Source organism: Anomalospiza imberbis, chromosome 5 (assembly GCF_031753505.1).
Source record: "Anomalospiza imberbis isolate Cuckoo-Finch-1a 21T00152 chromosome 5, ASM3175350v1, whole genome shotgun sequence".
Classification (NCBI taxonomy): domain Eukaryota; kingdom Metazoa; phylum Chordata; class Aves; order Passeriformes; family Viduidae; genus Anomalospiza; species Anomalospiza imberbis.
The window spans coordinates 35,383,252-35,495,835 of record NC_089685.1 but is presented as its reverse complement, the minus strand read 5'-3'; the positions used below and the strand labels follow the sequence as shown (position 1 = coordinate 35,495,835).

At 39.7% G+C, this 112,584-nt stretch overlaps 1 protein-coding gene across 3 annotated transcripts; it reads right to left on the bottom strand.

The window, feature by feature from the left end:
- Positions 1-27,681: 27,681 nt before the first annotated feature.
- TPH2 (tryptophan hydroxylase 2) lies at positions 27,682-106,424 on the bottom strand. Of its 3 annotated transcripts, XM_068190233.1 has the most exons (12): positions 106,168-106,424; positions 103,168-103,320; positions 100,706-100,889; positions 100,510-100,610; positions 97,530-97,597; positions 91,297-91,493; positions 89,455-89,590; positions 84,760-84,886; positions 64,856-64,951; positions 55,217-55,350; positions 54,987-55,116; positions 27,689-38,918 (listed from the first exon to the last, which is right to left on the bottom strand). In XM_068190233.1, exons 1-12 carry the CDS (start codon positions 106,270-106,272, stop codon positions 38,850-38,852), a joined length of 1,500 nt encoding a protein of 499 aa, XP_068046334.1. In that variant the 5' UTR covers positions 106,273-106,424; the 3' UTR covers positions 27,689-38,849. The 3 variants fall into 3 exon arrangements, with proteins under 3 accessions (XP_068046336.1, XP_068046334.1, XP_068046335.1); XM_068190234.1 differs by lacking the exon at positions 27,689-38,918 and having other exon boundaries at positions 53,835-55,116; positions 106,168-106,421; XM_068190235.1 differs by lacking the exons at positions 54,987-55,116; positions 55,217-55,350 and having other exon boundaries at positions 27,682-38,918; positions 106,168-106,423.
- Between the last annotated feature and the right edge of the window lie 6,160 nt (positions 106,425-112,584).

The window sequence follows — 112,584 nt, the reverse complement described above, 5'->3', positions numbered from 1 at the left end:
TCTCTCTATCATTGCTAGGTTAAAGAATTATATACTTTTTCAATTTATTTACAATGAAAGTTAGGAAATGACAGCTGTATTTGGTTTTTACTATGTAAAGTGAATGATAGCGGCTCACCAACTGTTTTATTTATTTCTGTTCTTTCCACACTGTGCTACAAAATTGTAAAATACTAGTCTAGTTTAGCTTGGAAGAACAATACTTGACTATAATGAGTCCTTTGCTTTTGAAATTTAAAAAAATATAAAAAAATAATAGTAATTCTGGGCAGAATAAACTCTCGCAAGGGGCTTAAATCTACACAGAATTATCCTAATTATCCCTTCCAGATCCCTAAGAGTAAGGATGCAGAGAAAGGGATGTTTTACAGGGCTTACAAGACTACAGAGAGGCTGCTCATCCTTCTTCAAATACATAGGCATTATTATAGGCTAAACTATTTCTTTATGTTTAAGAAATGTTTTAGAATTTTCTCTGTAATTGCCTTAATGTCAATCAAAATGATGTAAAAGTCTTGAAAGGAAAAATGTATAAGCACTATTAAAACAACTCTATTTATAATATATGGGTTGACAGAAGAGGATGTGAGGAGGCTGAGGAGGGACATTACAATTTCTCATCAAAAACTGTTCCTGCACACAGTTATCTTTTTCTTGTCATATACCAAAAGTTCCTTCCCTTCAACAGCTCTCCCAGAAGAGGTGTCAAAGGAGATAAGACAAGTAGTATACTACAATCAAAACCATAGATTTGCTGCAGTACCGCTATATCAGCTTAGCAACATTGCCATCTCTGTATTCATGGGACTCTGGACTGGATACCCACAAGGTAATTAAAGTGCAGCCTCCATTCTCAAAATTTCGATGTTAAATGCTGCTCTGAAGCAGGTGTTTTCCCAGAAATGTTTAGATCTGTATCTCCTAAAATAAATCATAACAATATTCTCTCCTTGCTTATGAAGATGTGGCTTTCATAACCTCCAAAGGGAGGAGTGTTGGCACTCTGTTTCACACCTTGGCTGGAGACTCTATCCACTGAACTTCAAAATGCACAAGTCTGCCTTTTTTTTTTTTTAAGTTTAAAAAAAATTATTGACCGACCATATTCTGACCTGTTTTTCATGAGGTCTTCTCTAGTTTCTCAGAGGTTATCCTTTTTATATTAGCCTGAGCATCTATCCAGAGCATTTGTCTAAACAGATATTTGCAAAGAGGGAATACTTCTCTGTATTTATTTCATGGCAATTTCAAGATATGATACACAGATCACAAAATATTCCAAATTGCAAGGGACCCACACGATCATCAAGCCCAGCGTGAATGGCCTTTACAGGGATCAAACCCACTGCCTAAGTGCTATTAGCACCGAGCTCTAAACAGCTGAGCTAATCTCAGGGTCACTTTTATCCTAAACTGTTCTCTACTTATCACTGAGTGGTTGCACATACATTATTGTCAATTCCTTAGCGCTTATGTGAATTAAAAGTTGGTGAACAGTGCTGATCCCTGTTTACCAGCAAAGTTTTCATTAGTCTTCCCCTCACTCAGGTGGTTCAGTTTAAAAATGTAAAAAGGGGTCCATGATCAATATTGAATGTAAAGAATAGTCAGAAAAACAAACTCATGCTCAGTTGTCTCAAACATTTATTTTTAGGGTTACTTGGAAATGATAGCTAAACACAATTATTCTCCAATGTGTAAATAAAGCACAGAGTTTACTCTTTCAGTGGTGATATAAACATTGTTCATGTGATGGGATAACATACAAAAAATAGCTTTCACTGAAGCAAGATATGATCTGAAAAACATACCTTTCACTGAAGCATCATGTGTTACTGCCTAAAGTATGGATTTGAGCCTAAAAATAAACGTTTTATAACTTTGACCATAAAAGCTCCATATTTACATCTAACATGTTGACAACTGTCAGCTCAAATCTGATGGAGTTCCAAAGAAAAGTTACATTCTGCTATCGGGCAATCCTACAAAGTGGGTTTTGGAGCAGAAAACTAGTTCCATGCATCTGATATCATGCATCATCATCAAGCATGCTGCAGCCTGAACTCGGGCAGCTTCCCTGCTGACCAAGTACAAACCAGAGATTACCTGGCTCATGCTTCCATGATAATGGGGGCTCTTCAGTGGTAACAGAAAGAAAAAGCAGCAAGCAGATACTGTCACCAGGAGTCACCATTTATGCATCAAATATGCATGGGGAGGTCAATTTCCCCTTTGTTCAAAGCCACTTTCACAGTTGAGGCAAAGCATTTCAAGATTCATTGGAGTGTTCAAATTCCTCTAAGCCTGCTTATTCAGGTAGGGGTTTCTGCTAGAAAACCTAAAGCTATGCCATGGGAGGCAGGACTGTGTAAAACATGGATGGGGGGAAAGAGGCAGGTTAGGGCTACATGCCAGCAGCTGACAGCCATGGCTGGATGCCTCCACATCCTTTCTCCCAGGTGGTGATTTACTGAGGCTTTCAACAATGGAGATGATTGCTCCTCTCCTGAAGTCCCAGCAAGGCTCTTAGGGAGGCTGAGGTTTTGGATTTAGAGCTGACTGAGGATCGGGGCTGGGCTGGGCTTGGCAGGACTGAGTGGCACTGCTAGTGCCCTGAAAGACACATACTGGAAGTTAATGAAAAAATTTTAGGATGCCATAATCTCATTTATTGTCAAGCAAAAAGACCTGCCTGTGACAGGAGAGCAAACTCGATATGTTTTGGTTTCCTCTGTAATTTTTTCAGTCAACAAACTGATTTAAACAAAGAATGGATCTGAATTAAACAAAAGCCCCAACAGTCTGATTCTCAAAAATGTTTAAGGGCATTTTGTACCATTCCGTTGGCTTAAATGGGCCTTGTAGACTTAGTAAACTATTTTAGCATTCCCTGTAATGCTTCTGATATTATGTATAAAGAATAAAGCAGCATTCATATGAATAACAGTCAAGACCTAAAATGCAATCTTTCAAGACTTCTAGACAGAGAAAACAAAAGCACTGAAAAATAATGACATCCCACATGATAATCCCATAGCCATGCAATCAATCTTACTTCTTACGACAAAAAATGCTACCACAGTTGTGGCTGTAATTAGTAAGTCAAAGAGAAAGTAAAATATATTAGAATGAAAAGCCAGTACTATATTTTTCTGGTGCAAAGGTTTGCTTGAGTTTGGCTCAATGTTTAGTTAATCTAAATATTAGCAGATTTTTGCCTAGATTTGTCTTCAAGTAAGAAACAGTAAACAATGGTAAAAGCTGTAAAGTTACCCAATCTTTTTGAATAAAAGTACTCCACGTTATGGGTGAAGAAGATCCCTAGTTACAGCACTATTTTATGCTTCCAGCTTTTGAAACTATTTCCTCTGCACTGGGGACACAGAGATTCTTTTCTTGGGGATCCACAAGTAAAGCTCTGTTGCCAGTATTGTCAATATGTCATCAGTATGGTTTAACTGGTATTACAAAAATATTGACTGTCTGTGGTGGACTGACTCTGGCTGGATGTCAGGTGCCCACTAAAGTTGCTCTATCACTCCCCTTCTCAGCTGGACAGGGGAGAGAAAATACAACCAAAGGCTTGTTGGTCTAGATAAGGACATGGAAAGATCACTCACCAGTTATGGGCAGAACAGACTTAACTTGGGGAAATCAGTTACATTTAAAAATCGAATCAGAGTAGGACAATGAGAAAATAAGAATAAATCTTAAAATGCCTTCCTCCAACTCCTTCCTTCTTTCACGGCTTAACTTTACTTCCAATTTCTCTAACTCCTCCCCTCCAGTGCCACAGAGGAATGTGGAACTGAGGCTGTGGTCAGTCCATCACACACTGTCTCTAACACTCCTTCCTCCTCAGGGGAAGGACCCCTCACATTCCTCCCCTACTCTAGCATGGGTTCCCTCCCATGTGAGACAGTCTTTCACAGACATCAACCTGAGTCCTCCCCATGGGCTGTAGTTCTTCAAGAACTGCTCCAGCATGAATCCATCTCACAGAGTGAAATACTTCAGGAACAAACTGCTCCAGCCTGAGTCCCTCGCAGGTTCACCAGTCCTGCCAGCAAACCTGCTCCAATGTGGGCTCCTCTTTCCACAGAGTCATGGGTCCTGCCAGGACCCTGCTCCAGCGTGGGCTTCCAACTGGGTCACAGCCTCCATCAGGCCTCCACTGTGGGGTTTTCCATGGGCTGCAGGTGGATCTTTGCTCCCCTGTGGACCTTCAGTGGTCCACAATGAGACAGCCTGTCTCACCATGGGCTGAACCACAGGCTGCCGAGGAATCTCTGCTTCAGTGCCTGGACCGCCTCCTCCCCTCCTCTTCTCTGACTGTGGGGTCTACAGGGTTCTTGCTCTCACATTTCCTCACTTTGCTCTCTGGATGATGATGCACAGGCTTTGTTTCTCCCCTTCTTAAATCTGTTACCCCAAATGTGCTACCACCCTCACTGATGTGCTGGGCCTTGGTCCATCCTGGAGCTGGCTGGCATTGGCTCTGCTGGACACAGGGGAAGCTTCTGGCACCTTCTGGCAGCTCCTCACGGAAGTCAGCCCTGCAGACACCCACCACCAAAACCTTGCCACGCAAACCAAATATGCTGTTGGTCAAGAAATATGTGCTAAAAACTGTGCTGTCAAGAACACCTTTGCACCACCCTAGGTTTCATCCATGTTCCTTCAGAGATGTTGTGTGACATGGGGTATACAAGGAAAGGGATACAGAAGGAGTGAAAATTTGGCACATATTCATTTCAGGTCTCCCAAACACAGTAAGAAAGACTTCAGGGAGTATTTACAACACCTGCCGATGCTGTTCTGCCTCCATGGTCTCTGCAGAACTTGCAGAGAGGGACACAACCCCATTCTGCCCCATAGACTGGTGCCTGCTCTGACTTGGCCCCTTGAGCAGCCTCTTTTGCCCACAGACTTTAAGCAGGAGCTGGGTACCATTATCTTCATCAGGCTGCTGATGACTGACATAAATCCCCTGTAAGGTGAACAAATCCCAGAGAACAGAATGAAGAAACCAGAGATTCCAACTGGATATCCAAATTCCAGTCATGTTCCCAACCCAAATAAACCACAGAGGCCACTGCACAGATGTAATAATTGAAGAATAGGCTGCATAAATATAAAGGTGTGTGATTTTTATACTTGCCATTTTAAAAACCAGTGATAGCCTCACAGCGAGGAAAATGCTGCATTTTATGAGTCATTAGCCCCCTTTATGAGATACATTTTGGACTGTATATCACTGTATTGCAAGAGAAAGTATTTCAATAAGATTAATTAGCTGATGTTTGTAAAACATTTTGATTCTGGGAAGCATCATATAAATGTGAGCTATTATTATTGTTATTTATTATAAGGGAGATGCAAATCCTCTCTAACTGTTGACTAAAGCCTTGCAATTTTTATGGTCACAACTTTGTCAAAAAGATTTTTATCTTCCTAGCAGCAATGCACTCCCAAAGATGTTGAGTCTTTAATCAACAGCTGTGATACCTCAAGCAAGTTATGAATTTTACTTGATTTACAGCAGTTGGGTTTTTTAAAATTTATTTTAGGGATGGGGCAGGGAGAAGTGTGTCCTTTTCAAAACATGTAACATAAGGCCAAAAGCTCCTTGGAGGAAAACCACGTCCACCACACTGAGGCTATTAAATCCACGTTCAGGCACTCAGTGGATGACCTGATTTTCATCGCATGAAGGAAGTAATGATTCCCACTGAACCTGCCAGGAGCTGCTCTGGGAACATGCACCCTTAACAACATCACTTATTTTCTTGTCTAGGTCTGGCTGCAGGATCCTCTGTTTAGATGTGACTAGATTGTTTTTTGATTGTTTTTCTGTTTGTAGCTACCTGCTTGTTTGCTTTAAATCCTGGTCCTTCATACAGACAGAGCTGTGCAAATACCAAGGGAGCTTGAGTTATTCAACAGAGTCCCCAAAGGAAAAGGAAGCTCCTTCACAACTTCCCCAGAGCCCTGATAATTATTCCACATGGTAAGAATTCCCAAGGGAATCCCTAAGGGGAGTTGTCAGCAGCATTTTTATACTCTCTTAACCTGATGCAGACAGCAACACATGTGCAAGTCAATGACTGATTCTTCTGACAGATTCCCCCTCAGGGTGTCATCATGGGCGAAGTTTACTGGACACTGAGGCCACTTGTGTGAAAAAAAAAAGCTATTCTCTACATCAGTATTATTGAAAAAACACCTGGAAGAAGCAGAGGATGAAATTTGTGGTATTCAGCCAATAGGATCACTTAGAAAGGAGTTCTGACAAGCCCTGACTCTCCTGGAGCTGATAGCAGTGTTTCACATTTTTCACATCCATACACACAACCTACCCTTGAAGTTATGCACTTTGATCAGAAAAGTTTTAAAACACTGTTTTTTTTTCACAACTGCAGCATGGCATTTGCAATACTACAGGCTTGATGCTGAGTGGCTGGGAAGTTGCCAAGCAGAAAAGGACCTTTGGACTGGTTCACAGCAGCCGAACGTGACCCAACGTGTGCTTGGGTGGCCAAGAAGGCCAATGGCATCCTGATCTTTATCACCAATAGTGAGGCCAGCAGGGCCAGGGTGGTGATTGTCCCCCCTGTACTTGACACTGGTAAGGCTACACCTAGAATATTGTTTTGGACCCCTCACTGCAAGAAGGACATTAAGCTGCTGAAACAAGTCCAGAGAAGGACAACAAAGCTGGTGAAGTGTCTGGAGAAAAAGTCTGATGAGAGGCAGCTGAGGGAAATGAGGGTGTTTAATCTGGAGGAAAGGAGGCTCAGGAGAGAACCTATCACTCTACAACTGCCTGAAAGGAGGTTGTAGCCAGATGGGGATTGGTTCCTTCTCCCAGACAACAAGTGACAGGACATGAGGAAATGGTCTCAAGCTCCACTTAGGGAGATTTAGATTGGATATTGGGAAAAATGTAATAACAGACAGGACTGACAATCACTGGAACAGGCTGCTCAGGGGAGTGGTTGAATCACCAAATGTGGATGTACTTACAAGAGGTGTAGATGTGGCACTTGAAGACATGGTCTGTTGGTGGACTTGGCAGTGCTGGATTGATGGTTGGACACTAGGTCCTAAAGGTCTTTTCCAAACTAAATGATGCTGTGATTATTTTCTAGGGAAGATGCTGTGATTATTTTCTAGGGAAGATATACATCATACATGATACATGAAATCAATTTGAAATTGTGAGTCACACATATACTTTCCAATCATATCTGGGGTTTCTGCATAACAAACATTTCTGTCCAGCAATTCTCTTTAAAGACATCAGTGGAGAACTTCACCAGATAATTGCTGGAACAGGTTAGACCTAGACTGAGAGGGCCACATCTCTTACAAATGCCAGCCAATACCACCATCTTATCAGTGAAATACTGCATTTTAATAATAATATTTAAATCAATATTAATCACTATTACATTTATTTTTATTTACAATAATAATATATTTTATCATTTGGGACATTCAACGTGTGCAGCCTTCCCTTTGCCTTTACAACACAAGTCCACCAGGAGGTCCATATCCCATTAATAGAACCTTCTGCAGACCCATGGTAACCTCAATCCTGACCCAAAGCTCCATGAACCCTAATACGTCATCTGTCCACAAGTGAGAGTGCAAGTTACAGTCACCCGCTTGCACACAGGCAGGTTATTGCACCAACTGTTTTGGGCTAAACCCTGCCAATCTCTCATATGCATGAATTTAACTCTGTGGTAGTGAAATGCATATATAAGGTAAGGCAGAAAAAGTTTTGTTGCTGGTTTTATATTGAAAGAAAATGAACATTTGCAGGGTTTTTAATGAAATCCTGTGAATATGTGGATCAACCAGCCATTCCCCATGAGAGAAAATAAGGTGGTATTGAGAGACAGAGGAGTCGCATGTGGATATTACTTGCTTCTCCCATCCCACAGCACAAACTCCTCATCCACAGGGATATCCTCTAGTGTTTCTTGAATTTGACCCAAAAATAGTACTTCAAAGCATACACACAGTAAAAGTGAACTTCAAAATTGGGTTGCCTTATTAATTTTGCCTGCATAGTGTAGCACTGGCATGTCAGGACAGATGCTTTTTTTTTTTTAAATAAGCATATTTTAATTAAATCCTGCAGTAAATAATTAAAATTTTACTCCAGGGCTGTCAAATATTTCATAAAAAAATCAACCTAAAATAAATACTTCTATTGAAAATGTTGGTTTTCCTTAACTCCAGTTTGCCTCTATAGCCATACTGAAATACGTTAATATTTCTCTCTAACATGTATTTAGCTGAGAGGGTTATATTTTGTTCTAAGTGTTTCCCACTAAACATTGTGACAAAGTTATGTGGATGTTGCATGGCAATTTGATGTTTCAACTGAAATTTAAAAGCTGCTCTATATGCATATCTTTATGCTTCACTAGATTGTGACACGAGAGCCCCTGTATCTCAGTACAGCTACCTTACATTTGTAGACATTGCTATCCTTGCATAAGAATCACCCATTAAATTGGGATGATTGGAGAACTATTTTCAGGCTTTTCAGAGATTAACCAGACTTTACTTCCCACCACTGGAAATGTTTCTGCAACATGCTGTGCATTGGCAATGGAATAAGATTTTGACAGGTGCAAAAAATTGCTATGTCCCCTCAGATGTTCATTGGGTTTTTACAAGAAGAGCTCTCAGAAAGCTGCTGGGTACTGCTGTATGGGAGCAGTTACTGTGAGTACTAGAGAAACGTGTTAACTAAGCAATCTGCATATACTTAGAAGTAGGAACTCCAAGGGAATAGAGCTTCTCCAACAAATCTCAAGGAACAGAGTGTGCAGTTCCCATCCCACAAACCCGGGTGTGCAGGATAGGGGAAGAGGCAGGGAAGAACTGAGCCACTGTCATCTCTTCTTCATCCCACTCACCCCATTCAAGTTCATGATAGTTTAAGGAATGGGAATGAGTTTGGTAGAAGCAAACCTCCCTTCTGATGCTAAACTCATCTTACACAGTCAGATATTCTGTATTTAACAACACAGTCATGCAGTGACTGGAAGAAAGGTTTTCTATGCCTTTTCTGTGCCATGCACAGGTAATTTATCTGTAAAGATAGCCAGTCTTACTGTATACAGCCTTGCCAGAGGTGCACTGAATGAGTCCATGCACATATTTTGTACTTCTCAGTATTGACATTCAGGTGGAAGAATGCAAGCATGTATTCCTCCAAGATAACGTCTTTTGAATTTCTTCTTAAATTCTAAAAATAACTTTGCTGAACATAAACAGTGTTTTCACATGATGTGTTATGTGCTCAAAAATTTTATTGGTATCCGCTGTGCTGCAGAAAAGTCTTGCACTGAAGGAACCAGCTCTTTTCTCAAAAAGCTTGTGTGATTCTGTGCTGAGACTGTGATCCAGGTCAGGATATCCCTTGCATGTAACTGGTTATTTCCCATAAAGCCTAGACTTGCAATTCAATTTCTTGCATTCACAGTCATGAGTCCCAGTCAGCCTGCTTAGATCACACCTGCCTGAGTAACCCCTCTTTTCCCAATTCCCTCTGACCTCCAGCATCAGCACCAATGTCTGCTTTGAGTACCCAAGAACAGAAGAGAAAAAGAGCAGGGAAGAAATTGTCCTTCTGACTCCTCTCTTTTTCCCAGACCTCAGAAGGGGTCAGGAACACATCCTCATCAACAGAGATACTAAAAAATTGAGTGGACAAGATCCTGAGTGATTTCAATGGATCTGCATCCATTCAGGGCTTGGACAAGATAACCAAGAAGTGATTCACCACAGTTGGACCTAACTGCCCTATTGTACTCTGACCTCCAAGGGCACTGAAATAAGGGGAGATGCCACATTTGCTGGGTAGCTTTAATGTTTTATACAAATTTCAAGCCCCAGAATTGAGTTATCACTTGGGTTTTATGTCTGATGAGGACATGCCTCGGCAAGCATCCCAAACACATCCTGATAAAGGTTTGCATGCATTTGTTCTATAGCTATCTATCTATCAGAAGACTTATGTGGTAATTTAATGCTTGATGGCAGGTGTCTGATAGTAAATGAAGCAATCAAAACCCACCAAATATTCTGCTAGGCAGTAACAGGGAAGAGTTACCAGGTTCTTATGTGTCATTATCTCCCCCACTGATCCTTTGGGATTTCTTTTTACCATTTCTGTCTCCATAGCAAAAACATTGTCCTCTTCCTACTATTCACTTCATTAGATACCACTGCACCGTCACAGCACTTGACTATAACAAAATTAGGGAAGCAACCTTGTCCCCCTGAATGTCATTGAGCTAGAACAAGCTCCTTCTGCAAGCAGGATGACTTTACGTCCTATGCTTGTGATCCTAAAGCCATCAAAGTATGCAGAGACAAGTCATTGTTTCCTTTCAATGACATACCACTGGAACAAAACACCCGGTATTTGTTTGTCATAGGAAATGTCATAGGAAATGCACGTATCCATGATGAATTAAATAGCATTTTACTCAATAAATTGCAGGGAAACCTCAAAACAAACGTAAATGGTCCTGGTGGGAAAACAAAAATCTGGAAATCACATAGCCTTTAGTTAATTCAAATCTATCAGCTTGACTGAAAAACATGTGCAAATATGTATCACTTAAGTAAATTTATCCTTCTCCACTAAAATCTATCAATCACAGGAACAATGAATATCACTGGATGACGACATTTTGAATGTTGAGTGCATTTTGTACTAATTGTAGTATTTTATTATGTCATCAAGTGAAGGAAAACTGCCAGTATTCTCAATAGCTGTGTACACAATAAATGCCTGAGAGATTGTTGCCATGAGTATTATCTGTCAAGTAAATTTCTGTGCCTCAATTACTGTTTCCCTTCAGCAAATATAGAATCAACCCACAAAGAGTGACAGTGGAAGAGCACTGCCACATTTATAGCTTTGTAACTCTGCCAGGGAATGATTTAGCCAAGTACCCATATGGTGTGAATCAACACAGCTCCAGAATTCTTCAGAATTAAACTACTTTGGACTATCCAAAAACATGACCCATGGAAATGACCAGTAGCTCTTCCAGTCACACATGAGTGTGGGAATGTCCACTGCACTCTCAGCATTCCAACCTCTTTCACACTTAGTCTAAATTTCCCTCCATCTGATGCTTCCCATCTGATGCAGTGCCACCACTGATAAGGAATCTCAGCATCCATGTGGAAAAAAAAATGCTATTGATAGCATATTTTAAATGCTTGAAGAAGCTTGGTATAATAATTTTTTAAACGTAATTAATAATAAAAAAGGACAGAAATAAAAATATTAATAAAATGGGAATTTTTAGCTACAGATATTATCTCCTAATTTGTAAACCACATCTCATTTTTTGGATGTGACATAGTCCTGCTGCTATGTTTTGATTGGTTAAGATAGTAAGACAAAAAATACTGCTGCTTTCCCATTTTCTGCAAGAAACCAACATGTAATTGAACCTCTTCCTTCTTTGGGATGTTTTTCCTGACAGTGCCATAATTTTCTTCTTCACAATTTTTCTTCTCTAAGCAGTTGGGAGTATTTCAAATTTCAGGCACTTGATATTACCTATTGTTTGAGATTCTCTTTCAGAAGTTGATTGCAGTCAATTTATTGGAAAAATGAACCAAGGAAGGAAGTGCATTCAAGGAAAAACTTCCATGTCCAGAGTTTTGCAGGGCTACAAATGCATCATCCACACAGACATATAACTTAATCCTCAGTTGTAATGATTGCAGTAGCTGGTAGTACTGATCCACTTTAAACTCTATCCATTTTCAAAATGTCTGTGACTTTCTTCTATGTTCAATATCCCCTTTCACAAAGTCTTCAATTTTGATCAAGTTGTGTTTACGAAAAGAGAGATGGCTCCTAAAATCAGGAACCACTTTTTGAAGTAAATTCCTCTGTCTTTTATGTTTGTAGGCTACAATAAACCAGCCTTAGCAGGGTTGTTTCCTACTGAAATACACAGGAGAAAATGTAAAGCACTGAGAGAGCATTATGAACTTGTGGTAAATTTGTTGCCCCACATGGATAAGTTTGCCAGATGGCTTTGGTCTGTCTCAGTAAAAAGTTCTTTAACATGTTAAAGAGCCATTGTTGTCTATTTCAGAGTTTTTCTGCCATGTTATAATTAATGACTTTCTGTGCTGATTCATTTTTTCTGTATTCATTAAAATGATACAATCAAGTCATTGGGGCAAAATATTTAATAAAGTTTTTTGAAAGGGAATATAGTCTTTAATTTTCATGCTATTGAATAATTGCAGAGAAAAAATCAAATAAGAGCTTGTTTACATGAAAAATTAGAACAGCTATTTCACTTTAAATGCATGTCCTTCCTTAAGCCTAAATAACTCTCAAAAAGACCTAATTTAAGGATTGAGTAGAACAATGAACTTATGCCTGTGTAACTTGGTTTATATACAGGATCTAAATTACCTCCATTTCTTTTGTCAATTTTAGTGAAATGCTATTACAAATAGGGGATTTTCTAGGCATTTGCTCACAGCCATGTGCAGGCCCATCCCATCACCATTTTGTCAGTCCTATCCTAACACACTGTGCCTTTGTATATATGTGTGAGTACACACACGGCACCTCCTATTGCCTCAGATGCCTGATGTGCACTTTAGGTATCTGACTGTTACTAGATATGGGGCACCATGCTGTGGCAGCTAATGAATTTTTTCCTGGTCAAGGGATTGTGGGGTCTTCTCCAGAAGCAGGTTTTGTGCTAACCTAGGTTATGCTAACACCATACAAAACTCGAAGAAAGACTTGGTCACTGTATTTCAAGTATTTCAAGAATACCTTGGTATACCTTTGCACATTCTTTCTCCCTTTAATGTATTTAAATTTCTGTCCTGAATGATTCAAGAGCAACCTTTGAATTCAATTGTATCCTTTCAATTGATTCCCAGTATATTTCCATCCCTGCTTGAGGTCAAGTTCAAATAATGGGCCAACAAAATCCTTATGAAATTCAACAAGGACAAACACAATGTGGTTCTCCTGGGAGGAAAAAATCCTTGCAACAAGGTAGTCTGGGTAGTGGCTCTGCACAGGAGGTCCTGGGCACACCAGTGGGTCAGCCCAGGCCAGCAGTGAGCCTTGGCAGCAGTGGAGGCCAGCAGTGCCCTGGGCTCCATTGGCAGGAGCACAGCCAGCAGATCAAGGACAGGGATTCTTCCCTGTACCCAGCAGCTGTTAGACCACATCTGGAGCCCTGTGACCAGTTTGGGGTTCCACAGTGCAGGAAAGGCATCGACAAACTGGAGCAAGCCCAGGGCAGGGACACTGTGGTGAGCAGGGATGGAGCACCTGCCCTGAGAGGACAAGTTGTGAGGGACCGGGGCTTCCTCACCCAGAGGGAAATGTCTCGGAGGGCACCACAGAAAAGCCACCAATGAGGAGCTTGTCAAGGACATGGAGGCAGGCTTCTCCCAGCAGCATGTGTCTGGAGAATGAGAGGCAAAGGACATTAACTGAAACCACAAAAGTTCAGAACAGACAGAGGAAATATTTTCTGTGAGGACAACCAAGCAGAGGATCCAGGTTGCCAAAGGCGATCTACAGTCTCTCTCCCTTGGGGTTTTGAAGTGCACACTCTGGGTACAGTCCAGAGCAATCCATTCTGAACTTCTGAGCATGGGGTTGGACTAGAGGCCTCCTGAGGCCCCTTCCAGTCCAAATTACCCTGTAATCCAACATGGGCCAGAGAGGAATTAATCTATGCAATATATTCACTTTGTGATTAGGGCAATATGAAATGTCACTGATGTTCTTCTCCCTTTCAAGTCATGCATTGTTTCAAATTGTGCAGGCGTGTCACAAAGTTTACCTAAGCAAGTCTTGGAAATAAGCTGAAAAAATTCTTCCCTTTTTTTTTTGATTCTGAAAGTTATGAAACATGAGAACAAGATGAAATAATGCATTGCTAAAACCAGAATAATTTGCAGCAGCATTCAATCAGATAGTTTAGAGGAAATAAAGCCCTAGTATTAGATTATGCTAAATATAAAGACCCAAACTAAGTCTGGATGTAACTCTTCAGGGTTTTGATTCAATAACTTGATACCTGAATGGAATATGAAAATACTTTTGAGTTTTTCACATAGTTAATGCCCTGATGGCCTGGAAAAGGGATTAGAAATTCAAAGACACAAGTAGAACTGTGTCAGAGCAAGAATTTGGCTGTGGGGAAACCTCAGAGCATCTCATAGATGCTTTCACTTAGTGATCTGCCTATGACTAAATGTCTCCCCCAAACATAAAGAGCAGAGAGGACATTGAATTAAGTATAAATTATTAGAAGTATTATCTATTTGACTTGGATTTTTAGATTGAAAATTTCAGACCAGTCAAAAAGTGAATTATTAATTTTATTAGTTATTAACTATTATTAATTATTATGCATTATTAGCATCCTACAATGCTACTATTAATTCTTATCTTCTGAACTTTAGCTATCTTTTACCAGAATCTAGCAAGAGTTCTGAATCTCCACATCATTGAGAAGGCATGTAAACCGAGCTATGTAATTATTCTATAAAATCATCTCTATACCTCCTTAGCAAAGAAATCGTTCAGTGTAAGCTACTGGAAGCAGAGACCCTTTCCTGTTACTACCATTAGCATTCCTACTACTTAGCAAAAACATTAAAACAAATATAAAAGTACCTTGGTCTGAAGTGAGAAAAAAAATTATATATAACAAAAAGCAATCTTCTCAGGTTCTTGACATGTCAAAAATAATTAATTCCTCAGAAGTCCCAGCCCTAACTTCTAATGGGATAAATCTAAAACCTTTGTCAATTAATTAACTTATCCCTGCATCTCAAATTAAGAAATCAAATAAAGATAAACATGTAATTTTCTTTTCTTCCATGCTTCAGTTCCCAAAAGTAATGCAAGCACATTTTCTGTGAACAGCCTCAATGATGCAAATGACGCAAAAGGTACAGTAGATAAATACAGACAGAAATAAACCTCTGAAATGTTGTCCTCTTTTTGTCTAGAAGAAGAAAAGAGGAAGTGTTGAAGTACAGAGGTGTTCAAAAGTAGGTGAATAAGACTCTGTCTCTGAAAACTGACTGTAAAATTCTCAGTGAAGTTACTTCTGCACAGAAAAGGAAGCAAATACAGAGGGCACTCTCCAGTGCCTGCTTAATAAAATGTCAAATGGGGCCTTCCTTCTCTTCACTTCTAACAGCAGAGCATGGCAGTCATAGGGATCTTTATGGTAGTGGAGCTCTGTCCAGCTTGTAGTTCTGTGCTTCGGATCTTCAGTCCAAAGATGCCATTACTTGGACTCCTGATCCTGGGACTTTCTCTTTTACACAAATGTCTCTTGGTAATTCCACATTTCAAGGAAAGAGAGAGTTGATAGTCCCATTATTTGATCAAATGGGTGTCAGAGAGACAAATTTAGGCTGAGAATGGTGGTGCCTTTCTATCACCTTGAGTTCAGCACTGGAGCTCCAGACTGATGTTGGGAAAGCAATTTCGGATGGGTTCCTCTTGTGTAATTCTGAACTGGTTCCTGTGAGTAATTCTGCTTGGTTTTCCACTTCAGTGGAGGGGTCTTCATTTACCACTATGCAGCACAGTGCATAGGAGAGTTAAGGATTTCACTTCAGGAGCTGGTAATCAGATACCCAAAAAGTAGGATCTTGGCAAGTGACTCCTTACTCGTCATGTCCACTGCTGGCAAGAAATTTATATCGTCCCAGTGAATTCTGTTCCTAAAACATAAGGATCCTAATTTGACACTGGGGAGCTCAAATGCTGTGATTTTTTTTTTTCCTAAGACAAAAAGAAAGATTGTGGAAAGGAAAATTATGGGGGAAAAGTACTTGCTTATGAATTAATAGATAATCAAACAGAATGGGTTTGAATGTGAAAATCCAGCTGAAATAAATAAATTCTTAATCTACCCAATTTTAACAAGATGATGGTAGGTTTTATACGTTTCTTTTGTCTTCAGGGAGCCCATTTGCCATTTCTTCTGCACATCAGAAGCCTCCATCAACCAGAGATTGTTCTTGAGATATCTCACTATCTCAGGGAGAACCCCTGTTGCAATTTAAGTCATCTTCTTGTCTCTTCTTGTCTAACACACAGATGACAAATCTGAAGGTGAGACTATTTCTCAGTGTAAGGTAAGGATGTAACTAATTCATGTCAGCAGTCACTATATAAAGCAGAAATTATTTCAGATTCTTTTAGGAATTCTCTAAGCCTAAGCCTATCAGCCCAGCAAGGTATTTGGACATCTCAGCTTAAAGCATATGAGCTACCCTAGGATTTCAAGTGATTAAGATAAAACTTGAGTTCATTTACTGAATCAGTTTGGCATGAAACTCTAATCCTTCTTTTGCCTCCCTCTGACATGTATTACTGTAGATGGCAGGTACTCCAGTTTCATAACTGGGCACAGAATTTCAACAGTAGTTGTGATTTTCAGAGAAATAGCATTAATAATTATGCCCAGGAACAGTTTTACCTGTTATTGCATTTAAACAGGTGACATACAATTATAGGATTTGTACCTAGTGTCAAATTGTACATGCATTATATGTTTGTAGAAGAGATCATACTTTCTAGGTATTCAACAATGACTCACATCAAAAGCCCTGCTACCCAGTGTGAACAGACTCCCTCAGGTTTTCTACTGAGAGAGCTTCAGTTTATGGCTGAAATGACTCCTAAGGCCCCACTATTTTGACAGGTCCCATAGACTACAGCCCTACTACAATTTTTCTCTGTGTTACCTTTTTTGTGTTGTGTTTTGGGGTTTTTTGTTTCATTTGTTTGTTGGGGTTTGCTTGTTTGTTTTGTTTTTGGGTTTTTTTTCTTTGGATGTTTTTGGGGTTTTTTTTTGGGGGGGGGTTGTTTGGATTTTTTGTGGTTTTTTAGGGGGTGGGTTCTTTTTTACTTTTTTTTTTTGTTTGTTTGTTTTTTCCAATTATGTCCCAAGACATAATACTGCAGTGATACCTACAGAAAGAAGTTCTGGTGATGGACGCAGTGGACACAGCCTGTGTGTTTCTTCAGGCACAGCATGCCTGGGGAGCTGGGCTGGTATCTAAAAGATGAATGAAGCTGCCACCTGGGAGACTGCTGCTTCCCCTCCTGGCCTAGGGGTCAGACAGGCTCTTCTCGATGCTCAGGCTGGGACAGGCCAGGTAAGCAAAGGTGCAGTTAAGCAGGGTGACATTTTGTGCAGGGAGTGGGTGGCCCTCGCTTATCTCCCTATTTCTACACAAAATGGGTTTTGGCTGTAGCCTGTGTCTGCATGAAGGTGTGATCTGCAGGATATTTTTGATGTCATTAATGATTAGATTTGCTTGTGTCGGCTTACACCAATATGCTTGCCCCTTGTACTACCATGTTGCTAGAAATCTGGAACATGTGCCAACTAAAGTTCTCCATGTGTAAAGTTTTTCTATTATGTTTATCATAGGAAAAGGCAAGCTGCCCCTGACAGGTACACCTCACTGTATGTTGGGATAGCAACCTCCAGTTGCTATGAACGATCTGTTTTAACGCAAAAACTGAATCTGGCTCAGGACCTGATCCCATCCCTTCACTTGGGATATTGTTTTGCCAGCCCTGCTACCATCTTTGCCCATGGCCCCGTGCCATGTCTTCATAAGGCCAAAAGGAAGCACCTTCACTGCATAACCAAGACACCAAGGCTGGCTGGCAGGTGCCAGCTCAGTGCTGCTCTCTATGGCCAGTCCTGTGTGGTGACGGTGGTGATGTCCTCTCATTTGGCTGGAAACAAAACACTTATGTAATGAGAGTACATGGCTGAGGTTTGGGGACCTCTCTGTCACATGGGGAATAATGACCAATCAGCTCAAATGATGGAAACACATCCTGGCCATCACATCCTGTGATGACAAGGGGCTGGACTACTCCCCTAGGAAAACTCATCCAACCTGCTCCAGTTGAAATATTCCTGCCAATGATGCACATCCTGATGCATTTTTTATTATTTTGTCAGCTCCTTCCAAGCCACTGATTATCACATACTTTGTGTGTCTCTGGGGGCTTGATCCTGCACTCAAAAGCCCATTTTTATGCTAAAATCCTTGTTTAGTCACATGAGAATCAAGCACGTGCTTAGGTCATGGTGTGAATGAGATCAGATTGTTAAGAGAGCAGAATGACCAAATCCTACAGAATTATATGCCCAAGCCACCCTTTCCAGCCTTCGTTCTCCACAGAAAGGAGGATGCATATTTGTACTACAAGTAAATGGGCACCTCTTTTCATCAATGAACCCAGTTCTTAGACAGAATTCAGCACAGACCACAAGCTTCATACCATTCCCTTAACAAGTGCAGCCACTTAATTGGAGAGTTTAAAGGATCAAGCAACTGAAGAAAATTTACTGAAGTGAAGGCACAGAAATTTCAATTAATGATGGTTGGCGTCACACAAATTGCTCCTTTTATGAAATACACACTAAAAAGTGTCTTCAAAGGATTTATTTGACAGTTTCATTAATACATTTCTATGATTATAGCTCCCAGACTTATCAACCTTTTTTCTTTCCATTCACAACAAAAAAAAAATTTAATGTTGTAGGGTTTTGTTTTTTTTTTTTTTTGCAGAGGAGTAGAGTTTATATCTCAGAGTTTGTTTTGACAGAATAAAAATCAGGGTAAGCCTAGTAAACTGTACAAAAGAGCCTTGGTTTTTCTTCATAGAAGGAGAGGAGGTTCCACTTGCTAAAAAGTGGCAATTATACGCCACATGAATAAATTTACTCTGGATACACCATGTCCTATACATCTCCTTGTCAGATACGAGTGAGTACTTACTTCTTTGTGCACAAGAAAATCTTGAAACATTCACTTTTAGTGAAAGAAAATAATTGTGCTTCTAAAGCAGTTGGGTTGTGGTAGCCTAAAGTAATCTACAAAGCAGAAAATGCCTCAGTATTTTGTTATTCAATGCATGCGCATTGTTCAATATAGAATCATAGAATATCTCATATGTACTAAGCACATAAATATTTATTATAGTTTTATAATTGTGCTTTTACTGCCTGGTTCACTGACACAGGGCTTAGAAACTTTCTCTCTTTCCCAGTTTTGCATTTAATAAAATGCATGCCAAAGTCCAATTCTCAGATCAAATAGTGCTGAGTGAACTGAGATGTACAGACACTTATGTCTGGTTCTCCGTGCACTACATAAAATTGCCAAAGTGTATTTACAAGACAGAAAGAGAGCATCTCAGGGGAACTAACACGCCTTCTAACAACACTGCAGATTTGTTTCAAGTTGAAACCTTTCTTGCTGGCTACTTCTTCTAGAACTGTAAATATAAACAAACATGTTTAGTAATGACAAATGTTGCCTTCCACATACCAATCATATCTGTTCTTATTTACAGTAATTTCTACCAAAAAAAAAGCCCACAAACCACTGCAGCTATATAGACACTTATCATTTTTAAGGCTTGGAGTAAAGCCAGTCACTTGAATTGTGGAGATGCCCATTCCAAGTATATTTTCTGCAGTGATCATTGCTGACTTGTCATCAAAATCTAATGGCCTTCTCCAGTTTCTTTACTGCTGAAAAATAGTTTTATTTTTCAGTATTTAAGCTCTTCCTTTCATAAGCTTGTTGTTCACAATATTATTTAACTTGTTCTCCTAAATAAGTCTGGAGGAACCTTTGCTCAAAATCACAATGCCAATTTTATCTCCTTTAGCTGGAGTACATGCTTTCAGACTGAGTCAAATTCCCAAGTTTTCATGGCACATTGAACTGTAAGTTCTTAATCTCTTCAACAGCAAGTGAAAAAAGAACTTTAATGCAATCCACTCTGACACATATTCAGAGAATAGTGTGCACTCAGCTCAGAACTGGTCTGAAAACGGAACCAGCATTTTCCAATCTTTATATCTGAGTCCAACAGTTCATGATTAATGGTAAGTAGCAAAAAGGTCTCTGCTTTGCATCTGCAAAATGACAGCAAGTAGGGAGGTGTCCAGGCATCTGGCCATCACCACAGCATCACAAATACCTGCCTTTACAAGCAAATTATAAATCACTGAGCATTGAATTCCTCAAAATTCAGTGAACAAGAAAAAGGATGAGAAAATGGAAGCAGTCACTGTGGCCCTGACACTTGGGATCCATATGAATGTTTAAAAATTAGAGGCTTACATTTGCTGTAAGGCAGACCTGTGCATAGAAATTGCTATTTGCCAAATACAATAAATAGATCTTCAGCCTCTACCTTGATTTGCTTTTAAATTAATGGAATGTTTCAAGAGAAAAAGAAGTAAAGTCTTAGGGGAAGAATATATACACTGCATTCAGAATGCCCTTAAAAACAGAGATATACAAAATCCAAAATCACAGCAAAGGACAGCAACAAAAATTCTCAATTCATTTTGAAAACTTTATTGGCCACAGTATATCTTTCCAAGAAATACACCCTCTTGAGAGGGGATCTGCATCAGTGAAGGAACCATCTTATTTTGACCAGATAGGTATATTCCTGATAACAGTGTATCAAACAACTTAACTTCCTCAACTTCCTTTTAACATTTTTTATACAGATTAATATTTATTCCCTGCAAAGCAAAGGCCACATATGCAAGCAAAGCACAACAAGGAATGGGTTCATCACTTCCCATGGGCAGGCTGGTGTTCAGCCATCTCCAGGAGAGCAGGGCCCCATCACCTGTGCCAGTTATTTGGGAAGACAAAAGCCACTACTCCAAATGACCCTCCCTTTCTCCTTCTTCCCCCCACTTTATACACTGAGCATGATGTCAGGTGGTCTGGAGTATCCCTTTGGTCAGCTGGGGTCACCTGCCCTGGCTGTGTCTCCTCCCAACCTCCCACACACCCTCAGTCTCCTCACCAGCATGGCAGTATGAAAAGCTGGAAAGGCCTTGGCTCTGTAAAAGCTGTTCTGTATTATGATCACTGTGTTCAGCATAAATCCAAAACACATCCCCGCACCATTCTCTGTGAAGAAAATTAACTACGCCAGTCTAAACCAGCATGGCATGATATACAAACTGCTACCTCTTCTTCTCTGCACGTGGGTGGAGAATAGCAAGTGGACTAAATAACATGCCAGAAAACCATCAAAAAGGCAGGTACACGATTTTCTCTTCCTTCAGAAATTTGTAAATCCAGACAATGACTGTGAATCTCCAGGAGATTATTCATTAAATCAGACTACAGCCATTAGCACAGCTTAAATAGACTCCAAGCAAGTTCAGTGTAAACAAAGAATAAAGGGTTGAATACAAACACAGGAATTCAGCTGCCATCAGATATGAAGAAAGGGAGCTCAGCTACGATGCTCCAAAGGGAGCACAGCTCCTGCAGTGACTCAGCTCTGAGTGGGGAGTGAAGCACAGCAGCTGGATCTCCTTTTGTCTGACAATACTTATAACAGTTTGCTATGCTAATTTCCTGCAGGTCCACCTGGATTTTATCAGCTTATATATTTTGCCAAAAAAACAGTTTTTACTTTGTCTGTTTTACTAACATTGTGATTTACAGCAAGTGGCTTTGTTTCAGTCTAGGGATTTCTTAAGTCTTAACTTTTCATGCTTCCTAAAATAAAGATTCAGTTCTCCAACCAAATAAAGATATAAACAGTGCAGCTTGTGTTCTGGTGATTGTGTTGTCACAAAACTATTTTTAAAGAAAACAAGGAATCATTGAAAATCTTTTCCCTTTAGAACCAGTTATTCTTTTAGCGCTGCTCATAGCAGCAAAGAAAGCCCTTTTATTTAAGACAAATGAATCACATGCAAACAGCATGATCTGCCCATGCTATGTTTTTAACTGAAAAGTATTTACAGAGGGTATTTTCATCCCTCTCTTCTTTCTTTAGTGTTCTTTAGCAGTCTTGTCCAAGGCTAGCACCAACTTTAGTAATGCTCACTATACTGAGGAGTAAATGAGAGTCCCACTCAGCAGTAGAAAATTGATGTGCAATACCATTTGACATGTTTATAGCAGCATTTAATTATTTAATCAATTTAATAACAGAATATTTTAACTACCATAAAAAAAATCACTGGGCATAACCAATTCAGGCTATAAATCAGACATTTTGCTCTCTATTTTCATTCTTCAATTACATTCTGTGAACTAATCGGCAACAGTTGATGGGAATATAGGATGTAGACAGACTATAACAGGTGGAGCAATCAGCTCTTCACAAGAAATTAATTTGTACAGCCACTATTACTCTCTCATACACACAAATTCTGATTTGCACACATAGCCAAGCAAATAGCCCTGAGTATTGCTAATTATGACTAAGCCAAAAGTCATAAACCACATTTCATTATATTCAGGGGAATGATAGCTGTGCTCATTCATTTATCTTTCTATTATCTTTGAAGTTATTTTTGTAATCTTCAGATATACTTACTGATTTTTTCCTGATTTTTTAACAAAATAATTCTTTTGTATCTCAGTATTCATATTGGGTTTATTTGAACTTCATTAAAACTACATTGTTAATTTCTGAATTGAATAAAAAGTATGTCAAAATGTCTAATGATGGTTCTCTTGAGACACGATGAGCCACTTCAGTGCAAAAAGTAATAATGAAATGTTTATAACAATATTCCATCAAGACTAAATTTTTTCCCATCATGTATCCTCATTTCAACCAGCTAAAATTCTTACATTCATTAAAGCAAGAAACTCTGGCCCTGGGAAACACTCTTAGACATTAAGATTATCTCTGTGGGTGGGGTGCAGTCTTTCTGAAGCCCCCAGGTGCCTCTTCGTACTCATAGCACGTCTGCTGCTCGGCCCCTCCAGCAGGAGCTGGTGCCTTGCCCATGGGCTGGACCTCCTCCAGCAAACATCAAAACCTGGCAGACACTGGCCTGTAAGCACTGCTTGAGAGGGCTCAGCAGCTCAGAAAAAAGCCTATTCCAAGGCAAACTGTAATTGAACCTTTTTTCAGAAAGCTGTTAAAATCAGCATACAAAAGATAGCACTGCACGCAAGGTGCCTTGTGCTGTGTTTGCTGTTCCCAGGGACTCACGCTTCCTAATGAGCTGAACTGGGAGTTGAAGGATTGTCTGGGTAATTTAAATTTTAGGGACGACTTGAGGAGCAAAGTGGTTAGTCAAAGAACCTTGTAAGGACTGGTTCCTCAGAACTTCAGCACAAGAATCTGTCAGCCAGCCATTCAGCATGGAATTATATGGGAATGTTTAAATCTCTGTCCTGAATAAAAACTAGATATCTCCTTCATGCAGCACCACTACACTGGAGCAGAGTTGCAGCAGAACCCTTGAGAACATCATAGAAAAGAGCAGATACAAGATGTACATTTGTAGCCCAGACAAAAGGACTGGGAACCACTTGTGGTTTCTAACTTCCACCATCTCTTGGGCCCCTGGCATCCCTTCTCAGCTCAGCCACACTGCACATCTCCATTTATAGAGGGGCTCTCTAACAGAAGGGCTCGATAGGACTTTGGGACATCTGAAGGGACAAAATCCTTTGCACCCTGTGTTTGAATAGTGTCTGGTCCCCTGCATCACCCAAACACATTTTGTCTTGAATTTATCATCACTGTACAAGAAATAAGCAAGCATTTACCTTATAAACAGCTGACTGGATAATAAAAAGCCACATCAGTCATCAGTTTTGTATCTTGTATTTCAGCATATTTCAAATTGTAAGACAGCCAGTTGCCCAGAGACTCTTTATTGAGATTTATCTTTCATTCTACCTGCCATTAAGAAAAAGAAAATGGGAGAATATTCTAATATTCTGTGGGTAGAAAAAAAAGGAATAAACCAGAAGGTGACCAAGACACTTCTGACACAACAGAAGGAACAGGAAACAATACTCAACAGAGCTAAAGAAGAAAAAAGCTCCTTGCCATAGACATGTGTCTATCTGAATTCCCAGCAGAGCAGGGACATATTGCCAGGAAAGTTGTGTCAAGGGGTGCATTCTCTGAAACCTATGCATGTAGGTAGTAGTAACTCACATTCAGCCTAAGGTTTGCTATGCAAGATGCACTTTCTTCCTCTCTCACAAACCTCCCATTTTGGCTGACATTACTGACATTTCCAAAGCAGTCAGAACTACAGATAGAGCCTGGCTGACAGTCAGCTCCAGTTCCAAGAAATACCTTTGTGCTGAGCATGGTCTCCCAGAAGGCCCTTCCAGCAGGGCCTTCTCAACACTGAACATCACTCTCCTATCATTTGGTAGTCAATAGTTCATTGTTCTCCAAAGCATAAAGAGAAGCCCATATGTCTGCTGTTAGGGGGGAAAAAATGACAGAAATCTCTCATAATACCACCCAGATCACATCCATCTTTGTGGCTATGTTCCAATACATGCAGCTTATTTGTTAGGAAGTAATCAGATTTTATAACCAGCTCTATACACAAGTGTTGGAGCACCTATAGCAGAGAACTGCCTCTATTCATTTTATGAGTGTGCAAATACAAAGAAACATATTTGAGACCCGAATTGACAGCAGCTGCAATAAAGGCCTTTTGTTTTCACTTTCAACTGAGCTCAACAGAGCACAGTCAAGGTAACTTACTAAAATAACTATTGCACTTAATTAATAGAAAACAGAATGGCAGCAAGTGATAAATCATCCAGACCCAGGGATACAGAGTGAAGTCTGACATGGCCTCTCTGCTTCACACCATTAAGGTTTTGTCACAGCTTTGGGGGTTAGAGACAGAGATTCAGACTTAGCTGTAAAATAGAAAATACATCTCATTCTTCACATTGTTCCAGTTTAGCCTTTATATTTAACTGTAGATTACCCTTCTCATGCAGAGAGCTTATTATAGTTTTCATTTTCTCTTGTTTTCATATCAATTTTTTCTCACCATTCTGCAATTTAGAGGATGTTCAATGACACAAATCTTAATGACATATATTACACTTCTGTTCCACAACAGTGCATGTTTTTTAAAAACATGAAGTGCCCATTTTGCAGATGCTCCAACAGTTTCATACTTTTATCCCTGCCTCCACTCTGCAGTTATAAAGAACCTTGACTTAACCAAAAGGGATGTCAAAAGATCAGAAAAATCTAGATAAATTCCATCAAAGATCTCTCACAATCTCACTGCTTAATGGAGAGTGGTTATCCACAGCTTCATTGGTACAAGCAAACAGCAGTCAAAGAGCTAAACAAATGTAGAAGAGCAGATGTCAACAGGAGGAATTGCCTCCCAGTTTATCACTGAGGAGCTCTCCAGTGTCAGGATGTCATTGGAGATCGCAGCAGAGCCATGAAGGGAATAAGATGCAGGCAGAAAATCTGCCTTCATAGCTTAACACTCAAGCAGGTCCAGGTGGGAAGGGCTACAGTGTTTTCAATAAGGAGATTAAGGTCTTCACCACTCAACCCAAGTTTTTTCCCTAAACAAGCCTGTGAAAACAAATAGATTAAAATCCCACTGTGCTTTATACCCCAGAGTGAGAGCTTTTCTCAAGCACTCACAAAGCTTTCTGAGAATTTGTAGAAGCCATTTCAGAAAAGATCCTCATTTCACAGGATTCTTTTGAACTGCTGTATGAGTCCAATGCAAAGATTCTACCCAGTGCACGAACAGGAGAGCTGTAGCTACTCTTACTGCTGAGCACCAAGATTAGATCTGGTCACACTGAGAAACTACCCAGAACCAATTCTGAGGTAATCAGATGTTCATTTTTTCTGTTCTTTTACATAGTAGTGGTCACATCTGATGGCTGCGGTTTCTGTTCCTTTACAGAAACTAGAGTTCTCACATAGGTGTGTGCAAAAGGGCCTGGGAGGGAAATATTAGGGGCTTTTGTGAGAAGGAACATGTCATAAAACAACTTCTTATTACAAAGTTAAAATCCTAAACATTGAAATATTTTGTATCCAAAACTAAGAAATAAAAGGCCTTTTCTTCTTCTTATGCCTCTCATAGTGTTCCTTTTTTTCCTTATCTTTTCAATGTAGACTACATGTATTGCTCCCCTTCCCTTATAAGCTCATCAGAATAACTAGATTCACAAGAGACTGATTTATTCCTTCACAGAGGAGATGAGATGCAGTTTTCCCTCTGCTGCACTTAAGAAACCACTTGCAAATGTCACTACTAACATGGAGTATTTTGACTAATAGATTCTACTAGTTCTCTCAGGAATATAAATTTTTTCCCCATTTTTGAGGAAAACTAGTGGACTACATCAGTGGTTCAACCCATGATGTATATAACACTGTGGGGAAAGTGATACAGTGTGCATGGATGGACCAAATGTTCTCCAGAGGCTTGATCTTACCTCTCATGAATGAAAATACAGGATTCCAGCTGTGCTAGCACTGACCAGGTCAAACAGGAGAAATGCTATTTGCTGGTTTGCTGGTTCAGTGGCAGATTTCTCAAGGTATTGCTTAAAGTATGAACAGCTGCCTACACACAGTCACAGCGGGCTTGTCCCTGTTTCTCACTTTTCCTACCTGCCTGCAGCTGTGGATACACAAAGTACAGATTTTTCTGTAACTTTGCACTAACCTTCCTCATTTCATCCAGGCAGTTTCTCCCTTTTATTTATCTTTTCAATTAGTTTTGAGTTGATGAGGCCCATTAGAGGCAATAATTAAGACAGTCTTATTTTAAGGTTACACCAGATACAGGTAACTGAGAGTTTTAGTTCTTTTAAAATGAAATTTAATTCCTCATATTACTACCATTGAAAAAAAATTTGCTATCCCAAATTTTTTCAAATTCCCTTTTTTTTTTTTCTTGTGAAACTACCAAAGGCAAAGACAGGAAAGTGATATACTGTGGTCCACACTCTGCAACAAGATATAAACACTTGATTGTGTCCGACCTACAGTACTATTTTAGGCTTTAATTATATGAGTTGTCCTTGCTCATTAGCCATGTACTACTGAAGTGCAACAAAAATAAGTGATTCATTGCTGACACATGGCATTTCATGAGCAGTCATTAATTAGCAAAGTAGCACTTGGATATAAATTGGTGAAGAGCATCAGCAAATGGAACTTTAATCAGAGATCACCCTTGACCCTCCTCTTCTTGTGCACCTCCATGACATCCAGAGGCTGATCTCCAGGAGAAGCACAGCACAGCCCCCAGCAGCAGGGCACTCCTTGCAAATCATCACCAGTGCTGTGAGCCACCAGCACTCCAGCTGCACCTGTGTTCACATACACCAGCCAGCACCAACACCTGCTGGAATGGGGCAAGCCCACCAAGCAGGAAATTGAGTGTTTTCTTCCTGAAATCAAGAAAAACAGAAATTTGTTCCTAGTCAAGGGCTTGCCTGCTGCATGCAGTACTCTTCTCCTCTCCAATCCTTCTGAAGACTGGCAAACATGTTCATTCAGCATCGATGTATTTGCAATTTTGACATAAAGTGCATTGAGTGCAATGGATAAGAGCAAGCAGAAGGCTCACAGTAAACCACTCTAGGTTCTTTACAAGATACACAAAGCAGGCTCCTCTGCCTAAGTGGGGGTAAAACAGCTCAAACTTTACCCTTTGCATCAGTGGACACAGAAGGGAGGTCACACTGCTTTTGCTGTTGAAGAATGCTGAGACCAGACTGATAACAATCCCAAAGTTAGACACTTTGAGAATGTGAAAAACAATGTATCCTGACAGGAACTTTCACTGGTGAGGATGTGGCAGAAAAAGTTCCTGATAAAGGAACCAACAAGTGATAGTACTGATAACTTATCTAAAGCTGCTGAGCTGATACAGCTGGCCAAGAAACACATGACTGACAGTCAATCACTTCATATAATTAAGGCACAGTCCCACTTTTTAACAGTGGGGACTTTTAGCATACTCCTGCTAGGAGTGCATTTGGAGATTCCTCCATTGAGAGGGGATCCTTTCAATGTTACGCCTCGAGGCTGAGTGAAAGATATTTGGCCACAGTCATTAGTAGTGGTAACATCAATCTCCCTTAATAATTATTTTGCTAGCTTGGAAATTATTGATTTAATAAATAGCATACTATACTTGTACCTATTACTATCTATACTGTAGTAACTTATTTGGACTAAAGTCTTTTTAGTTAAATCATTATTATCATCAATTTAAATAAATAATTGATTTGCCATCCTTAATCCTGCAGGATGAAGTCATATAAAGGCTTGGTTACACCTATATAATCCTTTAGACATAAACCATTGACCAAGTCTGGGACTAGAACTGGATCCAGCCACACACAGACTCCTCTCTGAGAAGAAGTTCAGAAAGCCAGGGGTTCCTTTCTGCACCTCGTGACTCAACAGGAGATTCTCACTGATAATGTTTATCTGAAGCTTCTATGCACATGACAGTATGTAACAGTGTTTTAAAAAGAACAAAGAAATAAAGGTGAAAGTATAAAAGCAAAAGCATGAGAAGAGACCTTTCAATGCCATGGCATTTAACCGTATTTGCTAATACAAATGGACTTCTGTTTGATAAATCTCACTACCGTGGAAATCAATGGAATTAATGATTTGTCAATTCTGCCAGAAGGCTAGGACAAGTCTCTATTCTGTTTTCCAGTCCCAAGAATTGGAAAATCAAACTTTTACAACACCAGAGCTTTGTAGTCCCCTCACAGTTAGTGAAAGAGGAATTTATCCACATGACATTACAAAACTAGAGAATGTAGTTTACTCAAAATAACTACATTTTAAAGGGTTTCAGAGCACTTTGTAAGTTCATGCAGTGATTCAGTGCATTGTGGTAGGGCAACCAGCCTTTGTAGGAATTGTATTTACAAGAGAGATATGAAACCTGTGCTGTTTTCAGCATAGGCTGATTATGTATTCAGGATATATTTGCAGATACCTAAGGCTATCGTGTATTGAACCAGAAGAGTATAAAAATCAAATCTTCTTTCAAATGTTACTGTTATTTTTCTCAGCTGGAACATCAATTTAAAATTTATGGGGAACTGCTTTCTTTTTAAAGTGATGCTGTGAGGAGAAATTTCCACTGGTAGGTGACTGAGAACAATTTATTCATCCTGTTGTAGCTATGCTAAGTTCTGTCATAGATAAAGAGTTATTAAACAAGAGAAGCAGGCAAGCTTCTTCCTGCAATGGTCCTACTCTCTCTGCAGGAACTTATCACATAGAAAACCTCTGGGAGATTTTTAGAGGAGTAGGCATTCTTTTAGAAGAAACTGCAGGTTCCACTAAAACAACAAGAAAACCAGGAGAGATCTCATCATGTGAGTAGGGAATTTTGGTGGTTCCTGCCCTGAGCAGACCTTTAAAGTGTAATTCTGGACTAATAGGGAAGATGTTTACAGATGCCACAGCATATCAAGTCTACCAGTAAATAGTTTTTTATTTGAGAATTCATACTTGTAACATCATGGCTATAAACATAAACAGTGGGATCTAAAGCAGAGACACCTGAAAAGGATCTATGCAGTAAGCACTGGCTCATGGGTTTCAGCAAAGGCAGCCCCAGGTGCAGTTTGGAGAATAGCCAGACTAATCTGACAGGGAGGACCAGGAAAGGTCAGAGGCATGAGGTCCAGCTCCATTAGCTACATCAACTTAGATCCATAGCAAAATTTCGCCATCACAATGAGACGTGGCTCAGCCTGGGGGGATCAGGGGATCAATAAGCAAATGCAAACCCCTTTACCCTCAAACAACCAGTTAAATTCTTTTTCTAAACGTTATCATCACTTGATCCAAGCCTTTCATTTGCTTTCTGAGCCAGAGTGAGGGTGTTTTGAATTCAGTTTCACAGACAGATGCAATGCCATAGCTGCAGACCCTGAATGGCAATAGTAAGACCAAGACCAATGATTTAACAAACACAAAAACACTTCACTTTCTGTGGTTGATAATGAAAAATAAAGGTGATGTTTATAGAGTCGGGCATGGATTCAAATTTGGCTTCCTTGCAGACACCCTTCTTTTCCAAACTGCCTCACAGTACAATTCCTCTTTTACAAATCTGGAGAAAAAACAGGCCTGCATTTCCAACTCTCCAGTATTCCCTACAAAAGCCAAAGCTATATATGAAACACTGGTATGGAACTCTGCTATATTTTTATTCAAAACAAACTGCCTGAGGAGTGAAAGTTAATTGCAACACTTGTGGCAATGATTCATCAAATGGTTGCTATTTACTTCTGTGCAAGAAAAAAAATCTTTTTCTTGTGTGTTATTATCCCTTAAAACTAAATAGCATGCAAGAAAAAGATACTTTTTTTTTCCTCCAACATAATGATCAATCCTGTAAAAACCCAGGGAGGGTTACTATTGAAGTTTCACATTAAATGAAAAGTATACTGTCTTTTGATACAGCCTGAGGCACATTTACCTCACCGTTAAAATGGACCAGGAGTACTATCAGTCAGTAATTATTTAGACAATATAATAAACTGTATAGAATTTAGTAGGCATTAGAATAAGTCAGTTCTAAGTTTTGCACTAAAATTTTAGCAAACAGTTAAGTTCAAACATGTGTCTCTGTGTTTTCTGAAGACATAGGGCAGCCTCTGCAAATTAGTAAGAAATACACTTCATACTCATTACATTTTTGTGTACATACAAAGTTTGTTAGTTTATGAATGTCTCATTTAAAATCATGCTTAGAACACCTCTAAGAACATTTCTACCATTCTAAGAACATTTCTACCATTCTGACAAACAAATCAATTCCAGGCCTTTTAGAGGTATCAACTGACCTACCTAGTTTGTATGGGCTTCTAATACAAGCTGCTAAATTATATCTGTGGCTTGGTTTATGTTCTAGGTATTTCTGTGTCACAAGAAATAGAAGACATTTTATAAAATAAAGACCAGGGAAATTCAGTACCTCAACCTGTAATTGAGGCTAAGCAAATATCACAATTCAAAACTTATTTCTCTGTGAGTTTGTAAGGGTGTTGCTTTAAGGTCATGCAGATCTCTATTTGAGACTCAGATGAGATACCACATGGAAGCTGAGTCCCACACCTGTTCGGTACAGAATTGCTTCACCTACTTTTAAGGCACAAAAGACAGGACACAGGACTGTAAATCTATATTTAGATATATTCTTATATATCTATAGTCTCCTATATTATTATGATTCTTGGAAACTCATTAATGGTTTCAATAAATGTGTTTTATTATCATGTTGTAAACTAGTGTTTGAACACACACATGCTAAACCACAAATACCCTCGTATTCTGTTCTTGTTGGTTGCTGACAATCACAGATGTATATCTAAAGATCTACCAAAGAAATTCACTGCAGCTCCTGCTCCTACTGAAACACCACATGTGACTTTAGGGAACTCATTTACTGCATCTCAGTTATCATGTACTTTTGTGAGACTGAACAGAACATCCCTCCCAGATGCCTGGAGACTACACTCACTCACATGCTGTGTATATTGTGAGTATAATCAAGAAACAGGGAATGGGTAGATTTCAGTATGACAACTTGTCTAACTCTAAACATGACACGTATCTAAGTACCTAAGCCATTGCAGCCACACTCCTGAGGTTTGCTGATCACAAATAGGCAGGTAGACAACAGGCAGACAGAGCAAGTGCACCTGAACAGGCAGATAAACAAATACACTCTTAAGAGCCACAAACAGCTTAAAACAACAACCCCTTAAAAAAACTTTGAAAACTATCACACACATCTTTGTTGAAAAAATGGGCCAAACTCCTTGTACTCTGTCACCATGTCCCCCCACTACTACCTCATGTAGGATGAAATTATATATTAGCTTAGCACTTGACATGTCTCAAACATGGTGAACTCTGCAGCTGCTCAGCCAGAAGACACAACAGGCAGAGGAGGAGACTGAAAGTGTGAAACAAGACAAAAATACAACATGAGCAACAATTGTGACCAGAGCTCTGCCTCTGAAATATTCCATGTCCTTGCATCTGAGCTAACAATGGTGAGTTTCAAAGAGAAAAGCATGGCCACTATGAAATGACATCAGAGTAAACCCCATAGAAAAGAAATATGAGACCAATGCTGATACATCCTAGATATATCTATTTTATTTCTCTGATGGAAAGCTGTATTCCCTGAATGTATCAAGTATTTTCTAACTCTCTTGCAGACAACTGATTTGAATGATACAAAGATCTCAGGGGTATATGTATTATTTCCCTTCTTTATTTTTGATGCATATATCCTTATTTTCATCTGTGATATAGGAACAATTGTTCCAAGAAGGCAGATTTGCCACTAAGTCTCTACATATTTACTAGCCATATCCTAAGAAACTAGCATATATTCCCCCAGTTGCATATTTAAGAGAGATTGAGTATGTATTGATATTCATTGGTCCATTTTAGATTTTTTTGCCTATTTTTATGACATTTCATTGTTAAAAGAAAAAAAAAGATACTACCAGTAAATCATCTGTTACCATTTACATATATATAGCATAGCTGCAGATAAGTCTTCCTTTTCTTTCTGGATTTCAGATTTTATCTTTTTATAACATCTGTACATCCTGAATTCAAAATATAACATGACCTTTATTTTCTTAGTCTGCTCTAATCTCTGGGATAGAACCAATAGCCTTTTTGTTTATAAAAGCCAATTCAGATGTTAATTGAGCTGGATACAGCAATTGGCTGATTCATAAAAGTGAAGTGAACATACAAAGCTCTCAGTCAGACTCATTTTATGAGTTTACAAAGAAAAAAAAAATTGAAAAAATTATACACATCTATTACTGAAACCAGAACTGCACTCATGAAAATGAGTACAATTAACAGATTGGATCCTAGGTTTAAGAAGAGTCCAGATCTAGACCCACCAGACATGACAATCTATCTGGAAGCTCTCACCACTGCCCCACAAAAAGCTGACAGATGCTCATCAGAATCATTACAAAATTTTCTGGCTAATCCCTAACAATTTTAAAACAGATGCTTAAGTCCCTGCTTTAACTCAAGCTCAATCCAACAACTGAGGACATAATAAAACTGGATCAGGTGGGTATTTAAAAGTATAAATCATAAAATGGTATGTCAAAGGGCTGTTTTCCCAGTGATAAGAGAGTAGGAAAATATAATAGTGGATAAATGGTCTGTGTGGGAAGAAGATACAATACATTGTAGCCAGCTTCCCATTGATGTTAAAAATGAAGGGCATTGAATTTAAAGGAGAGGCAGGAAAAATACATCTTACAGGATTTAAATGGCACAGTCCAGAGACCATTTCATTAGCAGTTTTGAATAATATGACACTCATTTTGCCAAAGTTTATGACTAAAAAAAAATCAAAATAATTTATGAAACCATTATTAAAACATTTCAGCTTCTGAAAACTTCTTTTACAGGGTATCTTTTTTTCTTTTATTAGATCATAAATATGTCAATGCAATTTCATTAAAGCTATAATGAAAGACATTACTAGCAACAGTGGGAAATTGATTCATTTGACAGTTTGCAAAACAAGAACTGTCAGTATTCCTCTTGCTTTTCCTAATGACACTTCAGGTATTTGGACTACTATCCCAGAGGAAAAAGCAGATAAAATGAATAAATGGTTTCCCCCTAGTAATGTGAGAGTGTGCTGAATGGCTTTGTGACTGGGTGCTTTCAGGTGTTTGGCACAGTGGAAGGCAACAACCTCTTCTGAAATAAACCAGGTAAGATTCAGGCCCAAAAAGGGGCATAAATACCTGCCTCCTCTCCATGTGGCTGCTCTTCAAGGGGGAGCTCATTTTCAAAGGCACAAGGAGCTCCTGGGTAGAGGAGCTCCACATGGGCAGAGGAAAGAGGGGTTGGTGAGTGACAGAGGACCCAAAAAGGTCAACATGCACCACCAGATCAGCTCCCCAGGGAGGAGAGGTGCTCCCCACCAGAGAGGCAGAGCACCAGGAACTGGGCCTCCAGCGCTGGGTGCTGACAAGGCTCACTAGGGATTTGCCCAGTTTCTTTTTCTCTCTCCCTGAGGTCCCACTGACAGCCATCAGCAGGGACAGGCTATTTGGCACTCTTCATTTCTCACAGGATCGTGGCTTGGTAAGGCAAACTGTAATTTTTCCATCCCTGAATCCAGAAACCACAGGACATGGCAAAAGCAGCACAGAATTGCTAGAAAACATTTTTTAAATAATCTCTACTGAATCCAGTGCATTTTAGGGGTCTTGTTTTGACCAAAACGCTCTTAAAATCTTGACAAACCATCTCCTTTTCAAAATATATTTCTTCTTCCCACTTCCCCTACATCCCAAGGGGAAACCAGTCTAGGATATTAAATGACATGGACTGAAGCTACATTATGGATATAATTTCTCCTACCAGCAGAGAGAAAGTAGAGGAAAAGAGAGGAACACATATTAATTCACAATTCCCTTAGGAGAAATAGCTCCAGTCTCAGCCTCCCCCATATATACTATTACTCCAAGGGTTGCTTTCATTAAAGAATATTCCAAGTGTAAATAAGTAAGTCTGTACTTCCTCAATACTGAAAAAAAGATATTTTAGCTCTGATTTACCTGAATTCTTCTAGCCTCTTCTAACCTAAGGAAAATCAAGCAGGAAAGCAGCAAACACCACCTTTACACTGCACATTTTAATCTTACAATCACTAAATACTTGAAACCTGTCACATCATGAAACACCACAAAAAGGCAAGCAAAATGATAATACTGTGTCACTAGAAATACACAGCTCAAGCTCATGAAGGAAAATATTTTTACAGCTTTTCCTGAAAAATTACACATAATTGGATAGCCCCTATGGTGGAGCTGCCTCTTTGTTGGGACTGAACAAACCACTTGCTGCAAGGAATGACTTAGTGTCTGGCAGTGGGATTAGCAATACCCTCTCTGTGTGTCGTGACTGAGATTGGACACAGCCTTCGTGTTAACACATCTTGTGTTTGAGCTCCTGCAGTCCACATGCAGGCAGTTTTTGTGATGGAATTCATTCAGGTGAAAGCACAGTTTGGGATCGTTTAGGGTTTGCTTTATGAAAGTCCTCTATTACCACTTACTATGAAATATATAGAAATTGCCTCAGTACTGGTCAGATCATTTAAGAATTGACTGTTCTTTTTCCATTAATTTAAAAGTGGAACCATTTTTGGAAGCTTTTCTGGTCACATACAGGCAAGATATTAAATGAAATTGGAGAATATTCCAAAGTGCCAGCAAGGAGGTAACATGAGCACTTAGATTGTGGGAAATATTCAGAATTGTTTGAACACATTGTCGAAACACATATTAGTCCAAAAATACCACCCTCTGCAGCCCAAAATGTGCCAGATGCACATTTCAAGCTTTTGCTTAATCCAAGACAGTCCTCAGAGATCAGTCATCCTGACTACTGGCACACCTGCCCCAGAATGGAGATGCTGGAAGCTGTGTGGTCCCTCAGCTGGAGTCAGTCTGCTGGTGGACTCCCTCAGAGTCCCTTTTGGTGGCAGATGCCAGCAGCGGCTCAGGGAAATTGGCAGCGCTGCCCATTTGTGTTGGAGGTGGCAGTAAAAGTGACAAGAGCATCAGTCTCAGTGAGCTGAAATTCCCTGTCCTGGGAACTTGTCATTTGGCACAAGTTTCAAAATCAGAAAATTGCTTCTACCCCAAAGAATACTCAGATTAAACCCAGAGAGGGAGGGAAGGGGAGGTTATTTCATATTACGGAAGCTTCTCTTTTCAGTTAGCACTTCTCAGGTGTCATAAACATCTCTACAGTACCTGTAGTTTGCAAACACACTCTTTGCTTGGCTCCAAAACTGCTATGCCATCTTTCAGTTCCACCCTGCTCCCCTCCTCCAAGGAATTAATAGCTTTCCAATTCATCTGAATTAATGCGGACACGATGAATTTCAATTAATCAAGACTTCCAAAAATGTATTTTTAACACTTCTGATTGAACAACACAATGAGTAGAAATGGTCGGGAGGACTGACCGAGACCTACTTGGGGAATTTCTCCTGCAAAGGAAATAAATAGAAGGTTGTGAGGTACTTTTGCAGTGCATAATCAGTTTGCAATGTTAGCATCCCCAGACAGAGATATGTGTACAGAGGGTGCTGCAGTTGGGATCATTACTTCTCGCTGGCAAAAGCTGCAGCAGCATCTTTCTGACACCAGTTTCCTGCAAGAGGCCCAGAGGACGGAACAGCAGTAGATTATAAAATTGCTGTGAGTATAAAGTTATTGTCCTCTCTCGAGAGTCTGACCTCCACAAGCAAAAGGTCCTGAAGGTGTAGTTAATAAACTTCAGATCTCAATCCTGCCAGTGAGAATGCTGTCCTGGAAAAGGAGATTTGGATCCTATTTCAACTCCAAGGACCATCCACAGATTTTACATGAAGCAGTCATTGGGTAAAACATGGAAATAGCCAAAAAGCAGAATGACAAGGTGCTGCCAGCCAGGAATCCCCAGAAGTTCTTTCTCTTCCCGGTGCATCTCCCTCCTGCCCTGTAGAGTCTCCACTGTACTATCCTTATTTTAGTACCAGATTGTAGCCTCCTCCACTCTGGAAGGGTCCCTCCTGCTATTGCACTCCGTTGTGCTGGGCTCCTCCAGGAGCAGAATGAGGCACTCACTGTGAATATCCTGAGTCCATAGGAAAAGAATTCTTTTGCAGCCTAAGATTTCAAAACAGCACCTCTTTTTGTAGCAGAGTTAAAGCAAAGCTTTGTAGGCTTTTTGTGGTGCAAGTTCCTCTACTAAGCAGAAAGTGCAGGATGGGTAGGAGCTGGGTCCAAGTCTTTCACCAACAAGCAGAGAAACAAAACCTCCACAACAATATTCCAAATCTGTGATGTCATTTTCCTACATTTGCAAACTGCTCCCACTTCACGGCATTTGAACCACGTCTGTCTTCATAACAGAGACTTCCAATCTTCCACATCAATACATTTAATTGTATCCTGTTCTGGTGTCAGCAAGGACATTGTTTAGAACTGTTATGAAACACATCAGTAAAACATATGCCCATTACATAAATTTCTATGAATGCAGCAGAACTAAAACTGTGCCATTATGCTAATACATTATGCTAATAGAAAACATCTATTTATATGTATATGAATAGATATATGTGTGTGCGAGTAGCTATATTGATACAGTACGTGTACGTGTGAAATCCAGCCTACTGCTTCCAGTAGCAAAATTCCTTGTTGATCCAAATTGCATGGAATTTCATCTTACTTCTAATAAATACATTTACAGGTATCCTAGTTGAGATTTTGAAGACCACTGGGAGGAACTGGCATCCAAATTCCATATGGAATTTCAAAAGTCTTTTCTTTGCTTTAAAAATTTGTGTCTGTCACTGCATAAACCAGTTGTCATATTCAACTCCAGGTTGCTGTCAAATTATTGTTCAGTAGCTGCAAAGAATTTCTTGTGCACATTTGTATGATTTTTACTTATGAACATGTTTTCCCAAGAAGCACAGCTGTGAGTGCAAATGTGCACATCCTGTCCTGACAATTTGGTCCTTATCTTGGACCAGCAATTTAGTCCCTCAAAAAAACCCCATAGCAAACAAACAAAAAAGAATTAAAAAGCCTTTCCTCAGAGTTCCCCTGGAGTAATACCCAAAATATACTGCTGGTTTTATCCCTGATGAAATCTCAAAACAAAACAAGAAAATCCCTTAGATGAACTCCCTGGGCCTGAGCAGATTTAGTTTAATTTGCCACAGTCCTTTGTGGAGCTGCGGTTCCCAGGGAAGCAGCAGGTCTTGATCTTGGCCTCTAACAGATGGCCCCAGCAATGACAGTAATAGTATCTGACATGTGTTGTTCCAATGATCTCCCTAACTCTCGGAGAAGTATGCAAGCGTTACATACCGCGTGCTGCTGCAGATTGCTATTTTTGGCATGCTTCTGCTGGCATATGTTATGATGAACCATTCACAACGTCTTACATTTCCATCATAGAATAAAGGGGAAATAAGAGAGTAGGTCCATAAGCCTATCATTTAACCTTGTTCCCAAGGTAACCTTTCCTTCGCATAAGGATCAGCTCCACCAAAAGCAAAACCTAAACTGCCTTTTGAGGGATTACCTGTAGTGCAGAAGTGGAGTCTAGGGGGTGGAGGACACACAGGTTGATGGAAATATTTATGGCCCAGCTCTTTCAGTGTTTCACAGTGAAATATAATCAGAGTTTTCTACAACACATATTAAATAGTGGCAATCTACAATCTGAATGGCACCTAGTGATTAAGGAGCTGTGAGGAAGGTAACTAGAGGGGACTGAGTGCCCTGTCAAGATGAAGTTTTCCTGCTAATTACAAGGGTAATGAACACGTCCCTTTACAAGCCCAGAGGATTTTCTTAAGGAGCTTGTGATTTTACTGATTGCCAGGTTTAACAAAATAGGATTTAAGACAGGGAAATTCTTTCAGCTCTGAGCAGAAAAACCCAGCTAAAAGAGAAACATGAAGGATTTTCACTGAGTGTAGGTCACTGAAATGTCTTAGCATCATAAACTACTCTTGACTGCTTTTTTCACAAATGAGCTGCTGCCAAATAGAGGACAGACGGCAACAGGGAAACCCATCTCAGCTGCTTTCCTCCTCAATTTGCAGTTACAGCCCCTACCATTTTTCCCCTTAAAAGCACATCTAGCTCCTTATAAAATTATTTATTGTTATTGCCATGTGGGTTATTTATTGAGTCAATGAAGGACAGGCTCCAACATCCCTCCCTTCCCTATTACTCCAGGCCCTTACCTTTCCTTGACTTCAACTGATGCTGCCTCTTCCTCTGCCTTGACTCAGCCTTGCTTAGCTCCATAGCTCCATCTCCCCCTCACAGTCCTGTGCCTTTTTAACCACATCTTATCCAAAGAAGTAGGGACTCTTTTTAGTGCTTCTGAAGGAGTTCTTCAGTGGAGAGGTGTGAAAAAGCTACAGCACAGAGGGAGAGGAGGAAAAAATCATGGGGTTTGGTTGTTAGCCTTAAAAGAAGAAAGACAAACATTTTGCAGCATAGCCTTGAAATTTTCTCCATCATACATCCAGAACAAAGTACCAAAGCTGGAGCACACAAAGTTACAATATTCACACCTCAAGCATTAGAGAAGTGACTAGATTAGAGTTGCCACTTTTATAATTCTGGGTAAAGACCAAGTGAACAGCTTAGAAAAATTGGAAACTAAAAGCAAAGGGTTTCATTCAAGTAGCATAGAGAAGACTGCCTGACTGCCGTGTATTGAAAACCCTCAGGAAAAAGGTGAGGGAAAACCCAGAGGAGAGTGGGGAAGGGGAGGTTTTCTATAGAAGAACCTGGGCAGGGAAGGAGCCACTGTGATGGAGACATGGGCAAATGCAGTCTGCTCTTTGGATACAGGGAAGACAGAGGAATTGAGCCTCCAAGGGGTTGCTGAGGTGTCACTACCAACACCAACATCTCTGGTTAACAGCACTCAGGGTATTCACAGTACTCATTCACACCAGTTTCTGTGATGACTCAAATTACAGCAGCAGAAAGACTGGGACAAGGCAGAAGGACAAGAGACAACCAGCCCAGATTGCAGGAAGGATCATCTCAGCTGGTGCTGGGGAAAGATTTCTACCTTTAACAGCAGAGGAATATGTGAAGGGGATGCTCTGAGGTGAGGTTGTGATGGATGAGCTGGTCAGAGCTCCAGCCCCTGTTTGTTCTGCTGTCACCAGAGGGGCTTAATCCATCAACCACATGCAGAGGATGGCTGTGGGGATGGCTTTCCTTTCCATGGCATTGCTCTTCTTTCCTGTGCTTTCCTACCCTGCATGTCCCTCCAAACCTTTAGATAAAACACCCAGCAATACAAGTGGCACTGATATTGAGTGAAACCAGTTAAGTGAGAGGATGGTACTCCACTGAGATGAATGGTCTGGAAAGGTTCACCCTTTTCTGATAAGGCTGTCTGCAGACTCAGACAACATTATGTTAGAGTATGGGAAGATTATCCTGGCAAACAAAATGGTTAGAAATTCACTTGTTTTAACAGAAGCCTACGTTTGGTGCTCTGTGATGCAGTCATGTCAGCCTTTTTAACTCATCAAATCGCTGATGGACACACTGCAGTTAGAATAACATCCAGAAATTTTAAATTTTTTTAATCAGGGAAAGATAAGTGTCCATGCTAATTCAAATTCCCACTGTACCTCTGGGAGGAACATTCACTCTAAACAGTGATAGTTAAGGTAAAGAAGTAAAACGCAAGTAACTCTGTCCTAACATCAGAATTCATCTTGCTCCCTCCAGTTCTTAATCCACAAAGCCCAAGTTCAGGGCAGAGATTGGTGGCTGCGATCTCCAGCCCAGATACACAGAGCTGGGTTCTCCTCCTGTAGTCAGAAAACCACTTATGCCTCTGGTCAATTCTCTTTCCAGACTGCTACTGTATTTGGAGAAGGAGGGAGATTTTTCCCTGCCTCTGTTTTAAAAAGGAAAGGTCACACATTCCTAATTTTGTGAAATTTGTACTCCTGTTCCAATTAAGTTGTTCATGACTTTCAGGAGACTTGCTAAGGGACATGCCTGACTGTAAGCCCCATTTGAACCTAAGCAAATTCCTAGTCCTAATAATGAGACTCCTGGGTTTTTCCAGAGATTTAGGCATTGGAAAATGCCAGAGTCAAGGCTTGGGACCCTTAGGGAATTCAAACACCTTCAGTGTGTAAATAAGAAAGGAGGTGGCACTTTCCATGCTTTTTGATTTAGGTGTCTGCACTTTGCCATCCTCTGTTTTGACACTGATGACTAAGTTCAGGAAAAGTCCTGTTGAAGAAACAGCTGTTCTCCTACCAATGGGCTGCCACTTTAACTCCTACATGAACAGAAAATTGACAGCCTGATGTCAATGCTTTTGGTATTACGGTTGACAGTAAGTGCTTCCCCATTCCATAATGAGGTTGGAACTTCACTGCCTCATGAAAGCAATGAAAAGGTAAGACTAGGCTGATGGAAGATGAAAATTCATTGGTAGAAGCAATCAAGAAACATTATACAAAATCTTTGAGTAGAAGGAACATTACTTTGGTTTGCAACTGAAAGGCCTGGTTAGCTGCTGGTTAGCCTGGCAATCATGTAGCTGCACTAGCTAGCATGGGGTCTCTCTACTCCAGCTGGTCAGGAGCTTGCAAAACTACTGTCCATTACACTTATTATCTCCTGATTATTCTATTTACAAGATGCTCTCTCCAGGGGCCCCCTGAACAAGCTGCTACAGAAGCACTGAATGCAGCAGTTGTGATGGGAAGGCTCCTACTGTAAGCACACGCCTTGAGCACTCAAGAATCTGCATTGGCAAGCTGTTAGTTTTCACCTATAATTACTAAATTGGCTTGGGATCTGCCTGTAAGACACTACTCTCCCCAGGTGATCAGGCTGTCACCCAGTGGATGAGCTCAAGCTGTCGCCTCACCAATTTAAGAAAGGGCAGGACCTGCTTGCAATGATTTTGGTGAAAAAGGCTGCAAGCTTTGATATATTTTACCTTAGCTTGAATAGAAAGGTAAAATTCTCTAGAATCTCTTGACTTTTACAAATACCCCATAAAATCTAACAAAGCTTTTGTAGTGAAGTGGTAAAGAGCAGCAGCAGTAAAGAGGAGACATGCAAACAGTATCTGTGAGTTGGGCAGATTATTTTTATCTACATTTCTGCAGTCAACACCTAGTGTGGAAATAAAAAGAACACCACCGGATTATGCACCCAAATTGATGAAACTGAAGGCCTGAATCTTTTTGTAGAATTTGAGGGAGAGTTGGTCAGGAAGGAAAAGCAGAGCATTGAGAGAAATAAATCCAGTCAATGGTAAGATTTGCTCTGGCAAAGAGATTTTACATTTAAGAGTGGGATACAAGAGCCCTCCACATTTTCATTAACAAAAGAATTCATCACCTACTATTTCCAAACAATCTGCCCACAGCATACAGACAAAACACTCAAACTATCAACACAATGAGAAAAAAAATTTAGCTTGCGCTTAATTTGGTTCAGTTTTTTCCTTTGTAAATCACTACACATCTTAGCTAGCCTGATATTCGTTTTGCCTACAGCTCTCTACCTAATTTACATTCACATGCCAATATACCTGCTATCAAATTTGCTCACACCATTTCCTTGTAGACCCCAAGAGCTGAGCACAGAAAGTTAATGTTGGTAGTTTAATACCTTGAGAAGGGGAATTAAAAGCTGTTCTCCTGGCATCAAATTAATCCCAGGTTGTTTAAATATAAAGTATATAGCAAGGGGTGTGTCCCTTGATCCTTATCAAATGGGTGAAATATGCCCACACGTATAGAGATCGAGATTAGCATGAATTTACATAAATCCCTATGGCACTGTGTGGAAGCGTGGGCAGTAAGAGGGAATATAAGCACACACACACTGCCCACAGGCAGTTGCTATTCAGTAGGAGCAGTCACATTCCTGCCGTGTGATCCATGAACAGCAGAGGAACTGGCTTGTTCCAAAAACAGTGTTTTGGAACAGACTAGCTTTGGAATAGACTTTTGAAATTAGCTGAAGTCTAAATAATGGGGTCAAAGAGATTGAGGATATGAACTTACTGACTTCAGATGATAATTTTTTCATCAATAAAGACATATCCTTGCTGTATGTCCTGCTTCACTGCCTCCAGAAGTTCAGGAGAATGAGGCTCCATCTGTGGCTTTCTGGAAGCTCTTCTAATCTAAGAGATTTGAACTCTCAGAGGAGGACAAAGTGACCTGGCCTTTGGGCTTTGACACACAAAGCACTAAGAAAATTCTCCTGAACTTTTTCCACAGTGGGAGAATTTTCACAGGCTTTCCTTGCTAAGCTGAAGGGGCTGTTAAACTCAACTCAAAGCTGCAGCTCACTCTTAGGAATAAAACAGCACCAGCCCTATAAACTTAATGAGCTGTAACTTGCTGTTTTCTTCTGCAAAATTTTATTGCTCCAAACAAAATTTTGTTTCAAATAAATTTAAGTTTTCGGACATCCACATGAGAAGGAGGAGAGAAGAGGGATGTCCTGGTACCACCTTGTGCTGTAGCCTCTCCTTCTCACTCCTGCCCAAGCAGACAAGACAGGGAACAGGTACTTAAAGGCCATCCACCCTTTCTGCAGTTATGGCTGTATTTGATGGTTTTACAGTAACAAAATACAGCCTCCTTACACCTTCACACATGCATCAGCCCTATTCAGTCAGCTAAATATTTTCCTCTGAGGATTCCCACGGGGAGAGCTCCCTGCACACAACCCAAGGACATGAACAACTCCCTGTCATCAGTGGTTTCCTCAGGTTAATTATCTCTGTTCACACAGCAGCTCTAAGATCTTCAGGATTATATAAACAATGCCTCTCTCCTTATCTATTGAAGTTCCAATCTCGCCTCTCATCACCGTACTTTCCAGGCTGTAATTGTAACACTATTATTGGTTATCGCTCCTCTGTGAAGCAAAGTAATCTTGACTGCACCAGTTAGTCAATACTTGAACCAATGAACTGAGCCTTTTTTCTGGGCTAGGATAGTAATTGTAATGATGATGCAATCAGCTGGCAAAGTATGGTTACCAACATGGCATCTGACAGAGAAGGGTGGTTTTAAATATATGTCTGAAGACTCTGCTTTCACAGAGAGTTTCTTTAAGTCTAGTTAACCACTTGTCAGAAACCATTAGCTTTATCTGATCAGTTATCATCCTTCTGAGGAATGACAAGTGAGAGTCTAGTGGGCTGGCTCTTGAGATTCCTTGTTGGAATTGATGGCACCACTATCCATCTGTCCAAGAGCGCTGAGCAGAAGGCATCGCATTTGCACTGAGGTCACAGGGCATCAAAGGGAAAAGCATCAGAAGGCAGAGTGGAGACAGACCAAAGAAAACAGCATTTTACTACAAGTCCTGAACACTTTGAGGCATCTGGTAGTCAATATGGGTTAGTTACATTACGTTTGCTCTGTTTTCTGCATGAGAACCACGCATGCAGCTTCTTAGAAGCCTGCACAGCAATTGAGACATAGGAGAACGTGAAAAAATTGGCTCGGAAAATAATCTGGCCTCTTTTTATTTTACATGTACATACCTACATGCACTGAAAAAATATATGGCCTAGCTAAGGAGCTACACACAGGATTATTTAGGGCAAATGGCAATTTAAACACTGAAGGAAAAGAGGGCAGCAAAATATCAGCTTGTTTGTTTGCTTTAATCTTCTAAAAAGACCAAAATAGATTAGTTTTTGTTTAGGGTTTTACATGTCCCAGAACTGTGAAATGTCCAAGAATGAGGCATTTAGGCAAATGTGTGAAAGTAGATGTACTGGTATCTTACCAAACAAGATTTTCACAAACCTCTGAGAAAGGCCCTTTCTAAAGTACCAAAGATGAAGCCATCTTTTGAAAAGGAAACACAAGTCACCTTGCACCATGCTCCAGGCAACTGAAAATAAGGTTGCTACAGGGGATCACAGGAAAAAAGTGCTGTCTACACCAGCTTCTGAGGTGAGAGTGCCAGGGAAGTGGAGCAGTCAGTCTCATGAACTTGCTGATGCTGAAAAGGGAAGTTTTCGGTTTGCACCAGTTGCTTACCAAGAGAGAGGAAACATTTTTTTCCCCAATTTGTGATTTCTGGCCTTTATACCATGCCCAGTAGAAAGTTGACACTAAGGAATTTAGGGGAATCCAGAGCAATCTGCTGTAGCTCCTAAGTCACAGCAATGGTTTTGTGCAAATTCTGCCCAGACAGCTTCAGAACCATAATATATGCTTCTTAGCTCAAAGAGTTACTGCCAAGGACTACCACAGATCTCTTTGGGCAGATTTCTCCTGCTCCTCCAGATATGAAATTTATTTCAGAGCTAAAAAAATGGCTGATTGCACTTAAATTCAGACAACTGCCAAGGTTTGACTGGAACTTGATAAAGTCAGAAAGATACAGAGTGAGAACCAGCCAACTGAATGGAGGCGTGAACTGTTACATTTGCAGGAACTGTACCCAGGACTAACTCTACTGAGAAAAGCACTCACAGGTTACATTCCTTTTCATCCTGTAGTAAACACCTAATTTAAATTTGTTCCTATTCAATCCTATAATTCAAGGAGAGTGCTACATTTCTCTGTTTTACAGGGAGCAGATTAATTGTGCAGTGCAAATCTCATCCATGCAGCCAGCACTGTTGGCTTGCCCGGCAAACCCAGACCCAGAGCAGTGCTTCCAGAAAGAGCAGCAGAAAACTCACACAGAGACTCAGCAGATCTTTAACCCGACACCTCTCTCGCATCTCCCCCAGTGTCACTGAGGGAGCCCTGGAACAGAGGATACTCCTCTTGTGCATAGACACTGGTACTCATAGCTTAGGACTTGCAAGGAATCTTTAAGGATTTATAAGGATTTTTAATGAGGATCTTTTTTTCCTTAATAGGTTAGGATTAGGGAACTCTTCTGCTATTGATAAACTTAAATTTCTCTCCCCTACCAAACTCATGCAAGACTGTCTGTCCCTTTTCTGTTTTATCCAAAAGGCAGATACTTTCTCCCTGTTATGCAGAGCTCCCTCCTGAGTCTCCAGGAACAATGTGCAAAACAGCAGTATGAAATTCCTGCTCTTTAGGGGCTCTGAAGGTGCTGGTGGATGCCATTCCCAACAAAGGCAGCTGCCCACTGCTACCCACCCTACCTCCGCAGCCAGATCCCAGACTTCAGCACCCACATTAACTGCTGTTGCTGCCATCAATTTAAATGGCCCTCAGACTAACAGCATTTTTAGCATCAACTTTCTACTCCTATTGTATGCTAAACAAAAGCCATAAACTCAGGTTCTTCCATGAAGTGACAGTCTCATCACTATCTGGCCAAAGGGGCTGCAACAGGTAATTGCTGCTACTGATGTCTAATTTTTTTTTCTATTTTACCTATGCAATTTGAAATAAGACTCCTAAACCCTCAAATTTTCATCTTGTAATCCTTATTATTAGCTATTATACTAATTTTCATAGCCATTATCATTTTTCACCAACCCATTGACACTGGATTTTGAAAGCTCTACTGAATTTGTACTTTGGGATTTCTAAAATATATTTGTCCAGAATATCCTTCCAAATAGCCTTGAAAAACACTGATATATCAGAAATAATCAAACTTAACAAGCAACTAATTATGCTGTTCTGGGAGGCTGCTCCATTCACACATTGATCCCATGAGCAAGAGGTGTGCAGTCAGGGCTGGCTCACAAACAATTCAAGATTAAAAACTGAAAATCCTCACAATCCAAGTGATTTCTATTCTCAATAAAACTGGGGTTAAAGGCAGAAAAATGTCATCCTGTCTTGTAAAGCAGCTTAGCACATTTACTAAATGCCTCTGGGAGAAGCATCCCTTTTTCACCAGAGTTTTATGTGACCAATTCAGCTGTAACAGTTCTGGCTACTTTACTATAGACAATTTGACAAGTGGACTCAAACGAGAAATGTTTTGTGATTTCCTTTCATAAACCTAGATGGGGAAACATTAAATAGAAATTGAAAACCAAGTTCCATTGGTATTTTTCTTTTGGACCTATTTTCCCTGGGAATTTAACTTTATTTTTAGAGGAATGTTCCAATAGACTGCAGGAAAGATAACACTTGCTTTATTTCCCTTCCCTCCAGCCTTAAACATTCAGGATATATACAGTTATTTTTATTCTTTTCAGATCCTGCAGCCTTGCCTGCTTACAAAGTGTAAGAGGTAGACAGATAATTGTACTATTTCACTAGTAAACAGGGAGCTGAACATGAAACTGAGCTCAGAATTGGAAACCCTGTCAAAGTGTTGGTGAATCATTGTATGAAATAAATTGTTCACTTTCTGTTCAGTCCATTAGCTACAAGGATGGAAAGAATTGTTCTCACAACGCATAATGTTGCAATTTCCTATATTCACTTAGCACTTCCTCTTTCCCTTCTGCAAATCAGAGGCATTACATTTGAGGTTTAATTTGCTGCCTCTAACCATGTTTTTATTCCTAACTTTGACAGACCAAGCTATCACTCAGTGAAAATGCACCAGCTTTTACACAGCATTTATGAGTACAGTGCTCTTCCTCTCTACTGGAAATAAGGTAATGGCAAGAAAACAGAGTTAAATGGAGGTCCCTATGCCTGTCCAGCTGCAAACAGATAATCTTTTGTTTCTCCTGAGCTTTCTGAGAGATGGTGTAACAAAACTGAATCCACATGAACCCCGCATCATCTGTATGCCAGATTTTGTACTGCTATTGTGATGAGAAAATCAATACTTGCCTATAGGTACCACACGGTTACCCATCCCCTTTCATTATAAGTTTGAGGGCACCACTGGTTTTTTAACAGTCCCAAGTGTTAGGCTTCCTCAGCAACTGCTTGTTTAAAGCAATTCTCCCTTTGAAATGGAGCAAGGGAGATTGTATCGGCCCCACTAAGCACCCTAGAAGGCTTCACTCCAGCAGAGAGGCTGGGCTTACCACCCCAGAACTGTGCACTGCTGTTGGCATCAGTGCTTGGCACCAACAGATAGTGGATGGAAACTGTCATCACCAATTTGTTATCTCACTGTAAGACTTTCATACCTTCTCTCTGTGAGTTCTCACATGCAGCTCCTTGCAGCACTGACTCATTTTCTCTTCCTTCTGTACAGCTAGCTGGCTGACTTCTTGTCCCTATCACAACTGCCTAACCCTTACTGACCCTAACACAAACACCTGACCCTCACACCTTGCAACAGCCAGCCAACTAACCCCCGCTCTCTCTCACCTAGCTAACCCACTCTTTTATAACACCCACCCTTATTGGACACAGATGGGCCCTATTAAGGGCAGGGCTGTTCCTACTCTTTGGTAATTAGTACAGCTGCCACTCCTCAGGGACAAGATTGCCCCCAGCACTATCTCTATTCTCTTACAATCCATCCTCCCACACACTACCACACTGTACTGCCCCGCAGAGCTGCACGGGGCCGCCCACCTCCGCACAGAGATGTCCCACTGAGGAAATGCCCTGGGTGGGCACAGCAAGAACAGCGCACGCAGCCCTTCAGATCCATTACTGGCCTCAGAGAAGAGAAGAGAAGGGACAGTCAAGAGTGATGCCTTACAGAACACCTGCCCAAGGACTGCAGTGGGAGGGAAGCATGGATGGATGGTACTGGTGGGCCTCTATTTTGCTTTTTTTTTTTTTTTTAAGCACGAGCCAGGTATGAGATGATTTGAGAAGGAGAGCTATGGAATAAAATTCTTGGCACTTCCCAACCTCTCTCTACTACCTCCCCTGTACATATTACAGCACGTGTTAAGTGATCCCACTACACAGACACCCACAGACAAAGCCTGAGGAGTTACTCTGTACAAACAAGTCACAGAAGACAAGCAGTGGCCTTCTGAGGCCTCATGAGCAGCTCGGAGAAGGAACTCTTCTCTGGGATTCAGACAGCTTCATAACTTCTGCCCCTGTCAATTAGCACAGGACGAGTCTTCCCTTGGATGCATGAACTGTGATGACCAGCATTGGGAAGGAGCAGTGAATGACATCTCAGAAAACAGCAGACCGTGTTGCCTCTTCATCTTCTGCACACTGTGTTTTCTTTTTTAAAATATCTGCAAATTAAGTAAGGCTTTGCATGCTTGACTTACAGCTCTAGCTCCTGTTCCAGCAGACATGGATCTGTCTCAGAAAACAGTGGCTGGATTGAGACCTTCAGGTAAAATGTAGCCTTTCAGTTCAGTAACTAAAAAATCTATTTTGAGCTAATTCCAATTGAACTGACTGATGCTGGCACTAAAACGTCTCTTGGAACATGTGCTGGCTTTGCAGCAGTTGAGATTTTGACTCCCTGATTCCTATCTGATGAGAGATGCTTGCTTTTTCATAACTCCACCTTCAAGTGATCTAGAGGGTTAATCTAGATCGCTAAAAGGGAACTCAACCAAATAGATCCTCCTGAGAAATTCTGCTGAAGTGGCAAATCCACTGTGTGTATAACCTTAAACTCATTTACCATTAACTGATCTTATTCATATCTCTGAGATTTGTAATTCACTGCAAGGAGGATGCTGAGGGAGGGTAGCACTAGGCATACCCATAAAGCCCTGGGAAATGGCAGCATCACATCTTCAGCATTACTCTACTTTCATGTCAAGTAGCAAGATTGGGTAGGGAGTTTGGTGACAACTAGAAAAGTTGAAGGCAGAAAATACTAAGAGCATCAACCATTCCATAATTAACATATCTCTTTATAATTCTTATCAAAAGCAAAATAGTACTATATTCTAAAAGGTTTTATAGGAAATAAAAGTGATTTTATTTGCGTCATGCTGGTCTCAAATCACCCAAATTGTCTCCTGTAGGAAAACAGGGCTGTTTGGCTCTAGAGTGCTTTATTGCTGCTCTGTTACCAGGATTGTATTCATGCAGGAGCTCACTTAGAGCCAGTGATGTAGGCGTATTTGGGTTGTGTGTCAGGTCATGTGCCAATTTTAACATGGACTGAAATCTACCTCCTGCTGCTTCACAAACTCAACTCTTTACCTCCAAAGATGGAGTGTGGCAACAGCAACTTCTTCTCCATTATTTTTTCTGGACATTTGAGAATTTCTGACTACATTAAAAAAATGTCCACCAGAATATCCATCACCCACTTGCATCTCAAAGTATGGGACTGTAAAACCTATTCTACACTTATACCACCTGAATAGTCCCCTCTGACCCAAATTCCAAGTAGATGCCAGCATTTATTTTCAGTCTTACCTTAACATCTCAGCAGTTGGCAAAGAAATATGAATTCTTACTCTAAGGTGTTAGAGAGTCCTTTTAAACTAAATATAGTTGTTTTGAATAGACATTACTAAATTCGGATTATTTTTTGTCTACTTACCTTTTCTAGAGGACCACATAAAAACATATCAACAGAGGTTTTATAGAGCATTTCAATTAAGGATTTCATTGCTTAGCCTTCAAGATCATTTAAGTTACAGGAAATTACCAATAAGAATGCCATGGACATCTCTACAGCTTCTGGTATGACAGCTGGAAGTACTAATTTCTAGTAACTTAATTCCTGAGATATATATTTTTAATAGCCAATAATTTCTAGTATAACCAAGACTTTTCTCTTAGAATCCTGTCTCAAACACATTTTGAAGCCCATAAGAGGAATCTGGCATTGTTGTCCAACTCTTCACTGAGAAGGCAAGAATTTGTCCATGAAACATCTCCAGAGCTGGAGTGACTGATACCACAGAGCATAGCCATTATATAAATATAGCAGAATTACTCCCTTCACAAATGATTTGGAAACATGATCATGGGTCCTACTGTCATGGGAAGCTGTCATATTTCTAAAAAGACATAGACTGTTTTGATAAAACAAGAAGAAAAGTTTCCAGGTTGGGAAAGCTGATTTCCTGAGTAAAAGAGCATTGCACTGATCCTTACCTAGCTCTTAATATGACACTAGGTTGGACAGCAGACACAGTCCCCAAATTCCCTGTGAAACTACAGCCTAACAGGGACCTAAACCAAAGTTCCCTTTTGGACTACACCAGTGGGTTTCTTTCCCTCGGAAATCAGCGTACTTAGGGAGTGAGTCTAGCAGGCAAGTCACACACAGAGCTCTCCCAAATGGCTGATGAACTCAAAATAGAGCACCACAGTTAGCATATGGATCCTAGTCATGGATCCTAGTCATTCCCTAAGGAAAGACAGAAAGATGAAGAACTGCTGCATTACACTAAATAGTTTATTTAGTTGTTGTTTCACACTGGGTTTTGTATTTTGCACTGAATAGTATGTTTGTATTCCCCTCTCTTAGCAGATGATCATCACTCTCCCCCAAGCCCTATTGGTAGTGGTTTCTCCCTGGTCTACTCCTCCCCTTTCCCCTCCTCACTTGTATCCCATTGGCTGTGGTCCTTTTCATCCATCCCCCATTCCCCCAGATTTAAAATCTCCTGCCACGAAACATTGCCCCTCTTTCCCCCCAGGGATGTCGCCTTGTTCCCCAGGCAGCTCCTATGAAGGAATAAAATGGGACTCAGGTCCTGAGAGGAAAGAACACCTCCCATCTTTTACTTTTGTCCATGTGAGAATGAGAGGGGTCCAGAGCTCACCGGATTGGACCCCAAAGGCCCCAGGGTCAATCTTACAAAGAACCACTCTTTAGGGTTGGTCAAAGACTGAAGAGGGAGTCAAAAGTGAGGCTGACATATAAATACTCCACAGTCATGGCTGTTGACCATTACTGCTCTATGAGTTGCCTGAAGCCTTTTCCAGGCTGGGACTTCAAGACGTTGCATGGCCTCTCCTCTGGTCTCAAGATGGGATTGACTGTGCCAGTCTCTCCCCTGAGAGACAGCAGCCTAAACTGTTCTCTTGAAAAATTATAGCGGCTCTGCAGTCTCCCCAGGCAATGTCCCCCACGTTTCACTGTTACATAACTTAATGCTCCTTTCCTGCAATTTGAGTCCATTAGTTCTTGATGTTGGAGAACAGCTTGTCCCTTCCATTTTCCAGCTATTTCTATGCGTTTGAAAAAGGTTATCGTGTCTCCCCTCAGTCTCCTCTTCTCCAAACTATGCAATCACAGCCTCCTAGTTCATCACAGAGAAGCCAAGCTGCTGCTGGCTGGTGATAGCTTTCAGTAACTGCTGACTGGACTGGCTTTGTACCAGCAGCCTGTAGGTAAAAGCCTTCAGCATCTTTAGCTCTCTGAGCCAGGCTGTCCTTTCAAAGACGTGAAACTTTTTTCCGTAATCCATTACAGCTCATCACTAAATACATATTACAGTACAATAAATTTCTGGAATTTTTTCCATCACATTACACACTAACAAGAGGACAGGAAAAGACACCTTATTTCACAAAAGTGCATTTTAGGGCCAAACTTAAAACAGGATTCCCAACAAGTCTTGAAGAGTGGAGAGGGAAGACGCAATGTATTATGTTAACACCTTCCTCATTCCACCCCCTCTACTGAGCAAATTAAATGAAATGCATGAACCATGTCTTGGTCTTCAAATGAAACTTGGTATTTGTATTTTCTGTCATGTCTCAGAGTGTTGTTCTTCATTTTAGGCTTTGCATGGTAGTAAACATTGCGACGGTTTACATTCATTAAGCTAGGGCCCATTTACTCTGTGCAGGCAAAGCAAGTGCATATATCTCAGACTCATAAAGCATCAGTTCAGAATTACACAGGAAATAAATGAGACTAAGCCAGAAGTCCAATTTCCAGAGTCCAGCTCACTAAAGCTAAACAAGTACCATATATAAATATGGCCTATTCCAAATAAAATGTTGGTGTAATTTGATAACTGTCAATAATTTCCTCATTATGCCTAAATGAGCTTGTCATCCAAGGAGATTGCTGCATGGCTGATCTTAATTTGCTAATAAAAACCACAGAGAATAATTTCAGCTAAGCTGAAACTGTGTGATTCATAAAAGTGCAACACTGCACTTTTTAAAACATTCCTTCCCAGTCCTGGCTCCTGACTGGCTGAAGCCCAAAGTCAGATTGCTCTGCAGCCTGTAAGACAGCAGCTTTGCTATGTAAGAACAATGAGTGATTGCCTCTCTAAATCACTGTTATTCCTTAGCCCATTATAGTTAATTTATTTTTAATCATGTTGTATAATAGAAATAAAATCATTGGATTAAGCATATATCTAGCAGTGGGAGCCCATTATCCTCTGACAATGTTCTGTGTCATTGACATTTTATCTTCACTGTAGACAGTTTCCTTGCCATCATTAGTCCTAGAATGACTATTGGATTTCAAGGGTTTCTCCCTAATCCATAATGAGATTTACTTGCTAACAGCACAAAACAAAACAAAGATATGCTTCTATTGTTTTACTGCTATGGAATTCTTATTTTAAGCTATTCAGAAAAGTCAAGTATAAATCCAGATATTATAAGTATTTAAAGTTTTCCTGCATAATTCTTACTCAAGGGAAAGCCTTGGTAACTTTGTAAGTTTTGAATCTTTGTTGCTTATTGTGGCTTTATTTTACTTAAGCAAGCAACAATACCTTTCCAATTCTTGAACCAAGTAAGAGCTACTATTTCTTGCACAGTGATTTTTTCAGACTGGTTAAAGCAAATCTCAGTACAGTCCATTTTCTCCAGAAAGGGCTAGAAGGGGTTCATCAGATTCCGTGGAAAAAAAGAGGGAGAAAGTTTCCTCCTAAGGTTGCCAGCCTTTCCTCTATAGTAAGTGCTAGCTAACAGTCAGCACTAATGTTGGGAGGTTAAAAACTCCTCCAGCATGCTGGTCCCCATGGGATAACTCAACAGCTATTCATTTGTACCAACAGCAGTCACAGTTGAATCTAAAAGTAGATTTTTCCATACCCTATTAACAGCAGCATTAGAATGCAGCAGGGACTATCCACATAAAAATGCTTTTCCTGTTATCTCACAGTTATCTTTGAGGAGGTGGCAGATATCACTGTGAAAATTATCCTCACGGATTGCCTCTTATTTAAGGATATGCTGGTACTATCAAGTGGTGCCTTTTTAATTCTGAAATTGCTAGCAGTATTTAAGAGTCTCTGCACGACTCTTTCAGCTGGGAGACCAGCTTCAATAGTTACCTATTTTCCATATATGTAGACAAGCTGTGACACTTTCACCCTTATTGACATGATCTGCATAAGCCATGTGGTTTCCATTAAGAAGGGTCCACACAATATAGTCAACTCTCCATTATCTTGGCTAATAGGAGAATAGAATAACCCAGATAAAGGAAAGACATGCATAATTATTACTTCCAGATAAGAGCCGGCTCAAATATTTCTGCTCTGTGCTCCCCAGACAGAGCCTGTACTTCTGTCAGAGCTTGCCATCTTAGAGTTTATTAAGTCAGGCATTACCTGCATCCATCTGATACAAGCAACGCAGTTTGGGTGTTCCTATGATTTAATCACTCCACAAATATTCTAGTAACTGAAAATCATCTCAGCTATAATTAATTAACAACTTCCATATTCACCCTTTTATATGTTCTGATACTGGAGCAGTGTAGACCCAGTCAAGCATGGCCAAGTCAAGGTTGAATGTGGAATAATGAAGAAAGGCAAACTATGCCTGAAATGCAAGAGGAGTTAAGTTCAAGACACAATGGAATGCAGAAGACATACAAGGATGTAGAAGGACTTTGGATTCACATGTAACAATGAAATTAAAACAAGTGCTTCATCTCTTATTTCCAGATAGCAATCTCAGAGGAAGCACTCTCAGGACTGTCACAGGTAACACATGTGACTGCAACTACTTTTCTACATGAACTGTCAGAGGTTTCTTTTTTTTTTAGTGTGTTGCAATTGCTGAGCCACATTGGACATTTGTCAGTTGTGGGTTCTCATTATGTACAATCTTCACAGACCTTTTAGTACCAATACATATCCTTCCTGATCTCTGATAGCTACTGGTACATAAATTGTATTGTTCAGTCACAAGAGACACTAAGTTTTGTAACAGATATATGGACAAAACAATGTCTTTACCACTAGAGAAAGAAATAATGCTTTCTTACAAAGAAAATAAAATGTTGCAAACAATTTTTTTTCTCATGGATTCTTATGGAAGGGAAGGGATAATGAAGAAATAAACTCAGGCCTAAAGAAATCAGCAACACCATTTCTTAAACATTGAAGTGAATCATTTTATGAATACCAAACTGTTGCCAGGAAAATTTTAATGGTATACTTGTACATGACATTGTGCTGAAGAATTGATTATTATATTCTGCCACATTCCATGTTTCATTTACAAATTAGCATTGCCTTGGTTTGTCTGCACATTACAGTTAGACAGAGCTACACAATGATGCAAGCCACAGGCCAAGCTGTAAAGGGAAAACTGATGGCTCTGATAAATTAGCCATCTCATGTAACTGGCAACAGAAAGAGCAACTGACAGCAAATCACAGTGCCAAACATATCAAATCCCTAAATATCTGTTCATTTTACTTAAAGCATCGCATACAGTGTTTAGATCACTGCGAAGGTCCTGGACAACATTTTCTATACTCCTGGTGTCCTTCAGAATCTCAATGCTTTGTGTATATGGATTGAAATACACAGAGAAGGGACGATTGATTGATTTGGCAAAGTCCCTGAAAGGAAAAAAAGAAAATTAACTTCCTTTTTTTTTATTTTTCTTTCTTCCCAGCCACTAAAGAAAATTAGATTTTTAAGTCAGGGAAAATAATTTACCTCATCTTTTCTTTGGCCTCTTCAAAACTCTCTGAAACAAAGTAAACTTCCTGGAAAGTAGTGATAAGGCATTCTTGCAAACAGGTTGTCTTTGGATCGAATGTTTTCACATTGGCCTTGTCAGAGAGAGCATGCTGCAAAATACACCACAGGATCTGTTAAACTGGATTTTGATAATGCTCTGTATCTATATCAGCTGTTCATATATACAGCTTTTATATCGCCATCCTGTATGTTTCCCATAATTGGTAGCTTGTCTTGTTTTACATACCATGTTTTTTCAGTTTGAACAGCGAATAGAATTTGTTATTTAAAAAGCTCTTACTATGGGAGATGTTTTTTCCCCATAATAATAAAATAATAAAGAGGATAGTAGAAATGCACCTACCATGAACACATACAGATGTAAATGTTCAGATGGAAAAAGGAAAATCATCAATTAACCATGCTTGAAAAATTATCTATACAATTACAAACATATATGTCCCCTAAATCTCATTTAACTAGCAGAATTCATCTTCATCTTGGTGGGCAAACTGAGTTTGACTAAATCATTAATGTAATCTGTACTTTACATTTTCAGGTTAAAATCATATAGTATTTTCCTGACAACAAAAGTGAACCTACATATCTGAATACCTATTAAATAATAGCAATGTATTGCAAAACAGTGAAATGCATTATTCTCCTGCCACACAACCTGAGCAATAATGCTTCACATAGTACTGCAAAGAAAAAATAACTAAACAGATATAGGTAAGTACAGAAGAGACATTGGGCAGATAAGGCAAATGCTGCTATGCAGAGCAGATATTTCTGATCAGCCTTTCTCTTTTTATGACTTGCACAAGTCACTAGAAAAGAGAGGTTCAGAACTGAAAATCAGGTACTGAGACATTTTCCAGGAAAATATTTTCTTGCTCCCCTTTCAACTTGAATAGTTGTGTTGGCTTTTGGATCTACCTTATCTTCTAGAGAACACATATTTTCATTCTCAGTCCTCTGTTACAGAAGTATAAGGTAAGGAAGCAGAGCATATCTAGGTCACCTTTCAATCTTCTTTAGTCCCCTGATATCTATATAGAGTGAAGATACGGATGTGAATGAAAAGCATAAAGAAATGACATGGAGGAAGCAGATCTCTGAGGTCTGAAGGTGCCTCTGATTTCTTTACTTTCTATCTGCATGGACATTCTTTATAGTGGAGTAAAGTATTAACCTTAAGGTATTCACCACAACTTTTATCCTTGCTCTTGCTTATGCTCATTCCTAAACCCGTGTGAAAGGCTCTGAAAATATCTTATTAACTCTCAACCTGAAGTCTCCAAATAGCAGGACAGAAAACTGGAACAAGAGCCTCTTCCTCCTACCTCCTCTCTCTCCAAAAATAAATACATGAAAAATTAATGCATGGAATCTTAAAATGTCAGGGAATTAACTTTCTTTAGTACATATATCTTTTCCTTCTCACAAGGTTTCCTGTTTCTAGCCAGCCATCAGTTAAACAGGTTTGAAAATAAATATAAAAAATGGTCTCTCAGCCATCATCCTGTTCTAAAAGGACTGCAGGAACAGGCTCACCATATTAGGCCTCTGCCTATATCCCTGTTGTCACTTTCTCTTTGCAGAACCATGGTGTGGTTGAATGCATATAAATTAAGGCATTTACCTCCTTCTATCAAAATGAATTTGCCTTTTTTCACTTGGAATTATAATAGATTCCCTGGGGGGTATCTATAGATAAAAATCTCCTCTTAAGGTGCCTTTGTGCTTCCAGGTGAGACTTGGTGGCTCAAATGTCTAAAGCACAAAGTTTCAAAACTCTGAGTGGACTGAGTAAGGTTGATTCCTTGCAGGAAATGAAGATGATGATACAGGCCATGATTCCATAGGAACTGACTACTTCTGGCTCATGGATTCTTTCCTGTACTGTGAAAGGTTCAACAGAAAGGGAGACACTGTTAACTTCTCTATTTACTAATGGCCTCTGATGGGCCAGGCCTAGTCCTTGAGACTGAAGTTATCAGCATCGAGAGAGGATCCAGCCTGTGGCTCCTACATTGTAAACAACTGCTCTAGTCACTGAGCCCTAATTTTATAAAAGGAGAGAGTTTAAAGAGAAGGAAAGGCTGACTCTATCACAGGGGATGTCCTCTAAGAAAGCCTTTCTAGTTATTCTCCTCAGATTATCCATATGAAATGACTGATTCTTTCTGGATCCCAGTTTAGTTATACATGAATAGAGCTGCTGTTTCACAAAGCAGCTCTGCAGAGAGTGGAACATGAGGACAGCAGCACATGTGCACCCTGTAAACTAAGGGTAAAGTATTCAGACATACCTTCAAAATCTGGTGACAACAGATGTGTTATTCTTAGGATTGTAGTTTGGAAACAAAAGGTCGAAATTCTGCTGAATTTCTACCCAAGATACCTGTCTCCCCTCCAAGTTCTTTTGGCCCTTAGATCAAGTAGGAATTGTCATGGCTACCAAAGCAATGCTTCCATCTTTGCAAGTCTGGATGGTGTTTTCAACTTGCACAGCCTGGCTTCTGTAACATCTGCTATTGAGTTGATATGCTGACACCAGCAATGCCAGAGTTCAGCAATCGAAATGAGCCTGCAGACAAACCTTCAGAGAGACCACAAAGTATCTAGTATGAACTAGAATGATCAAGACACTGACTCAAAGCTGACCAGAGCATTTAACAGAAACTTTACAGTACTGTAAAATGCTGGTCCTTGGCAATCTCAACATTTTAAAGTACATAATCTCAACAACAGCAACAACAAAAAAATTGTCTGGTGAGTCCAAAAGCTTTCAGCTCCTGGCCTGTGTTTTTTAAATACATGTTATTCACTTATGGTTTGGTTAAACATTCAGTTCTTTAGTGAACTCAAATGAGTAAGTACCCAATATGTATTTCTCCATGAGAAACTTCTATGTTATCCACCTCCAATGTGATGTTAGGGTTAGCACTCATGGAAAATAGCTTTTGGTAAAGTAGGGCATCTCACCATCTTGTGTATCTGTGATAACTGTCTCTAATGGCCCATTCATACAGACTGTACTGGTAATGCTAGTAATACTATTGGTGAGTCTTCTTCAGTTCAAGAAATAAGAATTTGGAGTGAAACTTCAAAATGAATAATCACTGATTCTCAGGAAAAGCAGCAGTATCAGACAGCTTAAGAAGCAGACAATCATTTGTACTGAAAATAAACATAACAATTAAAAAATGCCTCCACTCCCTGCCAGATGAAAGGTAAATGAGTGATTAAGGTACCTAACAATAGCTGTCTAAGGCCTAGGCTGTCTGATGCATTGTACAGAGAATGGAATATACAGCACAGGATCTAAAGAAGCCTTTTACACGTTTCTGCAGTGGCAGCATGTCAGATGGCACCAGGCATTTACACGGCACCGCTGTGAATCATTTCCTAAGTGACCACTATCACGGGCACATGAAAAGAGTTTGGTCCTGTAATTCCTCCTTTGAGTATAAAAATGGATTGCAATAATACAACTCAGAGCTTTTCAGCTTTGAGAAAGAAAATAAATGAAACAAAACCCAAAAAGTAAAATCTTCAGCTAGCAAGGGGAAAGCTTGAGATGAGTTATAAATACGGCACTGTCTGGGAAGTACAGGAGAACAGAATAGGAACACAGGTGAGAAGTTGTGTATGTGTGTGCCAGTACTGATTTTATCACCTTGTTTTCCCAGGGGAGTACATAGAGTCTTGAAAAACCTACTCTTAAATGTTCTCCAGATTATCTATGTTATGGTTTGACATTGGTGCAATGCTAGCGCCCCTATGAAAATGCACTTTCTTACATAATTGTTGTGAGATGTGATTAGGAACAAAGCAAAGCAGGCTTAAGCTTGATAACAAAGAGGAAAACTTTATTAAACTACTACTACTATAAAAACTAAATCCTGGATGAAGACGTTCTAAAACACCCCTCTTCTTCCTACTTAATTTCTAAACAAACGTAACAGTGAGACACCACTCAGGATCCTGATTAAATTGATACTTTTCACATAATCAAATACTCAGTCTTTTAAGGGAGACAGGAGTCTCTCCTGTGCTACAGACCCCTCAGGAAACACAATTGCCACTCTTGTTTTTCCATGTCACACATGGCAACCGCCCGGAGAAAATCTGCCAGTGTGACACTTTCCTTTTTATGTTACAGTGCTCTCACTACTGTGCATAGGCAGACTGCTAATAGGGCTTCTTTAAGGATGTTTTGCTATGGACTAAAAGAGATAACAGTTCAGTTTCTTATCTTGGGACTACAGTCTCGTCTCCTCTATTTTTTTCTGGGGCTGAGGGTCTAAGAACAGAGATCTTCTCCTCTTCTTCTTCCTCGAAGACAGAGGGCTTCTCTATACTTTTTCTAGCTTTCTTCTGTTCTCTCTGTTTTTCTGTTGGTAGTTACTGAAACAGATCTCTTGGCTTACTAACACACTCCCTTAACTGCAGTTTATGTTGTAGGAGAATTTGGTTTAGTCTATGGTTAACAAGAAGAGTCCAGCTACAAGCCACTCTGTCTTCTTACTCAAAAATTTCTTCTTCTATCATCTCGGATCTTAGACTGTTTTTCTTTTACTTCAAATTAAGGAGGAGTAATATTTTATAAAGCATTCATTTTTTAGGAAAGGGTTAAAAGTTCAGACTTTTTGGACGGCTGAAATTTCTGCTTAGCAGCTGATTCTCAAGGTTAAGGCTGGGCACCTTCCCCTCCCCTCCTTCTCTTTTGCGCTGGCAAAGTTACAGGTGCTGTCCGGATTTTCTGTCTCTTCCCTCTGGCGGGGGAGGACGATAAAGGCATCTCCGCTTCTCTCTACCCTTGTGTCTACAGGAGCTGGCTCGGTTTTAGTCTTTCTACTTCTTAGCTCACCTCGATTAGGCTGCATGGCTTCCCCCTCTCCCACCCAGCCCCATGGCTGGGCGGGGGAGGTCTGCACAGCACTCTGACTGGAACCAAAGAGAGTGAGCTTTTGGGAGTTCTTGCTTTTAAGTCCCTGTGTTCTCAGAGGCGTATCCACACCTTTAGTGGTCACTTTAGGTGCCAATATCTAAACTTGACCACTGATTGGTTTGACCTAACTTCCTAAAAACATTCTCTTCCATGTCAAACCACAACAATCTACAAAATATATTCTGAATCCGACAGTGTCCTATATTACCAGAAAATTTTGTTCAATAGTGTAATTTTATATATTGTGTAGAAAAACACAGAAAATCTCTCTATTTAAAGAGTCTCAAAATTAGCATCTGGGATGCAGGAGTTGTTTTCTTCATCCTCTTCAGAAAACAGAGCCAAAATTTGCATTTTATTATTTTTGGTTATACAGTCTAATGCTGGCACTTCTTAATTATCATTAAAACAAAATAATACAATTGGATACTGTATTTGACTTTAAAAATCTATAGAGATTTTAAGTCTACCTCTCTGTTCAGTATAGAAGCATACAACAGGGATGTATGACTTGATCTACAGCCAACTGAATTGATAGGAGACTCCTTTAATGAAGGAGTTCAAGAGAGCATCACATAAATTAAATCAATTAAAGTTTCCAAAGACATTTGAACTGCTTTTCAGAAACAGTTTTAATAATTGAAATGTGCATTATTTCCACCTTATCTCTAAGCCCCAAATACATACTGTGTAATAGTATTAGCAAGAGTTAACCTGACTACATTAGGCATAACATTTTATAACTACTTACTGTATTATTCGATTCCCCTCAGGTTTCATTTTTAATCTTCTCTTTCTCCTTATTTTGTTGTGCTTTTAATATTTTTTTACTTGATGCTTTCATAGCATGCACATAAGGAGAAGCATTTTTCATTATCTGAAATTTTAGGTCTAAATACTGAGTGGGGAAAAAGATTGCAAGGGATTCCTATAGTTACAGGCTGGTGCACACATTTCTCTAGCTTTTACAGTTATTTGTTACTAGAGCTGTTGACCAGATTTGTGGAGTGGAGCAGTGTAATACAGAAACAGGGATGACTGAACAAGTCATTCAGTCCTCCAAACAGCCCAAATACTGCTCACCATTTCTACCCTACAAATAGACTCATGTACTTCTAGAACTTTATACAAATTATACATAAAATTGGCCACCATTTTATTTCTTGTGCATACTGCTGCATTGAAAAGAGAGCTGATAGGGACAGAAGTTGGAGAAAGACTTTTCTTCTTGCTCACAAAAGCATATTAATAAAAAATGCCTGTGCAGTCTCAAGGGCACCCTCAGTAAATTTGCACAGAACACCAATTTGGGCAGGAGTATAGCTCTGATGTAGAACAGGAAGGCTCTGCAGAGGGATCTGGACAAGATGGATCCATGGACTGAGGCCAGTTCTTGAGGTTCAACAAGGCCCAGTGCCAAGTTCTGCATTTGGGTGCCATCAACCCCAAGCAGCAAAGAATGGCTGGAAAGTGGCACATCAGAAAAGGACCCGAGGATGCCAGTCAACAACAGCTGACCAGGAGGTAGTGTGTGCCCAAAGTGGCCAAGAAGGCCAACAGCATCCTGGTCTGTATAGGCAATAGTGTGGCCAGCAGGAACAGGGCAGTGACTGTCCCTCGGCACTGGTGAGGCCATACCTCAAATCCTTGCCCAGTTTTGGGGCTCTCACTAGAAGAAAGACATTGACATTGTGGAGGGTGTCCGGAGAAGGGCGTGAAGCTGGGGAAGGGTCTGGAGCACTATGATGAGGAGCAGCTGAGGGAACTGGGTTTGTTTAGCCTGGAGAAAAGGGAACTCAGGAGAGACCTTTTCAATCTGTATAGTTACATACAAGGAGATTGTAGCCAGGTGGGGGTTGGTCTCTTCTCCCAAGTGAAAAGTGACAGGAGAAGTAGAAATGTCTTCAAGTTGTGCCAGGGGAGGTTTTGATTGGATATTAAGAAAAATTTCTTCACTGAAATGGTTGCCAAACATTGGAGTAGGCTGCCCAGGAAAGTGGTTGAGTTACCATCCCTGGAGGTATTTAAATGATGTGTGGATATGGCACTTGAGGACATGACCTACTGGCATATTTGGCAGTGCTGGGTTGGACTTGATCATCTTAGAGAACTTTTCCAATCTAAACTATTCTATGACTCTAAAGTCAAGGTAGCAAAACTCAACATTTCAAGATCCTCCTTCCTAGTGGCAGGGATACATAAGTATTAGAACATCTATGGGCCACAGCCATCCCCATCTAAAGCATGGCAGAAGTTATTTCTGAAAGGATGTCTTCACTCTGACACCTGTGAGAAATACGAGTGTTGCACACATGACGAAGACGTCATGGCCATGCAATCTGAGTCTCCTATTCATCCCCACTCACCACTGAAATTGTTCTCACCATTTTCAGAGCAATTGCTGCCATCATTAAGGATTTCAGTTACAATCAGGATCTCAACAACAGCCTATTAGCATGACCTTCCTTCAGGTCAAGGAAGAAATTTGTCCTCCTAGTAGGTGCTAGGAGGGAGACAGTTTCCCCAAGAAACAGTAGAGAGTGACGTGGTTTGTCACTCTCTACTGTGAGAGTGACATTCTCATAGTATGGTGCCCAAATATGCTGGCACATGTGGTGCCCACCATATGTGGTGCCCACCACAATGGTGCCCAGACACTCTCCTTCCCAAGCACCTCCCTAATAATATTTTGCTGAGAAGAAGCACATTCATGCCAGGATTGTTGTCTAGAAATTGCTTCTCCCATGGTCATTTTATCAGAAAACTTGGTAGTTTTTTACATTTTTTCCCTTAACTTTTACTTTGTTTTCTACCCTGGAGCACACTTCCACAGACTTTTTGAATATTTTTCACCTTGTCAGTCCCTTCATGGAGACTATGTCTACTTGTGGTATGGTGCTGTTCTGTTCCCACAGCACACAAGTGCTTAGTTTACCAGTAACTGAAATTTCTTACGTAAGATCAGTGTATGCAAGATTTGGTGAAATTTAGTATCTTATGATACACAAGAGGTCAAATCAGATGATCTAGTAGTCCCTTCTGGCATCCTATCTACAAAATGTATATGTAGTATAACAGAAAAGTATATAATATTATTGACTCACAACAAAATTATTATGGTATATATCTGGCCATAACACTGTAGCAGATCAATATAGTCTGTTAATGTCAGATTACTTAGCTTTTAGCGTTGCTTTTCAAAAGGATTATTTTTCGCGTTTATACTCTGTGTTTACTGCTGAGCAAAGAACCCAGATCTGGGGTCACAAATGTGTGGTACCAAATATGCAGACTTGACAAGAATAATGCATTTGTTTATGACATTGATGGTAGAAGATTTATTATGTTCTTGACTATTCATTTCTTCTTTTTTATGCCCTCAGATTTTGTAAATTATGTGGTACGTATTTTCAGGGTCATCACCTGGCATTAGTTTAAATAAAGGCCTTTCTTAAGAGGATCCTGCAGAGTTTGGGGCTTAGCACTGAATGTTGCTTAGCCAAAGGAAAACCAGTGGAGCATCTTCATCTCTTTTCATTCAAACATCTTTGCACTGTGAGTATAAAATATTGCCAGATAGATACAGAATGTTTCTGTGGCTGGAGTATGCACAGAACTGAAAGCAACTCTAATGCGATCAAAGAAAAAACACTAGAGAAGGTAATTTTCTTCAACATTTTTACTACTGGAAGTATAGCAGTTTTACTAATGAGCTTCACCACAAATATTCACAGTTACAGGTAAAACAAACAGCAAAAGGAGACTGAGATACTTCTATTAAACTGCAAGTAGCTCACTGACAGCCCAGAAGGGTGGGAAGATGTTCAAAAACAAATAAACAATGGATATACAAATAGTTTTCAATACTCTTCCTTATATGCTTTCTAAATCCAAATGTTTACCTGCAAAGCCACCATTCATTTGGGTCTCTGAAGATGGTACTCCTCCCTCTCTTTACCCTTCCCTCCCATCTTGCTAACTGAGAGATGTATTATGTCCCAAAATACCATAGCTGTGACAAAATACCTTTTGCCTGTTCCCCATATTTCTAGGCATTAAAAGAGGCAATAAATTATCCACTTCAACTACTCACACCATGCAAGGTTAAACACTTTCACCCTTAAAAGAATAGGGCTCTATGTATTGTAACATAGGCAAGTTCAATGTGAGTTTATATGCATTCCTTAATTTTAAATACGATTAATTTACTGAATCAGGACTTTAATGAATGCTGTTCTTTTCACATCAATAATGAATCCACTCACATACACTAGATTACTTAGAACAGAATCATGTCTGATTTCTAGCACTTTTTTGTGGGTATTAAAAATATGTACTCCTTACCTAAACAAAGCTTTTAGAGCCCAAGGCACTCTTACCTGTTAGAACCCTTGAGCCTCATTTGACAAGAAATGAAAATTCAAACAGAAATCAGTTTTTTAGTTTATAGTTGCTTTGGTACTTTGGGCCTTACAAGTCCATTTCATGCTTCAAATGTCAGCTGATATTTCAAACAAAGCTTTTAGGTCAATACCGTATTTTAAATACAAGCTTTTTATCTTGAGAATTTTAACTGTTATTTGAAAGTCAATATATTTATACCCAACTATTTTTTTGTTAAGATTAACATTTTACTGTGCTTTAAGGGTACATACCTTTAACTCTCCAATAGAAGACAGAAGTCCTGCCCCATAAGCACGCAGTTGTCCTTCTTGCTTGCAAAGGCCAAATTCAATCGTAAAGAAATAGCACTGTAAAATATACAGATATTCAGTACAAATAGTATAGTTGCAAGCAGGCACTTCAGCAATAACAGTCAGTACCATATTTACTTGCCTGTCTCACTTTTTAGAATTACCTACTTTGAAAATAATCTCAGATAACGTGTATTATTGCTGCTAAGTAATTTAAATGTCATGTTCAGCAGTAAGGAAGCTTTGCACAAAAATTTGGGATTTTGTTCTTTGTCTGGGTACGCAAGCAGTTCACAGGAATGGCCAGTTAGAAACAGACAAGCAAGATCATTTTTAGATATCAAAGATGCTAACAGTAACCTACAGAGGTTTTTGAAACCTTCAGAAATAAATGAGATGCCTTAAAACAAAATCCTGCAAGATAGTTGGTCTGACTGTCTAAGAACATCTGAAGATCTCTAAGATGAAGTTCAGAGCACTCCACATTAAGCTGGGCCTGATATCATTTAAAGTCTGAAACACACTTGAGTTGTCTAGAGCTAGAATGAATTTATTTATATGTATGTGCTTAAGAGCCTTCTTGAGTTGAGGCCTTAGTCTTCACTAGATTTTATTCTGTCATAAATAAAGAACGAATATGGCATTTGGCTTCTCAAATTTCAGAAAGAAAATTATATTCAGTCAAATGAATTCACTTGACCAATGAATTCACTTGAACAATAACAATTTTTTTTTAGGTCTACATTCCATCAGGTAATGTGCCTGACCTGTAAAAATAATGACAAGCTGTGAAAAGAGTCCTGTTAAATCAACATAACAGTATTGTATCTAACTTTGCTGTCCCCACCTAACAAAGTTAAATGTTAGGAAGATGGCAAGATGCACTGACAGCCCACTGTCCACTAAATGCCAAAGATCACAGTCACTTCTGCTCCTATGGTACTGAATTTTACTTAGGTTTTTTTCCAACACACCACATGCTTTTTGATATTAGATCAAACAGTTAAGATTAAGATAGTAGCTATTTCTACATATGATGGCTTTAGGAAGTTGAGTTCTAAGTTATACAAAAATATTGCACATATATATACACATATCCCTATATATGTTTGTGTTTATTACATCATCTGACAATTTCAGGTTTTGTGAAAAGGGGCATAACTCCACTGAATCTAGAAGATTTACATGTCTTTGCAGGAGAAATGAATTTAGGATAAGAAATTACCCAATATTTTGCACTAAATTTTAGTTTTTAAAGTAACTTCAGAATACATCCCAATACAATGTTGGTTTTTTTTCCGTTCACTTCCTCCTTAACTCCCAACTCTTCCAGACTGGGTATCATATTAACTATAGAAGACCAGAAATTAACAGCTCTTTTAAGTTCAACCAATCTTTAGAAATTCAGAAATTATTAATTGCTTAGCCTCATAAAAGTTTCTGTACAGCTAGTGATTCATATAGCATAGCATTATGTAGAAGGGTATAATAAAAAAAAAAGAATAAAAACATGAGCTCCGTGTCTGATCCAAACCTGCTTGGTCAGCTGAGAACAAGGAACCAGTGGCAGAGACTTCTAACGTCTCGAGTCTGATTCCATCCAGTAGTCAAATGCACAGATATCCAGAAAGGGAGGTGAAAGCACAACATCATAAAATAAAACAAAACAAAGAAACAAACCCAAAATATCAAATTTCCAACTCTGGCTTTGCTATTGACTCAGGTAAATCAAGCTGGCATAAATTTTTTCAGTACATCCAGTGAGCTGATGTCACCACTTAGGAGACAGGCAATACAACTGGTTTCCAAAAATATTGTCTCAGGGACAAACAGCCAATAACACAAAATGACAAAGGCATCACAGAAGTAATGAGTGAAGCTGAGACACCTATCACAAAGAGGACAAACTTTGCTTCCCTGCCTACATATTTTGCCAGAAGAGCTATCGGTAGGCCACAGTCCTGTTTGTATACATGCTGACACAGTTAGAAACTAACTACTCAGCTTTACACTTAAATCCTACTAACATCTTTGAATTTGTCTCCCTCTTCCTCAGAGTTCCTTAAAGGGATCTATCAGGTAGCAGTTCTTATGTTGCTAACATTAACACTCTGATAGACATACAGCAGGATTAGACTTCTGATAAAACACAGTTATTATTATTATTTTCATTTTTCCAACAGCAGCTGAAAAGGAGTCTGGTGTTTGTATGTTTCAGATCTGTAAGAGCAGCACTTAGTCCCCACATGTGGGGCACCTCTACTGTTGACCTTTCTTAGGCTGAAGAAGATCAAACCAATGTCATGCTGTTCCCAGGAGAAAGTCAAATGCCCACTTAGCAATTTATAGGGCCAGCGGAGGGAAGAAGGAGAAACGTTCTCCACTCCTCTGAGGATGTGCACTCCGGGGGCTGGAAAGCACAGAAGGAAGAGGAGCTAACACAGGCACCAGAGAGAGCAATCCCTGCTCTCCAGAGTGAGCAGTATCCACAAGACGCATAGGACTTGATTCCACTTCCTCCTTGATGGATAGACAGTACTTAAAGAGGGAGCTTCTTTTACATTGGTTTAAAAATTATTATTATTGTTACTGTAATAAAAGGGAGTCATATTTATGAGCTAACGCTTGCTGGTGAGAACCAATCTTTGCTATTTATAAGGCTTGAACTCTCAGTACAACTAACTAAAATAAAACATATAAATGGCAATATGTCTGCCTACTACTAACTTGTGATATCAAACTGCAGCATTAAGAAAAGCCTTTCAAATTAAAAGCTGATTTATAAATTTGCCACATGCAACAAGTACAATCTTGTATTTAAGAGTCTGCCCTGCTCAGCCAAGAGAGTGCAAAGCTCACCCAATGCTGCCATCTTCAGATCGGTAGTCATCAATACACTATTCCCCCCAACACGTCTACTCAGACGTGCAAAGGTGGCTCAGTGCACTAGCGTTTGCAGGCTTTGGTAAATTGTGTTCTCAAGCCTACAAACATTGAGGCATACTGATAAGGACTTTAAATATTAACTATAAAGCTACACTTTTTATAGACCAGACACATAGATATCCCAGTAAATGCATCGCTTTGTATGGTAAACTACAGTTGTGATATTCTATATTACACACCGGATAAGCACACTGGAGTGGGAATGACTGAACAAAGCAGTGGCTGTTGAGATGAATATATTTTTTGAAGCCTCACCTGAAGACAAAGTTGATTATTACACTGCTGTTATATGTAGGCTGGGGAATGCAGGCACAAACAGGGTCATCCAGGCTCTCCTGCTCTAATTTGAAATCTTGAACTTGTCTCTGGCATACTCCCTAGACTGTGGCCCAGATATTTGGTTCCTCTACAAACTACAGCAATATCTGTACTTTACTTTCAGGTCCATCTCACCTTTGGGGTGAAGTGTGTATTTGCTAAAATTATACATAGGCTCTTGAAGTAGGAAAGGTGGCTTTCCGTGTTGTATAATTCTGAAGTTCTCAAAGAGCCTTACAGTAAAACGCTGCTCTGTTAGTCAAATCAGCAAAATCAGATGAAGAACCAAAATGCCAAATGATGGATTAGAAAGAATTTTTATACCAAGTGACATCAAGACTGTGCCAGGAGCACAAGATTGTCTTCAGTATCATTTCATTCTATTTCTCTTATTTATTAAAAAATATATGAAAGATACTTTACAGTCATGCTCATGAAACATTATCTAATGGGTTCAAAATTATTCAGCAGATGCATGGAAGAAAATCCAATTAAGGGCTATAAAATACTAATATAGCAGATTTCTTCCTTCAGAGCCCTTGAATCAAAAGTCATTGGCAAGTAAAGCAGTATATCAGGAAAATACCACCATATGGCTTTTGACATATGCTGTCCTGCAGACGTCTGCAATTGCCTGGGTCAGAGACAAGATACTGGGATAGCTTGTCTGGCCAAGTGTATATGTGATTTTTAAGAGTCAAATCAGTTGTCCTGCTATTGATAGGAAAGATATAGAGAACATCAAGCCTTGGCAAACTCCAAACCTGGTCTCCAAGGTAAATACAGTGTCTCTTCTTTGTATTCAGATACTGCCCTGCATTATAAACTGGACTACCACAAGAAAAAGAAAAAATCAGTGACAGCTATGACAGCTAACAGAAAAAATCGTTATTCGAGGATGCTTAGATATTTTCAAAGGCAGGAAAAAAGGTCTGATAGGCTCAATTCTCCTCACCTGTCTGGTTTCTAAGCCTTTGAAAATCCCTTCTCACACCACATCATTTTGCATTTGAGAATCTCCCTCTTGGGATCTGTGCAAAGAACTTGTGCATAGTGTTGAGTCCTAGTGTCACAGAGTCAGTAGTAGAAAATCTGACTTGTTCATAAAAAGGCCTTTCAAGCCATTCTACTTTGCTTAATTTTCTTATGGTATAGCTAGAGACCAATACTTGTGTCACTTGGCAATTTTCAGCATAAAGTAGAGCATGAGATTTTCTGAAGTATAGCATCTGTTTTCTGAAAGTACCTTAGGAAAATGTTGTCAGGGTGAGTCCCGAGAACACCAAGCATGTTAAGAGCTAATTCACTTGTGCCCCCTGCCACAAGGGAGGAAGAATGGGAGATTGTGTAATTGCATGACTGCAATCCTGATACATGGGCAGAAGACTCACCACTACTTGAACTGCCAATGTCATGGGCCTACAGCCCCAAGCTGATGTGTAATAGCACAAACAATCACTTTATATATATATAAAATTAGTTGTCCTGAAGACAATCAACTATTCATATATGTAAGTACTTGAAAGACCAGCGCCAAATAAATATCCTTAAGTATTTACCTTGTTTCTACAGGATTTCAGATTTCAAAGGATATTTGAATGGACCATTCAATTCAAATGCATGTGATATGTTCACAATATGCAAAGATTAATTTTCTTTAGGAGTCCTTTGGTATTTTTGCTCTAAAAATATTCACCTAGAGATTAAATCTCTCATATAGTTGTAATTATCTCATAAATAAATAATTATATACCACTGAAAGACATTTTAAAATCCCATTGTTAGAAATTAATCCTAAAAATTAATGAAATAAAAGTGTTTTCATTCCCCCTGTAAAAGGTGCTCAAATTGCAAGCAACTCTCAACTCAGAAATATATGTGACTCTCATTTGTGCTTTCTTTCTTCATTCAGAGCTGGTGCAAATAAATTTTTGAATAGTTGCTTATTTTTCAATCTCAAAAACATCAATAGTCACAAAAAAAATCCCAAAACACAGCTGGCATTTCACATTTGACTGAATTATTCAAAATTCACAGTGTGTTGAGTAGTATCAGGAATGCTCTGCTACAAGAAACAGATAGATGCAACAAAGGTAACCCAGGCAACTAGCCAATACAGCCTAGTGTTGGAGCCCAGACCTCAAGCAATACCAGCTATTTGACAGCTATTCATGCAGGAACATTATTGAGCAGAAATGCAGGGAGATTTTTGAACAACAAATAAATCTCATGATGAGCTTGTGAATAGATCAAAAGCAGAGGAGTAAAATTCGATAGCCAAGTCTCATTATAGGTGATTCACTTACCTCCAACAAAGGCAGCGACCCTATTCACAAGCAACAGCATTTCTAAATAAAAAGACAAAGTTTAATTCTTCAGATTTGCCTTCTTGATTTTTTTTTTTTTTACTCTGCCACTTTGAAAAGCATTTAGGCTCAGTGAAATGAGGTTTCCTTCAGGGATTGCAAAGTGAATATATTTAACAATAACCTCCTTTTTCCCCTCATCTCACTTCTTCGCATGTAGACCTTTCACTAAGGGTGATTGCTTGAAACAATCTCTTTATAAACAATAGTTTGAGTAGATGTGGTGCTGCTCATTAGAGCACTCTGGGATAGACACACACCAGCCTTCGCATTTCTGTTGACAGTCACAGCACACAGTACCACTACATGCAAATTCCTCTAATGCAAGGTTTGACATGCTCAGTGAAAGCATGGCCTATTGTGAGCTCAGGAAGGCTTAACCCCTCGTGAATATTTTGAAATTATGCTTGTTTTTTCAGGAGTTTCTGCAGAAAAACTCATAATGGTAACCAAAATAAAATCATCATCATGCATTTGTTAGGGAGCAGAAAATGTACCTCAAACTGCACAATTAAAGAGGTAACGCTATACCTCCAATACTGTGGAGCCCATCCAAGACAAGACAGTGTGTATGGCAGCTGCCAACCTTGCAGGTGCAATATGACTTCCAGAATAAGACCTGGAGAACACTCCTACTAACAGTTTTGTGTCTCTTGCTAGAATATTTCTGTTGTTCATTCTCACATGAAGGAGGCCCTCTTGCTACTCCAAAGAGCAAGCAGACAGAGGAGGATGAAGCACTTCTGGGATTTTTCTGCTGTTGCAAAAGAAGTTAGTTACCACATAGCTGAAGTCACATAATATCCCACTCCATGTTTGAATTACTTCAGAATAGCCTCCTTTTTCCCCTCATCTTACTTCTTCCCTCTGTGCAAAGGTGATGTCTGTCCAGCCCACTCATTTTATCTCGGTTGAAAACCCTGGAGCTCTTTGGGGGTGAAGAATCAGGAACCTCAACACTTACACAGAAAGTCTGGTGTTTCTTGGCAAGGCAGCAATTCCCTTCCACCAAAGCTAGTGGTCACAGAGATGATGAAAAAAAATCAATGCCCCATAAAGCACACTTGCTCAACACTGCTAGAAAAAGAACTCCTATTTTTTTCAACATAATTAAGTAACAGTGCTGAAGCTTAATATGCAGCTAAGAAGATGAGATGACTGAAACTAGAAACTGCTGCTTAGATAATTGTTAAATGTGTCATCGAAGCCCTGATGCTTTCCCCTTCCTATTTCCTCTTCCCTGTCATTTGACTATTATCTAGAACAACTTCTAAAATCTGGGGGTTTAAGGTTTATTAATTTCATGTGGAGTTATTAAGAAAAAATTATGTGCAATAATGAGCCATTTCCTTTCCACTTTATTTTATAACATATAACATGAATTCACATTCAGTGCTCCCTATTTTAGCTGAAGAGAGTATTCGCTCATTTCTTTTTCAAGCTGTTGGTTCAAATTTCAGTCATCCAGAGATTTTACACAGGTAACATAACAGGGACAGTAAGGTTTTTTGAAATGTTAGCTGGGACTACATGAGATGGAGTCCTCTGAAAGTAAATAAAAAAAAAAAAAAAAGCTGAGCATATCACTACTGTTCACACCCTTTAGTCTATGCTGCCTCATATGACACACTTGGTTCATTAAGAATCTTCAAAATTCACAGGTTGAAATAAGGGACTCTCTTTATGGCTTTTCCATTGCTATTTTACACCTCTTTGTCCTGCTCCTCTTACAGATGAGAACTTGGCACTAGCACAATCTATCAAATGAAGAATGGTTCTGATTGGTTAGGGTACAGGAGCAAGGGCTAGCACTCCACACTGTTCTCCTCAGCCTTGTGGTTTATGCTACAGCTTGGAGAGTATGATTCCTCCAGCAAAGACCCAGGGACTTGAACAATGACAGGAGGCATCACAAAAGTGAGAGAAAAATTGAAACAAATACACATACAAAGAGATAATTTGCCTGTCCTTTGCCTGACAGCATACTAGTTTTATGGGTCATTGACCCTGGGATTGTTACCCCAAATCGTGAACAGCCTTGCTTAGAAAAATATCCAGAGAATAGACAAGAACCACCTCAGACATTTTTCTTCCCCCAGCATCCAGAATCAGAATTTCTACAGAAGCCTAGCTCAGTCCTCAGGACATATTTACCACAATTACCTGTAGATTTCAGCCCCAGTCCAATATTTTTTGTCCTTCTCTAAAAAGGCCATCTTCCACTCCACGGAAGCATGCTAAGCAGGCAACTCAGAAGACAAAGCATAAACTTGCACACTCCTTAAAATACTCTTCAGGATGAGGAGGCGGAGTTCATCCTTTGGAAAATGCTGCAATGCTCCAAGGAAACTGCAAAAGGGGAAAACTGGCACAGGATTCTCTTCCACTTACCCTGGGAAAAGCTTGCGACAGACTGGCTAAGTAAATCCAGAGATTATCAAGTCGCAAAGGTGAAGCAACTAACCACAGCACAGGCTTACTCTCACTTTTTTGTAAGCAGGGAGTTTACTGAACCACTGCCCTGTGCCAGTCCACTGCCAGAATTTATTACTCTGAGCTGTGAGGCCTCTTTAGAAACTGCCCTGGGCCAGCCCAGAGACAGAGCCCCGGTGTCGTCCCTAACAGGCATTCCCCTGGGGAGGGCACCAGGATCGCATGGTGCTTCTCCTGATGCCATTCCCTGAAGCAGGCTGTGTCCCCACTAATTGCCTGGCCAATTACTGCCTGTGACAGTTGTACTGCAGGGAGTGATGCAGGAGAGCCACTGAGCCTCCCATGTCATTTTAGCCAAGGAGGGATATGAGCTTCTTGTGTACATGATCAGCTGCAAAACTCCTAATGTATCTACTAATGAGGGAGGCTATATCTTCAGAAAGGGGAGCAGCCTCCTGGGGCTGAAAGGATATCAGACCTTTTTCAAGTTCTGTAACTGTGGGGGCAAAAACACACTGAGAAAAGAGACAGGGACAACTGGCCAGTGAAATTTTAAAATTCTGATTTCAATGAAAAAATGCACTATTTCTTCACAGTCATGCTAACATGAAATTTATTTCTGAACAGCAAAAAAGAGTTAGGACTTTTTTCCAAAATTACTAACATCCATACTAATTTTATAAATATTTTAAAAATAAAATTAAGTTCTTGTATCTATTTACTGAAAACTGATTTAATAGCTGACTTGTTTTCAAACACCACAGTTTCTAACAGCAACACTGCATTTAAACTCAATGTTCTTTTAATCACATAAATGCCATGAGACTCCCAAAAGCTTTTGTGACTCTTAATGCATTAACTCAACCTGCTTTGCAAAAAAGAAGCAAAAAAGATAGTAGGCATAAGCACAAAAGTGTAAGTTCTATTCATGTCAAGCTGACAGACAGATCAAAGAAGAAAAGTAGCTCAGGAAATTTTAAATATCTATTAATTTTGCTACTAAAAATATATCCAAATTGAAGATGTTTTTCACAGCCCCAAACAAAATCTTTTTTCAAGTATGGTTGAGCACATTCTTGCAGCACCCTGATTTTCAGCAGTGAGGGCATGTAAAATGAATCTGTCATAACCACAGAGTAGTCAACTGAGTCACCACTGACTTACTTGCCAGCAGTGTGTAAACACAAAGCAAATCACATGAACATGTATTCTGCAAGGTGGAAAAAATATACTGAGCAAATACCGGAGCAGAGAGATCGTGGCTGTTAAAGTCAAAGGAATTTACAGGAATTTTTGGTCTGGAGGTGACTTCTGGAAGTGACTTTTGGTCTGGTGACTGACTACCAAATGTGAAGATCACTCCAAAATTGTCACTAGTGATCAGATTCCCATGGATATGCAAGAATTCTGTGCTTGTATAGGTCCTAAATTCATTGCAGATGTATAGTATATATCTGTATATAAGTTAATATGCTTATTCAAAGATGAAAAATTAATCCTATAAAGGTGTTTACATTTGAGAGATGTAAAATGTCTTGCTAAACTATAACTTTAGCTACTTTTATGTAGTCAAACTATATAATTATTACAATTACAGCCTACTGATTCAAGGTAGGGAACAAAAATCTCTAGGGAAAAAAAAAGAGTAATACACTTTACAGGGGGAAAAAATCATAATCTGTGAGTACCCACTCTTTCCAGCCTGTCTTGAAAAAGCTCTGAGCTCAGACTGCTTTATCTAGCACTATTAGTAGACGCTATCTTTGTAAATGTCTATAGAAAGTTCTCTATAAGGTACAGAATATATGAAACTTACAGCTGACAACTGAAACAAGGTTCTTCAGTCTAAAGTAATGCTATGTCTGATGCAAAAGCAAACTAACAGAATAAGAGAGTGGAGGTGTTGTTCAAAGTGTGCCTGAAAGGGCACCACCATGTTGAAGTTCTGTTGACCTTGCACTGCAAGAATTTCAGCCACAGCTGGAATCAAACCAAAACAACCAAAATTAACAGCCACAAGGCCCTTCTCTGTAACTTTGTCTTTGGCTTCAACAATGCTTTCAGATTTAAAGTACTTGCTTTAACTTTCAAAAATCATCAACAAATAAAACAAAAACCTTTATGCAATAATTTCAGAAGGCCTGCGAGCTCTAAGAAGTAGCTAACAGAATTTGTTGCATGCTATATCACACAAGCTTGGACAAAGGAAGAGACACAACTGCAAAATCATGCGTCCTTCAGAATCAATTCAATCCCAGCAGAAGCCCTTATTTCTAAATAAGATGTTTTGAAAAGTAAATGATAAAAAATTAATTTTACAGCAACAAATTCTACTTTCATTTGCATGTGTACAACTCTACATCTTTTAAGAGATGGTACACATGGAAATGAGGTTAGTATTTAGCTCAAGGACCTAGCTTATTGAAAGAAACAGCAATCTTCCCCCTGGCCCTCTGTAGCATCAGCACTGGACTTATAAATATAAAATTAAACTATACTTGCAAAATTATTATGGTAGATCACCCAAAAGTATCTAAATTAAAAATTGATGGGACCATATATTCCATCCAGCACTTTGATGATATTTGATAGAAAGGTGACGACAGGCATAAGAGCCGCTTCCGAAGTTGCAGCATTAAGGAATTGAGCCCTCGGCATAGTTACGGATGCCAGAAGTATTTTGTCTTACTTCCATGCTTTAATCTGTGCACTCAAAGAAAGCACTCAACATGCTGGGTGAGATAATTAGACTGAACACATGAGGTATGTCCCGTCCTGTGGTTGTGAACATTAAGTTGGCATCTGTTCAGCTCTGTACAGGTATGTATTTTAAGACTCCTTCCATACGACACTATTTGGGTTATGCATAATAGCTATGTGCATGAATGTCCTTTTGGAAGCAAAATCACTTACTGAACTATCCCAGACAATAAAAAGAACAGTGAACAGTTTGAGGACATCAGTGAGGCAGCATCTGGAGTGCTGTGTCCAGTTGTCCAGTTTTGGGCTCCCCAGTATAAGAGAGAGATGGAGTTACTGGATCAAGTTCAGCAAAAGGCTATGAAGATGACTCAGGGACTCAAGAGAATCTCTCTTATGAGGAGAGACTGAGGGAGCTGAGCCTGTTCAGCCTTGAAAGGAAATGACTGAGAGGGGACTTTGTCGATGTCTATCAGTATCATCAGTATCTGAAGGTAGGGTGTCAAGAGGAGGTTTCCAGGCTCTTCTCAGTGGTGCCCAGCAATAGAACAAGAGACAATGGACAGAAACTAATGCACAGGAAGTTCCACCTGACTATGAGGAAGAACTTTACTGTGGGGGTAACTGTGCACTGAAACACATTGCCCAGAGAGGTCATGAAGTCTCCCTCACTGGAGACATTCAAAAACCATCTGTAACACAGCTCTGTGCAATGTGATCCTGTGATCCAGGACGACCCTCCTTGAACAGGGAGGTTGGACCAGATGATCCATTGCAGTCCCTCCCAACCTGACACATTCCGTGATACTTTGACTCTGTAATTACACATAACTCTTTTGGTTTCTGTCTGAGTGCAGAATCTCCTGGCTTCCTTCTCCTGATGTAGTCACTGACCCCTGAAATGAGGGTTGGGTATGCAGGGTAGCAGCCATGGTTGCACAGCACAATGCAGCAGGATGCACTGATCCCTAAGCAAGGGAAGCCTGGAGCTGGCCCATCCCAACATCACTGTGAGTCCCAGCCAGGTAACCACACAGATGCATTCAGGGAGCTGCTCCTAAGAGAACCCTCCCTGCAGTCACCAAAGCTATTTTTGCACAGCACTCCTCAGCGACTATGGCTCCATGGAAAGCATAGGTAAAGCCAACTCCTCCACCTGTACACCCACTGCACAGATATTCTCTCAGTCCTAAGCAAGACCTAGACATGGCTGAAATGAGCTGCCATATGCTAAATTCCTTCATTTTCCCATATACTTGCTGCTGCTGGAGGATGTCCACATCTTGTACAAATTACTTAAATAATGTGTTACAATGTGAACAATACCTACACGGAGCCCAGGATTCTCGCTTTCCTTCTACATACTGGTGAAAGTTCAGGGGCAGTCAGGAACACCAGCAGCAATATATTCCAAACCTCTTCTTTACCACTCTTTTCCCGCCTGATATTTAAAGTTTTATTCCTGTAACTTATGATTGATTTGTTAGTAGTCGTTACCCAAAATGTTTGTCTTATTGTTGTTCACTGGAAGCTTATGCTGGATACTTCCTTTTTTCCTGGTTACATATGTTCTATAAAAGACACTTCATGTCTTTTTGCTAATACTTTATCAACTCTAGGTCAAAAGAGAAAACAAATATACAAAAAATCCTATCAAAATTCATAGACTCCTTTCAACCATTCCTCAGCCTTTCTCAACTGGATCCAAGACTGAATTGGAAGATGCTTGCCACTTGCATGCACTCCTAAATTCCACAATTTTTTTCTAAGCTATTTTTCAGGCTCACTTTCATTGCTACTGTAGCAGTGTAAATGTTCAGAGTATGAGCTATTGAACTACTGGCAGAATCTGCAATTTCTTAATGAAAATGAAGTTGCTTCTGAAAATAAACAAACATAATTAGCAAGCCTGTGCTGTGTGAAATTTGCACCATTCTCTTGTTAACCTCTATGTCAAAATGTATTACTTGTATGCATGAAAATTTGCATTTGCAGTTCAGTAACCTCACAGATTATGATCTAACCACTTTTGGAAATAAAATGCTGCAAGAAATAAAAGCAAACCCAGTCTCTGGCTGCAATTTGTTATTTTAACAGAGCCTTTATCTTTAGCGTTTATAACTGCTTAGGGCTTGATCTTCATAAATCACATCCTGTCTAAAATGAACTATATTATTTCTACAGTAAAGTTTCTAATTTCTTCCCTGCTCCCAATTAAGTCAAATTAGCTCTCTCTTGCATCTAGCTTCCTCATTACAGGTCTGGGCCCAAGGATACGTATTTATAAGTATTTTATAGGACAACACTCTTTCTGGTTATTTGTGAGCACAAAATTTTGTCTGCCACGACAACATGGGATCCTTTCAAGAAGCAGGTTACTGACTTTACCAACTGGGCACCCTCATAGTAACAGGTGAGCCCTCTTTCACCTTCTTAGCTTTGAGGGACCCAGTATAAAGCACAAGATGTTTCTTTCCAAGAGTGATGCATCCTATGTTGACCTACCCCTTTCTGATCACACACTGGAGGGACTCACATCCTTGTATGGCAATGCAAGATGGATCTACTGAATTCTACTTTCCTTCTGCATCCAGCCTATTTCTTTCATCCCTAAGCAACAACTTGTGTCAGCTCTACAACAACAGGTCCAGCCTTCCTATCATACAAAAGGTTCCCACTTCTACAGCAAGCACATCCAAATCTGACTTGACTCCAGAGTGCTACTCTTAATCAAAACTCAGCTTAGCATTCAAGCTGCTCATTTACTGTGTTCCACAGCCTGGTGACTTATACATCCTTTCTCTTTTACAGTTCTAAGCTGGAAAGGATTCAGGAGAAGAATAACATCGTCAATACCATGAGGAGTGACTAAACAAATTATTGGTTTCCTATCCAGGAAAAGAGAGATTTAAAATGTATTCTATAGTCATGATGGCATATGGAAAGCCTCCAGGGATGATTTGATCATTCTCTCTTCATATACAAAAAACTAGTAGGAATCAGGTTAAAAGCAACAAAATGAGACAGTTCATCAGACAGCGAATAGTTGAGTAGTTGAGCCATAGAGCTTGTTGACAAAGTTACTGTAGGTACTAAAAGTATATGTGTATTCGAACATAAACAGCTGTCTCTGGACAGAAATCCTTTCAAGATAATTAGATACATAGAAAACACATTTGTGAGAACAAGAACTCTTCAAGTTCTTGATTGGTGAGAAGCTTGGAAAACATTTGAAAATAATCAGCTATGCTCATCCTATTCTTTCATCTCCCCTAAGCAGCTATTTATGATGGATACAAGTCACCAGCCACGGCCCTGACCAGCACAGCAATTCTTACAGATGCAAACATGGAAACAGACTCTCCATACACAGAAAAAAGGCCTTAGCAGACTGCCACAAATCCTGCAGAAAATAATGAGCATTAGCTCCCAATTCCGGTAATGGAACTCTTCAATCTGGAGTGCTAGTTTAAAGCTAGCTAAGTATCTCTGCTGATATTTTTCTTATTGGGCTACAAATGTCTGACAGAATGACTGTAAAAATGCACTCCAGGAGACCACTGCAGTATTCTAAAATATTAAATATTGATCCCTGGAATCTACAGTTGTTTTTTTTTCCCCCTTAGTCATGTTTTCTGACATATGTACTATCTTTTCTGCTCACCTTTATGATTATGCATAATGTAGGAAGGACTTCAATTCAGTGCTTCAGCTACTTTATTGAAAAGCATTGCTGAAACAAACCCTTAAAAATGGAGACCATTACTTTTTATTAATTCCTTTAGAACATTTTTCAGAGCAAGCCCACAAATTACAGAATGGTTTTAGAGCAGTGGTCAGTGAGCCCAGCAAGACCTCACCAAACAAAGTAATCCATTAGTAAGTTATCCTTTACTCCTGATTCAAAGTCCTGTGTGACTTTGTAATGGTCAAGAAAGCCACAAAATTTCATCTGCTTCTGCTCCTTGTTAAAGTTTCAGGTTTCACACTTGGTCAATTTCCAAATGCATGTTCATACGGGTGGTTTTGCCTGGCCAAAGTCAGGAACAGAAACATTGCCCAGGCCACCTACTGATGAACAGTACAGATCATGGTATAACAGGACAATGTCTGTCTATAGTGATCCATCATACCTGATTTCAGCTTTATTGTCCTAGCTTTTACCCTGGGAACTGATTTATCTCCCTTAAGTGACATACAGCCCAAATCAGAGTAATTTCATATGCCTCATGTAAGCACATCAAAATTTACTCAAGAAGTTTTAGGTTGTATTCAATCCCAGCTAAGCTTCTGCTCCTTTATTCACTAGCTACAGGTGTAGCTGGAAGTAATACTTTTGCAAGAAACTCCATTATGTTATCAGTGGTTTTAAGGTACTCACTGTGCCCACTCTTCACATCTGTCACACATACATGGCATGCAACTGAGATACAGAAAAAAGACTAAGCAAAGATTTGAATGTTAAATTTCAATATGCTCAGTGATTGCCATAGTTTCTGGATTGCTATACCAGGTTTCCGTTGGCCAATACATAGCTATTTTTATATGTCAGAATAGCTTCAGCAGGGAAACTGGTCACAGACTTAAAATGATGGTTAGTTCCCTATGAATCATTTCACAACTACAAATGAGAAACACACAGGTGGTCTTGATTTTTTAGATGTACAGTGGAAATCTTTGAAATCTCAAATTTTCTTCTCAGCCCCATTTGCTCATCCATGGAGGAAGACAGCAAGCCAGTTCAGAAAATGTACTTTCAGCCTAGCATTACTAAATAGCCCCTATGGGAAATCTAATCTGTTATTTGTGAAGATGAGAAGTTATTCCATCTAGTGAGACCACAAATGCTGAGTCTTCCCTAAGTTACGAAATGCTATTCAGTCTTAATCAGAAATGCTCCCATTTCTTCCATTCTGGTTATCTCCTCAGCAAACATAATGGAGAATTGTTCTGAATTATGTGCCAGATCTTCAGTGTGGGAAAAGGACTAGAATGATGTCAACAAGACCAGAAAATTCTGAGGGAAGACAGGCAGGTAAAATCACAAGAATTGCCACAACCCAGAGAGGTGGTTCTGAATGTTGTTTTTAAGCCAATACATAATTTTAAAACATTTTGTTTGTGATACCTACACTAAAAAATTAAAGTTAGCTTTAGAAATGAACTGTTGGCCTCAGTGACCATCTAGGCAAGGTAGAACTTTTAGATCACAACAAGCCTGAAATACATGTACAAGATCTCGTCACATAAATTTCCTTCAAATTTAGAAGCAATTTTTGTGGTTTTCCATATAAAGGACAGCCAGAACTAAAGAATTTCATTGATTTCTACTATCTCATACTGTTAAAACACAAGAACAAATATCATCAAGAAAGATTAAAAGGTGAAACTTTCACAGCTCTAAAGAACTGAATGTTTAAATGTAACTTCCAGCGAGAAATGACTGGGAAAAAACTTAGTGCAACTAATTAGGCCCTAATGACCAAATTTTTGGGTGGAAAGATTTGGTGATGAACTGCATGAAAAAGACACTCTGTTAACCCCTTTTCTGAACTGCCCCCCACTAAATTTCACCAACACAAACACATCCTATACATATGTATTTTGAAGGGGCAACTTGAGCTGTGTTGAAACAACTTAGCAGGAGTCAGGAGTCATTTCTGCCATTAGCAAGATAGGCAGGGTCCTGCTTAGCAACTTGCAGCTTTACAAAGACAGCTCCCAAGTCCACAAATTACAAGTTAACACTGAAATGTAAATCTAGATGTATTTTTTGGTATAATTTTCCTGGCAAAACCTTACGTTATGTGCTGTTAAATGCTGTAAATTATATACTACATAAATTAGTTGAAACACCTCATGTCAAGTCCTCTCTACAGTTTATGGTTTGATAGGTAAGCAGAAAAGACAGCCTTTTTTATTTCTGTACTATGTGAAAATAGAAAGACCAGACATGCTGAAAAATCAGCTCAAAAACAGTTTTAGAAAATCAATCAGAACAGGACAAGGTACGAAAAATGATGATGATAATAATTAGAACCAAGACATGCATGGTCAGTATTGAATTTCCTCAATCAGGAACTGCATTATAGCACACCCCATGAAAAGAAGTGGCTGGTGTAAATATTTTGCTCTGTTTCAGTAACATAATCTCTGTCATGTTTTTGGTTTTGTTTTTTGTGTGTGTGTGTGTGTGTGTGTGTGTGTCTTTCCTCTTTCTTACTCTCCTAAAATATTGTAAATGAAAATGGAATCTCTCCACAAACCACTACAAAGACAGTCTTTTGGCTCTTTCAGTGCTCCACTCTCATGACAAAGCAGAAGCAATTCCTTTCTTCTTTTCCCCATCTGACTACAAGACCTCAAGAGGATGAAAGGAACTTGCATATTGCCTTTTCAGCTCTCTTCCCCTGCAGCCATTTTTCTCCCTCCAGCTGGCCAACATCAGGGCCCCTGCAATGCTTTCCCATTTAATTCCTGCCCTCGATGGGGCTGCACAGACATGACTAATTGCAATTTACAAAACACTTCTAGTCTGCCCGGGCACCAGGCTCCAGCTTGCTCTACACCCAGTGTGTCAGCCCTGCAGGGACAAAACATCAGATGTTTCCTTTACAGCTTATGGCAGGGCACAAAGAGCAGATCTATCAAAGCTGATACACTGTGTCTTTTTGAGAGCAGAATGGAGCAAAAGACTATGAAATCACCTGTAATAATTCTTCTCTTTCTGGTCTGAATTCCTAAGAGGTGTTTTCCTCTCTTCCTAATGCCATTGTCCTCCCTGTAATGGCTTAGCACTTAATGTCACTATCTTTTGAAACAGGTCAGGCTAATGGCAAGCTTGCTTTGGGCATATTGATTCAAGCTCATTAATATGCATACTCTCTCTCCATTTGTTTCTCTATTTACTCTGAAGTCGCCTTGCTGGAACCTGCAATGCTTTTCTGTGTTAAGACTCTTGGCTGGCATTTCTCAGCTTGCTGTGTCTGTTTTTTATCTAGGATGGAAATGGGACTGAAAGCTGCAAAAATTAGTCGATGGCACCTCAGGTGACATTTGGTGCCCAGCTGAATGAATTTCTTGGCCTCCTCACCCTCACCACTGAGAGGTGTTCTTTCTACTTGCTCTCAAGTTGGCTGTTTACATTGCACATTTTAGGGCAAGTAGCATCTCTGTATTTGTCAAGCATCTACCCCAGGGAAGCACAGCCTCTCATTGTGCTCCTACAAAATATAACACCGTCAGACTCTTTCTAAATGTTTCTTCCACCTGAAAGAGCTATTTCCAGCATGGGGGGAGAAATCAGCTTTGACTCAGATATCAGATTCTCAGTGCGATAAAGGAAAGTGATTCAGCTGTCTTCTTTTATTTTTTGGTTTATGATTCAGGAGCAGCTCATTGTTCAGATGACACAGTCAGCCATAACTGGGAACTTCTGTGAGGGGGAGGAGTACAAGCATTTATGTAATATTCAGAGGTCACTTTATATTAATATCTCTACCCAAACAGCCCAGTACCAACCTTTTCCTCTGCAACAGGCCCATGTCATCCAAGCTTATTTTGGGCTGAAATATTTGGGCACATAATTTTCCTCAAAATACTTACAGGGACAGCCAGTTAGGCAGTTTCTCCTAAGACTGCATATTATGGCAAGGCGCTAAGTCCTACTTAGTCCTACTAAGTCCCTCCCAAGCACATGTGGAAATATGCACCCAACTTTCATGATTCCTCCATACAAACAACAGTTTCTTCTCTACAGACACCCATTAGAAAAACAAGGAAGACACTGGGAATCATATTAGAGAAGTTGGCCAAGATCAAGACATTGAGCCTGTCTAACTAAGGAGTGAAAACAGTTTGATTAAATTTAGTGGCTTCTTCTGGAAGGAGCCAGAAGATTCAAATCAAACAGTATTCAAATCAAGCGAAGGGGTACAAACACCTTTTTTGGCAGATAGGGCTCTAAGCTTCTGCTAAGACAGTGCATCAAAACTTCTGCAGTTTAATTGAACCTAATTTGACTCTGCATCCAACAATTCTTTCCAAGCCTTTAAATCCCCACTGTACTTGTGTAGAAGAACAGCAGTATGATGCAAAATTTTAAAGTAACCAATTCCTCTGCTCGATCTCACAGAATTTTTCAGAAGATAAAATGTTTAAATGTGGAGTTTTATAAATATGGAGTTTTTTTAATCCAATATTAAATATAATATTAATCCTTAAATTATTTGCTGCATTAGTTTTAATAGGATCCACCAAAGGAAATATACAGTAAGTCAAAACAACTGAACAAAGCAAGTGGTAAAGACCAGTGGTCACTAATTTATGTCATGATGCAAAGGGTTGCATCCCAGTTACTTGGAATATGGCAATAGAGCAGAGCTGACAGGTGCTCATGGGTGGAGAGTCAAAACAGCTTGACAAGGTTCCTCACACAAAGGTCATGAAGGCTCCAGTCTCAGCAGCGTCTAATAGCTTTAACACACAGACAGCTCACATTGTCTGCTGGCTTGTGACTCACTTGATGCAAGAGAGAATCCATCTCCCAGCTGTTGGTTGAGGTGCTTGGTTTGATCTAGATCTACTGCTGCACAGCCTTGGCTTAGTAACTATATATTCTGCAAGGGGAGCAGTAGGCAATGATGCAATGTCATCTTAAAATCCATCACACAGTGGAATACAATTAAGGTTGCAAAACTGAACAGTGAGTACAGAAATATCAGTGCTAAGAGCCAAAGTGGCCACCTCTGGAGGATCTAACAGTCTAGAGATCAGAGCACACATCAAAATGTTTTATGTTTTGGTTTTTTTCCAAGTTTACCTTTCTTACTCATTTCCAGCACCTTAAAGCAGTCAAAATTCATCTCAGCTAGCCCTGAAAATTGGTGATTATGAAAAATAAAAATTGAAACAGATTACTTAGTGTGATCAGCTTTGGTCTTCTTAAAAACAATGGAAAAACACCTAAAGCTCTGTGATTTTCAAACCATAGTCATATGGAACCTGAAAATGTAGTCAGCACAAATACAACAATGCACATCAGTTCATCAGCTAAAAATCAGGAGAGATGAGATAGCATGCCACAAAAAGATTTTGACTCACAGTGGCTAATTTCTGAACATCTTCATCAGATGCCCCCAGTGAAGCAAGTCCTATCTCTTGTGAAAACTGTGCAAATTTGGGATCAGCAAGTAGAGGCACATGTCCCAAGAGTTCATGGCATGTATCCCTAAGGGAATGGAAATGAAAAGAGAGTCATTACAGAAATAATTACCATAATAATTTCATAATTAATTTAACATAAGACATTTTACGGGGGTCTGACCCCTACCTTAGAAGTCTTACAGTGAAACATGGTTTTTACAGTGTAGTTGTTTCCTTTGTATATGGTTTCTATGTGTAGGTAGAAACACACACATTTGCTTCTGTTAAATAGGTTATTTATCATTTAACCCCAGCTGTTCTGTGATTTGCTCATCATTTCCAGATTGAGTGGGAGAGCCTGATCACTACAATCTCTCAGACTTGGTGACATGAAGACTGAACTGCCCAGAGGAAAGCCAGTTGTCCCACAAGTAGTTTTCAGCTTTTCTCTCTACATTAATCAAAATCCAACACATTCCCTCTTCCTCTTGTCCATTCCTCTTTCTGTAATTGGGTAGCACTCCACACCAAACATTTTGCTACTTGCCCCCAGAAATATGGGGCAATATTTACAGAGGTTTCTGTGTGTCTAATTTCTCATTTAGTCATGAGATCCTACTGCAATTACTGGGTACTTTTGTTATGCAGTCTGCTTTTCAGCGAGTAGATTTCAGAAAAAGCAGAGAATCCAAGTCATTTCAAAAAGAACAGCTGTTCACATCTGTAAGTGCATTGTTAGTCATGACAAAGTGCAGACATAAGTGTACAAAAAACTGTTAACAGAAGTGCACATGCATCATCTACAAAAGCTTTCAAACAATTCTGAAAGTTTTGCTGCATTTGTTCGCAGGAAATAATGGACTTGGTAGTAAAGTTCACTTTAAAATCCAATCTGACATTTCCTTTACTTTCTGTCTTTCAAGACATTCCTCTTTTTTTTTTTTTTTTTTTATCCTAAGCTGTAAACAAATGTTTTAAAGGAAGGGAGAAAACATCAAGTTTTCTGCCTTCTACCCAAAATCATCCAATTTGTCTTTTATAAACTATTTTCATTTGAAAAGTTACAGGACATGACATTTCAGATAAATCATGAACAGAAAAACAACCCTCTATATAATTTAAAGTCTTCTTACTCAGTATCCTCACCAAGAAGTCTGAACCAATAATGTGTAGGTGGATGGTAGTAAATAGAAGTTGGTTGTTCGCATCACTTGACTGGATAATCATTAAAGCTACAGGTCCTTCTTTAATTAATTCCATTCTAATCACAACAATTTTTTTCTATATTCTCCTGCAAGATTTAGCTCACTAACAATGCAAAGGACAATTGGGAAATATAGTTTGCAGTGACAGACACACCACTTTCCAGTACCAAGTAATTCACTGGAGGAGCCTGTTTGCTCCAACCATCAACTTCCAACACCAAAATGGGTCAGAAAGCCCATTCTTTGGAAGCCCAGCACACCAATTCCTACCTCCACCGAGCAAACCGACACTAATTGCTGAGCATCTGGGCTACACTCCATCAGGTCAGCTGTATTTAGCTTTGTATCAAGTTCCTGGCTCCAGGTAAGCACACTCATCTGCAGGCAGGCTTCTACAGCAGCATCACTACTACTGGCACCTGAGCTAGTACCCATCTCTCTATTTTCTTGCGCTGAAGCCACAACCCCCAGAAACAAATAAGCAAAGATGATTTATTCCCATTCTGCACTGGGACACATGGCCTTTGTTATGTCCACTCTTGCAGACAAAATGAGACCAGACAAAGCCTAATCCCATTAACTTGTCTGTCTTGGCAAGGGGAAAAGAATGAGGAGGCAGAAGATATTTCTCTCATGCCTTTAGCTTGTAGATTCTTCCATTAAAGCTATGCAAAGTAGTATTTTTAATGTGATGTTACAAAGAGGGAAGCTTAAAGCAAAAAGAATATGAACAAAAAAAGCCCAAAACCACAAAATCTTTCAGGCAGAAACATGAACCAGCATTTGGGATTGTCATTGGAGTCTTTTAGACTTCCCTGCCAGTCTGGCCCTTTATAGATAGTCTTAACAATATAATTCTTCGCTTAACTACCAAGGCTTGATTCTTTTGTTTTCTCTTATTCTGAAAATAATTAAGTTCCTTTAATTTATTCACACACATTGCTCAGAGAAAATAAGATTTTTGTAATGCACTTTTCACAGCAAAAGATTTTTCTTGGAGTAAATTAGTTAGTAAAGCAGAAGAAATCTAAGTAGCTCTGTGTATGTAATAGAAACATAATTAAAATCAGGAAGAAATATGGTTTAAAATGCATATGGTAGTGATACAGATCAAACAAAATGAACTCTCTAATTTGTATCTAGCTCTGTAGCCCAGGTGTTAAATCTGACGGAAAGCCCACTGAAGTCAAAGGGAACCTTTTTACCTGGTTTATAACATTGAAATGCAACATTCACCAGTCAGGACCTGCAGCAAGCCTCATTATGGCCCCATATATCAACCAGGAGATCTCAGGGCATTGCAGCTACTGCAGAAGATGAAGAGCTGTCCCCATGCAAGTCAATTTAGTTTTGCCACTGATTTTAAAAAGCACTAGGCTTTCACTCTACACTTCTGGTAACACTTACTGTGTTTTGTATATTATGGAAAGAAACTTAAACACATTTCAAAAGGGATTTTCAAAATTTTCCTATGGAGTTCCTGGTAGCCAGTACACATTATTTAACTAATGTGAACCAGCAGGTCTGCAAGAAGTGGGTATAACATCATTAGAAAAGGAAAACTTAAATCCTCTGTTAGTCATATTTAGCGGTGTTAAGATAATAAACTGTATTTTTAAGTTCAGCCCAAATAAGGAATAAAAACCTTCATTCTAACTCAACCATTATTATTATTATATCCATGACTTTCCAGACAGCATGGCCAGAAATGTTACCAAAAAAGCAGCTGCCATTACTGCTAAGGATCAGCTATAATCCACTGCATAATTCTTAATGTAAGCAGCATCCTGAAAACTCTCAAGGGCTCTCAAATACACAAATCGATGAACCAGGGAACATCAGGAAAAGGGCAGACACACTTAATTTCTTCCTGGAAGATGTTATTGCCTTTATCCTGTTGGAATGATGTACCTAAATCTCTTATCAGTAGATGAAAATGTTCTTCTGGTTTGTACTATGTTAATAAACGTCATCATTCTTTTGCTGAACACTGGTACTTGCTGCAGCCTGAAACACTGGCTTCCCACAGGAGACAAAATCATTGATGCAAAGCCTGGTACTTTCCTTGTGTCATTTATTTTTTTTTAAATATCTACAGATATTTTTAAATAGACCCAAAGAGGTTCAGCCCTTCCTTCTATAAAAGCCCTTCTTTCAAGATTTTTCCTACAAATTTAGGATATTTAAGTTCTAATTACAGAGGTTATAGAAGTGAATAAATTCCTTCAGGGATCACCACCTCCTTTCCAAAAGAAACATGCACACAAAGCTAGCCTCAGAGCATTTCAGCAAGTACTTCACCCCAGTCCCTGATGCTGAGGAAAAAGGTAGAGAAGTGTCTAACAGCACCACCTGGTGACTCCTGCTGGAAAAAAGCTACCACATTTTTAGACACGGCTTAGTATGCCGTGCCATTAAACCTTTTATATTCAAAAATATTACTCCATGGTTTTGGCAGTCAATTCATGAAATCAAACTTAGGCATGAGTCCAAATGTTTACGGAACTGGAGCTGAATATATATGTATGAATCCTGTGTGTAAATTTGGAAAAAAATCAAACATACTCAAGTAGTCCAAACAGATTAAACCACAGCTACAATTTCATGCTAACTGCCTGATGACTGATTCACTGCAAAAATGTCATTCCTGTTACAAGATCAGCAGATACCTTTGGTAAAACTACCTCTATATTGTCTAAATGGCATGTACTGTTCTGCTATTACTGCACAGAATACAACATATACAACACAAGACAAGAACTAAAATCGCTTTGATCTTCTTTTTCCCCACTTTTAATCAAAAGACCATATGCCAAAATATTTCATACTAACTCACAATATTCTGTTTTGGAACATCTGAAATGCTATCCCATAAAAGTCATAATTAAAGTGTTTCTTATTTCTGTCATAATTTCCCTGTAACAGGATTCAGATCTAATGTTCTCTCTTGGTAAGAGAATAGTGCTCTTGCTTGTGTTGTGTTATGGGAGAGAAATGAAGTTCAGCTGTGCAATCTAGTCCAAAGAAATAAAAATGGGAACACAGAAGATCAAATTAAAATTCTGAAAGCAGGGTTTTTTCAAGATGTTCAGGGTTGTTTTTTTTTCCCCACAGCTTCTTTCTAGCTGTCCAGCAGAAAATAAAATTGGAGACACTTTTTCAAAATTTTTAGGTGAAAACTCAATTTTCAACTGAAATATAATTTAAATAGTATTTCTGACCCACTATATAAATAACCCAGTTTTTAAGACCCTTGTAAAAAGTCAACAAAAAAGACTTTGAATTAAATTCTGCCTTGCCAATGTGAAGGATTTTGTCATCAACAGTGAAAGAAGAATTTCACATTTTGTAGAAAGGTTCCTCTTTTCAATCTTGCCAAATTCAATTGGTTCTTTTAAGAAACTGGTGAGCATATTCTTTCAGTACTAAAGCGAAGGCAGCAACTTACGGTTCTGGTGTGTAGAGGGGATCTGAGCTGTGCCGTATGTACTGAGTGCAGTGGAAGACTCTGTATGCTAAGCCAGCTAAAAAGTCACGGGGAGACAGGTATCCAGCAACTGGTCTCACTGTGAAGCCAGACCTTTCTGAAGAGAAAGAGATAATAAAAGGCCACATTACACACAACACTGTATCACTTTCTGGTGACAGATCTGTTGTTAATTATTCTACATGACACAAAGAATCTTGACGATAACCACACATCATTTTCAATTATTAAGTGCAAGAAGTATTTTGCATTGCTAGCATATGTATAATAAAAACAGCTTGAGGTATTTCAAAGTTGGTCTGGATATCTTTGTCTAGAAAAAAATGCTAAGGTACCATAAGAGATGTTCTTAAAATTTTAAGAACAAAAATTTTTGTCTGGTACCAAATGGGACAGAAGTTTCCATATTGGAAAATATGCAAAATATGTTCAAAAACTAACAGAACAGAATGGGATTAAAACAAATTGTCCTTATTTTTACACATAAATATTGTTTGTGTCAATAAAATACTGATTTTTATAGTTAAGGTCCTCATTGAAATATTTAACAGTGTTCCTTTTTCAGATTAGTCCCAGAGTGAAACAGTTTCAGACTCAGTGATTTCAAAAAGTATGTTTCTCTCCAGAATTCTTTATTCTTTCGAAGTTTTTACAGCACAATGTTTCAAGTTTTTCTGCAACAGGTACTACTACCTGCTCTATGTAGTCTGAAAACATATTTCTGAAACAAGTGTGAGATTTTGAATTTCTAGCTAGGGAGAAAAAATCGGTACAATTTGGCATCGTTCCTTAGAGACTGTAACACAACACATGAGAGACCCAGAAGGACACAATCAAATTCAAAGAATGATGAGTCAGCTATTAGCAAATGCAGGTTTTTACAAACAAGAATTATGGATGAAGCATAGGCTGAGGAAAGTAAGTTTGTCATTATAAATTCTTTATTTCCTTTAGCTTGTCTATATATATTTGGATAAAATGCTCTCTTACCAGCACATAAGTAGTTTTTTTTCAAACATCCACTTTTATAATATTTTAGTTCCCAAGTAAGAGGTCTAAGAAACAAATATATGTATCTGAAAGGACCTTTGAGGAGAAATTAAACTGTTAAATTAACTCTTTGGTGACTTTTCCTCTAGAGCTAAAAACATCTCCATGCCTGCCACATTGTCCAGATGGCATACATTTCAATGACAAATTAGAAATAAGAATTTATTTTTGAACTTAAAAATGTAATACACTGATACTTTAAAATTAAAAAAAAAAAAAAAAAAAAGAAAGAGAAGCACCACATCACCTACAGTGTCCAACACATCTTTTGCAACATACAAATATAAAGACTAGCTTCATGAGGTCTTGAGCGCTCCGGAAAGCCTCATTCATCAGACTACACAACAGTGTGCTAAACATGCCCTCCTCTTTAAATTCAGTTATCTTGGCATTCGACTCCCCCTTTTTCCTGCCTGGATATCTGGGGGATTCCCAGTGCGGTTATCAGAAGTCCCCATCTGTGGCTAACTCAGATTATCCTTTTCACTGCACCAAAGGATTTTTTCCCTGTACAAGATAACATCATGCTTTACATGTTCAGCTGATTAATTTCTCTCCATTTCATACTTGCAAATATCTACATAAAACTGTCTTGGCTCAAAAAACTCTGCCACAGAGAACACCAAAACCAGAATGATACTTCAGGTTAAACTGAAGGCCACTGACAGTGCTCTGAGTCTTTTCACTCAATACTAACAAAAAAGAGTATTTTCATATAACCGTATATATTGGTAAACCAAATATGAATCTTACCTTTAAGAAAAATGGAAACATCTTCCAGCTGAGGCACATTATCTTCTCTGTATCCACAGTACTTGCTTAGCAGAGGAAAGTTTTTTAAATATTCACGACAAGCATGGGTGGGATAGAGTTTACTGAGTTCCCTAAATACCACCCCCCAAGTTTTAACTTCTTCAGCTGTGTACTCCACTCTTGGAATGGGCTGACCACTATCGGAAAAAAAATACAAAATACATCTGAATACAACCAGACTGCAGACAGATTGTAGATAGCAACATTTCCACAAAAAGTATTATTTAAATAAAGGCAAATAAGACTATTAAAACTATTTGAACTATTTTTAATTGACAGCTTGATGCTTGTTCCTTAGAATTACTTCTTGATGCTATGATGTACATATTCCATCATTTCTTTAAGAACTGTTTTTCTTACTAAGCAATCTCATTGCTTCTTAACCTTTGTACATATCATAGTAGAAAGATGGATTTGTTATATACCATGTTCCAATACCAGATTAATATTTCTCCACTTACTGCCAGTGGTACCTTTCCAAGAGGATGGCTGAAGATCCTGATTCAGTCTAACAAGTAGATTGAATAAGACCTTCAGCAGACTGCATTCTCTATCCATTCTTTACAATACATAATATGCACACAGCATCAAATGCTGGGTCAAGATTAGGCAATTACATAGATGCTTAGAAATGTATGGATCCAATTAAAATGTGTATTTATTGCTTAGACAGTTGCTTACACATGCAGATATGTTTGGAACCCTGAATTCATGCAGGACTATTAGGAGGAAGATAATCTGAGAACCAGCAGCCAGCCTAGAGGAAACTAAGCCTTTAAATACATCTTTCCTTTTGTTTTAATTCTGCCTTGTTCTTCTGTCCCCTCCTGTTTGCACAGATGTACAGACACTGGAGAGCAGGAGCTGTCCAGGATACCTGCAAATCTGTTTCTGACATCCAAGATTTGCCTTGAGTAGCTACAGTTAATTCAAAACTGACTGACAGTGTGAACATTGCTAAGAGATCCTTCCAACTTGCACTGCCTTGTATTTAGCTGTAAGGAATTTCCCATGACATGGCCATGGGCCATCATCTCATGTCATTAATTGCCCCTTGAAGTGTTATAGTGTTCCTCTGGAATTAATATTCAAAATCTAGAATGTGTAATCTCTGCAATCTGCCTTCTCCTCAGGCATCTTCTTCTCCCACACTGTAACAACATACAGATTGGCAAAAGGATTCACAGCATCCTCCTCCACTCCATCAGTCCTTATCTCTCCCTCTCCTGCCACAGGGCTGGCAACGTGGGCACTCCCAGCCCGGTGCTGCAGCTTCCCCAGTACCACAGACAGTAGCTGAACAGGCATGTCAGGCACGGGCAGCTCCACTGCAGCAGGAGAATCACAGTGCTGTTCTTTTGCTGCCGGCTGCTGCTAAATTCATAATCCTGTCTCCAGTGTACGAGGTAACAAGGAGTAAGCCCGCATGTCACATTTGATTGCTGCTGTGCAGTCCCTACATGTACAAGAGAGGATCATCTGCCCTACATTCATTGTGGTTGTCCCCTCATCTTTATTGAAAACTTATCATTTAATCCCCTTGCCTTTCATGATATCAAAGGATTTTGATCCATGGCAGTTATCTGTCAGTCAAAGGCAACTTTGTATGAGGTGCTCGTGCTTGGTAGGGACTGCTGAATATCCAATACATGCACTAGTTCCCTGTCAGCCACTTTTGCAGACATGACAAGAATTGCAACACGTTTAGTGAAGTATTTCTCATCACAGGATCTGCACTGGGTCTGTGCCCATCCTGCAGTGGGAGACAGTCCTTCAGGTCTAGTATCTGCCCTCCCCTTAATGCTTCATCAGCCTTAAGCTGCCTGCCAGCTCATGGAAAACATAGCATAGCTATTCTGAATTGTACGGTACACGACAGATACAAACAGATTGCTACTCCATCCATTTGCTTTTGCCAGAATACCAGCCTCATCCCTTGTCCTTAAGCCTGACCTCTACTATGAATACTACCAGTATGTGTCAGCACTGGCACATCAAAGAGGAAGATATGTTTTACCAGTGCAAAAGCTTATGTTTCTATTTAGCCTGTCACTAGAAAGGCATAAACACAATCAAGGATCTGAAGCTTGCTCACTGCTCAGTAAAAGTTTATAACTTAGTTATTGTTCTAATTAATTCATTAGTACTGAAGTAAGGTTCACCGAACATTAATTCCTTAATAGGTTTCATGCCTAGGAGAGCTGATCTTATTTCCAGCTGATCATGATAGTGCTTTCTTCATAGAGGCAGCCAGACTTCTGAAAGGATCTATGCATTTTTCCCTCACCTCTGCAAACTTCATATTTCTTACCATCTTATTTCAACATGCAAGATCCACCTTGCACACAAATATTTCAATAAATCATGGAAACGGGCAATCTGCATAGCCAGTTTCCTTGCGGTTAAGATGACTCTACAAGCTAACCTAATCTGAATTTTTATTTCTCCTTATTAAAATAGGGTTTTTCTATTTTGCCATGGTCATGACCTATCAACTCATATTATTAATTCCCTCTTAAACATCATATGTTTCCTACAGATTTAATTTTCTCAACACTTTTCCAAACCCTAATCAGTCTCAAAGGAATAATTAGCAAGATTAATGCATTTTCACTATCTTTAGGATAGAAGCTAAGTGAAGGAGGGAGGAATATGGTGTTTTATGGCTTTTTTGGTCCATTTATTTCACACAGCTGATCTTCACTTCTGTGCTCTATTAACATGTCTTTTCCTTTAACAGCCAGCTCCAGCAAATACCTGCTCCTTCAAGTTCTCTTGGTAATGTTTTTCTCTCTCTCTCTTCATTACGGACACTACTTTATGTTCGAGCAAAGCAAAGCATCTACCACTATAGAACTGTAGCAATTCATAAAGGAAATGCTGATCTGGGATTTCCAACTCAAATTTTTATGGATCCAATTCCTTGCAGCCAAATCTCTGGATTTTTTAAGGAAACAAATGTGGGTTGTTGGGGTTTTTACAATGGAAAATGAAAAGCAGAAGCACATCAAGCCTCAGTAAGTGATTAGGAAAGTCAGTTGCCTGGAAGACACTGAGAGATGTTTATCCCCAAGGAGGCCAGCTCTTGTAAAAGAACTGTTCTTTTTGTGGAAATAAGTAAATAGTCATTAGACAACAGACAAGACTGTTGTCTAATGTTGACTGTTGACAAGCTCCACAGCACGGGTACCAGAAACAACCCAGCTGTAGCAGAACAGCTTTAATTGAGCTGATTTGCCTTTCCTCAGCATGACTTGGGCTGTGCTGCAACAGGACACTGAGGTTGTCTCCCTGGGCTGTCTCTCCATGGATACCCAGAGACAGACTGACTGTACAGACCAGCAGACACAGCATGTCCCTGGGGGTAAGGATAACCACTGCAGGAGATCTGAAGTCTGAATGAGATTTTGACACATGTTAGATAACTGCCCTAAGCACTGGTCTCCCAGTTTTTCTGGTGCCTGGCTAAGAGTATTTGAAGCCTCTTCTTTTCTTTCTGCTTATAATACTAGGACAAGTTTGCAACATTTTAAAGGTTTGAAAAGATGAGTGAAATGAAGGAGTTTATTTGAGAAGTTTTGCTGAAGTACAAGATCTGGTCCTCAAATAACCTCTGGTGTAATTGTTGTAATGTGCCTGCAAAAATGTTCTTAAGCCTTCAAAATCTAAAGAAGGAAAAGGTTTTCCTTTCCTCAGTTTGTTTCATTTTCTGGAAGTATGCAGGATTACTTTGTTATTTTGCAAAAAGTTGTTTATCTTCTGGTTTCAGGGTGGAAAAACAGGCCACACTTTGAAGCAAAAGACCAACTACTGCTTAGTAAGCCAACTGCATCACCTTTCCAGCACTTAGGCAGCTGAGAGGGAGAAGGAAGGAAGATCTTACCAGCAAGTTAGCAGCTGTGAAATGCACAGCACTACTGCCACCATCATGGATAAATGGAGAACTATCCCACTTACTGAAAGAGCCTAAGAGCACACACAGCCTGCCCTCATCCACAGGTATCCACTTGACATTTCACACTGCAGTAAATGACAAGAAGCACTAACTTCACTGCAAGCATTAGACTAAAAGAAAGATAATAAATCAATCAGCTTTAAACAAACATTCTAATGAAAAAAATCTATGTCAATTTACATTTGAAAGCTGGCTAAACTCAGGACTTACCTGGGCAGCCTAGAGAGCTTCTCTACTAATAAACACCTGCCCCAGCAGGCAGCAGCTCAGTGTGCTGGATGCATGTCATGAGCACCCACCTAAACAAATACCACTGTAGGCAGAAAGAAAGGGGAAAGAACACTAGCACCTACATGTGTGTAAGACTGGTAATGACTGGCTTAATGACTGCCTTGGGACAACAGTAGAGGAAAAATATAATCAGAATTTTATGGTTAAAAGCAGACTTAATGCTTCTCTCCCCCCAGCCTCCTGCAGGCTGTATAATAGCTTTATACTGAAAAATTTCAGAATATTCAGAATACTTTATACTTCAGAAATTCAGTTTTGACTTGATTCCTGACAGGATGTGCCTCCTATAAGTGGAAAAAAAATTTGTACATTTCATACTCTTAAACCACGTAGGTAGAAATCTCAAAGGAGAAAAAATGAAAAACCTGAAGAAGTGTAGAGAAGAAAATGGAAAAGAACATGAAATTAATATGTTCTTTCCCTTGAGAATGAGGGTTTAAACCTGTTGCAAATAAAACCTAAAGTAGGATTAGAACTAGTTGAGTGCTTCTGTGACAAGAACATTGCAACACAGTAGATGTTTGTAGGTAGAACAGCAAGTTTCCTAACTTCCAGAGACTGTAGCAAATTGAAAATACTGATTTGAAACGTGGAAAAAAAAAAAACAGAATAAGAGAACACTTGCAGTCTACTTGTGTGCAGCCACCAGCTTCTCTAACTACGTAGAAATACACTGACTAAATTCTAAGAATTTTAGAGCTGTATTGGCAAAACCAATAAATGGCATTTTGCAGCACCCAGTAGAATCATAGAATGAAACAATTGTTAAGGTTGGAAAATAACTCTAAGATGACCAAGTCCAACTGTTAAACCAGCACTGCTATTTTCACCACTAAACCTTGTTCCAAAGTGCAACATCCAAACACCTTTTGAACACTTCCAGGGGTGGTGATCCCACCACTTCCCTGGGCAACCTATTCCAATGCCCAACTACCCTTTCAATAAAATAGTTTCCTAATATCCAGTCTAAACCCTTGTGCAGCTCGGTGCCATCTCCTCTCATCCTGTCACTTGTTATCTGGGAGAAGAGGCCAACCCCCACTTCACACAACCTCCTTGCAGGCAATTGAAGAGAGTGATAAGGTCTTCCTTGAGCCTCCTTTTCTCCAGGCTAAACAACCACAGCTCCCTCAGCCACTCCTCATCAGACCTCAGTTCCAGCCCCTCCACCATCTCTATTGCCATTCTCTGGACACACTCCAGCACCTCAATGTCCTTTTTAAAATGAGGGACCCAACACTGGACACAGGACTCGAGGTGTGGCCACACCAGTGCTGAGTACAAAGGGAGAATCACTGCTCTGGTCCTGCTGAACACGCCATTTCTGATAAAGGCCAGGATGCCATTGGCCTTCTTAGCCACCTGGGGTACACTGCTGGTTCATGGTCAGATGCTGCTGACCAGCACCTCCAGGTCCTTTTCCACTGAGCAGCTTTCCAGCCCATTTTCTCCCAGCCTGCAGCACTGCAGGTTGTTGAGAGCAAAGTGCAGGACCTGGTACCTGGTTTGTTGAACCTCATGCGATTGGCCTCAGCCCAGTATAGAACATGCATCAAAAGAAAATAATAATTTTGGGGTTTAGTGAGCTCTTCCAACTATGTAGGGATGCTAGATATGTGCGATTCAGCCGTGCACCAGTTTGTCAGTAAGACATGCAAATATAGGTAAAATATTTTCCAAAGTTTAAGCAGCTGTGAATAAAATGCTAAAAGAGAGAGTGCTTGCGTTTCAAATGCTTTACTTGCCTGTAGCTGTATCAAAAATGTAACAGGATTCCAAGCATCAGGTTTGTAATTTATAGCCTACACTAAACTAGTCAAAGTTTAAAGGATGACTTTGTCTACTGTTAAACTTCATCCTACAGAATTAAGTAGAGCATGAATTCTAGCTACTCAGCAGCACAGGGAAGAATTATGCCAGTACTTACTATTTATAGCTCATAGCAACATCCACAAAGTACTTTCTTCTCTGTCGATAGACATTGTCTTTAAATCCCTTAAGCAAGGAAGAAGAGAGTAATTTACAATAAGGACATAAAATTAGCTGTAAGAATTATAAAACACATAATTAAAGTGTTTATTTAGTACTTAGTTGCATTGTATTTTGATTTACACGGTCTACTGGACTGCAAAAGAAAATCAGGGTTTATTTTCTTTTTTTTCTTCACCAGAGTTCAACAGGAGTTCTTTCAAGTTCTTTGTGCTCTCTTGAGAACAAGAGAGCTCTCTGCCTTTTATAGGTACAGTCATTCATCCAAAATGTTGAAAAGTGAAACTTTTTTCCTGTCATTTTATCTCACTCATGTTTTCCTTGATCTGAACTGAGATCTACACACAGGTGCATAGCACAATAATCTACCTGGTTTTTATACATCTTTCTTCACTAGAATCAAGCATCTAAAGATCATATGCAACTCATTTTGAAGATTCTTTTTTCAGCAGTTGCCATCTTAACCAACACATTAGGAACTGTAGGAACTGAACCATCAGCCTCCTGCACAAGTTTGAGTTACAAAAGAAGGGCTCTACCTCATGGGCTACAGCAGGCTCACACCTTTTCCACATTAAGAGCAAAAGAGTTGTATAACACATACATGCTGGCCAGTTACAGCTCTTTGAGCTATTCAAAATTAGAGTAGATCTCTTCTTTATCTATAAAATATAAAGACACTTCAGGTTTGGACTATAAGAAGAGTAAACTATTTTCAAAGTAGAACTGCCAACCTCTTGAAGATAAAAAAGGTTAAAGAGTTATCTAAGTTACCCAGTTAGTAGCCCAGAAAGTGCAATTAAGATTTTCCCTGAAAATTAAAATGCTGAAAACTAAAAGTTTTTTTTTTTCCTCACTGCTCACATACACATGCAAAATACTGAAACAAATGAAAAGATAACATTGCTGCATTTGAAATACTTGTATGACCTTCCATAAAACTCAGAAGACATTTTACTGCCCCATAACCACAGCTGTGCTGCTAGGGCAGAGTATGGGAGGATTTCACAGGACTACAGAAAGCCTTCAAATCTCCACTGCTACACAGAGAAGCTTCTTTGACTGGCAAAAAGTTGCTGTAATCTGGCGGACCCTCCTTGTCTCCTTAATACCTTTTGAGGTAAATGTTGAGTTACTCAGCTGAAGACCATTCAAGAGACCTGGAAAGTGACGGAAGACAGCACAGGGGACTTAAAAGCCAGTCAAATGTAATGAAACTGAGACTGAAATCATTAGCCATTATGGAGTGGGTTAAGGCTAAGCTGCTGGAGTGGTGCTATCCTTACAGGTTCTGTAATAGGATAATTCTCTTTGGTCCTCTGGCAGATACATGCCACTGCTAAGGAACAGGGCAGGCAGCTGGGGTGGCTTTTCAGAGGCCAGTCACAGATTTAAGGGTTCTTACCCCATTTCTAACATCTAGCATGCTGCATAGGCTAACGAATGGTGTGTAAATTGTGTTTGTAAGAGTCTTCCCAAGTATAAAACATATATTCATATAATGCAAATGTCTTTTTTTTTTTTGTTTTCTGTAAAACTGAAGGCAAATTTTCAGCAGAGCGCTCAAGTATTTAATGAAGGTACCAGCTCAGAACATAAAACAGCACCTAATGGCCTGTCACAGCCATAAACTCAAAGCTGGAATGAGCTGTCTCTACAACCTCGGTTTGAACCAAATTATGGTAAATGGTTGAAGATAATCAACAGGCTTTTCCTTTCAGAGAAAATGTTAATTAAATCCTAGTTTGTCATCAAAAAGTACATAGCAGAAACCAGGAATCAGGAATGTGCTCCGCGACTATGGGCCCTCAGTATGGGAAAGGCTCCCACATGATAGAGGAGGCTGAGAACCAAGCAAGGTGATGACGATGATGATTGTGGCTGGTATGTGGGCAGGTGACACCAGAGACAGTGGGGCTGCCATGGATTTTTGTGATGATTTCTATTTGGCTTGTGTACACAGGGGTGAAAATCTGTGCCTGAGCTCCCACCAAAGCAAAAAATGTGTGCCAGCAAAACCAAAGGAAACTACCATCTACAGTTAGAGTTTAATCTGAGTCTATTACAAGACAGTCTTATGGTCAGATATCTTAGTTCACTGCCTACTTCCTTTCAGCTGGAAATTTCTGACAGTACCAGTTTAATCCAGCCTGTTTTAGGAATTAATATAACTATCTACCACCAATGTCTTTCAGTCAAGTCATTCAGAGGTGTATAGATTTGGATTTATAAATCCAAAAACTTGGATTTATAGAAAGGGAAAGTATTTTAAAAAAATTATTGCAATCAACTGCCATCTAAAGACTCAGAGGTTAAGCATTTATCACCATTAGCAAAAAGAAATAAAACAATAACAAACACCTTTTTTCTGTCTTTTGCATTGAGCATTTGACACTACTAGAGATACCACTTGTGCATGCAGACTTGTGTCCTGCCACCAAAGTCAGGAGATTTTGAGAAACAGTAAGAGACACCTTCCCATTTGCTGTATTCACCAAAACAGGAACATGTTTCTCTGTTTTGTCTTGTAATTACATCCTGAGTGCCAAATAATTCCTTCATAATTCTTTCTTCTGACACCGATTGACAATAGCAAGTCTTACCCAAGAGCTACTTCTGGCAGAACTGAAGGTCATATTAATCTAAATTCTAAAGTTTGAAACTTTTCTATCAACCAATTACATTTTCTTAAAATGCAAACAGTAGAAAAGGGGATATACTTACTAAACAATGAATAAGTTTGGTGGAGGACCTGCATTTTGTGTATCTTTCTACAGAAAAGGAAAATTAATTCACTGAAACTACCAAAGAGAAGCCAGTCCTCATCTTCTGAAAACAGTCAGCAGTCAATAGGCTTTTTATTGGACTGGCAAATAACCTGGCAAATCATCTATGGGACAATTTTGTGTTACACTTACAGGGTGATCAGCATCCAGCTCAGATCCATACATCAAAACTCTCTGAGAGCATTTGTCTAACTCAGAGATCTTCCTGGGGAACCAAGGGACACAATCGAGATCTGTAGGAAACAGAATCCAAATTGAATGCACTGGCATGTAAGAGCATGGAGATACCTGTGCAAAACATCTGTCAGTGATACAAAAACAGCCTTGCCTTCTTCATCAGTCCAGATGTTTTCCGGTGGATTGAGAGATACTATATTAGTTTGAAACTTGAGCAACTGGATCAGTTCATTAAATTCTTTCTTACTGCAGTCACAGTCCACAAAAATTTCCACCTCTGAATTCCTTCTCTTTGATTTTCGTGATTCAATATGAACCATACTCACGTGTTTTTCCTGTGGAAAGGAGAAATAACAGATGAAATGCAGACATATGTAGAAGAGAAATGCTAGAAGAGCAATACTGGTGGCGCATTGCTCAGGAAGGTTTTTACAGTTATTAAAAGGTCTTTTTATTGAAAGTACTCCCTTTTTCTATTTACAGGATTAGTTAGTGACACATACTAAATACTGATGACAAAAAAAAAATCTTAAGTGGAGAATAAAAATTTTTTTTTTTAAAGAAGAAAGCCAAGTAATGATTTCATTTTATCAACCAAAACAATCTCTTACAGAAGACAGTATAACACTTTTTTTAATCTAATGCAATTTTATATTTATCTTTGCTATAAATATTACATTCTAATGCCATTTTAATTGGCAATTTGCATAATAAAGATGTTAATTTAAATATAATTGAGTGTGCTTCTTTAAATAGATGTTATTAAACATACTAAACATACTACCTGATGTACCTTACTACACGAGGAAGAAAATATGTTTATGAGAATACACACGTATCAATCTTCATCTATCTACTTTGCAATTATGAATTACATGAAATGTTAACAGCAATATAATTTAAATCTAACTGAATTTAGTCTCTATAGCAATGTCCCCATCAAACAAAAATCCTGCAACAAACGTCACAGTGTAAATACTTCTAGCATGAAAACTTTCCTAAGGGATCTCTCTCCCACCACAACTGCTGGTCTGCCAAGGGTATCATACAAAGACAGATAACTATAATGTGCTATGGCTGACCTGATCCAGTGTGACCGCCTTGCTTCAAAACAGGAGGTTGGATTAGATGGCTATTCTCAACATGACTGACTTCCAATGGAGTCTGATGTTTCCTTTTTCTTGCTAGACAGAAACTACCTGCTACTTTTCACAACTATTCTTGCACTTACACAGTGAAGCCAATAAAACATTTGTTGACTTCCAAATGGGAAGAAATTTATGCCTGTATTTCCACTTGCCTGTTGTATTTTACATAAATGTACATTTCAGGTGAAGGTGTCCTCTGGCAGAGCCAACCAGCAGCGTCTGTTTTTACACCTCTGGATATATAGACACATTTCTTTTCACTGGCATGCTACATAACTGTGTATACAGTGTAGCAACCCAATCACATAACAAATTCAATTTTGTCTTCCCTAGTTTAAGTTGAGAACAAAACTCTGCACTCCTTCCTGCAGTATTCAAATCAGTAACTGACTACATGGATGGAGGTGAATATCCCTGCCACATCTTCCAGACACATTTTAAGAGACCAGAGTGAGTTCTATGCCTATTCCCAAGAAGGGATGGCAGATGTTTAAATCCAGAATTTCAGGTATGAACCCATACCAGCATTTCAGCCAGAACTGCACTTAGACACTTAACCCTTGGAGAAGAGCTGCATTGAAAACACAACTACTATTGCAATTTCTGTTCACTTACTTAGGTTTCCCCTCTTTTTGTCAAACACCTTTCTTCCTGGCAGGCTCCCTCCTGTGGGTCTAACTCACCTCTTTTTCTTGGCTGGAAAATCTATGCGTCTAACCTATACCAGCCTTAGGAATCTGTTCCCAGAGCCGGCTACAGGTTCTGGGAATCTGTTCCCAGAACCGGCTCTGTTACCAGAGCGCTGGTAATGCCCAGTGATCCCACACTTACATCCCTCTGATGGTTTGACCTGAGACACAGGCTCCAAACCACTTCCTAACTTTCACTTCACTGCACAAACTGAACAATTAAGACTTTTATTATGCTGCTTTAAGGACCCGCAGACATGCCTCCAAGCATTCTGACCAGGAATCTGACAAGCACTGATTGCATGGGGATCTGTGTGGGAACCAACACCTCACAACTGACATTCCAGTTAGACACATAAAAGCCTCACTCTGCAAACACTTAAAGGTGTCTCTAATTTCAAGACCAAGCAAGGCTGCCACCAGCATCACCTGATTGTATTAGATTCCAAACTGCTCTCTGAAAGTGTCTCTTTTCATTGTGACCTGCACAGACAACTTCAAATCTAATTTAGTGTTGAGAATCACATCAGAAACCTAAAGTGAACCATGTGAACATCAGCATCACTGTCAAATTTTATTTCAGAAAACCCTTCACAAGCCCAAAATGCTATGTTCAATGGTCCATAAAATTTTAAGTTACTTTTATTCATTTCTGCAGAGCGAGTGTAGCTGCGCTCTATTCCTCCTGCCACAGTCCATTAGATTGATATCAACAAAAAGCCTGACCTCAGTAGCCATCCTCAGTCCAGCCAGCATAAATGATTTGTAAGCATTACCTGGAAGAGTCTGAGAGCTTTCACCAATCCACCAACTTCATTCTTCAAGGAAAACACCACAGCTGTCTTTCCACCTTCAGATGTAGATTCACTTTTCCCATTTCCCTTATTCCCTTTCTTCTCCTCATTTTTCCCAGAACTTGATCTGTTTAGCTACAAACAGATAAAAAAATACAATCATCTCAGATGAAAACAGGCAAGAGAAATTTCCCGCAAGAGAAATTTTTGTTTTAAAATAGTTGAACAGAACTCATCCTGGCTTAATTTGAAAGAAAAGGTTGTGTGTTTACTTGAAATCAGAATCACAGGTTAAAGGCAGCTGCCAGAGAAGATTATGTAAGAGGCCATACAAAAAAAAAAAAAAAAAAAAAAGCCTAAGGAAAAGCATAAATGCGATACATATATGGTGGCATTATTTGGGCAATGCTATAATTAGAAGTAAATGTGAAGCAAATGGAGACAGTCTAAATTACTGGTAAAGCCAGCAGCTCAGTTATTGAAACCTGAATATTGCTGCAAAATCACAGGATGCTATCCTAACTTCTACCCATCAATTTATGCAGATATGCACTGGTCTGTATTTTTGTATTGACCATTACTACACTTAAAGCCAAAACTTTATGTTCTCTGTCATAGTACAATTAACGTTATCATGTAATGCAATTCTTCCTGAGAAAACAAAACCTCTGTTGATTATACAAACAATAACAGAAATGCTTAGACTGCAACACAGAATATCAAGTTGGAAGGGACCTCGAGGATTATCTGGTCCAACTTTTCTTGCCAAAAGCATGGTCTAGACAAGATGACCCAGCACCTTGTCACACCAAATCTTATAATTGTCCAGTGCTGGGGAATTCACTGCTTCTCTCAGGAGATTATTCCAGTGGCTGACTGTTCTCATTGTGAAAAACTTTACACCCCACAGAAGATGAGTTAGCTCAGGAACTCAAAAAAAACCAGAAAATTGCACCATCCTTGGCCACTCTTACATTCTTCTCAGAATTTGTGAGTCCAAGACTGTTTTAAGCGAAATTTCAATCATTTTCCAAAAAATGTTATTTTTACATCTTAAATCTTGTTGAAATTCCAACAGTACAGCCTTTATAGACAATTTTTATAACATCAACCACATTTTTGAAAAAGCAGCCTGCATATTCTGATACTTAGTCTGTTACTCCTGGAGAAATTAAGTCTTCAGTGAGATGCTAACTGCGTTGTTATAATCCATAAAAATATGCAGATACACATTAAAAACACATATTATTTCAATGTTTCAAATTGATTAAATTGTACTTCAGTAAATTCTAAAGCAGCTTACAGAAAATAACCTGGAAATCCAGCTTTTTAAACAGATCTTTTAACACTCTTTAAATGGCACAGGTGAAATCAGCCACATTTAAACCAGGTACGGGACATGCTAAGTCTCTATGGTCTTTACTCATCATTTATTAGAACACAAGGAAACAATCTGGAAAACCAATTTGTTTGCATAATGATATATGAATGGGTTTCACACATGTTTATTTTTTAGCAATTGAGTTTATATGAGTCTGCTCCTACCTGATATGGTAGGAATCTTGCCATGGGATAGTTATGGGGAAGGTCACTTTTGTTTTAACTTCAGTAATATCTAGGATTTTGATAAGTCCTTTTCACATACATCAAGCACACAACCTCCAGATGAAGTGACAAAGGTGCTGCTTTTACAGCCTCTGTGGTTTATTCCATGTGTGCTGCTTTCTAGAAGCTTTGTACACATCATCACGGAGTCAACCAGGCATCCGAGAATCTCAGTCAGTTCCTCTGGAAAACAAGGGCGCTCAGCACTTTCCAAGCCCTTCACAGGTTCCCTAATACTCTCAAGAGAGCATTACCCAAAGTGATGACTGAAAGACCCTCTTAAGCATTTGAAATCTAGAATGAACACCTATTTTTTATGAGTCCAGTAGAAGAGGATGAACTTGAATTTTATTAGCCGTGTTTATTAGTACACTTCATAATTAAATAATGACTAGCAGACCATCTTTCCTAATGAAAATTACTTGTCTGGGGCAAGTGAAAGTCCTCAGGAAAAGAAGTCATTTACAGCAGAACTCAGAGAAGAAAGTAACTCAAATATAAAGACAGTAAAACAAATTTATTCTATTTAATTCAATGCTTTCAATAGAAGCTGAACATGTAGAAACAGAGATACTCCACATTTTACTATGAAGCCAGTAGGCCAATTCAAAACTGGTACAAACCCATGTACTCTGCTGGTTTTACCCAAGTGATAAAAATCTTCATCTCTTACAAAAACTCTATAGGAGTCACAGTCTTCAAAATCCTAATTATTTATGTATTCAGAGCAGATTGCCTTATTTAGTCACACATTTACCTGTTAGCATATAGAAGTTTATCCCATGCTTGGAACCACCCAAGCACCTGTTGCACCCATATCATCACCTTATGGAGAACCATGTCTATCTCCTGACAGTCTTTTTCAGTAGTCCCCTGGCACGGTGTTCCCACGTGTCCTTGCACGCCGTCGGCAGAAGCCGGGAACAGAGCAGCGAATCCACCGGCACCAATGCAGAGTGCACGGCATTTGTGTCTTGCCAAAAAACGCTTTCTAGATCGTGCTGTGAGCCTTACGAGTGCCCTGAAAAGGCAGTCTCTGCTGATGTGTGTAGCCCGCTGGACTAACGAAGGGCTTCCAAAATCCAAGCATTTAAAACCATCTGAGCTGGATCCAAGGTTTTGTTTTTTTTTTCTATTATTCCAGTGGCAATACGGTTCATTTCTGCAGTAAGGCTTGTATTGCTAGTAAAACTTTTTCTGTTATTTATGACACGTTTAAGGCAGCGTTTTGAACGGGGACCGATTCGACAGCAAAGTCAGTTTCACCGGCCCCTGCAGCTGCCGCGAAACTGCTGACTGGACCACGAAGCGAGGAGCAAGGGCACGGAACCCGACCCCGCGGCGGCCCGCCCTGCCCGCCCCGGCCCCGGCACTTACGGTGAGGCTGCCGGCGGCGGGGCGCTCCTCCGGCAGGGCCGAGTCCAGCGAGAAGCCCCGGCGCGCCCAGTACTTGCTGGAGAACATCATCATGGCGGGCTGCATGGGGCCGGCGGCGGGCGGGGGGCAGCGCCGCGCTCTGCCCGCCTCGCCCGCGCCCGCTGCCTTTATACGCCCCCGCCGGGGCTGATGGAAACACGATTAGGGGACACCCGTCTCCGGGTGACGAGAGCCGCCGGCAGGCGGACGCCCACGGTCCCCGCTCATCTCAGCAGCCGGGGCGGGACGGGACGGGACGGGACGGCGCAGCGCGGGGAGCGATCCCGCCGCCTCTCGCCGGCAGCAGCCGCGCAGGTCCCGCCGCGGAGCCGCTGCCCCACCCGCCCTGGGGCTGCTCCTTCGCCCTCCCCTCACACCTGCGCCTGCCGTGGGCGCTCCGCTCCGGAGCCGGCCCGAGCGGCACGGCCGGGCCGGCCTCCGCCTCCACCGCGGCACCAAGGCACGGCACGGCAGGGCTCACAGCCCCGGGAGCAACAGGCTCGAGAATGTGAGGACGGCACGGCAGAGAATTGCAGGAGCCGAGCTTCAGCACAGAGGTGTTGTGCAGAGATAGCGAGAAATGCTTTGGTGTAGAAATCCATCTCCCCGTTTAAGTGAGCAGAAGGCAACTGCTGAAACAATAACTTGGCTGCTTGACTTGCTTGAGCCATCTCCCAAATTTACTTGCGAAATTTAGGATTTCTAACTTTTCTTTGATTGTAACATTCATTTTGTGACTTGCCACCGTCACTTGCCATCCCAGCTCCTCCTCATTCTTCCATCTTCCAGAACCTCTCCACTACATCCTTTGAATGCATAGGTTACCTTACAGCATGTAGCACTGAACAGCTGAACACCTGAATTGGGAGCACTATGTCAGTTTCCCTCAAATACCGTACTCAGTTTTCTCTATTCCAACACACCAGGCAGGGGAAACTTAGTACTTCCCCTTGAAAAGCACCATCGGTGACTTGCCCTGAGCCTCCCAAAAGAGGGGCAAACTAGCTGAATGCAGCAGCTGGCTTCACACGGCCACATGTATTATTAGCTCAGTCTCATATCCTAAGTTATCAAGAGATGTTCCCTGTCCTGTTTTCTCATTACTTTTGGTGATAGGAAAGCAAGCTGGTGTCTTTGGACTTTGATATTCCTATCTGCTGTGCATGAGATACATAGACACGGTTCCTGCAGTTAAACAATTTATGAGTGAGGTTGCTTAGCACTTTCTGAATGCTCCAGTGACAAAACCAAACACGACTGGGCTGCCTTTCCACCTACAGGCAAGACAGAGCATGATTTTATCTAGTGTTAGATCCTGGCTCTGCAGCTGGGACATCACACAATTCAATGACCCTACTGCTTTGGAGCCTTGTTACTGTTGCACCTCCGTGCAGTAACCAGAGTACAGCAAAGGTTTTGTCTCTCATTACCGCTTCAGCGTGACTCCTGAATGCAAAACAAACGAAGGAGTCAGCAGGTGTTAATTACAGGTAGGAGGACTCCAGTGCTTCAGCTGTTTTAACCATGTTGTCTGCCCATGTGTCCCACAGAGAGATTGCTTCTCCCTAGAAGGGAGTTCCTTTTTGGCAACTTGTATTTTGTAGATGAACTTTGCCATATCAGTGCCAGATCAAAAGACATTTACGGACTGAAAATGTTTATTTCTTCTTTGTTCTAGCTGCTGTACAGAGCTGGTATATGGCTCTAGGAATATTGCTAAACTACAAATTTTGTTGAGATCTCAACTTACTTTTCTATAGTTCACAGTGCTGTATATTTAAACTAAGTAAATTCTTAAAATCACTGACCAAAAAATTAGAAGTTCATCAAAGCAACTATTCAAAAGTACCTGATCTAGAGCATGTCAGAGTGTCGCTCAGCAGTGCTATTTCATCTTGGGAAATAGAGTTAATGTTGACAGTAAGAAATGGATAAGCTCACTTTTGTTATTAAAAGTACCTCATGGCCTATAATCAGAATTCAGAAACTGCAAGGTCCTCTTTACTTTATACACACTTTCTTTTTTTCTCTCATGAGACAGCAGAGTCACTGAGTCACTGTTGCCTAAAGTCCTCAGCTATGCACTTTTTAAGCTAAAAAATTTGCAGAATTCTCAAGTGAAAATTGAAATCTAAAGCAAATCTGTGAGATGTTTTCAATGTTTGAGTAATTTTACCCCCACTAGAGATATCAACTGCCAGTTTCAGAACATTTTCCTTAAAAATATTTGTAACATTTAGCATAGCTTGATTCATCTGGAGGGTGAAATTCAAAGGGCAGAGCAGCTAGTATTGACCAAAAAACTACTCGATTTTAGCCCTGGCTCTCCCAGATCACCAAGACTTTGTCTCAAGGCACACTACAGCAGGAAAAAGAACTCTCAAGTCATCATGTGGCAGAACAGAGAAAGAAATGAAGCTATGAAAAGGTATCACAAAAACATAAAGAAAGATGGCCTCCACAAGGATCTAAAATGTAAACAGCACCATTATTCAATGTCAGGTCTAAGAGGCAGGGCAGAAAACAGATATGCTAATTATTCATGTAAGAGATGTTGACACAAGCAGAAAATAGAAGTCCCCATACCTTTTCAAATTACAACTTTGCTGGTAAAACAAGGACTTTGTGAAACAACTGTCAAGTGGACTAACCAAAGGAGCTTTTTCAACAAGGAAAGATGTACATCTGTTCCTGTTTACCAGAGATAAACACACACACACTCCTAAGTCCAGTTCTCTGAGCAATTTAGGTCTGCTATGAAAAATCTATGATGACAATGTACACTTTATTTTTAAGTCATGAAGATATGGGTTTTCAAGCAACCAGCAAAACCATCCCAAGCTCTTTTAACACTAAGGGGATTTTAACCAACTAACAACCATTGGGCAAGGATATCTACCAAAAGATAGACTGGTTAGGAAGGTCTGGGAACAGAGATGATATGAACATAAAGTGAATTCACAATTTTCAGCAAAAGAAAGGTTCTGAGAAAAAGGCAGAAACAATTGCAGGAGAAAAAAAAAAAACAAAAAAGGGATTTCAATAAAATTAATTATTACAAGAGCCCAGAAGGGGGAATCTAGAGCAGAAAGACAGTCCTCTCCCCACTCCAGGGAAAACATAGTTTAATCAGGAAACTATTTCATCACAGAGGAAGTGTGGTCTTCTACTACACTTTTACTGGTAATAGCATAAGTCATTAGTTCGTCATTACCTTCAACTCAAAAGAGGAGCTTATAGGAGATGCAAACAAGGACCAAGCTACTAAATACAGGTAGAATAGCACATAGATGAAAGCTGTGGTACAAAATTCAAAATCATTAATATAGGATATCAAAAGCAACTTTTAAAAAATTACTACAGCAGCAGCTATAAGAAGTGAACTATTAGACCATTGAACACAAGGAAAGGACAAAACAATAAAGACCTTTAAAATTAGCTAAGTATTCAATGCACTTTTTTTACATCAGTCTTTGTTAAAGAATCAACTGTGACCAGATGTCTATCATAACTAATAGCAAGGGCAGAGAGATAAGCTCTTTGCTTTTAACAAGATGAAACAATGTTGGAGAATACTCATGATGAGTCTGATCACAGCAAATGAGAGCACAGAAACAATTTACAGAGGAGGCTCATTAAACCTCTGCCATCAATAACTGTTTTAAGAACTATGGGGAAGGACAAATGACAAAAGACTGGGAAAAGGCCAAAATTATGTCCGTCTCCAAGAAGATAATGGGGAGGGAGAAGGGCTGAAGAATTACATACCAACCTAATTTCATTTGTTTGAGAAAACAGAAGCACCAAATTTATTTGTAATGATCCAGAAGATAACAGATGATTAAACAGTCAGGACAGATTTGCTGAGAACAAATTGAGTCAAGCAAATTTCATTTCCTCTTATAAGAGTCCTATGGACCAAGGCAAAACAATGCACGTCATTCATCTTGATGGTAGTGTAGCATTTGGCGTAATTTTTCATAACATTCTCACAAGAGAGATAAGGAAAACAGGTACAGATGAAAGTAACAAATCATACAAAGGGGTGGGTTCAGTTAAATGGAGGGGTGCAGAGAACAGGAGAGCCTCAAGTACCTACCCTCACACCTAAACTATTTAGTAGAAGGCTTACATGAGCCCTTAGGGCCCAGCTGTAAATTCCCAGGCTGTACCTACCTCAGAAATGCTGTAATGGTTACAAAATTTAAACAGATGCAGAGAGGGCTGCTTACAGATAACCAGCTGCACAATCACCAGGGAAGGCAGACTTCATGTGAGGGAAGTCAGAAGTTACAGAAAATCTCCAGCAGCATGCAATCACTCTATCTGCACTGGAAATCCACAAACACCTGAATCTTGTTTGCATAATACAGTGCAGGATCTCCAAAAGTATCTTGCAAATGGATTACACAGGCATCTAGCACAAGACATGTCCTCCAACAGAAGATACCGTAGCTAATCAATTAGCTAGTTTTTTTAAGTGCCTTCCAATACTGCAAATCTGGAATTTTAACAAACTTGTTGTATGCATATATACAGGTATTCACCACATGATGAAAAACGTGTGGTATGATTGATCTGGCTAAGATAATATAGGTATGAAATTTATCAGTTCCTTTATGCTGTTCACCATATGCTGTACAAGCTAATCACACCTGTATAAAAGGTGTAGCAGCTCAGGGCAGAGCACAAAGAGCTGGGATTGCCACTTTTGGTCACAGTAGTAGTACTGTTTCCTGCTTGAGGAATTATTAAGTCCCTGAACCCAAAAGTTTGTACTTTAAAGACTCCCTTGTTCTCCTGCATCACTTACTGGAGCAGTAAAACCAGAGGAGTGTGTGGAAGTTCTCCAAGACCAATGCCCAAAGGTAGCATGTACTGATGGAACCTACAGGTCATCTGGACCAATTCATATACCAAGAGTGGTTTGGAAAAAATCTAGTGTTGCATCTCATTGAGTTTTGGCAAGCAAAACAGAACATCTGCACACCAGTTGTATGTAATACAACTAATTTTTTTTTTTGCACCAGATCTAGATGGGTGCTTAAAAAATGTCCTCTTCAATACAGCAAGGAGTTTTTCCTAACATGATCTCACTGATCATCAAGAATCATCACACCAAAGGGGTCAGGCCAGGATGGAGTTCACTTTCCATAGCAGCCTGTATGGTGATGTGTCTGGGTTTGTGCCTGGGTCAGTGTCAGTAACAGCAGGGTTTCGGCTGCTGCTGAGCGCCGCACAGCGCTGAGGTTCTCTGGCTGCTTCCCGGGGGTGGCACGAGCCTGAGAGCAGTCACAGCCAGGACAGCTGACCCAAACTGACCAAAGGCACGTTCCACACCACATGCCATTGTGCTCTGTCATAAAAGCTCAGGGAGAGGAGGAGGAAGCAGGTCATGGCACTTCATTCATGATCATGGCCTTTATCTTTCCAAGGAAGCTATGGTGAGATCTTGCTTGCCAGGAAGTGTATTGACACCTGCCTGCTGATGGGTAGTCCATGAAATCCTCTTTGTGCTTTCCTTGTGGGAGCAGCATTTGCTTTTCCTGTTAAACTGTCATTGCCTCAGTCATGAGCCTTCCTGCCTTCCTTCTATTTTCTCCCCATCCCATGGAAGAGGAGAATAGGCAAGGGGCTGGGTGGGCACATGCTGCTGGCCAGGGTCAACTGCAATGCTCCAAGAGGACACAAGTGACCACCTTTTGCTGAACTGCCGTAGCCTGGGCAGCAGTTTCAGCTCTGCACACCTGGCTCTGCAGTGGTTGGTTAATAACAAGATACACCTGCAGAAAGAGTCTAAGAGCTAATGTTAAGGTAGGGTATGAGGCATGAGCCTGTATAATCAAAATATATACTATAGTTGAATTCTTTGAAAACAAAACCCATCTAGAAGAATGCAACAGAAGAATCAAATGAAGAGAATTCATCTATTTGAATTACATAGAAAGTTTGAAATATTTATTTGATTCAACTGTGAAATTCATTTTGGATGAGGTAAAAATGGACATCCTACAATATATCTTTTGTTTTCAATTCATCAGAAAAATTCAACTTGGGCCAAAGATATTCTGATTTATGAAAAAATAGCACATTCTCTAAAAATGTTTAAGAATAAAATCCTCACTCAAATGAAAAATTAAATTCAAGCTTAGTTTATACAAGGCCTGCACTGCAATAATATCACTTAATTGAATAGCACATATTGAAGTCCCACTAGACATGAAGCACAACTTATAACACCATAAAAAAACCCGCCAAAACCATTTGAAAGCATCTTCAAATCAAATATAGTATCACACATATATGAAATCTGTCTGTTAAGCACTCACTTATGTATCTGTGTCTCATCACCTTATCAATGTTCATATATATAGCTCA

Coding starts and splice junctions, on each gene's coding strand:
- TPH2 (XM_068190233.1), bottom strand. CDS start 106,272: ATGCAGCCCGCCATGATGATGTTCTCCAGCAAGTACTGGGCGCGCCGG. Junction 100,890..103,167: donor AAGCTCTCAGACTCTTCCAG/GTAATGCTTACA, acceptor TCCTTTCCACAG/GAAAAACACGTGAGTATGGT. Junction 91,494..97,529: donor GTTGCTATGAGCTATAAATA/GTAAGTACTGGC, acceptor TTTTTCCGATAG/TGGTCAGCCCATTCCAAGAG.